The sequence below is a fragment of the Pristiophorus japonicus genome, chromosome X (assembly GCF_044704955.1).
Source record: "Pristiophorus japonicus isolate sPriJap1 chromosome X, sPriJap1.hap1, whole genome shotgun sequence".
In the NCBI taxonomy this organism is placed as follows: Eukaryota; Metazoa; Chordata; class Chondrichthyes; family Pristiophoridae; genus Pristiophorus; species Pristiophorus japonicus.
The window spans coordinates 19,261,035-19,405,213 of record NC_092010.1 but is presented as its reverse complement, the minus strand read 5'-3'; the positions used below and the strand labels follow the sequence as shown (position 1 = coordinate 19,405,213).

Sequence of the window (144,179 nt, the reverse complement as noted above, 5' to 3'; positions counted from 1 at the left end):
GTTATAGTGTGATTGCAAAACTAAAGGACACAAGCATAAAAGTTGGCAAATGAAACAAAAAAACAACAGAATGTTTTTTCCACAGAGTTGTAGAATAGATTCCCAGCAAAAAAAAATTTATGTTGTGTTAATCGCTTTTTAAAAAGGAGCTGAATAAATATCCAGTTAAGAATGGGTCGCCAGATTATAAGAGTAAGTATGATTATAGATTAGATTATAGATTATATGATTATACACGATTAAACACTGATTCTAGTCCTCCCGGGACCATGGAAATTCCATCTTGTAGAATGTAACCAATCAAGGTTGGATTGTTTAGGAAAAATGGATCAGAATTTACATTTGTGTCTAGGTGTTTTGTATATCATTTCTACTTTACCCTATTCTGAATTCTCCTACATAAACTAATTCAAACATTCACTAAGTCACTATTCAGCCTCTGGTAGAACTGTTGTACAACATTTAACTCTTGGCTCACAGAAGTAACAAGGATTGAACAGGACACAGTGATGCATTACTAACGATTATAGTGTACTTTATTTTACTAATTTTACATCGACAAAGGTAATATGAACATCAACATAGTAGCTGTGAATAATTTGGATTATGAATTGCAACAACACATTACCTAGCTTATACAGTGTAGCAAAATAACATTCAGATGTTATGGTTTGGCAAGGTTAGTTTTTATAGTATATAAGGCATATGCTATCACCGGCAGGCTTCCAGTGTTTATGTCTGTCACTTTGGTAATGTTATTATAAAAATATACAACCTCTTTTCTCAGGTGGCAGATTAGTAGCTGATCTGAAACAGTTCAATCCTCCTCTGTGACGTGATGGTTGTGGCTTCAGAGGTCCATCTTCAACAAGCCATCTGCAGTCATCTCTGCTTGGTTTGACAGCTCTTCTCTTCTTTCACTCAGGTCTGTCTAACATCTTGCATGTAGTTGTATCTGTCATACTACATCAGCATTACCTTTCCAAATCCTTATGACAGCTCTTCAAAGTGTGCTGGAAACAGTCTCAAAACTTTCTCAAAATGTCCTCCTTCCAATTTGGGTTAACAGTGTTTGACCTTAAATATATTCAGTTACTTCAAATAATTTCACTTCATACAATCTGATTAATCTTAGCAAATAAATTCATTTACATAAACCGTTGTAAAGATGCAATTCAGTCATGCAAATATGGCTTAAAATTGTAACTGCCATGTTAACTATTTCTGTGTAAAATGCCTTAAACCTACTATTTCAATGTGTAACAAACAATACTGGAATAGCATATATTACTGACAATTTTGTCCCAAGGACTTGAATATACATGGCCTAGAAATTCTGGTCGTTTGCGCCTCCCGTTAGCACCAACTTTTCGTCCGGGTGCGGCACCGCTAACGACTCCCGCTAAATTGCGCTGGAGTTTAGCAGCGGTGGTAACCTATAGCGCCCCATGCACAGCGCCCCGTTATCGTCCCGATCCTAAATTCAGCATCGTCCCCTGAAGCTGCACGGGGCGATGCCAGCGACAGCATCAGAGGACGTGAATCGGGCGGCCGTCCGCTCATGAGGCGATACTTAAAGGGGAGGTGGCGGCCATTGAAAAACAAAATCTGCCGACTTTCTACTGCGCCTCGTTGGCGCTTCGAACATGGGGTCTGTGCCATCATCAGTCAACCTGGCACTCTCCTTGAGTGCCAGGCTGTTGGCGCGGCACCCCTGCTCCCCGGTGGTCCAGGGAAGCCCGGTTCTTCCCTGCAGAGTTTGCAGCTTGGGCCTTTCCCTTTAATTCAGGGACGAGCCCCTCCTATGCTCCACTTCCTTTCGGGGACGGTAACCCGAATTTAGCGAGCGGGGCGGGACTTCGGCGCCTGGTGCAAAATGTCCCGCCTCCCGGATGGTAACGCCCCCAAACGGGGCGCAACGGAATTTCACCCCCAATGCTTTTGTTTACACTATTCATCAACACCACATGAAAAAATATTTGAAATCTTCTACAATCATGTACATTTTAATGTTAGCTTAATTTCCTGGAGTTTGCTACACTTCAGGATTTCTTCCAACAATTTAATGTCCACAACAAAAAAGGCAAGTTTCCAAAAGGAGACTACGGGCTGCATTTTAGGCTTTTCTATTTTCGGGGTGAAAATGGAGGCAGAGCGGGAAAGTTACCGGCGGGAATAGTTAGCGCTTTGGTAAGGAAGTTTGGGCATCTGGGCCCTGTGTCAGGGGGCGCAGCGCTAAGGGAGGCGTTGTACACCTCTCACGACGCAAGGATGGGAAAATCCCGAACTAAAGTGCCGGGCCCCGTGTGCGCTCCGAGAGAGGCCGGGGGAGGGGCGGGGGGGATCTTTAACACAAAGCCACAAGAACATTCCCACATTGCCCACACCACCACAACACAAATTACTGATAAACCTAAAAGAACAAACCCTCACACTGACCTTGGGAGTACTTTCCCTCCCTCACCGCCGGCTATGCTGGACCGCTCTGGTTTCCCAGGGGGCATTGCGGGCGCACTTCTGGGCGGACAGATCGGGCAAAAGTCCAAACTCCTGCCGGTGTTGCAACGAGAGTCGTTGTACACCCGGCGCAACTCTTATCCCCGCCACCCCCCCCGGTGCTGCTCAACGCCGCCGCAAATCCCGACCTGAGGATTGCAGCAGGGCGCTGGAGACCTCACCGCCGCCTTTCACACCGCTCCACGGCAAAACCCTGAGCGCAAGGGACCGGAAAATCCAACTCCAAGACTCCTATGAATCAAAACCTATGTCCTCATCGTTATGTATGCAACCCTATGTAACCAGCATTCTACCGCCACCAGAGGGCGTATCTGTTGGAGTCCCAAGGGATCCCAGCATCCCTTGGGAGCACTGTATGTAAGCAGGCCTGCCATGCAGTACCTGCACTCTGGAGTTAGCTTAAAGAGACTGAGGTCATGTCTACAGTATTCAATCACATTACGACATAACAACTGGCGACAAGATAATGAACCATCACTCGAAAATGCAGAGAACTATTGGTATCCTGGAGAAATTCTCAGAAGGGAATGATTGAGGATGATTGGGAGGCCTTCGTGGAGCGACTCGACCAATACTTCGTGGCCAACGAGCTGGAAGGGAGTGTGAACGCTGCCAAACGAAGGGCGATCCTCCTCACCATCTGCAGGGCAACAACCTACGGCCTCATGAAGAATCTTCTTGCTCCGGTGAAACCAACAACCAAATCGTATGAAGAACTGTGTACGCTGGTCTGGGAGCACCTAAATCCGAAGGAGAGCGTTCTGATGGCAAGGTATCGATTTTATACATGTCAACGGTCTAAAGACCAGGAAGTGGCGAGCTACGTCGCCGAACTAAGGCGCCTTGCAGGACATTGCGAATTCGATGGATTCCTGGAGCAACTGCTAAGAGACTTTTTTGTGCTTGGCATTGTCCATGAGGTTATTCTTCGCAAACTATTGACTGTTGAAACACTGAACCTGAGCAAAGCCATAACGATAGCCCAGGCATTTATGTCCTCCAGCGATAACACCAAACAAATTTCACAACATAAAGATGTTTCAGCAAGTACTGTACATAAAGTAACGTCGTTTTGAGGCAGGAATGCATATGGCAGAACGTACACCTCTGCAGCTGCATGACCTCAGATGACTCAGAGTCCGCCATCAAGTGTGAATGCGAGGCGATTAACACATTGTTGACGCTGCGGAGGTGATCATCGAGCCCATCAATGCCGCTTCAAACACTATGCGTGCAAAGGCTGTGGAACAATGGGACATCTCCAGCGAATGTGCAGACGAGCTGCAAACCCTGCAAACCACCACGTTGCAGAGGAAGACCGATCCATGGTGGATCAGGCTGAACTAGAGATTCAAATCGAGGAGGCAGAAGTGTACAGAGTACACACCTTCACCACGAAATGTCCACCGAACATGTTAAAAGTTGAACTGAATGGAATTCCAGTATCCATGGAATTGACACGGGAGCGAGTCAGTCCATCATGAGCAAAAAGGCCTTCGACAGGCTGTGGTGCAACAAGGCACACAGGCCCAAGCTGAGCCCCATCCACACCAAGCCGAGAACTTACACTAAAGAGCTGATCCCTGTAATTGGCAGCGCAGCAGTAAAAGTCTCCTATGATGGATCGTACCAGGAGATGGCCCCACACTGTTCGGCTGAAGCTGGCTGGGAAAAATCCGCAGGAACTGGGACGACATCCGAGCGCTTTCATCCGTCGATGACGCCTCGTGCCCAGGTTCTGAGCAAGTTTCCATCATTGTTTGAGCCAGGCATCGGAAGTTTCTCGGGAGTGAAGGTGCAGATCCACTTGGTTCCCGGTACATGACCCATCCACCACAAGGCACGGGCGGTGCCATATATGATGCGAGAGAAAGTGGAGATCGAGCTAGACAGGCTGCAACAAGAGGGCATTATCGCGCCAGTTGAGTTCAACGAGTGGGCCAGTCCGATTGTTCCGGTTCTCGAGGGCGATGGCACGGTCAGAATTTTGTGGGGACTATAAAGTAACGATTAACCGTTTTTCGCTACAGGACCAGTACCCGCTACCCAAGGCAGATGACCTATTTGCGAGGCTGGCAGGAGGGAAGACATTCACCAAGTTGGACCTGACCTCTGCCTACATGACGCAGGAGGTGGCAGAATCTTCGAAAGGCCTCACCTGCATCAACACGCACAAAGATCTGTTCATCTACAATAGATGCCCACTTGGGATTCGATCAGCCGCAGCTATTTTTCCAAGGAACATGGAGAGTCTGCTAAAGTCGGTTCCGCGCACCGTGGTTTTCCAGAATGACATACTGGTCACAGATCGGGACACCATCGAACACTTGCAGAACCTGGAAGAGGTTCTAATCGGCTAGATCGTGTGGGACTCAGGTTGAAACGCTCAAAGTGTGTTTTCGTGGCGCCAGAGGTTGAGTTCTTGGGGAGAAGAATCGTGGCAGACGGCACCAGACCCACCGACGCCAAGATGGAGGCCATCAAGAACGTGCCGAGACCACAGAACGTGACGGAGCTGCGGTCGTTCCTGGGACTCAATTATTTTGGTAATTTCCTACCCGGGTTAAGCACCTTGCTAGAACCTCTACACGTGTTGCTACGCAACGGAGATGATTGAGTATGGGGAAAATCACAAGAGACTGCTTTTGAGAAATCCCAAAATCTGTTATGTTCCAACAAACTGCTTGTTCTGTATGATCCTTGTAAACGTTTAGTGTTAGCTTGCGATGCGTCTTCGTATGGGGTTGGGTGTGTGTTACAACAAGCAAACGAATCGGCAACATTGCAACCGGTCGCTTATGCGTCCAGGAGTTTGTCCAAGGCCGAAAGGGCCGACAGCATGATTGACAAAGAAGCTCTGGCATGCATTTACAGGGTGATAAAAATGCACCAGTATCTGTTTGGGCTTAAGTTCGAGTTAGAAACTGACCATAAGCCGCTCATATCACTATTCTCAGAGAGCAAAGGTATCAATACCAATGCCTCTGCTCGCATCCAAAGATGGGCGCTCACGTTGTCTGCATATAACTATGTAATTCGCCACAGACCGGGCACAGAGAACTGCGCTGATGCTCTCAGTCGGCTACCATTGCCCACCACCGGGGTGGAAATGGCACAGCCTGCAGATTTACTCTTGATGATGGATGCATTTGAAAATGAAAAGTCACCCGTTACGCCCGCCAGATCAGGACCTGGACCAGCCAGGATCCTTTACTGTCCCTTGTAAAAAACTGTGTCCTCCATGGGAGCTGGTCCAGCGTCCCAGTGGAGATGCATCAAGAGATTAAGCCGTTCCAGCAGCGTAAAGACGAAATGTCCATACAGGCAGACTGTCTTTTGTGGGTAATCGCGTGGTTTTGCCCAAGAAAGGCAGGGAAATGTTCATACGCAACCTACACAGTACCCACCCAGGCATAGTAATGATGAAAGCTATAGCCAGATCCCATGTGTGGTGGCCCGGCATCGACTCAGATCTGGAGTCTTGCGTGCGCCAATGCAACACTTGCTCTCAACTGAGCAATGTACCCAGGGAGGCGCCGCTAAGTTTGTGGTCATGGCCCTCCAAACCGTGGTCTAGGATCCACATTGACTTCGCTGGCCCGTTTCTAGGCAAAATGTTCTTGGTTGTTGTGGATGCTTATTCAAAGTGGATTGAATGTGTAATAATGTCTGTAAGCACATCCACTGCCACCATCGAAAACCTACGAGCCATGTTTGCCACGCACGGCCTGCCTGATGTCCTTGTCAGCAACAACGGGCCGTGCTTCACTAGTGCTGAATTCAAGGAATTCATGACTCGCAATGGGATCAAGCACGTCAAGCATCGGCCCCGTTCAAGCCCACATCTAACGGCCAGGCAGGATGGGCAGTCCAAACCATCAAGCAAAGCTTGAAACGCGTGTCGGAAGGCTCCCTGCAGACCCGCCTGTCCCGAGTCCTGCTCAGCTACCCCACCAGACCTCACTCGCTCACTGGGGTTCCCCCAGCCGAACTGCTTATGAAAAGGGCACTCAAAACAAGGCTCTCTCTCCATCCTGATCTCCATGATCATGTCGAGAGCAGGCAGCATCAACAAAGCATGTACCATGATCGCGCAAATTTGTCACACGATATTGAAGTCAATGACCCTGTATTTGTACTCAGCTATGGACATGGTCCAAAATGGCTTGCTGGCATTGTCGTAGCCAAAGAAGGGAGTAGGGTGTTTCAGGTCAAACTCGCAAATGGTCTAACTTGCAGAAAGCATTTGGACCAAACCAAACTGCGATTCACAGACTGCCACGAGCAACCTGAAGAAGACACCACCAACTTCGACCCTCCGACACACACACAAGTGGCAACCGACATCACGGTTGACCATGAAGCTGAACTCATCATCCCCAGCAGCCCAGCAAGGCCGGCTGCACAACAGCCCAGCGAAGGCCCAACCAACTCACCTGCACCTGCATTTGTACCGAGACAATCGACTAGGGAGCGAAAAGCCCCAGATCGTCTCACCCTGTAAATAAGTATACTATTGACTTTGGGAGGGAGTGATGTTATGTATGCAACACTATGTAACCAGCATTCTACCGTCACCAGAGGGCATATCTGTTGGAGTCGCAAGGGATCCCAGCATTAAAGAGACTAAGGTCACACTTACTCACGTCTACAGTACTCAATCACATTACTTTATTCTGGACATAACACTCGTATGCTGGGCTGAATTTTTAAAACGGTAGATCATCAGATCAGTGTTGGGGCAGGGTTTGTGTCCAACAGTATTTGCACTATCTCCAGGTCACTTGCCTCAGGTGTGGGGCGGGGGGAAATAGCTGAAGCACCTGCCATATCTCAGCTTGACCAGTGGTACTGGCAGAAGAAATACAATTAAAGTTCTTGTTCAAATCTTCCACCTTGCCTGGTGCAGTTGCCCTTTAATTTTGAAATCCCCTGAATGGCACTGGATGCCAGAAATTAAAGGTGTTCCTGATGGTCAGCATTGCTAAGGTATTAAATGATGGGATATATCTTGGATGGTACATTCCTCTCATTAATGTATTCAGAAACAATAGGGCCAACTTTCCAGCTCTCAGCCCCACACTGGCACTAGACATGAGCAGGCCGCCCAAAAGTGCGCTGTGCCTATCCAGGTCCAGAAGTGCCTGTGTTTCCTGACCTGGGTGAATCCCTGGTGCAAGCCGATCTCTAGCTGGGCCAGAAAGAGGGCAGGAAACTGAAGCACAGCTGCCAGCCTGAGAGTCCTGGATAACAACAACTGGAGGCCTCCAGGGTTGAAAATCTCCTGCGGACACCTACCTTCCAGCCTTGATGCCAAGCCTCTTCAGACTACCTGATATGAGAGGGTTATTGTTGCAAAGTCCAACTTCTTTAGGCGTCTTTGAAAGTGGGCGCCCAACCCTCGAGGGAGGAGGTAAATTGGATGAAGGGATTGGGAATACCCTCTCCAACCTCATTAACATGGCATTATTGGGCTTGGCCCTATTGCAGGATGCAGGCTCTGCTTTCCACTCCTCCCCGAGGGAAGCCCTGGAAATCCTGGGGCAGGAAAGACGGTGGCGATCTGGGGTAACAAGTCCCCCGCCCCCACCCCGTTATATATGTAAATTTGTATTTACTCTGTACAGCCACCAGAGGGCTCATCCCCTGGAGTCCCAAGGGATCCCATAATCCCTTGGGAGCACAGGTATTTAAGGAGGCTTCACAGGTTGGAGAGGCACTCTGGAGACCTGCAATTAAAGACTGTCACACTTTACTTTGAGCTCACAGTGTGCAGTCTGACTCTTTCTTCATACACAACACCCCCCCACCTCCAACCTTTTTCCTGTCTTTTGTGCCCAGGAAATGCAAGTTATTGTTGTAAGTTCACTGTAGCCTGATTCTTTTCAATAAATTAGATGGTTTCTACCTGACAGTTCTGTCTATAAAATAAATAATTGCTGCGTTTAAAGGAGAGAAAGCTGGAAATGCACAGTAGGGAAAAATAGCAATTAACAACTTTACATTCTGGTAAACAAAATCATCACACTTTCAAATCTGCTTAAATTGTATCCCTTACTGTTGCTTTACAGCTATGCAAGTGGATTCCTCCAGCAGTGCTGAACACTTTTCCTGTGTGTGGGCAGGCTGATCATTCAGCTTTACAAGCCAGTGATGCACTTTTCCTATTGCAGATATGCAGAATCAGGGAGGTCCAGCTGCAAGCAATAAAGGACAAATTGTGCACATATACAATTGTTTGTCTGCTGTCACCAAGGGTGTGGACTACACCCCACAATGTAATTGCGGCAGATTTCACAGCAACAGTGTCCAAGACTGATTGAAGTAGAAATCGTTTTGTAATATTAATGTAACATTCGTGTCCTGTGCTTGTAAAGGTTAAAGTATTAGCTTGTGTTTCTGCTTCAAATTACTGACCAGTGTGCCAGCTCTGTTCCAGCCACCGCATCAAGCTCGTGGCTGGCTGCTCGGAGACAAGGGCTATCCACGCTCCATGTGGCCATGACTCCTCTCCGCAACCCCAACACTCGTGCCCAGCACTCGCACAATGAGAGCCATTCTGCCACCAGGAACATCATTGAGCAGACCGTCGGAATGCTCAAACAACGGCTCCGCTGCCTGGACCTCTCGGGAGGAGTCCTCCAGTACTCACCTGAGCGGTTGTCCCTTTTCGTGGCCGTCTGCTGCATGCTGCACAACCTGGCCATCATGAGGGCACAGCCATTGTCACCAGGCATAGCCGCACAACCGCAGGAAGAGGAGGAGCAGGAGGAGGTGGAGGAGCAGGAGGAGGAGGAAGAGGAGCAGGAGCAGTAACAACAGCGACGGAGGAGGCAGCGAGCCCACCGTGCTACTGCAAAGGAGGTCCACGATCATCTCATCAGAGTTCAGTTCCAGTGAATTCCATCCCACTTCCCAGTCCCTCTGGATGTCCCCATGACCACATCCATTTCCCTTCCATTCCAAAGCCCCAAAACTGAAATGAGAGACAACGGCAAAGAATAAATATTCCAATCCAAATTTATATGACACCAACAAATGCTTACATAGTGTATTTACTAATCTCCCTTGTGCATTTCCTGATTGCCCCTCATTGCTTTAACTATTTTACTGCTCTTACGTAGTGTCTCCCCTGTGGCTGCAGCATGGCTGGTGGAAGGCTGCTGTGTGTCAGGGCCAGAGACTACAGATGGTCCTTGCAGGTAAAAAAAATACCGTCCCAATTGGGGCGCTAACGAATTTTGCCTCCAGCACCTTTAGAAATGGGGAGATTCTACTTCACTTTGCCAACTTTTGATTAAAAAATCTGATAGCTAATCCGTCGCTTATTAAAATCCAAGGGGACAAAATTGCCCTGCGCCAAGATTTGGGGCGCATAATTCGAACAAAGTGAAAATTTATCGCCCAGCGCCAAGAGAAGAAAAGTGACCCAGAATTCGGCTCTTTAACTTGAAAAAATTGTCCGAGCGCTATCAGAAGCGCTCTCTGCGTGGGGGGAGAGGGATGGCAGCACGGCGGAAGCAGGGCACTGTCAGTCACCGCTGTGATGATCACGTCAAAGTGTGGTAATGACTTCAGCGTGACGCTGACATGCCGCATCGCGCTAACGTGTCACAAGGCCCCTCCTCTTCTCTTAAAGGGGAGGGCCACTGCAAATCTGCAGCCACATCCGTGGTGCCCACTGGGCCAACGGGGAGGGTTTCGGCTGGGCCCGTGGCCCGGCACCCAAGAGTGGGTGCCAGGCTGCCTGTTGGTGACCCGGCCAAACCAGCGGCTGCTATTGTTGGGCCCACTGCAGAATCAGCCGACAATTAAAATATTGGTGGCATCGCCCGCATCAACCTCGCTCCTGGAAGGCAATTTCCTCCGCGGGGTAGCAAAGGGGTCAGCGCGGGGCCGATGAAGTGAAGGGGTCGGCGTGGGGCAATGAGGGATCAGTGCGCACGGTGATGACCTCATCAACGTGCGTGCACCTGTCCAGGGCGCAAATTGCAGGGTGCGGCGCTAACGGCACAGCACCACCCAAACCTCTAGGGCAATTTCCCCGGACGCGCTATCGACCCCTTCCCCCGGGCGATAACCTCAGTGCGCCCCATTAGCAACCCCCAAAGGCGCTAATGGAGCTATACAAAAGGGCAATTTTGCCCCCCCAAGGTTTTAAAGATTAGCATCCTTATTTCGCAGCTTAAGTTTTACTTTTGAAACTATGATGATTCCCCTCACCATATTAACAGGGTCCATTGAACAAAGTTTTAACCTGAATAATGTGAAGAGCATCACTAAGGATTAACCCATGGTGCCATTTTTAGATCAGAATCTTAATTTTGGACGTGATGAACGATGAGTTGCATTGATTTTTATTGTGTAGAGTGTATCTCAGATGTGCTCCACATTGGATCAAACTTGTTAATGTAACCAACTTTCACACTTTCCAGTGCTGATATCCTATCAGTATATTAACTCGACCTCTCACCATTGGTTTCACAACAGAATCATTGCAATGTAACATAGGCGTGCTCTGACAGTAGAGCCTGCCAGATTGGATTGCTTGGTATCCAAAATTGTAATCACAGAACTCTTTCTCTCAGGGATGGAATATAGACAAGGAGTACAAAGCAGCAAACTACCTCTGTATTGATTACATGATGAGATGAATGACTGGCAAACCTGGTGTCAAAACAACAATTGCTACCTTCATAAACAACTAGGAACAGTTTACTGAAGAGATTGGCTGGCTGCGGGCAGGTAGGCCTGCGGCAATAGGCCACAGAGAGGAGGGAGGAATCGAGTGGGGGCCAGGGGCTTGGTCGAGGACCAGAGCATCAGGGGGGATGAGGGTAGATTGGACTTCAGAGCATCGGGGAGAGGGGGAGAAGATCGGGGGCCTCTTGGGGGCGGGGGATCGGAGGCCTGGAGGTGGATCAGATGGGGGGGGTGAACTGGAGGAGTGGAAGGATCAGAGGCCTCGGAGGGGGGGTGGTCTCCAATCGCAGAGAGGTGGGTGGGTGAGGCAGGGACACTGGATCCAGGAGGTAAGTGTAAAGGCACATACAACATGGATCCAGCAGTCTTCGCCTTCCATTAGCTGTCGGGTTCCCCAAGGCGTGCAAAACCCGATCCGCCACAGTTAAATTTGTAATGCTGCTTAAATCTGAGGCAGGCCAGCCTTATTATAATATTTAAATAGACGATCCACTTCCACTAAAACCAGAAGTAGGCGGGTTTAAGGCAGGTTCTGGTCGAGATTCAACTTATTAACACTTTAACCTCGCACCCAACCCCCAAGAGGTCACTCCTCACCTCCATTGATGATTAACTCCTGTTAGCAGTCATTGGGCACTTTTTCAACGCATCATCTGTGGCAGTTGAACTTTCAGTGTGCAACAACCAAATGGGAGGGACAAAAAAGAAACAAAATATTTAATTACAGAAACACAACCTCTTCATCAAAGCCCCACAACAGTTGAATGGTCTATGTATTAAACAATATTTAAGATTCTGAGGGGGATTGACAAGAGTAGATGCTGAGAGGATGTTTCCCCTGGGCTGGAGAGTCTAGAACTAGGGGGCACAGTCTCAGGATAAGGGGTTAGCCATTTGAGACCAAGATGAGGAGGAATTTCTTCACTCAGAAGGTGGTGAATCTTTGGAATTCTCTACCACAGAGGGCTGTGGATGCTCAGTTATTGAGTATATTCAAGGCTGAGATCGCTACCACAGGGAGTAGTTGAAGTGAATAGTATAGATATATTTAAGGGGAAGCTAGATAAACATATGAGAGAGAAGGGAATCAAGGGTTATGCTGACAGAGTTAGATGAGGAAAGACGGGAGGAGGCTCGAGTGGAGTATAAATGCCGGAATGGACTGGTTGGGCCGAATGGCCTGTTTCTGTGCCATATGTTCTATGTAATCCATTTTTGGGGGTTAAAATTCCCTCCAGTGTTCTAGAACAATATGTTGAAGAACCAACTAGGGAACCTGCTATTTTAGATCTCGTATTGTGTAATGAGACAGGGTTAATTAGTAATATTATAGTAAAGGATCGACTGGGGAAGAATGATCATAATATGATAGAATTTCATATTAAATTTGAGGGTGTTGTGGTTAAGTCCAAAACTAGGGTCTTAAATTTAAACAAAGCCAATTACGGTGGAATGAGGGGCGAGTTGGTTAATGTAATGGTTGGAGCTTTTTGATAGATTGGAGCCACCGTAGCTGACTTACCGTTTCCCGCCACTGGGTGGGATTTTCCGATTAAACACAGACAGCCAGAAAGACACGGAGAGAGAGAAGCACAGCCAGCAAGCCGCATGGACCTGCCTCCATTTTAGCTAGAACTATCTTTAACTTTTGTTAATCAGAAATGAAACTTCTGTGTTTATGAACCTTCCTGGAAGTACAGTTATGTAAGTAACTTCGTCTCCTTGGCTACGCGGTGCTGGATGACCAATTGAACGCCTGTTTCGGAGATCCCAAAATCTTCGATGCTTTAGACCTCCCAGGTCCAGCCTTACCGTATGAGCTTGCCACCTGCGGTGGAGACAGGATCACAGCCAGAGGGAGACGAGTAAGCGGTCTAATGATAGAAGCAGCAGATGGAAAGACTCAACAGCTGCCTACCATCCTTGAGAATGCCCACATCTCCGGAGACAGAAGCGAGATCCCACGTCCCGATTTCTGCGAGAGGTTCCCCCACCTCAGGTCAGTGGCCTTGCAGTTACCCGAGCCGAGAGAAGACACAAACATGATCCTCATTGGAAGAAACTGTCCTGAGCCCCTCAAGATCAGGGAGTCTCTCAACGGGCCAAGAGGAACACCGTGGGCACAACGTATGGACCTAGGCTGGACAGTCTCCAGACAGGTTTGCCCAAGCGGGGCAAATGAGAAAGTCCATGCCTCCGTCAACCGTACTATCCTTCAGCCACCGAAGGCCATGTCCATCCGCCACCAACACTCAGTTAAGATCGTGACAGAAGCTGCTCACCTTAACTCAGAGGAAAACTCGGAGTTCCCTCCACTCCTCAACAACGAACCTCAGGCACTCACTCCTGCCATGCTCGTGGCTTTAGAAACTCAGCCCCTCCAGGCACCAGCTGGCAATGTGGCACAACCGGATCCGTATGGACAACGGCGACGGGTCCAATGACTTGCAAATCAACTCCGGATTCGATGACGGAAGAAGCACCTGCAGAGCCGGCAGCCTTGACACAAGACAAACGAGACTAAGTCGGATGCCTCTGTCTGGCAGAAAGAACTTCCCCGGAACAACTGGCCACTTACACGTGCCTCCGAGTCCTACCACCGATGACTGAAGGGTATGTAAGGTGGATGGTACTGTCTGCAGCGATGGCACGCGTTGCAGCTATCCGAGACTGATCTCGTACTTATACAGATGACACCTGCCTCAAAGCCATTCCCATGAATTAAGAGGAACCGAACTCGAACGAGTAAAAATTTCATTTCTTGTTATTTTTAGACAGGAGAGTGTAATGGTCAGAGCTTTTTGACAGATTGGAGCCACCGTAGCTGTCTTACCGTTTCCTGCCACTGGATGGCATTTTCTGATTAGACACAGGCAGCCAGAAAGATAGGGAGAGAGAGCACAGCCAGCAAGCCGCATGGACCTGCCTCCATTTTAGCTAGAACTATCTTTAACTTTTGTTAATCAGAAATGAAACTTCTGTGTTCGTGAACCTTCCTGGAAGTACAGTTATGTAAGTAACTTCTCCTTATCCAATCGTTTTTGAATGATTGTATTTTATCTTTGATGTTCAGTAAGAGATAAGTAACTTCTCATTACTGCTGCTTTATTCGATTGTTCCTGTTGTATTACAAGAATTCTAGATCTGTCTTTATTTTTGTGCCAATAGTTCACAATGCATTTATTAAAGGATTTGAATTCTGAAGCTCTGACCTTTAGCCATATTTCTTGGTGTAGTGTTGAGGCTAGCTGGAGAATCAGAGTTATCACTCACGATACGCTGCACTCTGACAGAACCAGTACAGGTAAGGTACATTGGGAAATTAGATTAAAAGATATGACGGTAGATAAGCAATGACAAGCATTTAAAGAAACAATTCATAATTCGCAATAAATATACATTCCCTTAAGGAATAAAAAATTCCACTGGAAAAGTGGTACAACCATGGCTAACAAGAGAAGTTAAAGATAGTATTAGATTAAAAGGAGAGGCTTACAATGTTGCCAAAAAGATAAGTAAGCATGAGGATTCGGCGGGCTTTAAAAATCAGCAAAGGATGACCAAGGAATTGATAAAGAGGGGGAAAATAGAAAATGAGAGTAAACTAGCAAGAAATATAATAACAGATTTTAAGAGCTTTTACAAGTATGTAAAAAGGAAGGGATTAGCTAAAGTAAACGTGGGTCCCTTAGAGGCAGAGACAGGAGAAATTATAATGGGGAATAAGGAAATGACAGAGACATTAAACAAATATTTTGTGTCTGTCTTCACAGTAGAAGAAATTGTGGGGAACCAAGGGCTTATTGAGAGTGAGGAAGTAATTAAAATTAGTAAAGAAATAGTACCGGAGAAATTAATGGGACATGATCCCCTGGACATGATGGCCTACACTGTAGGGTTTTAAAAGAAGTGGCTTCAGAGATAGTAGATGCATTCGTTTTGATCTTCCAGAATGCCCTAGATTCTAGAACAGTCCCCATGGATTTGAAGGTAGTAAGAAAGGAGGGAGAGAGAAAACAGGGAACTATAGGCCAGTTAGCCTGACATCAGTAGTAGGGAAAATGCTACAATCTGTTATTAAAGATGTGTTAACAGGGCACTTGGAAAACACAATGTGATTAGGCAGAGTCAACATGGTTTTATGAAAGGGAAATCGTGGTTGACAAATCTATTAGTGTTTTGAGGGTGTAACTAGCAGGGTAGATAACGAGGAACCAGTGGATGTAATAAATTTGGATTTTTAGAAGGAATTTGATACGGTGTGATACAAGAGATTGTTACACAAGATTAGGGCTCATGGGATTGGGGATAATATATTAGCATGGATTAAAGATTGGTTAACGGACAGAAAAAAAGAGTAGGAATAAACGGGTCATTTTCGGGTTGGCAGGCTGTAAATAGTCGGTACCACAAAGATCAGTGCTTGGGCCTCAGCGATTCACAATCCATACTGGTGACTTAGATGAAGGGACCGAGTGTAATATATTCAAGTTTGCTGATGCTACAAAGCGAGGTGGGAAAGTAAGTTGTGAGGCGGATGCAAAGAGGCTGCAAAGAGATATAGACAGGCTAAGTGAGTGGGCAAGAAGGTGGCACATGAAGTATAATGTGGGGAATTGTGAAATTATCCACTTTGGTAGGATGAATGGAAAAGAAGAATTTTTTTTAATATGAGAGATCAGTAAATGTTGGTATTCAGAGGGATTTGGGTGTCCTTGTACACAAATCACAGAAAGCTAGCATGCAGGTACATCAATCAATTAGGAAGACAAATGGTATGTTAGCCTTCACTGCGAGGGGGTTGGAGGAAAAGAGTAAGGAAGCTTTGCTGCAATTATATAGGGCTTTGGTGAGACCACACCTGGAGTACAATGTAGTGTTGGTCTCCTTACCTAAGGAAGGATATACTTGCCTGCAAGTGGGTGCAACAAAGGTTCACTAGATTGATACAAAAGCAAAATATTGTGGATGCTGATGAAAGGCCATCGACCTGAAACGTTAACTCTGTTTCTCTCTGGCTGGTATTTCCAGTATTTCGGTTTTTATTTCACTAGATTAATTCCTGGGATGAGAGGGCTGTCCTATGAGGAGTTTAACTAGAATGGGACGATATTCTCTGGAGTTTAGAAGAATGAGAGATGATCTCATTATAATGTATAGAATTCTTAGAGGGCTTGACAGGGTAGATGCTGAGAGGCTGTTTCCCCTGGCTGAAGAGTCTAGAACTAGGGATCTATGGCCCCGATATTGGTGGCAGTCCTGCCCACAGCCGCCGAGGTTCCGCCGGAAATGATGTTTTTTTGGCCGATTCCTCCGGAACCACCCATCTGCCGTCCACGTTCCGCCCAGCGGGAGATTGGTCGTGGCGGTTCCGCCGGCGTCATGTCCTGCCATCCGTCCATGCCGGAGGCTGGAATTCTGGCATTTTCCTCTGGGGTGATGGACTGAGATCGACTTGCCGCCCGCCAGAAGGACCGATGGCAAAGAGCAGGTGTGAGCTGGCTGTGAGTTGGGCGGCAAGGGGAATCGCTCAGAGTGCTGCAGCGCTGCACATCCCGGGTATCGTGCAGATGCTGCAGCATTATCAGTGGCACTGTTAGAAAAATCTTTGCTGGATGTTGTTTTATTTTATTGATAAATGATTTTGTTTAAATGGTATCTGATAAAAGCAACTAAAATGTGTACAAGCTCATGGTGACCATTTTTTTTTAACCTTGCTGAAACACCGTCATTTAGAACCACAATGGCCAAGGCCAAATGATCAGTAACAGAAATGTATGCAGCATGTCACATTTTGTAAAGCCAAGCTCAGTAATGAATTCTGTGACACGGTCTTTATAAAAGTTCTCAGAGAAGAACTAGAGATAACATAGAAGGTCAGAACCACAAACTTAGAATGACCTATTGTAAGCCTGAGATAGCTACAGACTCTCACAGCATTTGTATGGGAGGGAAAGGGAATAAAGTTAGAGCTATTCGACTTTGGGGGCAGCGCTAATACATAGGAATCTGAGGAAGGACTACAGTCAACAGAACACAGCAAGAGACCAGCGCCGTGGTGACTCAGTGGCCTACCGTTGAGGTTTCAACAAAGAGGTTTCAACGAAGAGACTGTCACTATCGCCTTGTTAAGTTTTATTTCTTTGTACTACAAGGAAACTACTTCATAAAATCTATTCTTCTTAATTACAAAATACCTGTACCCAGTGTGCTTTGTTGTGGTCACGGACATGACTCTATTCTGAGAGATGTAATAAATCTGACAGATCGAATAAACCTCACAGCACATAGAGTAATGTGATGGACCTTAACCCGCACAGGTAAAGGCTCAACGGAGATGCCCTCCAAGAGTTTTGAGACCATTTAATGTGGGACATGTTTAGGGACATATTGTGAGTGTATGGAATGGGATCATGTCAGGGTGAATAAGCGAAAGTTAGAAGATGTAAAGGTATGGCACAGCGCTGCAACTGATAGTCAGAAGAGCATTACATGAGGTATGGAAGACGGGAAAAGACATTTAATGGACTGCAATGTAACTGATGACCATGTCATCTCAGGGGTGGCACTCCGCCATGTTTGGCCTTGGAAAATGAGGGTTGAAGTGCAAGGCTTAAGATCTGCCCTACAAGTGGGTAAACTAGAGTAATTGAATGACAGCCTTCCTGCAGTGGTGACCCTTCTTTGTCGTGTCGTGATGGCCTGATGACAAGACCCATTGTATGGGGCTGTCATATGTGGATGGCAAGATATTCGTGATAAAGCAGATTACCTGAGGGACAGATGTGTGTTTCTCACAAGGCACCACACATGACGTCAAAATGAGACACTGACCAGGAGAGGGTGAATAATGTGAGTGTATTTACAAGTGCACAATTACAAAGGTGACAATATTATAACATTTAGGAACATTTACACCACCAACACCTACTCCTCTAGCTGCCACCACCACCTCTCTTCCCCCGCCTTGAAGTGAGGCCCATGCTCCTCTTCTTCGCCCCGCCTTCACCACGGCGTCCGCTCCCCTGCCTCTCACTGCCTCTGCTTGACAAGGTTGTGCAGGAGAGCAGCGGGATCTCTGCAGACGTGTGCGTCTTGGCGAGAAGGTAGGGGGCGTGACTGAAGGTACTGGGATCTCCTGCTCCTCCGGATCAGTCTGCCTTGAGGGTGTGGGGTGGGGGCTTGCACGACGTGCCCAGAAGCCATCTCTTGCCTCATCACCTCAACAGACTCGGTTGTGCGCTCCAACACACATGGTCCATCCTGTCATCATGGTGCTGAGTGAAGGTTGCGAAGTTGCCAGTTATTCCGGATATAAAAGTGGTCAGAGGGTCTATTAAGGAGGAGGAACTGAGGGAAATCTTTATTAGTCGGGAAATTGTGTTGGGGAAATTGATGGGATTGAAGGCCGATAAATCCCCAGGGCCTGATGGACTGCATCCCAGAGTACTTAAGGAGGTGGCCTTGGAAATAGCGGATGCATTGACAGTCATTTTCCAACATTCCATTGACTCTGGATCAGTTCCTATCGAGTGGAGGGTAGCCAATGTAACCCCACTTTTTAAAAAAGGAGGGAGAGAGAAAGCAGGGAATTATAGACCGGTCAGCCTGACCTCAGTAGTGGGTAAAATGATGGAATCAATTATTAAGGATGTCATAGCAGCGCATTTGGAAAATGGTGACATGATAGGTCCAAGTCAGCATGGATTTGTAAAAGGGAGATCATGCTTGACAAATCTTCTGGAATTTTTTGAGGATGTTTCCAATAAAGTGGACAAAGGAGTACCAGTTGATGTGGTATATTTGGACTTTCAGAAGGCTTTCGACAAGGTCCCACACAGGAGATTAATGTGCAAAGTTAAAGCACATGGGATTGGGGGTAGTGTGCTGACGTGGATTGAGAACTGGTTGTCAGACAGGAAGCAAAGAGTAGGAGTAAATGGGTACTTTTCGGAATGGCAGGCAGTGACTAGTGGGGTACCGCAGGGTTCTGTGCTGGGGCCCCAGCTGTTTACATTATACATTAATGATTTAGACGAAGGGATTAAATGTAGTATCTCCAAATTTGCGGATGACACTAAGTTGGGTGGCAGTGTGAGCTGCGAGGAGGATGCTATGAGGCTACAGAGTGACTTGGATAGGTTAGGTGAGTGGGCAAATGCGTGGCAGATGAAGTATAATGTGGATAAATGTGAGGTTATCCACTTTGGTGGTAAAAACAGAGAGACAGACTATTATCTGAATGGTGACAGATTAGGAAAAGGGAAGGTGCAACGAGACCTGGGTGTCATGGTACATCAGTCATTGAAGGTTGGCATGCAGGTACAGCAGGCGGTTAAGAAAGCAAATGGCATGTTGGCCTTCATAGCGAGGGGATTTGAGTACAGGGGCAGGGAGGTGTTGCTACAGTTGTACAGGGCCTTGGTGAGGCCACACCTGGAGTATTGTGTACAGTTTTGGTCTCCTAACTTGAGGAAGGACATACTTGCTGTTGAGGGAGTGCAGCGAAGATTCACCAGACTGATTCCCGGGATGGTGGGACTGACCTATCAAGAAAGACTGAATCAACTGGGCTTGTATTCACTGGAGTTCAGAAGAGTGAGAGGGGACCTCATAGAAACGTTTAAAATTCTGACGGGTTTGGACAGGTTGGATGCAGGAAGAATGTTCCCAATGTTGGGGAAGTCCAGAACCAGGGGTCACAGTCTAAGGATAAGGGGTAAGCCATTTAGGACCGAGATAAGGAGAAACTTCTTCACCCAGAGAGTGGTGAACCTGTGGAATTCTCTACCACGGGAAGTAGTTGAGGCCAATTCACTAAATATATTCAAAAGGGAGTTAGATGAAGTCCTTACTACTCGGGGGATCAAGGGGTATGGCGTGAAAGCAGGAAGTGGGTACTGAAGTTTCATGTTCAGCCATGAACTCGTTGAATGGCGGTGCAGGCTAGAAGGGCTGAATGGCCTGCTCCTGCACCTATTTTCTATGTTTCTATGTTTCTATGTTTCTATTCCAGCCATGGTCTGGAGCATATCACGACCTATGTCCACGCTCGTCCTGGATAGCTGGACCATCTCCTGAATAGCAGAGAGCCGTACTGCACCCTCAGCTGATTGCTCGGTCCTGGTGGGTTCAGGCGCCTTAGTTGCCTTTGTGCCACGGCCTCTGCGCTGGAAACGCTTGCTCGTGTGGAGTCCGTTTCAAACCCCATGAACTCAGGGAAGTCTTGCTACAGCTATACAGGTTATTGGTGAGGCCACACCTGGAATACTGCATGCAGTTTTGGTCTCCGTATTTACGAAAGGATATACTTGCTTTGGAGATAGTTCAGAGAAGGTTCACTAGGTTGATTCCGGGGATGAGGGGGTTGACTTATGAGGAAAGGTTGAGTAGTTTGGGCCTCTACTCATTGGAATTCAGAAGAATGAGAGGTGATCTTATCGAAACATATAAGATTATGAGGGGGCTTGACAAGGTGGATGCAGAGAGGATGTTTCCACTGATAGGAGAGATAGAACTAGGGGGCATAATCTTAGAATAAGGGGCCACCCATTTAAAACTGAGATGAGGAGATATTTCTTCTCTGAGGGTTGTAAATCTGTGGAATTCACTGCCTCAGAGAGCTGTGGAAGCTGGGACACTGAATAAATTTAAGACAGAGATAGACAGTTTCTTAAACGATAAGGGGATAAGGGGTTATGGGGAGCGGGCAGGGAAGTGGAGCTGAGTCCATGATCGGATCAGCCATGATCGTATTGAATAGTGGAGCAGGCTTGAGAGGCCGTATGGCCTATTCCTGCTCCTATTTCTTATGTTCTTATGTAACTCGGAGCCCGACACCGAGGTTCTCCGGACAATTGGCACACATGGCAGGAGGCTGGTGTTATCCTCTTCCAGCTTCTCGAGCTCAAGGGGCTCAAACACGGCCCTCCTCCCTCCTCTCCTTCGTGGCTCTGGGTGGCAGAGTTGGGAGCAGTGGATATGGGTGATCTGGGGATTGGGGGGGGGTGGAGGGGCGGGGGAGGGGGTGGAGGAAGGAGTCGCTGTCTTGGGCTGGGGACAACTTCAGGGTGGGAGACGTTGTGGTCTGATGGCTCCTTTGAGTGCCAGAGGTGGATGGTGTGCATTAATCCGTGCTGTCCGACTCATCATCTGCAAGTAGAGGACAACATTTCAGTCTGTGGGGGTGTGGGTGGTGCTGGTCAAGTTGACATGTGAACCCTGCCATCTCACATTGTGCCAGCAAGGAGTTCATCTCTACATGGGCACATCAATAATGGCCAACAAAGTGTGCGTAACACCGCGATTGCCTTACCATTGCATGACCTTTCATGCCATGAGCGTTGCTCACACTGGAGATTAGTATAACTAGCTGCAGCACCAGATTTGCAGCATCCTTTGTGGTTGCACGGTGGCAGTCACCCACCAATGCCAACGCACGCTCCTCCAGGCTGCTCAATTCGACCACCTCTGCTGGGTCCCCCTCCCGTGGCACTCAGGCTTGCTGCCTGAGATGTATTTTTCTTCTGCACAAAGAAACGTTGCAGCCTTTAGCCCCTTTGCTGATAACCCCCACCCACACACACATCTGGCGCAGAACCATTTTGGAGTTGGACAGGAGGGGTGCACTAAATTTTTACTCACTCTTGCTGACGCCACCAAATCGTTCCAACGTTTCCTGCATCGGTCCCCATCCCACACAATGTTGCCAATTGAGGACACGGCCTCACCAATCTCCCTCCAAATGCGTCTGTATTGGGGTGGTGGAGGCTTGCCATGACCATTCCGGGTGAGGTCTTTATAACTGCACTCCACCTCCGATACGAGCTCCTCTAATTCCTCGTCATTAAACCAGGGAGCTCTGGGCCTGGTGTTTGCAGTCTTCATTGAAGCTTTTTTTCCCACTCATCCTCAATGATTAAAGGAATGGCTGGTGAAGACTTTGTGGCTCTAAATTTACAACACTCTCCCCTCTCCAACTCGCAGGTGCAATAAAGTGGTGTGCCTTTAAGCGCATGCGCAGATGTCCCACCAGCCTCAAGCACGGCCAAACTGACGTCAGGTGGGTGAAAAGACTACAAAAAACCCACCCAAATCTTGCGCATCCGTGTTGTAGGACCTCCGAAGTTCTCCGATTCGAGAGGCCTGCACCTGCCGCCCGCTCCCGACCACCGACTCCCGCTGCCTGCCGCTGACGCCCACACAACCCCGCCCACACAACCAACGGGACCTGGCGGCAGCGGGCGCCAAAAAGGTTGGTGCCGGCCGGGGACCGCTAATAAATGGGCGGGCCTTGCAGCTCATCAAAATCGGGGCCATAGTCTCGGGATAAGGGGTCCCTTATTTAGGACTGAGATGAGGAGAAATTTCTTAAAGAGACTTAAATACAAAATACAGGCAGAGACTTAAAGACAAAATACAGGCTGATACTCCAGTACTGAGGGAGCGCTGCACTGACGGAGGTGCTGTCTTTTGGATGAGATGTTAAACCAAGGTCCCGTCTGCTCTCTCAGTTGGACATAAAAGATCCCATGGCACATTTCAAAGAGGAGCTGACCTCGCCAATTCCTCAACCAACATCACAAAACAGATTATCTGGTAATTTATCCCGTGTAAAAATTAAAAAATTACAAACTTGAGGATTATCTGTACAACAACAACCTCGTAACCAGCAGTCAACAGGGCTTTGGGTGGGAAGACCCCTACCTGACCAACCTCCTTGATTCCTTTGCGGAAGTAACAATCCAAGCTGACTGTGGTAAACCCTACGGTGCTGTGTACTTCGGGGTCGAAATTCAGTCTCTTACGCCGCCCGTTACTTTTTTTTTTTCTTTTTTTTCCTCTCGCGTGCCGGCAGCCTCCCGTGGGAAAATTCGGTCGGCCTCCTGAGCTGCTGCTCCATGGGCGTCCGAGGACGAGTGTGCAACGCTACTTTTAGTGCCGCTCACTCATCTTTGGGAGGTAAAATTGAATTTTGTAGTTTAAGGCGGCACCTACCGCCTGGCGTTAAAATCAGCGCTCAGCCGGTGACACCGCCTCAGCAACGGCAGGACCCAATTTCAACCCTTTAGACTTCCAAAAAGCATTTGATAAAGTTCCACACCAAATGTTTCCAATAAAATTCAAGGCTGTAATCTGGGACAAAACTTGGTTATAGATAAGAAATTGGCTGATGAATAAAAAACAATGGGTACTGGTGAGAGGGGTAACGTTAGGGTCGGAGGAAGTACAGAATGTGGTGCCCAGGGCTCAGTTTTGAGACCACTACAGTTTCTAATTTACATCAATGAGTTGGATTGTGAAACTCAATGCAAATTCATCAAATTTGCAGATGATACAAAACCCGGAGGGTAGTGGAATCATAAAGGAGGCAGCCTAGAAATGACAGAATCAGTAAAACAAAATATATGAGTGGGCTGAACAATGGCAGATGAAATGTAATGTCAAGTATTGCACATCGGAAGTAAAATTGGGCAACTTACATACTTGATGAATGGTGCTGAAATAACAAAGAATGGAGCTGAAGGAGACATGAGAGACTCAGTAGACTTGACACTCAAAGGAGAGCAGCAATCCACAAAGCCAATCGGATTGTGAGCCGCAGGAAAAACAATAGAATACAGGTCAGAGGAAGTAACAATCAAGCTGCACGTGGCTCTAGTCAGACTGACCCTTGAGAACTGTGTCTGGTTCTGGTTGATGAGAAGCAAGGTGATTGTCAAGCACTGGAGGCAGTGCAGAGAAGAGCCAGGAGGGTGCAGAGGGAAGACTGGAAGGACTTGGGCTTCTCAGCGTGGAAAGGAAGCATCTGAGAGGTCAGCATATAGAGGTATGTAGGATAGTAAATGGTGTGAAAAAGATTAATACAGAATATTCCCTTAAATTAAACAGAGGGAATAGGACAAGGGGACACTGGTTCAAAATAATAAAAGGGAACTTTAGGACTGATATCAGGAGGTTCTTCATCACACAGAGAGTGAGCAACACTTGGAATGGGCATACAAGCAGATTGGTGAAGGTGAAAACCCTGGAATTGTTTAATAAACAACTAGTTGCAGCAATGGGACGGGGTGGCAGAAGTGTAAGGTTGTTTTAAGATGGATGTATTAAAATGGGACAAATGGCCTTCCTCATCTGTATATATCTTGTGACTACAAGCTGAGTGTTTAATCAAAGTGCAAAGTGTACAAACTTATTATTGCTTAAGGCACATGTGACAAAAAGATTATTGATATTATCCTATACTTTAGGAATAAAAGATTCAACTTAACTGTATTTGAGAGAAAAAGCAAGTTTAAAACTGAAGTTTGCTGGTGATGACTGAAAATTGCTAAATGCCAAATGATGAAATGCTAGAATGTGCTTTGAATAAAAACTGCTAGAACAGCCTGTAGGTGGCACACATTTCTCTGTTTCTAGAAGACAGTGAAGGTACTGTATAAAAAGCTGATCTAGAAATTGTGTCTGGAGTGAGTTACTTTTGGTACAATTGTAATCCTAGCACAACATGTTGGCACACTGCCCTAAGAACACAAAATAAGTCAGGGATAAGAAAAGAGCATTTGGTCCATCCAAGCTCTTCCTCAGTAAATGAACTCTCCCATTACAGCATCTCGTATTTTAAGTAACCCAAATATCTTGCCTCTAGTACATTGCTTGGTAAATTGCCTATATTTCTCACTCGTTGAGTGACTGAGTTTTCCTGATATCTGTTCTAAATTTACGATGCACTAATTTCCATTTATATTCTCTGGTACTACTTTCTTGGCAGAGCAAACGGCAGAAGGAGCGCATGACACCCCAAACACTTCAACAAACCGCCACTTCATCCAACGTCCTTTCAACCACCATGTGTCCAACCTGCAACAGAGACTGTAGTTCCCACATCAGACTTATCAGTCATCTGAGAACTCATTTTTAATGTGGAAGCAAGTCATCCTTGACTCCGAGGGACTGCCTATGATGATGATACTTTGAAGTTATAATCTGATTTTATTTGATCTGTACCATTTAATAGGATATATACCTCAATGGGATGCTCTTAACTGCTATCCTCCTTTCTAATGCAAGTAATGCAAGTGTACGTGGCATGGTAACCAAAGTGAATACAGTATTTGAAGTGTGGTCTAACCAATACATTGTAAAACCTCTGTGCACCTGTACTCTTGATGTTCTCGCTATACAACTTAAAATTCTATTTGCTTTTTTAAAAAATTGCTTTTCCATATTGTAGAGACATAGACAGGCAGCTGGGAGAGCACTTTCAATGTCTCCCTGTGCTAATTCAATTTCATTCATTTTATACTTTCTTTTCTTTTTTTATACTTAATTCCCACATATTTTTCAACATTTATGTAATTCTTTAAACGTGACTTCCAGTTACATCATGATCAGGGTGGTAGCCTAATCAGGGAACACCAGACCCCAGCATCGCTCTCTGAAAATTCCATTTCCTCTGCATTGTAAATTGCCTCTCCGGTCCCAAACAATGGATTGTGTCCACCCGACAGGTATGATCTCCACACAATAGGCCTGCATTCTCAGGGTATTGCTTATCCCTTCCCATCTTCAGTTTTTAGGAACTTCAGATTGGGATAAGCAAACAGGTAGCAATACGGTGGAGGAGGATTTCCTGGAGTGTATTAGGGATGGTTTCCAATATGTCGAGGAACCAACTAGAGGGCTGGCCATCCTAGACTGGGTGATGTGTAATGAGAAAGGACTAATTAGCAATCTTGTTGTGCGACGCCCCTTGGGGAAGAGTGACCATAATATGGTAGAATTCTTTATTAAGATGGAGAGTGACACAGTTAATTCAGAGACTAGGGTCCTGAACTTAAGGAAAGGTAACTTCGATGGTATGAGGCATGAATTGGCTAGAATAGACTGGCAAATGATACTTAAAGGGTTGCCGGTGGATAGGCAATGCCAAATATTTAAAGATCACAGGGATGAACTTCAACAATTGGACATCCCTGTCTGGAGTAAAAATAAAAAGGGGAAGGTGGCTCAACCTTGGCTAACAAGGGAAATAAAGGATAGTGTTAAAGCCAAGGAAGAGGCATATAAATTGGCCAGAAAAAGCAGCAAACCTGAGGACTGGGAGAAATTTAGAATTCAGCAGAGGAGGACAAAGGGTTTAATTAGGAGGGGAAAAATAGAGTATGAGAGGAAGCTTGCCGGGAACATAAAAACTGACTGCAAAAGCTTCTATAGATATGTGAAGAGAAAAAGATTAGTGATGACAAATGTAGGTCCCTTGCAGTCAGATTCAGGTGAATTTATAATGGGGAACAAAGAAATGGCAGACCAGTTGAACAAATACTTTGGTTCTGTCTTCACGAAGGAAGACACAAATAACCTTCTGGAAGTACTAGGGGACAGTGGGTCTAGTGAGAAGGAGGAACTGAAGGATATCCTTATTAGGCGGGAAACTGTGTTAGGGAAATTGAGCGGATTGAAGGTCGATAAATCCCCGGGGCCTGATAGTCTGCATCCCAGAGTACTTAAGGAAGTGGCCCTAGAAACAATGGATGCATTGGTGATCATTTTCCAACAGTCTATTGACTCTGGATCAGTTCCCATGGACTGGAGGGTAGCTAATGTAACATCACTTTTTAAAAAAGAAGGGAGAGAAATCGGCTAATTATAGACCGGTTATCAGTAGTGGGGAAAATGTTGGAATCAATTATTAAAGATGAAATAGCAGCGCATTTGGAAAGCAGTGACAGGATCGGTCCAAGTCAGCATGGATTTATGAAAGAGAAATCATGCTTGACAAATCTTCTGAAATTTTTTGAGGATGTAACTGGTAGAGTGGACAAGGGAGAACCAGTGGATGTGGGGTATTTGGACTTTCAAAAGGCTTTTGACAAGGTCCCACACAAGAGATTGGTGTGCAAAATTAAAGCACATGGTATTGGGGGTAATGTACTGACGTGCATAGAGAACTGGTTGGCAGACAGGAAGCAGAGAGTTGGGATAAACGGGTCCTTTTCAGAATGGCAGGCAGTGACTAGTGGGGTGCCGCAGGGCTCAGTGCTGGGACCCCAGCTCTTTACAATATACATTAATGATTTAGATTTGGTCTTTGGTGGCAAAAATACAAAGGCACAATATTATCTGAATGGCGGCAGATTAGGAAAAGGGGAGGTGCAACGAGACCTGGCTGTCATGGTTCATCAGTTATTGAAAGTTGGCATGCAGGTACAGCAGGCGGTGATGAAGGCAAATGGTATGTTGGCCTTCATAGCTAGGGGATTTGAGTATAGGAGCAGGAAGGTCTTACTGCAGTTGTACAGGGTCTTGATGAGGCCTCACCTGGAATATTGTGTTCAGTTTTGGTCTCCTAATCTGAGGAAGGACGTTCTTGCTATTGAGGGAGTGCAGCGAAGGTTCACCTGACTGATTCCCGGGATGGCTGGACTGACATATGAGGAGAGACTGGATCAACTGGGCCTTTCAGAATGGCAGGCAGTGACTAGTGGGGTACCGCAAGGTTCTGTGCTGGGGCCCCTGCTGTTTACACTGTACATTAATGATTTAGACGAGGGGATTAAATGTAGTATCTCCAAATTTGCGGATGACACTAAGTTGGGTGGCAGTGTGAGCTGCGAGGAGGATGCTATGAGGCTGCAGAGCGACTTGGATAGGTTAGGTGAGTGGGCAAATGCATGGCAGATGAAGTATAATGTGGATAAATGTGAGGTTATCCACTTTGGTGGTAAAAACAGAGAGACAGACTATTATCTGAATGGTGACAGATTAGGAAAAGGGGAGGTGCAAAGAGACCTGGGTGTCATGGTACATCAGTCATTGAAGGTTGGCATGCAGGTACAGCAGGCGGTTAAGAAAGCAAATGGCATGTTGGCCTTCATAGCGAGGGGATTTGAGTACAGGGGCAGGGAGGTGTTGCTACAATTGTACAGGGCCTTGGTGAGGCCACACCTGGAGTATTGTGTACAGTTTTGGTCTCCTAACCTGAGGAAGGACATTCTTGCTATTGAGGGAGTGCAGCGAAGGTTCACCAGACTGATTCCCGGGATGGCGGGACTGACCTATCAAGAAAGACTGGATCAACTGCGCTTGTATTCACTGGAGTTCAGAAGAATGAGAGGGGACCTCATAGAAACGTTTAAAATTCTGATGGGTTTAGACAGGTTAGATGCAGGAAGAATGTTCCCGATGTTGGGGAAGTCCAGAACCAGGAGACACAGTCTTAGGATAAGGGGTAAGCCATTTCGGACTGAGGTGAGGAGAAACTTCTTCACTCAGAGAGTTGTTAACCTGTGGAATTCCCTACCGCAGAGAGTTGTTGATGCCGGTTCATTGGATATATTCAAGAGGGAGTTAGATATGGCCCTTAAGGCTAAAGGTATGAAGGGGTATGGAGAATAAACAGGAAAGGGGTACTGAGGGAATGATCAGCCATGATCTTATTGAATGGTGGTGCAGGTTCGAAGGGCCGAATGGCCTACTCCTGCACCTATTTTCTATGTTTCTAAACCTTAGCTTTATTGTCTATTGTCATTACAACAATGAATGCTGGTGGTGTGATGTAGCTCAAAACACACTGCTGATGGGTGTTGGCCTGTCTTTTTTCCTTTTCTCAAACAATTGCGCTTTGTCAGCATTTTCAGTAAATAGGGCCACCCTCTTTTGCAGCAGGACCTTTAACTCTTCAGCACCAAAGGGAGAAATGTTGCTTATACATCCCCACTGCGCTATTGTAAACAATTAGGTAACTTTTCTGTCACCACCACAATTTCCCCCTTTATGGCTAAACCTTTACAAATTACTGGTTAGGCTTCAGTTAAAGTATTATGTCCAATTCTGGGCATCTTTCAACCCCTCCTCTGTCTGTAAATTGTGAAACTGCTTGTCCGACATCCAGTCCTGGATGAGCAGAAATTTCCTCCAATTAAATATTCGGAAGACCAAAGCCATTGGGGTGGAAATTCGATTGCCTAGCACCTCAGTTAACGGCCAGGAGGGGCGTTAATGCGAGAGTAACAGCTTACTGACCGGGCGCACAGCTTGCAGTGCCCCGCTGGAAAATTTAGTTGAGGTTTACCAGCAGCGCCAAACGCTCGCGCCTGGCTGCTGACGATCAGTAAGATCATGATGTCAGTCCTGGTGCAATAGCCACGCTTGCGCCCTGCTCGCTAAATTAGGTGCGGCCGTCTCATTTAGCGACCGCCAAAAATCACGTCTGAAAAAACAGTCGGTACAACCTTCCATAGTCGTTAACTGGAGGCTAGTTGAAGGGACGAGGAAGTGCTTCCCTCGGAGGTCACAGTAAGTGCAACGTTCACACACAGCACGGTGGTGAGCCTCCCAGTTTGCAGCGGCAGACAGACATACCAGTTGAGCTTGATAACAAGTGAAGTTGAAAACTTTAATGGGTGCATTACTATGCCGCCAGCGTTGCATTCTACATGCTCTGGTAAGGCAACGTCGAGACAGAAGGCCATGTCGGCATCCGGAGGAGGAGAGCCCCTAGATGTCGAGGCAGGAGGCCTTTTCTCCACAACTTTACCAGCGGCAACGCTCATACCTGGACCTGTCTGAGGAGCAATGTGTCAGAAGGCTGCGCTTCCGAAAGGAGGTAGTTACAGAGATATGCCATATCCTGCAGGCAGACCTGCAGCCTCACGTTGTGAGGACTGTGCTGCCTGTCGCAGTGAAGGTCACGGTGGCACTCACCTTCTATGCCTCCGGCTCCTTCCAGGCTGTATCAGGGGACATATGCAGCGTCTCACAATTCGCAGCACATCGCTGCATCCGTGATGCCACACAGGCTCTGTACACCCATCAAATGGATTTCATTAACTTCCCGATGACCATGGAGAAACAGGATGAGCATGCATGTGGGTTTGTCAGTATAGCGGGCTTCCCGAGGGTTCAAGGAGCAATTGACTGCACGCATGTGGCTTTGCGAGCACCATTCCAGAATTCTGGGGTATTCAGAAACAGAAAGGGATACCACTCTCTAAATGTGCAGCTGGTGTGTGACCACACGCAGCGCATCCTCGCAGTCAATGCTCGCTATCCTGGAAGTGTACATGATGCGTTTATCCTGCGGGAGAGCACTGTACTACGCCTGTTTCCGCTACTATGGGAAGGCCGAGGCTGGCTGCTCGGGGACAAGGGATACGGCCTGGACATCTGGCTAATGACCCCCCTCTGCAACCCCACCACAGAACCGTAGGAACGCTACAATGAGAGCCATACCACCACCCACATCATTGAGCAGACAATAGGGGTGCTGAAGCAGTGATTCCGATGCTTGGACCTCTCTGGAGGCATCCCTCAATACTCCCCTCAACCATTCATTGTGGTGTGCAGCATGCTGCACAACTTGGCCATCATGAGGGCCCAGGTCTTGCCAGTGGGGATTGCAGGCCCACCTCAGGAGGAGGCAGGGGAAAAGGAGGAGGAGGAGGAGGAGGAGGAAGAGGAACAGGAACCTGGCGATGCCCCGAATGTCCAGCAAGACGACGAGGACCAGTAGCAGCCACGGAGGAGACAGTGTGCCAATGTTGGTGGCGGCAGCAGGGCTCATAAGGCATCGTTTTGCGTAAATGGAGTGAGCTGAGGGATGCAGTTAATAATGAGCGTGTATTGTGCCACGATAATGCCACATCTCCGTCGCAAGTCCAGTCATACACCAGAGGCTGAAGGAGGCGGTCAAAATAAAATTTTATTTATTTACATTCCTCAAACAACCCCAAAAACCCCACACCCGCAAACAATAAACACTGCAGCTACTGCCCCTTCAAACGCCAGAATACATAATGATCATCAGCAACATACGTACAAATGCCCCTGCCAGTTCTCATTCTGCAACAGAATCCATGTGCCATCTTAGACACAGCCCCTTACAACAGAACACCAAAGAGATTTTGACAACCATTTGTAGTAAGTAGCAACATATTCCTATGGGCACACATCTGATTAGAGCGTCTTCCGCAGGCATTTGCCACCCCCTGCCTCAACCCCGCACCCGCCCTCCACGCCTTCTGCTCCTACTCAGTGGCTGCAGCAAGGCCGCTTGAGAGCTGAACTGTGTCTGAGGGGGACAGGACAGACGGCCGACGATGACACCCTGGACCAGCTCTGGGCTTGGAAGCCCCGACTGTTGACTGCACCACCTCAGGATGGGCGGCAGCAGTGTGGGATGGCTGGGGTGCAGCCCGTGTCGGGTGCAAAGGCAGACTGGCAGTGGCGGGAGCAGGAATGCTGTCATCGTCAGGAAGGACAGCACTTTCCATTTCCAGCGGCCCACTGCCACTCCTCCGGGGCAGTGCCAGAGCATCAGGAGCAATATGTGCGACCAGAGATTGCTGAGCTGCTGCGGCACTATCTGTTCCCTGTCCAACTGTGGAGATGACAGAGAGGGTGGCAGCAGTCACTGCTTGCATGGCATCACTCTGAGACTGCATAAGCGCAGCCTGCACTTGAAATGCAGCAGTCTGAGATTGCATGCCAGCAACCAGTGTCTGCATGACACCACGAAGACCTTGCGTGACTTCGGCCTGTGATGTCATGGCTGCTGCCACATCAACCATGGCACACACTATCACCTTTGTGACCCCACTGTCGCTTGTTGAGCCCACTTCTCGGTTTATCCGGCCAAGGATGGGCTCAGTGGACTACTGAGAGGCACGGGCAATGATTGAGGCGGCCTTCGCCACACTGACAGCAAGTGCATCCATGCTCTGCGGCACCCTCCCAGGGCACCCAGAAGCTCACGGTGCAGCTGCATGGACTCTCTGGACATAGCCTCCAAATCCAGGTCCTCATCTGCCTGTCTCTGAGCAGGACTCCTGGACCGACTTACCCTCCAGAGAGCTGGCCCCCAAGCTTCCCCTCGTGCTGGGCATCTCTGCAGGCCACAGGGGCCAGGAGCGTCCGGATCTGCGAACCCCAGGAACGTGGTCTCGTCCACTGAGCTGGTCTCCCACTCGCTCTGTGGCCACACTCGTCTCCACGTCCTCCTCATCTTCCTCTTCGTGTGACAACGGCGGCTGACAGGCAGGCTGCAGCTTATCTGGCTCATCATCTGTAAGCACAAAACAACAGAAGTGTGGGTAGCTGTTGGGGAGGGGGCAGGAAGGCAAGAAGGAGGGGGCATCGTTATTTTGGAGCTACATGTTATAAGGCATGTGGGCTCAAGGGTAAGAGGGTCTCACAGAAAGCGCCCATCTTATTCAGAAACCGTCACTGTCGAGTGGGGGCTCTGCCCTTGAGGGCGGACACTCGCTCCTCCACCTCAGTGAGGTCCTGGAGGTCAGGCTCATCTCCTCCCATCCGCTGCTGCTCTTGTCTATTGTGGGCGAGCTTGGCCTGCAGTGACCAAAACAAGACGTTGTCAGTGGGTCTGCAGCTACTGGTGTGCCACATGTATCTGCAGTAAGTGACTCGCTACTAATGTCCCGAGGTGTGCATTTCTACATCTCAGCCTGCGTGGCAACGCACAGTGGGTGTGTCAACGGTGGGGTTTGGGGACAAAGAGCTACGAGTAAGTATGAGGCTGAAGGCCTGTGACCGCATATGGAGAGTTAAAAAGTGTTGGTGGATGTCCTCAGGCTGAGTCAGGAGCTAGAAGGTGAGAGACGCTTGGATGGGTGGGGCATGTTTGGTGAGGCGATAGAGAGCTTTTAGTGTGTCTCCAGCAACGAGGAGCAAGGCCTGGTATACATGGAGAAGGGGTGGGCAGTGTAAAGCCTTTACATTGTGTAAGACTGTGAGGCTCACATGAACACATTGCAAGGTGAATGGAAAGGGTACCCACCCTGACGACCCTAGTGAGGTCGTTGAATTTTTTGGGACATTGTGTCGCTGTCCTGGCCACTGTGCCGTGGGCAGAGACGTGCTGGGCCATCTCCCTCCACAGCCTCCTGAACACCCTTGGCGATGGCCTTCGTCCCCCTCCAGGATGTAACGCATTGTTGGGCCTCACAACAGTCTCAGGCAAGGCCTCAAGGGCCGTGGCCGAGAAACGGTGTGCTCTCTGCCTTCCTCCCTGCTCCTCCATTTTCCCACTCTCAGGTCAGTGAGGAGGTGGAGCTGTGCATGCGCATACTTACCTTGCCGTGCCTTTAAGACTCGGCTTTTCCCGGGATGTGAATCAGACTTCACATATCCGCAACATCACTAAGACCGATATCGCCCGACTCTGCCTCAGTGTATCTGCTGCTGAAACCCTCATCCATGCCTTTGTTACCTCTAGACTTGACTATTTCAACGCACTCCTGGCCGGCCTCCCATCTTCCACCTTCCATAAACTTGAGGTCATCCAAATCTCTGCTGCCCGTGTCCTAACTCGCACCAAGTCCCGCTCACCCAGCACCCCTGTGCTCGCTGACCTACATTGGTTCCACGTTAAGCAACGCCTCGATTTAAAAAATCTCATCCTTATTTTCAAATCCCTCCATGGACTCGCCCCTCTCTAACTCTGTCACCTCCTCCAGCCCTACGAGGTATCTGCGCTCCTTCAATTCTTTTCTTTTGCGCATCCCCAAGTTTAATCGTTCCACCATTGGCAGCCGTGACTTCAGCTGCCTGGGCCCCAAGCTCTGGAACTCCCTCCCTAAACCTCTCCGCCTCTCTACCTCTCTTTCCTCCTTTAAGACCCTCCTTAAAACCCTTTGACCAAGCTGCCCTAATATTTCCTTATGTGTTTCGATGTCAAATTGTGTTTAATAATGCTCCTGTGAAGTGCCTTGAGACGTTTTACTGCATTAAAGGTGCTATATAAATGCAAGTTGTTGTCATTGTTGTTGTATCACACTTTAGAAAGGATGTCAAGGCCTTGGAGAGGCTGCGGAGGAGATTTACTAGAATGGGACCAGGGCTGAGGTGCTTCAGTTATGTGGAGAAACTGGATAAGTTGGGATTGTTCTCCTTAGAGCAGAGAAGATGAAAGGAATATTTGATAGAAGTGTTCAGAATGATGAAGGATTTTGATCTTCTTCCGTATGGTCATAGCAAAGCAAATCAAATGTTAATATCTAAGTTGGATATCCAGGCCAAAGCTTCCGGTGTAACAGCGCGGATATCTTGCAGGCTTCCTACGAATTCCAGGGTCTGATTAAGAACTCCACAGTCACATGATGGGGATGCTTTAATCTTCCACCTATGGAGAAGATGGCAGCATCGACCATGACCGGTTCTGAGGTGGTTGATAGTTGTTCACTGTTTGTGAGGAAGGTTTGATCCTTCAGGTTGTACTGTGGGGTCCTCTATAAGGAATCCATTCCGTATGTCGCAGTTCTTCCAAGCATTTGGCCATCGGTCATCAAGGCTGAGGGGAGATCGCTGAAGGGCTTCGGCAAGGTCCAAAATGGCCTTCTAGATCCGAGACAGGTTGATGGTAGGTTGTTCCAAGTCGGCCTGGATTGGCATGTATTTGCAGGTGTAGAGGTTGTATTCTCTGGAGACTGCGTATTTGCGGCTTAGGTGTGGTGGGGCAATGTTTGCAAGCACGGGCAGCCAAGGTGTTGGTGTCAAAAGAAGCGTACTGGTGATAGTTCTCATAGTTGAACTCAGCTGGACATCAACGGATTTGACATGCGGACTTGATAGCCATGCCGGAGAGCAGTACTCCGCTGTAGAGTACACCAGGGCGAGTGCTGCCGTACGGAGGGTTTGAACGACTGCTCCACCGCCAAAGGAGACTTTCAAAGCTTGGTTTGCTTGATGGGTGTTGAGGTAGACTGTCGATATGACAGTCTAGGTTTTGTTTCGAGTAAATAAGGAGAAACTGTTTCCAGTGACGGAAAGGTCACTGATTTAAGGTAATTGGCAAAAGAACCAGAGGGGGAGATAAGGGGCAACGTTTTTGTCACACCGAGTTGTGATCTGGAACACACTGCCTGAAAGGGCGGTGGAAGCAGATTCAATGGTAACTTTCAAAAGGGAATTGGATAAATACTTGAAGGGGAGAAAATTGCAGGCCAATGAGGAAAGAGTAAGGGGAATGTGACTAATTGGATAGATCTTTGAAAGGGCCGAAAGGCCTCGTTCTGTGTTGTATGTTTCTATGATTCTATAACTGCAGCTCTTTAAGAAATGCTTCCTCACTGGATTTAGGGTCCTTATTATAACAGTGACAACACTTCAAAAGTACTTCATTGCTGTAAAGTGTGTTGAGACATCTGATGGCCGTGAAAGGCGCTATATAAATGTAAGTCTTTCTTTTTTAAACCAAGCGCTATACAAACCAGGCTCTCTAAGCAAGCTTTTCATGTGCTTATAGCCTATACAAATAGGAAGCCAGACTTATATCGTGATATTTGACACTTTGCTATGCCAATGTAAATATATACTGTATGTGATCTGGAAGGAATGTTAACAGTTCCACATCACTGACCAGAATATATACATTGTTTTCCAGTTTTTTTTATTTCACCTAAGTTACAAAAAAAATGTGTATTTATAGAACAATGTTCACCTCTACAGGACATTCCAAAGTGCTTCACAGCCAAATAATTACTTTTGAAGTATAGTCACTGTTTTGTAGGGAAACGTGGCAGCGAATGTGCACACAAGATCTCATAAACTGCAATAAGATAAATTTGCTCTTATTTAAATAGTGCCATGGGATCTTTTACGTCCACCCGAACAGACAGACGCGGTCTTAGTTTAAGTCTCGTCTGAAAGACAGCACCTCCGACAACTGCTGTTCTCTTCCGTTCTTCCAATGTTGTACCTCTGCTCATCCAGCTGTTGTGCATTTCATACTTAACCAGTAACTTTAAAATGTCTACACAGCTATAATAGAATTTGAATATGTTTTCTGAAGACCTGCATTGATTTTTCAGTACAATTTAAAAAAATAAAAAACATGTTGGCACCCATGTTTTTTGTGTTTTAGTGTTGGCACCCGAGCAAATAATAATTTTGAATCGGTGGCAGGATGCCTCATCAATCATTGTGCATATTTACCAGGTCCACTTGTCTGTTAGCACTGTGGGTCTTACTGCACATGCATATGATGCCTCAGACTTGCTCCCCTAATGTTGCAGACAAGTTGGCACTCGTGTCTTATAATTGCTAGCTGGAAAATGCACAAGTGGGCATCAGATGGGAATAGGTTGTGGCTGTTTAGTCTACTAACACTGTCTGGGCTCACAGATGAAGAATGGCCACTTGGGAAAGATACCAAGGGGGCAATTAGCAAAGGTGGAAGCCTAACCCAGCAAGGAGTTAAAACATCTTGGGAGAAAATTGGTGCAAAAGAGGTCTCGAGGGAATCCCAGGAGTTTGGCGTTTCGAGGGAATCCCAGGAGTTTGGCGTTTACCTGTTGTGAATACTCTAACCATTAACCCAAATCGTTGAAAAAAAAAGACAACCTCTTCCTCGCGCGTCACATCACCTAGATCGCGGCAAATAGGCCCCGCCCTTTCGCGCCGACTGATAGGTAGGTTCTCAAATGACGCCGCACGGCGCAAGGATTTCCGGCGCCGATTGGCCGGCGGAGGCTAAACAGCAAGCCGCCCGTCAATCAGATTAGATTGTCTCTCCAAAAGGTCCCAGCGGCGCCATCTTTGATGGGAAGGATATGGCGCGAGCTTGAGCTGTCTCGACGTCCGAGTGTAGGGCAGGACGGCTTCTTCTGAGCTGTGCCGTCTTTTGTGTGGTTTCTATTTTACATTTCTGTGTTTTATTTCGTCTCACGCACTGTGAAAAGTTTCTTATTTCGAGTGCCCCCACCCCCCGAGGAGTTCGCTGAGTGCATATTTATTATTGTTTCGCTTGCGGGTTGCTCGCCTTTATTGACTGCGGCGATGGCCTGGGCGCTGAAGATGCCGATGCCGGATGAGGTGATTGAGTCCGGGCTGGTGCAGGATTTCGACGCCAGTTTGTCGGGGATCGGCCAGGAGTTGGGGGCAGGAGCCTATAGTATGAGGTATTTGCTTTATTTACATAGAATATACACACAGATTTTTTTTTAAAGTAACGTGTCAAATAACCAGTGGAGAATCTGCCCTCCGCACGGTTGTTTCCCATCGATGCTAACCTCGCTTTTATACAAGGTAGCCATTCCTGGTCATGACTGCGGCTAGCTCTAAACCCATTGAAACTTAAAAGCATATCAACATGCAAACTATGTCTACTTCAGATGGTCCTCGTTAGTAATATGCGTTGGCAACAAACATTGAATCTTTTGTCCCCTAAAGGCTGTTATTATTTCCCCCCGCCCTCCTTTCTTGGGAAATGACTGTTGACTTTTTTTCGACATTAGAGGTGCTACATAAATGCAAGTTATGGCACTACCTCGTGTGCCAATGTACCGTGCAAACCAGTCAGCTCCCAGGTTCTATTCTTGGTCTGCACCGAGTTAGCTGATCCAAGTGCCTTTAATATTGATCTTGGGCTAGAGTTGCGATCTAGGGACTCAGTGGCCCCTGGGCGAGGGAGGGTTGCCTCTGCTCCTGATCATTATTCAGTGACCTCTGCTGGGAAAAACATGTCTGGGTTACGGCAGTATGGATAGTGTCTGGGGATTGCCCCCTCCATGGTCAAATAATGTACCAAAACTCACTGTACAAGTTCATGCATTAAGAGTTGCCACATGAGGGAGATGTTGGGGACTTGCTGGTGACCACAGCCATGTTCTCGTAAAATGGCCATATTATGGGGAAGATGTAAATACCATTCCCACTGTATTGTAGGGAACATATTATTCACATCTACCAGATTTAAATTGCTTTGAAATGATGGATGTGAAAATTACAGAATTTCACAATACATCTGATTTCAGTGCACAATTAGTAAAATGAATGCTGGTGCCCTGGATTTAAGTCTGCTGTTTCTCCAACTACCAACAGTCTTAGCATGGTAGTAGAGTGTGAATTCATCTAATCGTTTAATTTATTCCTGTATAACTCGGGTTTCCATTTTTCAAAATCCAAATTGACTGGTTATTTTGATCTAATGCTCTTGTTTACAGAGATCTGGTCTCTGAATCTCACTACTGCAGCATCAGGGTATTGCACTATTCTCGATTTAGCAAAGTACTTTTGAGTCTTTACTGTATGAGTACTTCAACCTACCTCTGTTTTGTATGTGGATGTGATTGCATTAAATTATTGGTATACAGGTAATACAATTTTTTTTCTACCTCTTGCATTCACCAGCTTAAACTCTTGACACTTTTTGATGGTTTTTCTTATGTAACTTCTTTCCTCACTTGAAATGCCTTCGGTATTGTCCCCTAATAGTTTTATACAGGAATTTGCTGTTCTGTATAAAAGGTCCTCTAGGTTTGCTATTTATATATTAAAATTAATTTGTGTGGAGATCAGTTCATGTGCTACAGTTCTAAAATGCCTTGTAGGGTAAAGAGATTCTTCCTAAATGCATATTAAACTACATAAATCGTAAGTTGTCCAAATGAATGGGTCTCGGTGTGTGTGTGTGTGTGTGTGTGTGTGTGTCTATTCAAACTAAAGCTATTTTTTTAAATATTAGATTTGGTGTGGTGCTGGTGTAGCTGACTCCTGACTTGAGGGTCTCTTGAGGCAGTAAACATGTTGGATTTGCTAAGCCCTGAAGACTTTTTTACTCTGCTGTTGCTGCTAGCTGTGGGATTCACCTGATGGGAACCTGCGGCACTAGCACCCCACTAAACCTAATCACTATCTTTCACTCTAGTGGTTGAGCATCAGTGTCCAATTCCAAGATGCATAAATTCCAAGAGGCAAAGAATATAAGAGCAGGAAATTATGCTTGAACTGTATAAAACACTAGTTAGGCCACAGCTAGAGTATTGTATCCAGTTCTGGTCACCACATTACAGGAACAATGTGATTGCATCAGAGGTGTATACAATTTATGAGGGGCTGAGAGTGGATAGAAAGGACTTGTTCCCCTTAGCAGAGAGGTCAATAACTAGGGGGCATCGATTTAAAGGATTAGAGGGCAGTTGAGCAGAATGTTTTTTACCCAGAGGGTGGTGGGGGTCTGGAACTCACTGCCTGAAAGAGTGGTAGAGACAGAAACCCTCACCACGTTTAAAAAGTTATTGGATATGCTCTTGAAGTGCCGTAACCTACAAGGCTATGGACCAAGAGCTGGAAAGTGGGATTTGGCTGGAGCGCGCTCTTATGGCCGGTACAGATGAGATGGGCCAAATGGCCTTTTGTGCTATAAATGTCTTGTGATTCTATAAAAGAATAATTGGAGACAGACTGCTTTCCTGTCTTAGTGCTTTGTTATAATTTATAATGTCCATAGTTTTCCTTTTTCCAGATGTAGACAAGAAACTGCTGGTTAGTCTAATATGCGATTTGTAAATAAATGACATTTTCAGTGGGGGTGCCAATGAATAAAAATGAAGAAAATATTGGTTTGGCATACTTAGCAATATATTGTTTGCTTTCTGTCTTAAAATGCACAAATAGAAGAAGTGACCACTAAAAGGATATGCAGGAAATAGCTGATTAAGTCCTAGTGGCAGTGATGCAAATATTAAACAAATCACTTACTTTGTGATGTGACCTCTTTTTTTGTTTACGTTCCATCACTGTTACAGTGGTATCCACCCAATGGTAATATTTTTGCTGGCTACAGAAATGAGAACTGGCTGTATAAATATGAGAAAGCAGGCTGGAGAAGGTGCATGTTAGTGATAGCAAATGCCATAGATCTGTCTAAAACCCATTCTTCATTATCAACAGGAAAAGGTTGACTTTTTTTTAAATGGGATTTGATCATCTGATATTGTGCTATAATACTTCACTACATGTTTTTTTTTGTTGAGAGAAAAAAACAGACTGATGGGGGAAATCCATTGGAATACTTGGAGCTACTTAAGTGAGTCATTTAAATGGCGGCAATTTAGTTCCCACCCATCTGTGTTTTGAGAGGAGGAGGAGGAGGAATAATCGATTTAATTACTCTCGACGCATTCCCAATGCAGTTATTCCCAAATGTACTACAACTGGATATATTGTATTCAATCTGTAATTACCACAGTCGACAAAAGGCAACTTGCATCTTCCCTATACTGTACTTTACTTTAAAGACCAATTTCAGTAGTTTATATACGGTATAAAGAACATAAGAATCCTTCTGTACGGTCAAAGAATGCGTAAGAGTTTGCACAGAGGTGGTTGCAAATTCCACGTGTGTATGTAAACATTCATTGTTTCCGCTTTCTTTTCCAAAACACATACATTTGAAAGATTGAATAATTGAAAGAAAACTTTATCTGTGCCACAATTTTGAGCTGCATATTTGTCAACATTTAGAATTGAAAATCTGTATGTAATGGTAAAACCCTATCTAAATATAGATCCATAGAATGACACAGCACAGAAGGATGCCATTCGGCCCATCGTGCTCATGCTGGTAGAGCTATCCAATTTGATCCCACTCCCCTGCTCTTTCCCTACGGCCTTGTGTATTTTTTTATTTCTTTTATTTATCCAATTCTCTTTTGAATGTCACAATTAAATCTGCTTCCACCCTGTTTCAAGCAGTGCATTCCAGATCACAACTCGCTGTGTTTTTAAAAAAAAAAGTTTCCTCATGTCACCTCTGGTTCTTTTGCCACCACGGTTTGTTGCTAAACCAGTTAAATCACTCAAAATATATTTTTTGAAAAAAAAAGCGTCTTTTATCTGCTTAGTAACTGCGATTTCTAATGTCCAAAATAAAACACAATTTAAAAAAAAATTATATATTCCACAATAATTAACTTTACTCGCTGAATTATCTTTTAATACCTTTATTAAAGTTTTTACTTTAAGGCCAGAGGGGGTCCCAAAGTTTTAGCTTCAATTGTATATTTTACCTCATTGACTGGAGAGAACGTTTAACCATATCTGTGCACTCTGAGTGTGTGCAGACTGTGCCAGCACACAATCTGGTCATCAGTGTGACTTGAAGGGTAGAAAGGTGCATCTCCTCCTCCTGTGTAAAGTTTCTGATTTTTTTCCACAAGACTTTGAAAGGAATTTTTTTTAAGCTGTCCTGAACCACTTTAAGCTTAAGGAATTTTTTAAAATATTTAATAACTTGGAAACTGCATAAGGTGTTAATTTTTGTTTATGAAAATTTGTTTAAAACTGCCAAATTGACAGTGCACTAAAGGGTAAAGTTTCCACCCCTGGTATATGCAATGAGTGCACAGTGCATGATTTTCCACCACTAATTTTTAAGAAAGTAGTAGTTTACTCTTGCGTGCCTTAAGATGGGAACTATCTGACAATGGGAATAATGATTTGGAGGAGAGGTGGGGGAGGGACAGAAATACCCAAGGGCACAAAAGAAGCGACGAACAGGTCATGGGAAGAGGCTGACAAATTCAACAGGGTGGGAGTTTATTTGAAAGGAGCCAACGGCAGTTTGAGTCCTACCCTCCCCAAAACTGCCGGAACAGAGTAGCCCCGAATACTGCCAATCTCTGTCCTTCCCCAATGCTGGAAAACCCCTTACCCAGCCTTTCTTGGCTCCAGAACACTTTGCGCCTGTGGGAATGGAGAGCAAATAGATGATCATGGCTGCTGACTTGCAGTTTTCACAGAAAAATGGATGGAATCATAGAATACAATCCCAAAAACATCAATAGAAATTCTATAATCCTGTACAATAAAAACAGAATTGAACTTACTCAGTCACCGTATGACAGCGGTTCAGCAAATGATCTCTTGGTATGTGCAGTGACTGTTAGTGTTGTACCAACTATCTTTGAGTCACTGTGACTGATGTGCTGCTGACTGGATATATGCCAACAATTTTTTTGTGTTTGCCGACTAATCAGTGTGGTGCATTCATGGCTACACGTGAAGACTACCTTCTTTTCTTCCATATTAACCAGTTCAGCCAATAGAAGGTAGTTTGATAAAGGTTTTAAACTTCCAGAAATGTTTAATCTTGCACATTTTATCATTGCCATAAATTACATTGTAATGAAAATAATTACTTTTTTGGTTTTAACCAAAGTAGTTTCAATCTTGTAAAGTGAATCATTTTTAATCCATAATGTGCTGTTCCTTTCCAGAGAAAGTGGATAGATGCAAATGCTACATAGTAACTATCTGCTAGGAAGTTGTATTATACCCTCTTTGCTCTGCAAGATATTCTCCAATGATGAGTACCAGTACTCTTATTGTGAGCTGGTTTCATTGCATGCCTTTGATGCAAAGTAATATTGACAGTGCTTGGCTGGGAATGCTTGACATCTAAGCTCATCTGTGCAGGCTAGGAATGTACTTTCGACATTACTAGCCCGTATGAAACGTCTCCCGAGATGGGGTATGTCCTACAACTCCAGAGTGTGATTAAATACTCTCCACTTGCCTGGATGAGTGCAGCTCCAACAACACGCTCGACACCATCCAGGACAAAGCAGCCCGCTTGATTAGCACCCCATCCAGCACTTTAAACATTCACTCCGTCCACCACCAGCGCACCGGAGCTGCAGTGTGTACCATCTACAAGATGCACTGCAGCAACTCCCAAACCCACAACCTCTACCACCTAGAAGGGCAGCAGGCGCGTAGGGATACTATTACCGCCATGTTCCCCTCTAAGTCACACACCACCCTGACTTGGAAATATATCGTCATTCTTTCGTCGTCGCTGGGAACTCCCTCCCTAACAACACTGTGGGGTACTTTCACCACATGGATTGCAGTGGTTCAAGAAGACGGCTCACCACCATCTTCTCAAGGGCGATTGGGGATGGACAATAAATACTGGCCTTGCCAGCGACGCCCACATCTCATGAACGAATAAAAAAAAAAAATAAACTGGGTGACCTGGCACCGCTGGTTATTGAATTAATTGTGGACGCTATTGTAATACCTGTATAATGTCGTTTGCGTGCTCCCAAGTTATTGTTGATGGAGAGGTGGACAGCCCATGTCCTAACTCGCACCAAGTACTGCTCACCCATCACCCCTGTGCTCGCTGACCCACATTGGCTCCCGGTTAAGCAACGCCTCGATTTCAAAATTCTCGTCCTTGTTTACAAATCCCTCCATGGCGTGCGCCCCTCCCTATCTCTGTAATCTCCTCCAGCCCCACAACCCCTTGAGATATCTGCACTCCTCCTAATTCTACCCTCTTGAACATCCCTGATTATAACTGCTCAACCGGTGGCAGTGCCTTCAGCTGTCTGGGGCCTTGAGCTCTGGAATTCCCTCGACCCACCTCTCCACCTCCTGTTTAAGACGCTCCTTTAAACCTACCTCTTTGACCAAGCTTTTGGTGATCTGCCATAATTTCTTCTGATGTAGCTCGATGTCAAATTCATTTTTTTTGGTGTCTTATAACATTCCTGTGAAGCGCCTTGGGACGTTTTACTATGTTAAAGGTGCTATGTAAATGCAAGTTGTTGGCGGGAAAAACTCTTCTGCCTAATGATGTAGATGCTGAGGAAATTGCAGGATTGTCGTGCAGTTGCAAAATGTTGGTGGATAAGAATTCTAAGGCAGTTTAAAAAGCCTGGTGTTTTGACTTCAAATGTAAGTCTGAGCCTGATGCTTGGACAGACTTGGGTTACGAATCCTGGAGTGAGTAGTAAATAGTTTGAGTGGATTAGTGGCCCAAATGGCTATGCTGTTATTTCCCAACCAGGTGAATAGTTGCAAATCCGAGAGCTGCCTGTCATTTGAAGTTTTTTTTGTGTTTATTGGATGGGGCAACTGAGTGTAACTGGAGATTGCTGTAAATCGGATAGATGTCTCCCCAGATTTGACTGATGGCTGGAAGTCCTGAAAGATCTGACTGACACAAGCATCCCCTAACTGCCCTTGTTCAACAAAGGATGCTTCACTATGATTAAATTTGCACATAAAAGGGGTTGATTTCCATAGGCAGGAGAAATGTTACTGCTGACTCCCTCGGTGGCCTAGCTGATCAACACATTGCCCAGTGTGGAAAATTATCCTTTTAGACTATGAAGGTGCCAAATTTAATTCCTGTTCTTGTCTATGCTGAGTTATGATTTCAAATGGGGCAGTATATAGATGAACTTCAACAATTGTACATCCCTGTCTGGCGTAAAAATAAAACTGGAAAGGTGGCTCAACCATGGCTTCCAAGGGAAATTGGGAATAGTGTTAAATCCAAGGAAGAGGCATGTAAATTGGCCAAAAAAAGCAGCAAATCTGAGGACTGGGAGAAATTTAGAATTCAGCAGAGGAGGACAAAAGGGTTTAATTAGGAGGGGGAAAATAGAATATGAGTGAGCTTGCAAGGAACATAAAAACTTCTACAGATACGTGAAGACAAATATAGGTCCCTTACAGTCAGAATCAGGTGAAGTCATAATGGGGAACAAAGAAATGGTCTTCAATAAGGAAGACACAAATAACCTTCCGGAAATACTAGGGGAAAGAGGGTCCCGTGAGAAGGAGGAACTGAAGGAAATCCTTATTCGATGGGAAATTGTGTTCGGGAAATTGATGGGATTGAAGGCTGCTAAATCCCCAGGGCCTAATCGTCTACATCCCAGAGTACTTAAGGAAGTGGCCCTAGAAGTAGTGGATGCATTGGTGATCATTTTCCAACAGCCTATCGACTCTGGATCAGTTCCTATGGACTGGAGGGTAGCTAATGTAACTCCACTTTTTTTTTTAAAAAAAGGGAGGGAGAGAGAAAACAGGTAATTATAGATTGGTCAGCCTGACATCGGAGGTGGGGAAAATGTTGGAATCAATTATTAAAGATGTAATAGCAGCGCATTTGGAAAGCAGTGACAGGATCGGTCCAAGTCAGTATGGATTTATGAAAGGGAAATCATGCTTGACGAATCTTCTGGAATTTTTTGAGGATGTAACTAGTAGAGTGGACAAGGGAGAACCAGTGGATGTGGTGTATTTGGACTTTCAAAAGGCTTTTGACAAGGTCCCACGTAAGAGATTGGTGTGCAAAATTAAAGCACATGGTATTGCGGATAATGTACTGATATGGATAGAGAACTGGTTGGCAGACAGGAAGCAGAGAGTCAAGATAAATGGATCCTTTTCGGAATGGCAGGCAGTGACTAGTGGGGTACCGCAAGGTTCAGTGCTGGGACCCCAGCTATTTACAATATACATTAATGATTTAGACGAAGGAATTGAATGTAATATCTCCAAGTTTGCAGATGACACCATGCTGGGTGGCAATGTGAGCTGTGAGGAGGATGCCAAGAGGCTGCAGGGTGACTTGGACAGGTTAGGGGAGTGGGTAAATACATGGCAGATGCGGTATACATTGCGGTATAATGTGGATAAATGTGAGGTTATCCACTTTGGTGGTTAAAAACAGGAGGGCTGATTATTTTCAGAATGGTGACCGATTGGTAAAGGGGGAGGTACAACGAGACCTGGGTGTCATGGTACATCAGTCATTGAAGGTTGGCATACGGTGCAGCAGGCGGTGAAGAAAGCAAATGACATGTTGGCCTTCATAGCGAGAGGATTCGAATATAGGAGCAGGGAGGTCTTAGTGAGGCCTCACCTGGAATATTGTGTTCAGTTTTGGTCTCCTAATCTGAGGAAGGACATTCTTGCTATTGAGGGAGTGCAACGAAGGTTCACCAGAATGATTCCTGGGATGACAGGACTGACATATGAAGAAAGACTGGATCGACAAGGCTTGTATTCACTGGAATTTAGAAGAATGAGAAGGGAATCTCATCAAGACATATAAAATTCTGACGGGACTGGACAGGTTAGATGCAGGAAGAATGTTCCCGATGTTGGGGAAGTCCAGAACCAGGGGTCACAGTCCAAGGATAAGGGGTAAGCCATTTAGAAACATAGAAACAAGGTGCAGGAGTAGGCCATTCGGCCCTTCGAGCCTGCACCGCCATTCAATAAGATCATGGCTGATCACTCCCTCAGTACCCCTTTCCTGCTTTCTCTCCATACCCCTTGATCCCCTTAGCCGTAAGGGCCATATCTAACTCCCTCTTGAATATATCCAATGAACTTGCATCAGCAACTCTCTGCGGCAGGGAATTCCATAGGTTAACAACTCTGAGTGAAGAAGTTTCTCCTCATCTCAGTCCTAAATGGCCTACCCCTTATCCTAAGACTATATCCCCTGGTTCTGGACTTCCCCAACATCGGGAACGTTCTTCCCGCATCTAACCTGTCCAGTCCGTCAGAATTTTATATGTCTCAATGAGATTCCCCTCTCATCCTTCTAAACTCCAGTGAATAAAGGCCCAGTTGATCTAGTCTCTCCTCATGCGACAGTCCAGCCATCCCTGGAATCAGTCTGGTGAATCTTTGCTACACTCCCTGAATAGCAAGAACGTCCTTCCTCAAAAAAACTTCCAGATTCTCCAGCTCCCTGCAGGTCATTTGCAGCTCGGCGCAGCGCAGCACGAGCTGTAGGGGGCAGAGCCAGGTCCCTGCGCTGAAAACAGTGCCGGGACCTCTGCACATGCGCGCTACAGTGGGTGCGCATGTGCAGTAGCTCCAGGCGCCCAAAACTGTGTGGGAGGGGCTGAAGCACGCAGCCCCTAGCCCTGGCCGAATGGCCTCACTGGGGCTGCGTGAATAAGGCTCCTCCCACGGCCAGCTCCTGCTTCCACCCGACCCGATTCGACTCCCGCTTCCCGCCTCCGGACCCACCGACCCGACCCCCCGGACTGGACCCGACCCGACTCTCGCTTCTCTTTTTTCCCCCCCCCCCCCCCCCCCCCCCCCCCCCCACTGGACCCGACCCGATCTGACCTCCCTCTCCCTCCCTCCCCCCGACCCAAACCGAACCGACCACCCCCCGACCCCGACCCGCGCTCCCCCCGACCCAACCCAACGCCACCTACCTGTAAATCTGGTGCTGGGGACGGGCTTTCCAAATGCGCTGCCATTTGATCCTTAGTGATTGATTCCAACATTTTCCCCACTACTGATGTCAGGCTAACTGGTCCATAATTACCCGTTTTCTCTTCCTTTTTTAAAAAGTGGTGTTACATTAGCTACCCTCTAGTCCATAGGAACTGATCCAGAGTCGATAGACTGTTGGAAAATGATCACCAATGCATCCACTATTTCTAGGGCCACTTCCTTAAGTACTCTGAGATGCAGGCTATCAGGCCCCGGGGATTTAATCCCATCAATTTCCCTAACACAATTTCCTGCCTAATAAGGATATCCTTCAGTTCCTCCTTCTCACTGGACCCTCGGTCCCCTCGTATTTCCGGAAGGTTATTTGTGTCTTCCTTCGTGAAGTAATTATTCAATTGGTCTGCCATTTCTTTGTTTCCCCAGTATAAATTCACCTGAATCCGACTGCAATGGACCTACGTTTGTCTTCACTAATCTTTTTCTTTTCACATATTTATAGAAGCTTTTGCAGTCAGTTTTTATGTTCCCTGCAAGCTTCCTCTCAAACTCTATTTTCCCCCTCTTGATTAAACCCTTAGTTCTCCTCTGTTGAATTCTAAATTTCTCCCAGTCCTCAGGTTTGCTGCTTTTTCTAGCCAATTTATATGCCTCTTCCTTGGTTTTAACACAATCCTTAATTTCCCTTGTTAGCCACGGTTGAGCCACCTTCCCCGTTTTATTTTTACTCCAGACAGGGATGTACATTTGCTGAAGTTCATCCATGTGATCGTTAAATGTTTGCCATTGTTTATCCACCGTCAACTCTTTAAGTATCCTTTGACAGTCTATTCTAACTAATTCACGCCTCATACCGTCGAAGTTACCTTTCCTTAAGTTCAGGTCCCTAGTTTCTCTCTCCATCTTAATAAAGAATTCTACCATATTATGGACCGAGAGATGAGGAGAAACCTCTTCACTGAGTTGTGGGCATGTGGAATTCTCTACGACAGAAAGTTGTTGGGGCCAGTTCGTTAGATATATTCAAAAGGGAGTTAGATGTGGGCCTCACGGCTAAAGGGATCAAGGGGTATGGTGAGAAAGCAGGAATGGGGTACTGAAATGCGTGATCAGCCATGATCATATTGAATGGTGGTGCAGGCTCGAAGGGCCGAACGGCCTACTCCGGCACCTATTTTCTATGTTTCTATAAGGGACACTACAGACCTCTGATGCTGAACTAGAAACAGGAAAAAATAACCAGCATTCTGGCTCTTGATCACTCTCCTGTGATCGTGTGTGTAACGAGGACACCTATCTGTACATAAGAACATAAGAATTAGGAACAGGAATAGGCCATCTAGCCCCTCGAGCCTGCTCCGCCATTCAACAAGATCATGGCTGATCTGGCCGTAGACTCAGCTCCACTTGCCCGCCCGCTCCCCATAACCCTTAATTCCCTTATTGGTTAAAAATCTATCTATCTGTGACTTGAATACATTCAATGAGCTAGCCTCAACTGCTTCCTTGGGCAGAGAATTCCACAGATTCACAACCCTCTGGGAGAAGAAATTCCTTCTCAACTGGTTTTAAATTGGCTCCCCCGTATTTTGAGGCTGTGCCCCCTAGTTCTAGTCTCCCGACCAGTGGAAACAACCTCTCTGCCTCTATCTTGTCTATCCCTTTCATTATTTTAAATGTTTCTATAAGATCACCCCTCACCCTTCTGAACTCCAACGAGTAAAGACCCAGTCTACTCAATCTATCATCATAAGGTAACCCCCTCATCTACGGAATCAGCCTAGTGAATCGTTTCTGTACCCCCTCCAAAGCTAGTATATCCTTCCTTAAGTAAGGTGACCAAAACTGCACGCAGTACTCCAGGTGCAGCCTCACCAATACCCTATACAGTTGCAGAAGGACCTCCCTGCTTTTGTACTCCATCCCTCTCGCAATGAAGGCAAACATTCCATTCGCCTTCCTGATTACCTGCTGCACCTGCAAACTAACTTTTTGGGATTCATGCACAACCATCCTCTGCTAAAGGCAACTTTTCCAAAAAGAGTTTCATGCACAAGGATGCAGAGGCCGCTTGGCCTAATGGTTAAGGCGTCTGACTTCGATTATAACCACGAAGTTATCAGAAGATTGCAGCTTCGAATCCTGCCTCGGTCAATTAGCTCGCTGCCAGAAACTTTATATTCTTTTCACCCAGGTAGGGTGGCACGGTTTAATGTTTTTTGTTTTTGCAGATAAACTCCAAAAAGAGTTTCATGCACAAGGACCCCCAGGTCCCTCTGCACCGCAGCATGTTGTAATTTCTCCCCATTCAAATAATAATCCCTTTTACTGTTTTTCTTCCCCAAGGTGGATGACCTCACACTTTCCGACATTGTATTCTATCTGCCAAACCTTGGCCCATTCGCTTAACCTATCTAAATCTCTATGCAGCCTCTCTGTGTCCTCTACACAACCCGCTTTCCCACTAATCTTTGTGTCATCTGCAAATTTTGTTGCACCACACTCTGTCCCATCTTCCAGGTCATCTATGTATATTGTAAACAGTTGTGGTCCCAGCACCGATCCCTGTGGCACACCACTAACCACCGATTTCCAACCCAAAAAGGACCCATTTATCCCGACTCTCTGCTTTCTGTTAGCCAGCCAATTCCCTATCCATGCTAATACATTTCCACTGACTCCGCATACCTTTATCTTCTGCAGTAACCTTTTGTGTGGCACCTTATCGAATGCCTTTTGGAAATCTAAATACACCACATCCATCGGTACACCTCTATCCACCATGCTCGTTATATCCTCAAAGAATTCCAGTAAACATGATTTCCCCTTCATGAATCCATGCTGCGTCTGCTTGATTGCACTATTCCTATCCAGATGTCCCGCTATTTCTTCCTTATTGATAGTTTCAAGCATTTTCCCCACTACAGATGTTAAACTAACCGGCCTATAGTTACCTGCCTTTTGTCTGCCCCTTTTTTTAAACAGAGGCATTACATTAGCTGCTTTCCAATCCGCTGGTACCTCCCCAGAGTCCAGAGAATTTTGGTAGATTATAACAAATGCATCTGCTATAACTTCTGCCATCTCTTTTAATACCCTGGGATGCATTTCATCAGGACCAGGGGACTTGTCTACCTTGAGTCGCAGTAGCCTGTCCAGCACTACCCCCCTAGTGATAGTGATTGTCTCCCTTCCCACATTCCTGTGACCAGCAATTTCTGGCATGGTTTCTGTGTCTTCCACTGTGAAGAGCGAAGCAAAATAATTGTTTAAAGTCTCAGCCATTTCCACATTTCCCATTATTAACTCCCCCTTCTCATCTTCTAAGGGACCAACATTTACTTTAGTCACTCTTTTCCGTTTTATATATCTGTAAAAGCTTTTACTGTCCGTTTTTATGTTTTGTGCAAGTTTACCTTTGTAATCTATCTTTCCTTTCTTCATTGCTTTCTTAGTCATTCTTTAGTCATAATGTCCCATGTGGTTGGTTAGCTTGTTGGCGTACATACAATAGCTCGGTTTGTGCATAAAGAATGGCAACTTACGTGATGTATCAAGGTCCATAGAATTGTATTCCAGTACCTTTTTTAAAGGAGATGGGAGAGTAGAAACATAGAAAATAGGTGCAGGAGTAGGCCATTCAGCCCTTCGAGCCTGCACCGCCATTCAATGAGTTCATGGCTTAACATGCAACTCTTATACCCCATTCCTGCTTTCTCACCATACCCCTTGATCCCCCTAGTAGAAAGGACTACATCGAACTCCTTTTTGAATATATGTAGTGAATTGGCCTCAACAACTTCCTGTGGTAGAGAATTCCACAGGTTCACCACTCTCTGGGTGAAGAAGTTTCTCCTCATCTCGGTCCTAAATGGCTTACCCCTTTATCCTTAGACTGTGACCCCTGGTTCTGGACTTCCCCAACATTGGGAACATTCTTCCTGCATCTAACCTGTCTAAACCCGTCAGAATTTTAAACATTTCTGAGATCCCCTCTCATTCTTCTGAACTCCAGTGAATACAAGCCCAGTTGATCCAGTCTTTCTTGATATGTCACTCCCGCCATCCTGGGAATCAGTCTGGTGAACCTTCGCTGCACTCCCTCAATAGCAAGAATGTCCTTCCTCAAGTTAGGAGACCAAAACTGTACACACTACTCCAGGTGTGGCGTCACCAAGGCCCTGTACAACTGTAGTAACACCTCCCTGCCCCTGTACTCCAATCCTCTCGCTATGAAGGCCAACATGACATTTGCTTTCTTAACCGCCTGCTGTACCTGCATGCCAACCTTCAATGACTAATGTACCATGACACCCAGGTCTCATTGCACCTCCCCTTTTCCTAATCTGTCACCATTCAGATAATAGTCTGTCTCTCTGTTTTTACCACCAAAGTGGGTAACCTCACATTTATCCACATTATACTTCATCTGCCATGCATTTGCCCACTCACCTAACCTATCCAAGTCACTCTGCAGCCTCATAGCATCCTCCTCGCAGCTTAGTGTCATCCGCAAATTTGGAGATACTACATTTAATCCCCTTGTCTAAATCATTAATGTACAATGTAAACACCTGGGGCCCCAGCACAGAACCTTGCGCTACCCCACTAGTCGCTGCCTGCCATTCTGAAAAGTACCCATTTACTCTCTTTGCTTCCTGTCTGCCAACCAGTTTTCAATCCACGTCAGCACACTACCCCCAATCCCATGTGCTTTAACTTTGCACACTAATCTCTTGTGTGGGACTTTGTCGAAAGCCTTCTGAAAGTCCAAATACACCACATCAACTGGTTCTCCCTTGTCCACTCCCTTGTCCACAACATCCTCAAAAAATTCCAGAAGATTTGTCAAGCATGATTTCCCTTTCACAAATCCATGCTGACTTGGACCTATCGTGTCACCTCTTTCCAAATGCGCTGCTATGACATCCTTAATAATTGATTCAACATTTTACCCACTACCGATGTCAGGCTAACCGGTCTATAATTCCCTGTTTTCTCTCTCCCTCTCTTTTTTAAAAAGTGGGGTTACATTGGCTACCCTCCACTCCATAGGAACTGATCCAGAGTCTATGGAATGTTGGAAAATGACTGTCAATGCATCCGCTATTTCCAAGGCCACCTCCTTAAGTACTCTGGAATGCAGACGATCAGGCCCTGGGAAATTTATCGGCCTTCAATCCCATCAATTTCCCGACTAATAAGGATTTCCCTCAGTTCCTCCTTCTTACTGGTCCCTCTGACCCCTTTTATATCCGGAAGGTTGTTTGTGTCCTCCTTCAGTGAATACTGAACCAAAGTACTTATTCAATTGGTCTGCCATTTCTTTGTTCCCCGTTATGACTTCCCCTCATTCTGACTGCAGGGGACCTACGTTTGTCTTTACTAACCTTTTTCTCTTTACATATCTATAGAAACTTTTGCAGTCCGTCTTAATGTTCCCTGCAAGCTTCTTCTCGTACTCCATTTTCCCTGCCCTAATCAAACCCTTTGTCCTCCTCTGCTGAGTTCTAAATTTCTCCCAGTCCCCGGGTTCGCTGCTATTTCTGGCCAATTTGTATGCCACTTCCTTGGCTTTAATACTATCCCTGATTTCCCTTGATAGCCACGGTTGAGCCACCTTCCCTTTTTTTATTTTTACGCCAGACAGGGATGTACAATTGTTGTAGTTCATCCATGCGGTCTCTAAATGTCTAAAAGCTTTTCTGCTCGTATTCTTGTAGACTTAGTGGATGAATACACTTGCTCTTGTGTTTCTAGTGTAAACATGGCTTGATTGCAAGCTGTTCATGCCATCTGCTATCAAAATCTTGTACAGGACAGATGGCAATGACAACATTTTCTGACCTTTGTCATCTTAGTTCAATACTTTGCATAGCTTTCAACTGTGTCATGTCCGGGAGCAATGGCGATCGGTGACCACTCCTGTGCACAACCTCGTGTTTGCTACGAATTAGTGTGCCTTTACCTGCCTGCTATCTAATTCAATGCAGCAGGAGCCAACGGTCTTGCCACTGTATCCCAGCTTACTCAAATATTGTGTTGGCATTTGATGTTGATTTCAGTAAGTGCAAAAATATGTACCAACCATGCCTCAAGCTATAAACCAAATATATTTATCAGTAACTGGCTTAATGAATAATACTCTGATCAAACACTGCTGATTTCATAGGAGTAAACAAAGGGTCTTCTGCATTCAACTTTGCCATAAAATTGATCCTTTAAATGCAGATGCTTGCTTCTTGCATGGTGAAACACTACCACAGAGCCACTGCCTAGCTTGCTTCCTCTGCTGCATTCAGCCTGGCTGCTGACTAATCATCTTGGGAATAATGCATCTGAAGTGAATTTTTTTGCAACCCAGATGCAATAAATAATCCATCATGCACAGTTGCCTTTATTGGTTTCTTTCACAGTCCTGACTTCTTTCTTTCCCTTGGCCTGTTGTCACGGGACCTCTGGCTACTCCCCTGCCTTTCCTCCCTGTTGGTGATGCTCACTTGCTCTCTGGCCAGTCTATCAGCTCAGGCCTCTGGTTCTAGCTGCCCTGGCCCCATTCAACTTGCTTTATTTTTATTGCTGGTTTCCCAGCGCTAAGAGAATCTGTTTGCAGTGATGTGGGGTGTTAAAGGGCTGGCAGGTGGAATGGAAAGGAGGGTTCCGTGAACTCCATGGCAGGGCCTTATTTAAATAAAAGTTCCTGGTGTCCTACCTAAACCCGGCCAGATCTACTTCCTGGCTGGTGGGTGAGAATGAGAATTTGGCTGCAGCTGGGGACCCAAGTGAACGGTTCCTGGAGGTCGGTGGTTGCAGGGCAGCGGCGATGGGAGGAAGCCAGGGCTGGGTGTTCCCTCGATCGGGGGAGGCTGGGAGTGGAGGTTCGCTCACGATTGGGAGGAGGCTGGGGCTTGCGAGGCCTAAGGGCTCCTGGGGGGGAGCACTCTTGCTTCTCCTGATCCGAAAGGAGTTCAAACAGAAGTAAATCTTTTTTTAACTTATCGTGACTTCCTCTGGGTAGGGCTCCTCTCTCTCTTGTTCTGTTGCTGAGCTGCAGTCAAGAACGGGGTTACTCCTGGGGTGCAGTTAAAGTTATGTTGCGGCGCAGTTGATGTCATTGGGCTGTGACTTATGCACGTTCAGTAGCCCACCCCCCCCCCCCCCATGCACCTGCCTTGTGTACCTTGTCGATTGCATGATTCGTCGTCATCAACACTGGGGGTTGGGAGCTAGATTTTTTTTAAATTATTACCCCTCCCATGCACCATTCTCGCTGGGTGAGTGGGTGGGTGACATTAATGAGTCCATTTATGTTTTAGCAATCTGGGCCCTGAGATCCAATTGATCCATTGAGGTCAAGGACTTGCTGGTGGATTTTTTTTCTCTCTCTCTCCCCACCACCCCCAGTTCCTGCTATTGTTTGTGGCTTCTGTGAGCTGAAGAGATACTAGGATGGTCAGCCTCACTGGACGCACACACCTGCTGTATCACTTTCCACCAGCTGTTTGGTTACTTGGGTAGCTGTCTGATTTATCTTGACTGTACAAAGTGTTGTTCAATCTTGGTGTCTCTTTTGAGTTGCCCAGTTTGCATTGCACTACTTAGACATGACTAATGATTGCATTAGTGTGGGAATGAGCATCACTGCTGCATGTTTATAGCATGCTGAAGATACTGTTGCTTCAACATGAAGGCAAACACATTTAGTGAGCTGTTGAATAATGATTGGGGATAGGTACCTCGTTTCTCCTCCCTAGGGTACCAAGGTCAATTGTAGTGTTCCTATCGCTCCTGGCGAGATCAGCTAATTTGCCACAGACCAGGGAATTATGCCAGGACCTTTTCTGACTGGTGCACTTGGGCCACAGTCATATTTTTGGCTGGGGTGGTGAATAAAAAATGTATATTTCACAATGAATTGGAAAGCAGCTTAACAATATGCACATCACCCCAGTGTGTTTCCATCACCATGTCCAGTCATTGCCTTTCTGCTGTCAACAGTCTGCCACTGAATGTGCCTTTTTAGCATTTTTTGCACAGTGCTTCTCATGACAGCCCAATGTCCATGGCAACAGTGTTGCCTCCAGGAGTCCATGCAAGCCAGTAAAAGAGTTAGCTTTTATGGGTTCAAGTGGCAGCACTGACCCTGGTAACAATGTAAATAGAGGTCAGAGGTGGCCCTGTCGTCTTGCTACGGCAGGCGGAGTGGTTCTGTTCAATTACAACAGGAGTCACTTATTACCTCAAACTAAAAGTTAAACATGAGAAGTGAAAGCCCAGGCTTAAGAGTATAAAGATAGCTGCCAGTACCACTATCTTTCCATACAGGAGCACAGAACTCCGAGCTGAACCAGTGCAAGACTTTAGAAAGACTAACTAAGTGTACCCATCATCATCCTTGTACCATCAACTGGAAGGGTGAACTTGAAAGCAAAGCAGAGGTTGCATGGGAAATTTAGTTTGTGCATCTTTAGAAACCATGACCACAATGTAGTTGTGTTTTAGGGTTAGGTTTAAGGTTAGTCTTGCACTGGTGAAAGGGAGTAGTGTAGCAGACTCTCAACTGAAATTTTGGGGCAGAAATTCCGAGGAGAGCTTCCCACGGACAAATCAAGAAAAAATAGAAATAAAATGCGCACTTACCTGAAACTGCTGCGCCCACTGGAACTCCCGATCCACAGGCCTCCTCTCCCTGCGACGCGCAGCACGTGCGCGTCGGGACGTCCACAGGAGTCACGTGGGCCTGGACACCCAATCACAGGTAAGTATTTTCTCATTCATAGTAATAGGAGATTCCTAAGTTACGAATCTCCTATTACTATGAATGAGAATCCCCAAAACGCACAAACACTACATAAAACACCTCACACAATAAACTAATAGAAATTAAAAATGTTACTTTTTAAAAAAAAAAGTTAGGGTTGGGGTTTTAAATAACATTATCTGAGTGGGCAGGGTTTTAACATAAATGTGTTTTTAATTTTTATTTTAATTGTTTTTAAACTCTTATGCCTATAAAAGTAGGCTATGCGCTGCCTTTTTTAGGACAATTGCCGTGCAAGATATGGGTAAGTTAGCCAAACTTCCATGTACAGATGTCCTCGTTCCCGATCTGCGGATCATCTGTCAAGCTCCAGCTTGACAGATCGGTAAAGCCGGTTTTCAGCGCATGCGCATTGCACGCTGAAAACCGGCTTTTCCGATGCCTTCCCGGGTCCGTAAAATCTTCGTACAGGCCCGGGACGTCGGAAATTCTGGGCCACAGTGGATTTTGAGAGGATGAGAGAAATAAGCTAGCCTGGGCCACATTGAGAGCAGTAGAGAAGATAAATGGAATGCCTAGAATAGAGAGTAACTTACTCAATAACAACTTACATTTATATATACCACTAAGGTGGAGGGGGCCGGGCGGGCGGGGGAGGAATGTAGCAGATAAAGAAGGAAGCCAATATGCTCGACAAGTGAAGTAATGCAGGGAATGGCAGATATTCTAAACTCCTTTGTATCTGTGTTTACAATGGAACCCATTGGTTGACTTCTCAATACAGAAGTGAAACTTTCCAGGGAGGGCAAAGGAATATTAAGAATGTGAAAAGTTACAAATGAGGAGCTAAAGGCGGTGACCATTTTTATGGATTCACTAGAAACTGGGATAATGTATGATGTCTTCAAAAATGATCTGAATGAAGAAATAGTTATAAAAGAAAGACTTGCATTTATATAGCACCTTTCACGACCACCGGACATCTCCAGTGCTTTACAGCTAATGAAGTACTTTTGGAGTGTAGTCACTGTTGTAATATAGGAAATGTGGCAGCCAACTTGCTCACAGCAAGCTCTCTCAAACTGCAATGTGATGATGACGACCAGATAATCTGCTTTGTGATGTTGATTTGAGGGATAAATATTGGCCAGGACACTGGGGATAACGTCCCTGCTCTACTTTGAAATAGTGCCATGGGATCTTTTACGTCCACCTGAGAGAGCAGACGGGGCCTCGGTTTCACGTCTCATACGAAAGATGGCACCTCCGATATTGCAGCACTCCCTCAGCACTGCACTGGAGTGTCTGTCTTGATTTATGTACTCAGGTTTTGGAGTGGGACTTGAGCCCACAACCTTCTGATTCAGAAGAGTGTGCACTACCCACTGAGCCACATAGAGCTCCATCAGAAAGGGGGGGATGGTTGGTCGGGGTGCCCCCTGCTAGAGCCATTATTGTTTTTGGTACTTAAATGATTTCTAAAGGGGTACTGAAACAAAGCTAAGTTTGCTGATATAAAACTTGCAAGAAGGGCTACAAATAATAGAAAATAAGTAGCTCAGATAGAGATGTCAGTTGATTTGTGAGATTTGCAACTTCTCAGCTCAATGCCTCAATGTGAAATGTGAGGTAATGAGAAGCACAATGTTATTGCCCTGGAATTTGCTGTCAGCGATGAAGCGAAGGCGTTCGCCGCTAGCCCCAAAGTAAGCTTCGCACAAGGGTCTCTTGATCTCTGTGTCGAGAACTTCTGGTTTTCTGACTTACAATTCAAATCAACAGAAGCTAATGGGGATTCCCTTGTGCGAACTGCTGAGATGTCAACGGGCTGTCTAATCAGCCAATCAAAAGGCAGAATTTTCAGGGAACAAGCCCTTAAATTCTAACTTTTTAAAAAAAAAATGTTAGAGTAAAACAAAGATTAGGGCGCTCTTGTGGGGGAGATGGACAAACTTGATTTCTTTTTGGTGTTCGTATCTTGCATTGCTGTCAGAGTTGAATTCCGAATCTCAATATCTTCGAGTGTCTATACTTGCCTTGAGATCTAGGTAAGCTTTGACAAAATGTCCAGGAAATGAACAGTAAACCACGTTTGGTAAGCCTCTATAATTCTCACTCTGGTCTAGGAAAACATCACATTAGACCGCGTTTTGAAGTTTAAAATATTGAGCAAATTTGTTACAAAAGATGATTTTAAGCCCATGAGTGACCAGTTATATATTTACAGTAGGCATCCTTCCACCTCACTCTGAGTGGTTCAAATAAGAGTGTAACCTTAAGAACAGAACTAACCCATAGTAAATATGTTTTTTACCTAAAATTTCTTGGCACTGTGGGAGCCTGATTAATCTAAACTGCTAGTTGGAAATTCAAGCTGATTTTCAGGAGTTTCAAACTGATAGGTTAAGATTTTCGAACAGACTCTGATTTTAAACAGCACAGCCCTATTTCTATCACAGAAAAGAGTCGCATTAATGGTGCACCAATGATTTTATATTGATTTTTGGGAACTAGCATTTATGCTTGAGTATATGTTTATAGATTAACCCCAAGCGCTGTGCATTTAGTTTAACCTAGAGTTAAAACTTACAACTGCATGACTGTCTAATCTTCTGCTCCCCTTTTTGTAAGTTGCCGTTGTGCTCAACCACTCCTTCCCCTCTGCTTCTGATTGTCTTTCTCCCCAGTAAAACCTTTACCCCCTGGTATGGTCCCCATCTTTGCTCCCTCAAGTTGTGCAGACTTGTGTGTATCTGGTGCCCAACTGCTTTTGGCATCCAGCATCGAGCACTACCTGGCCTCACACGCCCACCAAAACCGCTCACTTCCCCAGGACACCCTGAGAGCAAGGATAACGTCAGGCCTCTCTACTCCATTACCAACTTATCATCTTAAAAACCTTGCCCATGCTCTTTCCACTCTTCCCCAATGTTACCTCCTGATCCTGTGTCTTTCTCTAGATTCTATCCCACCTCCCCTCATATCCTCTCCGAGCTCATCTTGTCCATGATGCCTACCTCCTGCTTCCTTGACTCAATTCCCACTAAACCGCTGACCACCTAACCTCTCCTCTTGTCCCCCATGCTAGCTGACATAAATGGTTCCCTGTCTTCTGGTACTGTCCCCTTCAAAACTGCTGTCACCATCCCATATTCAAAAATAACCTCAGCCTTGACCCCTCTGTCTTTGCAAACTACCACCCCATCTCCAACCTCCCTTTCCTTTCCACCGTCCTCGAACATGTTGTTGTCTCAAATCGGTGTGCATCTTTCCCGCAACTCCATATTTAAATCTCTCATCATGGGCCCAAGTTTCGGGTGGAGTTGCCCCAATTTTCTTGGAGCAACTAGTTTAGCTTGGAGTATCTTAGAAATCGCAATTCTCGACACTTAGTTTGCTCCAGTTCTAGTGAGTTAGTTTAGGTTATTTTCAGTTCAGGTATTTTTTTTCAAAAGGGGGTGTGTCCAGCCACTTAGACCTGTTTTGCAAGTTTCGGCAGCGAAAGCTTACTCCAAACTAACTTAGAATGGAGTAAGTGTCCACTTTTGTAAGTTCTGAAAAACCTTTACCTAGAGTTAAGTTTAGTGCAGGCACAGCTGGTTGGGGGGGTGGGGAAGGATTAAACACAAAGGAAACATTAACATCCCAACGGGCAATGGGGTGGGGGGGGAGGGGAAGGGAAGGGAAGGGAAGTTAGAGGATTTTCCAAAGCAATAAACACCTTCACAACAACATTAAAGAAGCAAAGTACATTTAAAGCACTAAGCACTAAACAAAGCACAAAAAGTAATAAACAATTAATTAATAAAAAATAGAAGGAACCCTGCACCTAAAGCACCAAGGCCAAAGTAATAAGCAACCAATCAATAACAAATAAAAAAAAATAGAAGTCCTACCTTTTTATGTGAAGGGAAGGTGTTTCTGTCAGTGTCTCTCTCTCTCTCTCTCTCTCTTTCTCTTTCTCTCTCTCTCTCTCTCTCTCTCTCTCTCTCTCTCTCTCTCTCTCTCTCTCTCTCTCTCTCTCTCTGTTTCTGACAGTGAGGAGAGAGGGGGGGGGGGGGGGGCGGAGGCTGAACAAATGATTACTGTAATATGCAGTAACCCCGGACCCTCGTTCCTCCGGCCTCCCAATTGGTATAGGCACCCCTGCTCTCTCCTCCGGCCCTCCGATCATTTTGAGTGCCCTCCATCCCTTCCCATGCTTTTCCCGCCACCGATCACCTTCCCAGTCCCCACACCATTCAAAGACAAACTGGGGAAAAACAATACTGCAAAACTGATTACTAGAACCCAATACTATACTGTATGCACAGAAACCAGTGAAAATACATTCACCAATGAAAGGATGCTTCCACAAAAGAAGTAGCCATCATTTTCAAAAGAAAAACACTCCCATGGAAAAACGCCCTGCTGAGCCATTGCGCATGCGCGCACACTAACGCTGACTGTGGAAAAACACACACGGCCTTAGCCCTGCCCCCCTGCAGGCTGGGATCGACTTGCTCTGCCACGCCGTGCCACGCTCCAGGACGACCGGAGAATTCCCCGGTAGGATTTCGGCGCGCTTTTTATCCCAGACAGGTCACGTAAATCGCGGAGGTGTGCCGTTTTCTCCAGCATAGGACACTTGGGCCCCATGTTTCTGCCACAGAACTGAAACTGCCCTAATCCTGGTCAAAAATGGCATCCTATGTGACTGATCATGGTGCAATGTTTTTCCCCTCTCTTGCTTTTGGCATAGTTGACCACACCGTCCTCCTCCAACTCTTCTCCTCTGTTATCCAGCTGAGTGGGACTGCCCTTGCTTGGTTCCACTCTTCACTATCCAATTGTAGCTAGAGCTCCAGCAATGGTTTCTTTTCTTGCTTCTGCAGTGTTGTCTCTGGAGTCACCCAAGGATCTATCCTTAGTCCTCTCTCCCTCATCTGCAAGCTTCCCTTGGTGACATCATCCACAGATATGGGGTCCGCCTCCACACGTACATTTCACACCCAGTTGTACCGCTCCACCACCCCAATCAACCCTTCCAATGCTTCTGTATTGTCAGACTGCTTGATTGATATACAGCTCTAGATGAGCCGCAAGTTCTGCCAATGAAGACCAAAGGCATTGTTTGCCTCCCACCACTGATTCCATCCCCCACCCTGGCTGCTGTCTCGAGTTGAAGCCAACTGCACGTAACTTCTGTGTCCTCTGTTACCCTGAACTGAGCTTCCAACCCCATATCCCCTCCATCTCAAAGGCCACCTACTTCCACCTCCGCCCTTGCCTCAGCTCATCTGCTGCTGAAACCCTCATTCGTGCTTTTGTTACCTCCAGACTCGACCATTCCAATGCTCTCCTGAACAATCTCCCATTCCTCTACCCTTGATAAACTTCAGCTTGTCCAAAACTTTGCTGCCTGTATCTTATCCCACGCCAAGTCCTGCTCACCCAGCACCCCTGTGCTCACTGAACTACGTTAACTTCTGTTCTCTCCTTTTATTGAAACATAAGTCTGAGTGGTGATGAACTTGTATAGGGCTTATCCTGTACAACATCCCTATTAATGATACTTTAAGTGATGTAGAAAGAAAGTATATTCTTGAAAGGAATGATAAAGGGTGACTTGGACAGGTTAGTTGAGTGGGCAAATGAATGACAGATGCAGTATAATGTGGATAAATGTGAAGTTATCCACTTTGGTGGCAAAACCATGAAGGCAGAATGTTATCTGAATGGCGGCAGATTAGGAAAAGGGGAGGTGCAACGAGACCTGGGTGTCATGGTACATCAGTCGATGAAAGTTGGCATCCAGGTACAGCAGGCGGTGAAGAAGGCAAATGGCATGTTGGCCTTCATAGCTAGGGGATTTGAGTATAGGAGCAGGGAGGTCTTACTGCAGTTGTACAGGGCCATGGTGAGGCCTCACTTGGAATATTGTGTTCAGTTTTGGTCTCCTAATCTGAGGAAGGACATTCTTGCTATTGCGGGAATGCAGCGAAGGTTCACCAGACTGATTCCTGGGATGGCAGGACTGACTGATGAGGAGAGACTAGATCGACTGGGCCTGTATTCACTAGAGTTTAGAAGGGTGAGAGGGGATCTCATAGAAACATATAAAATTCTGACGGGACTGGACAGGTCAGATGCAGGAAGAATGTTTCCGATGTTGGGGAAGTCCAGAACCAGGGGACATAGTCTAAGGATAAGGGGTAAGCCATTTAGGACTGAGATGAGGAGAAATTTCTTCACTCAGAGTTGTTAACCTTTGGAATTCCCTACCGCAGAGAGTTGTTGATGCCAGTTCATTGGATATATTCAAGGAGGAGTTAGGTATGGCCCTTACGGCTAAAGGGATCAAGGGGTATGGAGAGAAAGTATGAAAGGCGTACTGAGGTGAATGATCAGCCATGATCTTATTGAATGGTGGTGCATGGCCGAATGGCCTACTCCTGCACTTATTTTCTATGTCTATGTTTCTATAAGACCTTGATCAGGGTCAATCAGGTGGTCAGGAATTATATTACAAAAGTCAAATGATAGCAAAATGTATGAAAAATTTGTATTTTTTAACCTGAGTAAAGTCAGCTGATTGAGCATTTTAGAATATCCATGCAAGCTGGTATACACTAAGTCTTGTAAATTGCAAGAATTCATGGTGCATTGTCAATTTTTAGAATTAGTCAGAAAATCAAATTTTGTTGCCCCCTCCAGTACCAATCTCAAAAACAATTCTGGAATGTGTCAAAACGATTTTAGCAGTTTGTGCAGAAAGATGTCACTTTTGGCATCAAAAACAAGCCCGTAGTTGTTCAGATCACTTTTGCAGCATTACAGATGTTGACGGGTAACCCTGTTGACACTGCAAATTCAAGGCACTTGTTTCAGTGTTTTAGGAGCAGCTCTTGCAGCTGCACCCTCAATCACAACCTTAGAAATTTGTGTTGCAAATCCATTCTTGTTCTCGTGGATTAGGGCGACGAGTAACGTGGTGTTGCTTTAGACATCTCTTCAACTTCTCCGTAGGCTGGACGATTTTTAATCCGATTTTAAAGACTACTTTTCAGTAGATACTAGCAAATTGAAATTATACTGTGCAATATTGGAATGAAACTTTTTTAAATGGGCAGCTCCTTTTGTTAAAGTAACAGCTGTAGGAGTTTTGTATGCCTTTTAGTTTTATAAATCCAGACAAGAGGCATCAGACTCTCTTTCTTCCCCCCCCCCCCCCCCCCCCAATCTTTTGGCTGATGTTTAATCCCAGGCACCAACTATCCATTCATTCTCTTATACTCCTTCCCCCCCCCCAAAAAAAAACCTCTCCTGGGTGAAGCAAAATGCCTACGGTCGGTAGCAATTTCAGAAGTCTACTCGGGCAAAACATTTTCACTGACTTCTTGTCGACGCTCTAGAAGGTTCAAACTGACTAGTTATAATTTAGAAATAGTTTACTCTTATTTTTCATATGCTATGATCACCTCAATTTTCAGGAATCCATCTAAATGCCTTCTTGAAGGACAGGTAAAGAATACATTTCCAGTCCCACCTCTGGAATCCTGTTCCACATATTGTTCATTATCCAGCCTCACTTAAACCAACTGCTTCCCCCCTCCCCCCCGGTTTACTCTGTTTTTCTGGTGGCTCTGAGTTCTACCTGACCCATCATCTCTCGCACAGTATTTACTTTCATGATGTTCATGCCTTTTATCATTTTTAAATACCAGGACCTACCCCACCCCCCTCGAAGGCTCTGTCTCTTCAGCACATACAAGTCATCAAGTCAACTTCACAGCTGAATGATCTCAGGCCGGGGTTCATATCTTCTGCTCCTCTCTGCATCTTCTCTTGAGTTGAGGGTTATGGGGAGCGGGCAGGGAAGTGGAGTTGAGGCCAAGATCAGATTAGCCATGATCTTATTGAATGGCGGAGCAGGTACCAGGGGCCAAATGGCCTACTCCTGCTCCTATTTCTTATGTTCTTATCTCTCTAAGGTATGAGGACCAAAACAGTACAGAACTCCAAATGAAGTTACACCAAATCCTTGTATAACCCTATAATTGTCATTAGTTTTGTAATGAATTGCTTGGCCACTACAGCCAGGGGTTTGCTTTATAAACATACAACAATCGCAGACAGGTGCAACTGAGCATCATGACCCCCATCACTGCTCTCTCGCGCACTCTTGGGAGAGATGAAAAACTCTAGGGCTAATTCAGGGGAAAAATCTGGGAAATTGGTTGGGCAGCAACTGAAAAAGGAAGAAGAATCTTTAACTGGTATTCTTGTAATTGTGAATTATTGTGCTAGTTTTAGAATCAATTCATTGAACACTGGTCTTTGAATATTGATATTGGATTGTGCAAGCCATGGATGGACATGCTCCATATATTAAGACACCTTTGCCAGGATGAAGCACAAAAGATAAAGATGGACGTGGGGATGGGAAAAACATGAAAGTTATTTGTATCTCTGCAGATACCACGGCATCTTTTAAGGGAAAAGTGGATAAGTATTTATCCAGATCCGGTTAATGGTATTAGCTTTGAACTGCTCTTGCAAAAAAAACTGGCACAATGAGCCAAACGGCCCGTTTCTATGCTGTAAGCTTGTATGGTACTAACTAGCACAAGAGTTGAATTAACAACATGGACAAGATCAGAAGAGGAATAAGATGAGGATGTGTCAAATCACCTCATGTTCTCAACAAAAGAAATAGGAGTAGGCCATATGTCCCCTTGAGCCTGCTCCACCATTCAGTAAGATCATGGCTGATCTTTGACCTCAACTCCATCTTTCTGCTCAATCCCCATAACCCTTGATTTCCCTTGGAGTCCAAAAATGTTAACGATCTCAAACTTGAATATACTCAACAACTGAGCATCCACACCCTGTTGGGCAGAGCATTCCAAAGATTCACCACCCTCAGAGTGAAGAAATTCCTCCTCCATCTCTGTCTTAAATGGCCGACCACTTATCCTGAGATTATGCCTCCAAGTTTTAGACTCTCCGGCCAGGGGAAATGGCATCCACCCTGTCGAGCCCTCCATATAATTCTGAATTGGTTATAATAGACAAACTGGAGGGCTTCCACGTTGGGCTCAATATTAATGGAACACAGATAACTTAATGAATTCTGATATAGTACTTGCTGATTGCAGGTACAAATGAGATTAAAGAGGTCCTTCCGAATATAAATCTAGACTAGTTTAAATTTGGATTGAAAATAAAAGCTGAAAAGACTTGATGGTGAAGAAACGTGACCTCCAAAAATTGAATAATATAGAAATAGAGCAAGTAGGTTTTTAAAAAAAAAAAAAAAAAAAAAATTTGGACAGATAATTTGGCTGAAATAATGACCGTGCAATGAAGCATATAGAAACTTGAAGGGATTTTTGTGTAACTGGGAAATGCAGTGGATTAGGATTAGAATGCTTGTGTGTTATATGTTGGGGAACAGCACTGCACAGACGGGCAAATTGGAGCTTGAATGGAGGTGTTTGCGTTGTGGTAATGTTGAAAATGTTATGCCTAATTAGATCCTTGAACCCGCACATGTAAAGAGAGTAGGAGTGATGCCGATTGTAATGAGAAAGGCGAGATTCTGTGGGCAGATGACTTGAAGATGCAAGGGCAATTGTGCATTTGTTGCTGTCTGGATCAGTCGATGACAGCAGTTCAAGAGACATAAATGGGTGCAACATCAGGGGCTGAGGCAATCAATCTGCAGAAATGAAAGTACGCAGTACTGATCATTTATATTGCGCTTTTCGCACTCTCTGGACAACTCAAAGCGCTTGAAGTACTTTTCGAAGTGCAATCACTGCTGTAATGTCGGAAACCACAGCAATGTCAGGACCTGAAGGATAGTCGCCAAGCCTATTTAGCATATTGGCTGAGAGCTTCTTCAGGAGATAGGAAGATGTGTCAAATGATCAGTCAGAGAAGGAGGCAGAAGAAAGCAACTTGCAGCAATGAAGCATACACGGATTGCTTGCTATTTCCCACAGTCCAAGGACACCAGCTGTGTTGGTGTCTGCCGAATAGTTAAAATAACAGTTTCTACTTCAACTCTGTGGTGAGTAAAATTGTATAGTTGTGGAGTGACAGTGTCTTATAATCTTGAGTACTTGTATTGATTATATGCAAGGATCATGTGTACTGAAGAAAAATATTTTTGTCTTTATTGCACTGAACATGTGTTGTTAGCCATTTTGCTTTGCAATGCACCAAGTATTATAATACACCTTGCATACAAAGTTTTCTCCTTTTTTAATGAGGGTGCAAATATCTATCCTCTGAGCAAGAACTTGCATTTATATACAGTAGCACATTTTAATGTAGATGTCTCGGTGTTTTACATCGGGGGAGAAGAAAAAAAGATAAAAGGAATAAAGGACCAGATTGGAGTTTTGCCGGGAGTTCGGAGAATTGAGAAGAATGTTGGGTTTCAGGTTTTTAAAAGGTAGTTTAGGCAGGGGGTACCTGAGACTATGGCCCATTCCTGTTTTTCAATCCATAAAGCCATATTTGCACAAGTTGCCTCAAGAGGGTCAACCAAAAAAGACAAAGCAAACTGAAGTTTTGGTTTTTAAAAACTACAAAATGAGCTTAAAATTATTACAATCCTACCACTAGCCCACAGGCTCCTGAAATGGGTCAGTTGTGCCAGAACCTATTTAACTTTATTCTGCTTGCAAAGTAATTCTGAAACTAAAATATAACCTTGCAAATAAAGGAAAGCTAATTAAAAGTATAGCATTGTTACTGATAAGTGTGTAACTATTCTCAAAGGAATGTGCTACTTTAATCAGATTTCTGTAAAACCTCACATTAAAAACAGCCAGTTGGAAAATATTTGTAGTACAGCCCATTAAGTTGCTAAATTATTAAACCCATTAAAATTACCTGAGTGATTCTTGCTGGCTGCCAATTGCCATAAATAAAATTTGGTGCGTCTGTTAAATAAATGTAGGGTGCTAAGTAATTAAAATCTAAATAACATAGAAAGTTTTCTGCTTGCCAAAGGGAATGTAAGTGAATAGTGTATTGGAATGATGTATGAATCATGGTTGGTGCCAACTGCTTGTTCTAGTTAAAGAAACAACAATGTAGTGCCCTGTATAGGTGCAGCGCCTAAAATCCGGGACCGAGGCCATTCCGGATTCTGGACTTTTCCGGACTTTCGATCATCTTTCTGACGTCACGAATCCGGGAACACCCGAGCCCAGGTTCAGGTATTTCCGGATTTTGCAACGTCAGAAAGGGGGGTCCCTGCCGAGGAGCTGTTTGGGCCGTCCGGGGCCCACCGAGGAGGTTGCTGGGCGGGCCAGCCCCGCCGAGGCCGATCGAGGAGGGTGTAATTGGGCTGGCCCGTCGAACAGGAGGTCGTTGGGCGAGGCCTGTCAAGGAGGATGTTGTTGGGCGGGCCGGCGAGGAGGTCCCGAGGTGTGGTGGGGCCCCGAGGTTGGCAGGGTCGTCTGGTCCGGATTCCAGAACATTTTACGGATTCTGGACAACCCTGCCACCGATCGGTCCGGATTCTGGAACATTCTTGTACCCCCTTTGGATGATGTGTGCCTTTGTTCTGGTTTCTGAAATGTGAATTCATTCACTGTTTTAGGGTTGGGGGTTGCAGTACTCTGCTCCACAAACAAATCTGCAGTACTGATCCCATCTGCCCTCTTTCCAGTACTGGAAATGTTAATGGTAGTGACGAGCAAACTAGCTGTTTCAATACTGAAGGAGGGCGGGAATGCGATATGCATCTTCAGTGAAAGCATTTGCCTGGGAGCAGTTTGCCTTATAAGGATGTTTTACTCCAATTTTTTTTAATGCCTTTTTAAGACCTTAGTGACTTCTAATTGTTTTGTATAATGCTGTTGTAAATTTACTATTTGTACTTTTCAATCACTCGTATGTTTGGATCAGAACAATGTTATTGTCTAAATAGAAATTATTGCTAATGATAGAATCATTAGAACTTGTAACACAGAAGGAAGCCATTTTGCCATCATGCCTGTGCCACTGCTTGCTCTTCAGTTGAAGCTAGCCATTCTCATAGAAACATAGAAAATAGGTGCAGGAGTAGGCCATTTGGCCCTTCGAGCCTGCACCACCATTCAATAAGATCATGGCTGATCATTCACCTCAGTACCCCTTTCCTGCTTTCTCTCCGTACCCCTTGATCCCTTTAGCCGTAAGGGCCATATCTAACTCCCTCTTGAATCTATCGAATGAACTAGCATCAACAACTCTGCGGTAGAGAATTCCACAGGTTAACAACTCTGAGTGTAGAAGTTTCTCCTCATCTCAGTCCTAAATGGCTTATCCCTTATCCTTAGACTGTGACCCCGGTTCTGGACTTCCCCAACATCGGGAACATTCTTCCTACATCTAACCTGTCCAGTCCCATCAGAATTTTATGTGTTTCTATGAGATCCCCTCTCATCCTTCGAAATGCCAGTGAATACAGATCCAGTCTCTCCTCATATGTCAGTCCTGCCATCCCGGGAATCAGTCTGGTGAACTTTCGCTGCACTCCCTCAATAGCAAGAACGTCCTTCCTCAGATTAGGAGACCAAAACTGAACACACTATTCCAGGTGAGGCCTCACCAAGGCCCTGTACAACTGCAGTAAGACCTCCCTGCTCCTATACTCAAATCCCCTAGCTATGAAGACCAACATACCATTTGCCTCCTTCACTGCCTGCTATACCTGCATGCCAACTTTCAGTGACTGATGAACCATGACACCCAGGTCTCGTTGCACCTCCCCTTTTCCTAATCTGCCGCCATTCAGATAATCTGCCTTCGTGTTTTTGCCACCAAAGTGGATAACCTCACATTTATCCACATTATACTGCATCTGCAATGCATTTGCCCACTCACCTAACTGTCCAAGTCACCCTACAGCCTCTTAGCGTCCTCCTCACAGCTCACACCGCCACCCAGCTTAGTGTCATCTGCAAACTTGGAGATATTGCACTCAATTCCTTAATCTAAATCATTAATGTATATTGTAAATAGCTGGGGTCCCAGCACTCAGCCCTGCGGCACCCCACTAGTCACTGACTGCCATTCTGAAAAGGACCCGTTTATCCCGACTCTCTGCTTCCTGTCTGCCAACCAGTTCTCTATCCACGTCAATACATTACCCCCAATACCATGTGCTTTCATTTTGCACACCAATCTCTTGTGTGGGACCATGTCAAAAGCCTTTTGAAAGTCCAAATACACCACATCCACTGGTTCTCCCTTGTCCACTCTACTAGTTACATCCTCAAAAAATTCTCGAAGATTTGTCAAGCATGATTTCCCCTTCATAAATCTTGGACCGATCCTGACACTGCTTTCCAAATGTGCTGTTATTTCATCTTTAATAATTGATTCCAACATTTTCCCCACTAATGTCAGGATAACCGGTCTATAATTACCTGTTTTCTCTCTTCCCTCCTTTTTTAAAAAAGTGATGTTACATTAGCTGCCCTCCAGTCCATAGGAACCGATCCAGAGTTGATAGACTGTTGGAAAATGATCACCAATGCATCCACTATTTCTAGGGCTACTTCCTTAAGTACTCTGGGATGCAGACTATCAGGCCCCGGGGATTTATCGGCCTTCAATCCCATCAATTTCCCTAACACAATTTCCCGTCTAATAAGGATTTCCTCCAGTTCCTCCTTCTCACTAGACCCTCAGTCCCCTAGTATTTCCGGAAGGTTATTTGTGTCTTCTTTCGTGAAGACAGAACCAAAATATTTGTTCAGCTGGTCTGCCATTTCTTTGTTCCCCATTATAAATTCACCTGATTCTGACTGCAAAGGACCTACGTTGGTGGTCTTCACTAATCTTTTTCTCGTCCCATATCTATAGAAGCTTTTGCAGTCAATTTTTATGTTCCCAGCAAGCTTCCTCTCATACTCTTATTTTCCCCCTCTTAATTAAACCCTTTGTCGTCCTCTCGTGACGAAAATGGGAGTGTTTAGTGCATTGGATTTTGTGAGCCGTGCATGCAGGCTCCCAGCACACTACGTACTGGCCAGCTACACTGGTGTGGACTCAATGCATCAGGCACGTGATTGGCTTCAAGGCGCCACACCTGCGAAACAATGCACCAGGTGCCAGCCATTATTGTCCCTTGTAAGTCTGCACAGCGCTTGGCTGCAGATTTATTTAAAAAAAATAAAGGCAAATGCATGCATCTGCAGAGGGCTAGAACAAATTGTTATAGTATCAGGTGTTGGCCAAATCTCATCTGGAAAACTCCGCTGTTCTAGTCACATAATCATAACATGTCTTTGAAGGTTACAGAGGCGAGCAACAAAGATGATTTTTCAGTTTGAGGAGAGGCTAGGAAATTGGCCTTTTTTTAAATTCAAAAACAACATTTGAGGTAACTTAGTTGGAGTTTTCACGACTAAATTGTTTCAAGCAAATTGTTTTGCAAATTGTTTATTTTTATATCAATAAAATCTGAATAACATCTATAGATTTCAGCTCTTTCACAGCCAGACCTGGAGGCAGTGGTTGTTCTGAGTTTTTCAGCTTCCCCTTTGCACGTGATGACTTGTGTGCACAGGTCCCTGCTGCACCATACCGTGAAATTTCCACAATCCTACATTTTCACAGATCTTTCACCTTTCTTCTTGCTGTTGGCAAGTCGTCCTTGATTTTTGCAATCCTGTAAGGCGTAGTTGTGATGATTCTAGCGCCGTGGCTGAGGTAGACTCTTTTGGAAAGAGTTTGAATACCAGAGAAACGAGTTTTTAAAAAAATTGGGAAGTTAAGAGTAATTAGGGAAGTCTGCCAGGAACTTTACCCAAATGGTAATTACCCTGAATGTGGAGTAATTTGCCAGTGTAGATTGTTGAAACAGACACTATAATTGAGTTTGTGACAGTTGGGTGTATTTCACGAGGGAGGGATCTGGTCAGCAGGTAGGGTCGATCTCTGGAAAAAGGGGATGGACTTTTTGGACCTGGTGGCCTTTTCCTACAAATTAAATTTCTCAGCCAGGGTCGGGGGGTGGGGGGGGGTTGCGGCAGTGGTTAAAGTTAATTCAGTGCCCCAGGGCTGGGGATGGGCAAGATCTGGTATCTGTTTGCTAACTAGTGACCCTTGCTGGAAGTGGACATGGGAGGTCAAGATTGGGCTTCACCCATCAGCCCTGTGCTCGCTGACCGACATTGGCTCCCGGATAAGCAACGCCTCGATTTCAAAATTCTCATCCTTATTTTCAAATCCCTCCATGGCCTCGCCCCTCCCTATCTCTGTAATCGCCTCCAGCCCCACGAACCCCCGAGATGCCTGTGTTCCTCACATTTTGCCCTCCTGAGCATCCCTGATTATAATCACTTGACCATTGGTGGCCATGCCTTCAGCTGCCTGGGCCCCAAGCTCTGGAACTCCCTGCCTAAACCTCTCTGCCTCTCTACACCTCTCTACTCCTTCAAGACTCTCCTTAAAACCTACCTCTTTGACCAAGCTTTTGGTTACCTGTGCTAATTTCTACTTGTGCATCTCGGTGTCATTGTTTTATCTCGTAACACTTGTGAAGCGCCTTGGGATGTTTCACTACATTAAAGGCGCTATATAAATACAAGTTGTTGTTGGCTTCTTGCACACCACTGCAGTATAGCTTGTCTGTGTTCACCGTGTAGGCTCTCGCACATGAAGAATGGCAACGTGAGCTGCAAGTACACGTAACTGTACCCCAGCAAAAGTCAGGGCTTTCGTTTGAGGGGAGTGGAGAAAATTCAAGGGGTGGGGAAGAGAGCGAGCAGATACCATACTAATGGAGTTGAATATTGCAGGAATAATTCTAAAAACGAGAGGAGCAAAAAAAAAGGGCCTACTTACAAGTGAAAGCTAGGATCAGATTGGAGTCCTCAAATTAATATGTTAGTGAGCGTTTTGTTTCTGTTCACCAAATAGTTAATTTTATTTTGAGTGCCCTCTGTCAACATTGAACGCTCCTAGATCAGGTGTTACACTGGTAGGTGCAGTGTGAAGCTGTTGCTTTCTCACCATGTGCTTTACTCCCATCCTCCAAAAGATCACCCATCACCTACTACACCAGCATGACCATCTCCATTTCCCACACCAGTCATTCTGTGGACTGAGACTAAATTTGGTACTTGGGGACTGTTCCATGCCTGCCAGGATCTGCATTGAGGACACCATTTTAGAACCCAGGAGATTTTGTGCTCATATTTTTGTTTCAAGACAACTGTTTTTCTCTGTGTCTGCTGCTCACCCTCAAATAGCTGCTTGTGATGGGGGAGCGTAATGCAGTTAAGTTTAAAAAATATCCATCACAGTACCATCAGATAACGGTGTAACGTGCACCCCATGTACTGAATTTAATATATGGATGTGTACAGTGTTTATATAACACCCAGCTTAAAAAAAATTAAATGTTGCTGGTTCTGACTTGCAGTATTTTTTTCTGTTTGTGTATTTACTGTGAGCCAGGTTTATTACACTCCACTGAGGTATGTCATAACACAATGCGCCTTATTTTGAGAGGAGGAATGTGAGGGAGCACAGGGGGGCTTCAAAGCCAGCTTTAATGTAAATCCATTTGATAAAATACAAGAGAAAAAGATGTCAACACCAGGGATGAAGCAGGGAAAAGGGAGGCGGGAGATGATATTTAAATTTAAAAAAAAGAAACTGGGGTCCAAAAGAGAACCTGTCTTCAGTTGTGTCTGGTTTTTGGCAGTGTGCAAACACAATCTTGCATGATGGGTTGCAAAGTTCCCCAATAAATGGAAGCACAAGCTGTTATCTCCCAAGGCAGCCCTGAAACCAGACAGTCAACTTTTCAACGTGCAAGAGCCAAAAAAATGTTTACTGAGGAGCTACAACTTTTTATTACAATATAGAATTATGGTACACTCACTGGTACTCTGCCTGTACCTACAAACATACAAGACAAGAAAAGTGGACATGTGCTGTTACTGTTGTGTGGATTGTAGTTTGTGCAGATCTGCAGATGGTGGTTCTGCTAGGTTGAGCGCTTTTCTTTTCCAGTGCAATTGTGCAGGTCACACCAGCACAAAAGATTGAGGAATTTCAAGCGCAAATCGAATTTCTGTGATCTTTTGTGCTAGTTTTTTTTAAAAAATAGCGCTCAAAGCCGGTCCCGCCACACAACTGGCCACGCCCCCAGATCGAATTGATCACCAGTGCGAGTTTCAGCTAATTGCGCCCGTTTGTAGGCCTTCGAGAAGGCTCTTAAAATTAAGCTGTTTCTTTTAGGTGCAAGAACACCAATAGGCACCGATCCACTGTACGCCGATGGAAACTAGTAGCTGGTTCTGTGTAGTATTTAAAGTCATTTTCAGTTATTTAAAATCGGGTTAATCTCAGGTGGTGGATTAGACATTTTCAGCTGTACTCATCAAATTGCACCAGATTGCTACTCTTAAAATATATCAATGAATATTTTTTAATACATTAAAAAAATTACATTCTAAGACACTGCCCGACTACATTGGTTCATGGAAGATTTTGTGTTTGCCGATTATGCAAATAAATGAGCGGAAACTTGAGCGCAAACAACACTTCAAACTAGTATAATTTGTGTCCGGATTACCAATTGCTCCCAAACTGGAAACTCTTGGCCCTGCTGTTTAAATCTATTAAAATAAATACATTCTATTAAATATGATTGCTGTAATGGCAGGGAAAATATACTGACTGTTAAGCGAGTCTTGATGTTCAAATATTCATTGTATCTAGATTCTGTTAGGGTGCGTAATGCATGATTGCATATTTTTAATTTCTGAACTCTGTTCTAAATTTAGTGATGTCCTTGCACTGCCAATCTTCAAACAGGAAGAGTCCAACTTGCCTCCAGAGAACGAGAATAAACTACTACCCTTTCAGTATGTCCTGTGTGCCGCCACCTCCCCGGCAGTAAAACTCCATGATGAAACGCTTACGTACCTTAACCAAGGTAAGGCTTAGCACTGCACAATAGCTCAATTTTCTAATTAGGCCAGTGGTGTTAAAAGCATTTTGAAAACTGTATGGTCTGATGTGCAACAGTGAAGATGACTGGTGACCTGCGATGCTTCAAATGCAGCTCACTTCCGGATTCTTGATTGGTTTCTTGCTATCTTGCCAATATTCCTTTCGCAGCAACGGCAACTTTATTTTCTTGATTTATTCAGAAAATAATTTCGTACATGTTCTGGTTTGTTCTGTTTTCAGGGCAGTCTTATGAAATTCGGATGCTTGACAATCGGAAAATTGGGGAGTTGCCTGAAATCAATGGCAAATATGTGAAGGTGAGGAAAGTAGAATATTGATCAAGTGGTGGAGCTGCATTTGTTGCAAGTTCTACTTGAAAACATCATTTTAATTATATTAGGAAAATTAGCGAAGTGTGATTCATCATGTCATCTTGTTTCCTGAGCCTATCGCCATCTTCAGTCTATTGATAGCAATCACTGTAAACCAGTAGCCCTGAAGATAGCGAAATCTTCTTTTGTTTTTGAAGGTTGGAAAAAGTAGCACTTTTGTTTTGCTTATTGTAATGGGCAATATGATTCGTTACCTTGAACTTTCCAAAATATAGCACACCTATAAACCTGTGGAAGGCAACCTTTGTGGAAGTTGGATCTGATTTCCATGTATAGACTTAGTTTTGAAAATGGATCTGTACACCAAAATGTAACTTAGCCCAGTGTTAATGAGCGATGTATTTGAATGTTTATTCCCTGTATGCATGCCAGCTCACTAATTGTAATCCTAGAATGTCAGTCTGTTGAAGGTGAGGGATCAGGTTGCCCGTTGAAATAAGCAAAACGACACTTTCTAAGTGTATTTGTGTAAAATAAAAGTTGCAAGCCTCCATCTACTGAGCTAAATTACTTTTTTAAAACTCTAAATCAATGCAGGATTTATATTGTCTAACTGCTATTTGAAATGGTTCTGGCTTTCTATGCTCTGGAACTCCCTCTCATTGTGGGGTAGATTTTAGTGAACCAGTGGCAATACTAATGTGATGGTAAACAACTGCACAATTCAGTAGGTGGAAATGGATGACGTCTGCGAAGTTAAAATAATTTCCAAATGACAATATTAAATAAAACTTGCCATGTTCAGATATGCATGCACCATTTTGTAGTTGAGTTGATACATGGGTGTTCTGCTCCGAAGCCTCTTCCAATGCTTGGAATGTGTGTGACTGGTTTCCTGCACCCTTAGGATTATTTTCCTTCCCACTGCTGTGGTAAAGCACCTCCCCTTAATGGCATGGTTAAGGATGAGAACTCAATGTACAGAATCTTGTATAGCTTAGCTTAGAACACTAATATAAAAGGAAAATACTGCAGATGCTGGAAATATGAAATATTTCAGCTCAGAACACTTGTGTTGGCATGACATCGTAAGTTGATCAGCATCTGAAAAGTGAAGTTCATGTTTGGATAGAAGACCTTCATCAGAGCCTAAAGGGTTATTTTAGGCTTTGTCCCATCCCACTGAACATTTCTCCTTTTTGACTTCATTCTCTTCCCACCTACATCTGAGTCGTTCACCAGCCTTTTAGGTTCTCTACTCCGAATCTGTCTGTCTGTCTTTCAGATGTTGATATACCTCCAGTATTTTCTCTCTTTACTTCAGATTTCTTGCATTTAGATGATTTTGTTTTTCCGTTTTCCTGTTTGTACCACTGTCGTTTATGGTTACGGAATCTTTTTGTCCAACCTCATATAGCAACATAACTAGATAGGAGTTTTGCACAAGATCATCCCATTTTAAGTGTGTAAGCATGTTACTAAATGACAATGTGGTATTCCTGGAAATAGTGAGATCCCTGCAGATCCCAAGAGATTCTTGAGGACGGGTGGAATGGTGTTCGACAGAATACGCTACATGTGAAATGATCATTTTAATTGTTCATTAAAATATTTGGTCTGTACCCCTTTAACAGCAAGCCTTTTCACGTGGCTTTTTTTTAGGGGTAGCAGGCAAGAGGGGTTTACTCTGGCTTGAAATAAAAATGTTTTGATTTAAAACACATGCAGATATTAAAGGAGCTGGTTTAGAGGAGTCACTAACCCTGTATGCCGTATTAAGGCAGGCGATTTTAACAGCGGGAGATCATTTCGCTTCTGCTGTACAGATTGAACCTCCCTTATCCAGAACTCCCTTATCCGGAACCACTCGTCGTCCAGAATCCAGAACCATTCCCGGCCACCGGGTGGCGCATGCACAGAACTCCGACATGAACAAATTGAAGTCCTTCCTCGCTGCTGACTCGCAATTGCTCGCCTGACCCCGCTCCCTCCCTTTCCTACACCCCCCCCCCCTCCCCCCCCCCCCCCCCCCAATGATCCAATGATCTCTCTGCCGCACTCCCAGCCCCAAGCCTGATATCCCCTTGCTCAGTACTTCAATTTAACGTGACCACCCCTCATCCGGAAAAATCCCTTAGCCAGAACAGGCCAGGTCCCGAGGGTTCTGGATAAGGGAGGTTCAATCTGTACTGGCTTTTAGAACATTTATTTTGTTTGAAACGTATTTCCCAAACATTTTCGTCACTCTTCAGACAAAAATAAGTCTCTTTGCCTATTGCTGATTTGAGATGTTGCTGTTGAAGCACCGTTATTATTCATTTTTATTTTTGACATCAGTTATATTGACACAAATATAAACATAGAGAAACATGTGCAATTGACATCATAGTTTCTGAAAACTACTGTTTGTTTTCCCCCGCCCCCCCTCCCCCTCCCCCCTGCAGAGTATTATCCGAGTGGTATTTCATGATCGGCGTCTACAGTACACTGAGCACCAACAGTTGGAGGGATGGAGATGGAACCGACCGGGAGATAGGATCCTAGATTTAGGTACATTGTCCACAACGCGCATGCAGGGATCAGTTGTGCATAATCTAATGTTTGACTTCATGGATGAAAGCTGAAGTATTGTAAAAACACTAAGCCAGAGCTTATTACAGTCTTGATAAACTGTGGAAGACCTTTAACACTGAATGTCACTATGCTACAGTGGAAACTCTTGTGATTGTGCCTTGGTGGATAATCAGGATCGTGTGCCAATGTAGTATTGCACAGCATCTGTACCTGCTGTTTCCCCACATACGAATGGATATGTGTTGAACAGAGGCTCGTCTTTGAGGGAATGTTCGAGGTCAAGTTGTCCCAGGCCATGTTCACATTCATCCCAATAGCTGATTATAAAGATGTGCGGGCAGTGTCTGAGAACAGGTAGGTTGCTTACCTCTGGGCTGCGGAATGGTGTCTGGCATTTAGGACCGAAAATTGGAATGGGGAAGCAAGAATAGATATCTATTTAATTTAAAAATAATTATTTCGTTATACTTTGCTGTTCTAGATATAAAGATGTCCTGAATTTCAAGACCTTGGTTCTTGAACATAAGAAATTGGAGTAGGACATTCGGTTCCTTGAGCCTACTCCGTCATTCAATAAGATCATGGCTGATCTTCTACCTCAACTCCATTATCCCCATATCTCTTTGATTTCCTTAATATCCAAAAATCTAATGATCTCTGTCTTGAATATACTCAATAACTGAGCCTCCACAGCCCTCTGCGGTAGAGAATTCCAAAGATTCACCACCCTTTGAGTGAAGAAGTTTCTCCTCAATCCTAAATGGCCGACCTCTTATTCTGAGATTGTGACCCCTGGTTCTAGACTCCACAATCAGGGGAAACATCCTCCCTGCATCTACCCTGTCAAGCCCTGTAAGAATTTTGTATGTTTCAATGCGATCACCTCTCGTTCTCTGAAACTCTAGGGAATATAGGCCTAGTCTACTCAATCTCTCCTCATAGGACACTTTCCCCCCCCCCCCCCCTGCCCCAATCCCAGGAATCGGTCTAGTGAACCTTTGTTGCATTCTCTCTCTGGCAAGTATATCCTTCCTTGGGTAAGGAGACCAACACTGTACACAATACTCCAGGTGTGGTCTCACCAGGGCCCTGTATAATTGCAGTAAGACATCTTTACTCTTATACTCAAAACCACTTGTAATAAAGGCCAACATACTATTTGCTTTCTTAATTGTTTGCTGTACCTGCATGTTAACTTTGTGATTCCAGTACAAGGACACCCAGGTCCCTCTGAACACCAACATTTCCCAATCTCTCACCATTTAAAAAAAAAAAAAAAAAATTTTTTTAAATCCACTTTTCTATCACTCCCATCCACAAATTGAGGGACTTGTGACAGTGGCAGTTTGACCACTTTCGAAGATGTCTTGCATTTTGTTGGAATAGAATTACTGGATCTACTTTGCATGTTGTTTGTATTGGTCATGGATGTATCTGGACTGTTCCGGTGTGGAATAAAGAATATGCCCTTCTGCAGGGGGAGTAACTCTTACAATTTAAAAGCTGTATTTTCTCCAAACTTTGCTTATTCAATTTATCGGAATCATCCTGGAGAGCAAGGATAATTCCAAACTCTTCATCTTCCCACTGAGTCGTCCTCCCTCCGTTACATTCTCTCTTCTAACATCAATTGTGAGCAGCTCTGGCTTCAAATTTAAGGCTATCTACTTGGTTGCCCTGCCCATTTGCCCCTCCAAATCCCTCTGGTCCCCCAAACCCATCACTCTGCATCCTCTGTCCTTTCTTGCCTCTGTTTTGCCCTGCCATCATCTGACTTGTCTCCATTGCTAGAATCCACCACTAACTTCTGTGACCACCTGACCAAGTTCACAGCCATTCAATTGCCTCTCTTCAGCCCTGTGCTGCTTGATATTATCAACCTCTCCCTTCAGGGGTAGTTCTTTAAACTTCTTCAACTACCTCCATTTTCTCCATCTACCAGCCACTTCTAACCTTCCTTTTCCTCTTCAAAACTTGCCACTCTCATTCTGTGCTGTGTCCATCACTTCCCCTAATACCTTCAGTCTGGTTTCCACAGCACTGAGAATACTTTGGTTAAAGTCTTCTGTGACTGTAACAAAGAACATAAGAATTCGGAACAGGAGTAGGCCATCTAGCCCCTCGAGCCTGCTCCGCCATTCAACAAGATCATGGCTGATCTGGCCGTGGACTCAGCTCCACTTACCTGCCCGCTCCTCATAACCCTTAATTCCCTTATTGGTTAAAAATCTTATCTATCTGTGACTTGAATACATTCAATGAGCTAGCCTCAACTGCTTCCTTGGGCAGAGAATTCCACAGATTCACAACCCTCTGGGAGAAGAAATTCCTTCTCAACTGGGTTTTAAATTGGCTCCCCTATATTTTGAGGCTGTGCCCCCCAGTTCTAGTCTCCCCGACCAGTGGAAACAACCGATCTGCCTCTATCTTGTCTATCCCTTTCATTATTTTAAATGTTTCTATAAGATCACCCCTCATCCTTCTGAACTCCAACAAGTAAAGACCCAGTCTACTCAATCTATCATCATAAGGTAACCCCCTCATCTCTGGAATCAGCCTAGTGAATCGTCTCTGTACCCCCTCCAAAGCTAGTATATCCTTCCTTAAGTAAGGTGACCAAAACTGCATGCAGTACTCCAGGTGCGGCCTCACCAATGCCCTTTTCAGTTGCAGAAGGACCTCCCTGCTTTTGTACTCCATCCCTCTCGCAATGAAGGCCAACATTCCATTTGCCTTCCTGATTACCTGCTGCACCTGCAAACTAACTTTTTGGGATTCATGCAAAAGGCCCCCCAGGTCCCTCTGAATCGCAGCATGTTGTAATTTCTCCCCATTCAAATAATAATCCCTTTTACTGTGTTTTTTCCCCAAGGTGGATGACCTCACACTTTCCGACATTGTATTCCATCTGCCAAACCTTAGCCCATTCGCTTAACCTATCTAAATCTCTTTGCAGCCTCTCTGTGTGCTCTACACAACCCGCTTTCCCACTAATCTTTGTGTCATCTGCAAATTTTGTTACACTACACTCTGTCCCCTCTTCCAGGTCATCGATGTGTATTGTAAACAGTTGTGGTCCCAGCACCGATCCCTGTGGCACACCACTAACCACCGATTTCCAACCCGAAAAGGACCCATTTATCCCGACTCTCTTCTTTCTGTTAGCCAGCCAATTCTCTATCCATGCTAATACATTTCCACTGACTCCGCGTACCTTTATCTTCTGCAGTAACCTTTTGTGTGGCACCTTATTGAATGCCTTTTGGAAATCTAAATACACCACATCCATCGGTACACCTCTATCCACCATGCTCGTTATATCTTCAAAGAATTCCAGTAAATTAGTTAAACATGATTTTCCCTTCATGAATCCATGCTGCGTCTGCTTGATTGCACTATTCCTATCTAGATGTCCCGCTATTTCTTCCTTAATAGTTTCAAGCATTTTCCCCACTACAGATGTTAAACTAACCGGCCTATAGTTTCGTCTGCCCCCTTTTTTTAAACAGAGGCGTTACATTAGCTGCTTTCCAATACGCTGGTACCTCCCCAGAGTCCAGAGAATTTTGGTAGATTATAACTAATGCATCTGCTATAACTTCCGCCATCTCTTTTAATACCCTGGGATGCATTTCATCAGGACCAGGGGACTTGTCTACCTTGAGTCCCATTAGCCTGTCCAGCACAACCCCCCCCCCTAGTGAATAGTGATTGTCTCAAGGTCCTCCCTTCCCACATTCCTGTGACCAGCAATTTCTGGCATGGTTTCTGTGTCTTCCACTGTGAAGACCGAAGCAAAATAATTGTTTAAGGTCTCAGTCATTTCCACATTTCCCATTATTAACTCCCCCTTCTCATCTTCGAAGGGACCAACATTTACTTTAGTCACTCTTTTCCGTTTTATATATCTGTAAAAGCTTTTACTATCCGTTTTTATGTTTTGTGCAAGTTTACCTTCGTAATCTATCTTTCCTTTCTTTATTGCTTTCTTAGTCATTCTCTGCTGTTGTTTAAAATTTTCCCAATCTTCTATTTTCCCACTAACCTTGGCCACCTTATACGCATTGGTTTTTAATTTGATACTCTCCTTTATTTCCTTGGTTATCCACGGCTGGTTATCCCTTCTCTTACTGCCCTTTTTCACGAATATATTTTTGTTGAGCACTATGAAAGAGCTCCTTAAAAGTCCTCCACTGTTCCTCAATTGTGCCACCGTTTAGTCTGTGTTTCCAGTCTACTTTAGCCAACTCTGCCCTCATCCCACTGTAGTCCCCTTTGTTTAAGCATAGTACGCTCGTTTGAGACGCTACTTCCTCATCCTCTATCTGTATTACAAATTCAACTATACTGTGATCACTCATTCCGAGAGGATCTTTTACTTGGAGATCGTTTATTATTCCTGTCTCATTACACAGGACCAGATCTAAGATAGCTTGCTCCCTTGTAGGTTCTGTAACATACTGTTCTAAGAAACAATCCCGTATGCATTCTATGAATTCCTCCTCCAGGCTACCCCGTGCGATTTGATTTGACCAATCAATATGTAGGTTAAAATCCCCCATGATTACTGCCGTTCCTTTTTCACATGCCTCCATTATTCCCTTGATTATTGCCCGCCCCACCGTGAAGTTATTATTTGGGGGCCTATAAACTACACCCACCAGTGACTTTTTCCTCTTACTATCTCTAATCTCCACCCACAATGATTCAACATTTTGTTCATTAGAGCCAATATCGTCTCACAACTGCCCTGATATCATCCTTTATTAACAGAGCTACCCCACCTCCTTTCCCTTCTTGTCTATCTTTCCGAATCGTCAGATACCCCTGTATGTTTAATTCCCAGTCTTGGCCACCCTGCAACCACGTTTCTGTAATGGCCACCAAATCATACCCATTTGTAATGATTTGTGCCGTCAACTCATTTACTTTATTTCGAATGCTGCGTGCGTTTAGGTAGAGTGTTTTAATACTAGTTTTTAAACCATGATTTTTAACTTTCACCTCTGTGGGTTTCCATATAGATGATCACACATCTTCCACCATGCAGATTGTACAGCACAGAAGGTCATTTGGCCCGTAGTGCCTTTAGTCCCATTACTCTGCATTTTTCCCTAAACACGGATAAATCTTTCTTTTTCAATATTTGTCCACTTCCAAAAGAACTCGTTTCTCTAGTCTTTTATAATTAACTTAAATTATAATCTCTCATCCCTGGTATCACGTCAGTGAATCCCTCTTCACCACCTTCTATGACTTGATATCCTCCCTAAAGAAAGGTGTTCAAAACTAAACATAATCTTCAAAGTTTCAACACTTATTTTATGTTTTCTGCCCTTATTTTACCTCTCTCTTTCCCCCCCCCCCTGTCAAAATGTATCATCACATTTCTCTGCATTAAATTTCAACTGACATCTATTTGCCCAATCTAGTAATGTGTCCATGTATTCCTGGAGTCATTGCAGTCCTCTTCAGAATTCACCACACTCTCACTATTGTCGTCATCCATAAATGTTGTTACGGTGCCCCAATATCCAAGTCCAGATCATATTTTGAGAACGTTTGGGATTTGGAGGAATAATGAAGACAACTGGGTTGATGTTGCCCTTTTGATAACTCCCCTGAAATGATTTAGGGACTAAATACAAGATTCAAAATCTATTTCCAAGTAAGATTTGTAAAGCTGCATGTTGCACAGCTGTGCTCTTTATCTTCAGCAGTAATCCAAGTGGCTGCTGATCTTTTGATAAATGCAACATTTTCTTGATAGCGTGACCAAATGCAATGTTATACTTGGGGTAATAGCTCCTTGATTAGCAACTGTTAAGTTGAATTTATGTTTCTGCAATAATACCTGTTTGTTTTCTTCAGATATCCCTTTGTCAGTAGGGATTGTTGACCCCAGAGCAAATCCAACACAACTAAATACAGTGGAGTTTCTTTGGGACCCTTCAAAGAGAACCTCTGTATTTATCCAGGTATGATATTTCTTCCATTATTCAGGGTTTAGTACATCCTGATTTATTTACTTTTTGAGCATGCTCCTTATATCCGTTTTGTGAATGTACCAATTTTATGAGGAGGTAGAAATATAAAAAGCTGGTATGTGAATTGATTTTTACATTTATTTTTATCCCTTTACTTCCACACTGATGATTTTGTTTCTGACATACTGATATTTCAGCCACTTGGTTTAAATGGGGAGAGTTATACTATGACCTAATCCTCGATCAATAGGTCACGCGAGAAATCCAATTGAGACCAGGCATCTTCAGGGGAAATCTTATGTGAACATGCCAGCCTGGGCTGGAATTGAAAACTCTCGATGACTTAATGGGCACTAGGCCACCCAGACAAAAGGTCCTGAGTCGATTACTGGTATCTGCTGAGTTTGATCTCTGCTTTGGTTGCATCAGTGCCCCTAGAGTCGGCAGATGGAAAATCAGCCAGGGTTTCTGCTCCTGAATGGCTATGATCCCTTCTGGAAAGTGCACCTGTGGATGTCTGGAGAGAACAGGGTTTGGCTTGACTGTGATACCCTACAGTTAAGTAGCCTGCTGCCACACACATGAAGGGTGGCAACTTGTTCAAGATCCTGGAACTGTATTCCAGCATGAGCTTGTACCTTCAGAAGAGATGGGAAATAGAAAATTGCGATTTAAAAAAAAAAAAAAATTTTTTAAATTTATTTTTTCTCCTCTCTACTCTGCATATGTAAACGGTGAGGTTTAAAACTTCAGTGCGCTAGTCTAGAGTCCAGTGCTCATGTTGCTCGAAGAATTGCCTATATAATTATTTTCTTAAAACTCTCATTCTCTTCTCCCCCCACCGCTAAGCTGTACACTGTTTCCTTTCTTAATGCATTTCAAACTCAAATTAACTGAAGATTTGAAAGTGTGTAATTATACATTCTGTTTAAAAGGAAATGTAAGACCCAAACAATTATCACAATTTCTCTTTCCATTTACTCTCTCTTCACCCCCTTCCCACTCAAAATGAGACGAAAACAAAAAGTGAAAAATAATTTTTTTTCTTCAGCAGGATGGAGAGGATAGAGAGAGTGTAAAGGTTTAAATCTAAATTGTATGATCTGATTTTAATTTTACCCCCAAATTCTCCCGATTTCTCATTCATTTTCAAATATTCATGCACTAATGTAATGGGTAGGGGAAGATTCTGCTAATTTATACTGCCACATAGCTACTTGCCCCAACACCATTTATGATTCAGTCCAGTATTACATTTATTTACAGCATTATGCAGCCATGATGCTTGGATATACTGATTGAGGAAAAAGGGGATGGAATGTCTCCTTGAGGCATTGTCAATCCAATCACATCTCCATGTCACGTATGCAGAAACAGGGCCTCCTGATTTTTCAGCAATTCTCAAACATACCTGGAAATGCTTTATTATACATGAATGTAATCCATTTTTAGCAATTTAAGTGTCTTATCATTTTTCCCACATTAAAACCTAAATGAGAATCAGTTTTTTTTTTTAAAAAAGGACCCAAAGAGTTGAACTGCAACAAGTTTAACAGTTTCTATCCCCTAGCCCATTTTTTTGGTTTCAAAGAATTGCCATTGTTCCACAGCTTTCCCTTCTCATCAAGAAAAGACAATCATGGGTTTTGGACTTGGAAAGCATGTCTATGATGCTGTGTATACCTCCAGTGAAATCCAAATTAGACAGTGCATACAGAGTGATCATGTCGCTTACAAGACACAAGACTGGCACGTGTGAACTCCAATTAGTATTCCTGGCACATAATGTGGTTTTAGATTTATTGTTACTGATGACTACATTATCTTTTTCCAGCAGATATTTGATTGTATTAAACCATTTGATTGTCCCAACATCTGAATAAGGAAATATTAAATAGATGTTTCCAGAGGAAGTTCCTCAGAAAAAGCTGCAATTATTCGGTGCCTTATTGGGTTTCCTTTTTGATGCTTTTTCTCTTGGTCATGTACCTGCTTGTTTCCTTAGGTGCATTGTATTAGTACTGAATTCACAACGAGGAAACATGGAGGAGAAAAAGGAGTGCCTTTCCGAATTCAAATAGATACATTCAAAGAGAATGAAAATGGTGAATATACAGAGCATCTTCATTCAGCTAGCTGCCAAATCAAAGTGTTCAAGGTATGGAGAAACGGCTGGTTTGCTCTGTTTAATGACTTTTGCTTCAACTCACTTTCTCTGGAGGAGGCGCAAAACTGGCGGTATGGGATCGGCTGCCTGTTATATGCAGTACCTGATATTCGGTTCTGTTAACTGCAATGGTATTGAAATATCACGTGCTGCGTATTACGGGCGGCCGATCTCGTACCGCCCGTTTTGCACCTCCGCCAGAGACGAATTTCTAGGCCAGGGTGTCTGAAATGTGTTTTTGCTTGGTTGATTCCTTAGACATTTTAAATTTGAGATGCTCTCCTTCCTTCTCCGTAAACTGTACACCTCATAAGATGGCCATTATATTTTCTGCATCTTTTGGATAATATATTTAACAGCTTAAAACTGATCTAAATGGAAGGTGTTTTTTTTTTTAATTTCTGCACACTCTTGAGTAACAAAGATGTACACCTCCTGTAAGAACACTCTGAACTTGGAAATCTATCTAGAATTGTATCTAAATGGTACCCAGAGCAGAAGACCTATTGTTGGAAACTGGGTTTCTGCTCTCCTGGTTTCAGATAACCTTGCAAACCAATGTCTTGGCTGGTACGGAATCCTGTAGTCCTCGAATACGTTGCTTGGTTAGCTATTCTTTGTATTCGGGCATATAGTGTACATTGGTTAGCTGTTTTGACCATTGGGGGCGGGCACCACAGATGAGTCCAATCTTGCTATTGAACAGTCATTGACCAGTGATCAGCACTGGACATCCTGGCTGATATTCTCTCTGCCTTTTTTCCTTCCCCCTATCCCTAAGAAAATCTGAACATGACCAGTTGTAGCCTCCCCTTCACTGCACAGACAAGAGACTTGCCCGGTCTCTCTGGCTCCCTACTACACCATAAACCTGCATTTGTCCATATGAACTATCTGGAGAACCTAAATGGAAATCTTTAAAGAATATTTCTGCTTTAAAATACAATGAACAAAATAGCTTCCAAAGTAGTTTTATTTCTGAAGTCTTGAATTCAAAGCTTAAGTTTTCAAAAAAAAACTGATGAAAGAAGTACACTGGTGGGACAAAAGTCCTCAGCAGCTCAAAAATGGATATTCTCTTTTAGTAGCACTTGATAGCTGCAGACTCTGACCATTAAACCATGTCTTCAGAGTAGCACAGCAGGACTGAATGACGTAATGTTGCTTTGGGCTATATAGTTTTTGGCTGTGGCCAAGCTATTTTTTTTTTTATACAGAAACAAGTACATGATTACATAATGCAACCTGTCTCCAGAACGAGTACAAGATCCAGTTAACATGGACTTTGTTCTCATTCCTCAGAGCCTGAGCAAATTTATTTTTCTTCAATTGAGCTTATGGTCTCAAGCCCACTAGCAATTTAGCCAAAGGACTCGGGATCTTGATTAGCTGCCGACTTCTCCCTGAACGTCAAGACTGATGGTACTTAAAGGATTGGAGACCAAACCCACCAAGTTTTTTGTTTTCGAACATTTGACAGCAAAATTGATTGTGCATAGTGGAGACTGGTGCATTTCTTTGAATGCGATAGTGTTCTGGAATCTTGAGGAACCTGTAGGATTTAATGGCCTAGAAATTTATCTCGGGTGATGGTGCAAGACGGGCGGTATTGGATCAGCTGCTCGTTATACGCAGTGCCCATTGCAATCAATGGAACTGCATATCAGGCGCTGCGTATAACGGGTGGCTGATCTGATACCGCCCATTTATCGCCACCACCCAAGATTAATTTCTAGGCCAACGTGTCAAAAGCATGAGTCATAAATTATTTACTGGCACCACCTCTCCCAGATAAACAAAACTCTGCACTGGGAAAACATGAGCCATAATGTAATGTATGTACCTGTGAGTATGCTCACAGGTTTGCAGAGCTGTTGCATTGAGTGGCTTAACCAGTTACGTGATGTTCACAAGACTCAATAAAACCCCAGCCAGTTGAGTCTACATCATCCACGATGAGGTATGCAGTTGTGAACCTAGTGGATTAACAGGTAATGCGTAGTTTGATAAACCTTTGTTAATAAACCAACTAGTTCTTAATAGCAATGAATTCTTAAGCAAAGAACCCATGAAGCAAATACATTACACTTTAAGCAAATTAACTCGCTTCCCAGTGAACATCTGTGCCGTTCCTACTCCTGCTCCCCATCTCCAATAATTAGTTATTTGCAATAAAAGAGTAGGGTTCTATGGAGTGTCTAAAGTCAGTGACCGTGAACTCTATAGAAGTATGGTGTTTTGGTGTCCAAAACCAATTTTGTAAACCGTGCTTATAAACCGTGTTAAAGTTAGGGATTTGGAGAGAGTGGGAATTCAGAGCGGGGGGCTTTGTGTTACAGGTAACAATTTAATTTCATCTACCAATAACTTAAACTAAATCAAATAATTAGTTTAAAAACTAAATTTATAAGCTGATAATTAAATTCATAATTTTTTATTGTTTTAATTATTTAGTTAATGTTCTAAAGGGATGACCATGCAGGTGGTGTACCTCAACTGCAGCATGATGTGGGAGTTTGTGGAGAGCATAGTGATCCCGGACGACCACGTCTGCAGTAAGTGTCAGCATCTCGAGGAACTTCAGCTCAGAGTTGTTGAGCTGGAAGCTGAGTTTGCGGACATTGCGGGGCATCAGAGTGGGAGAGTTATCAGAACATTTTGATCCAGGAGGCAGTCACACCCATTGGGGTTAGGTAGTGGTGCAGATCTGGTTAGTGGTCAGGGACAGGAGGGTGTGACTGCAGCTCAGTTAGGTAAGAGGACCCCAGTGCAGTGCTGGAGGAGTCTCGGCCTTTGCCCTTATCCAACAGGGATGAGGTGCTTGCTGCCTGTGGATGAGGGAAAAGTCTACAGGGTGGATGCACAAACTGACCACGCCATTGTGGTACAGGAGACCATTAAAGTTGGGGGGTGGTAGGGGGAAGAGGAAGTGAAAAGGAATGTTGTAGTGGTAGGGGACTGTCTAGTCAGGGGAATAAATACTGTTCTCTGCAGCAGCGATCGGGAGTTCGGAAGGCTGTCTTGCCTGCCCTGTGCCAGGATTAAGGATATCGCCTCGTGGCTGGAGAAGAATGAAGTTGTTGTGGTCCACGTAGGAACCAACAACCTAGGTAGAACTAGGAATGAGGTTCTGCTGGAAGGGTTTGAGGAGCTAGGGCCCTTGGGCCTGAAATTGATGAACCTGCCGCCGACATTCCTCTGTTCGAACCGCCCAGTGCTACTTTCGATGTGGCCTGGAGCGAGCGGGCGGGAGGGGAGAGCCGGCGCAGAGCGCCCGCTGACATCAGCGGACGGCTGAGTCGCGCAACTGAACTCCCACCTGCCGGGATGCGATATTCACGTGGGCGGGAGTCGGTGGCAGAACGGGGGTGGACCGCTGGCCAGAGGCTGGTCTGTCCCTGCCGGTAGGTAGGAAGATGCTGGAAAAAAAAGGTTAGTGAACTTTTTTGTAATTTATTTCTTTACAGGGACTTACTTGGATGTGGTTCCCCGAAGGTCTTCAGAGATGGGTTTTTTTGTTAATGCTTTTTCTTTTTAGGTCTTCGACCCTCCGTGGGCCCGACTCCATTCTCGGCGGCACCTTTGCTGCCGCGATTGGGAGCTCCTGCCGGCTGCCGACCTTCGAGGGACCACCTTCATGAATATTCCGGCCAAAGACCCGCCAGGGATCTTGGCAGTCCTTTGGGTGGCACTTGGGCGGGCGGAGGCCTTCATCAATTTTGGGCCCCAAGTTTATAAAAAAAAAAGCTCAAAGTTAATCTCTAGATTGTTACCTGAGCCATGGGCAAATTGGCAAGCAGATCAGAGAGTTAAATGCATGGCTCAGATTGGTGTGGGAGGAAGGGGTTTCGATTCATGGGACACTGGTACCAGTGCTGGTGAAAGAGGGAGCTGTTCCATTGGGACAGTGTTCACTTAAACCGGGCTTGGACCAGTGTCCTGGCAAATTGAATAACTAGAGAAATCTAAAGAGAAAAGTCAAGGCAATGAAGCAATGTAGCAATTTGGGTAAAGATGAGCAGAGTGTGACAGGAAGGGACAGAGAGTTTAATGGTAAAAGTGCATCGGTGAATAAGGTGAAAGCAGGGGATAATGGTAACCAGTTAAAATAAAGGCTCTTATTACAAATGCTTCCTGCATTCAGATAAAGATAGATGAATTAGTGGCACAAAATGAGATAAATGGCTTTCATCTAATAGCTATTGGAGATGTGGTTGCAAGGTGACCAAGGTTGGGAACAAAATATTCCAGGGTACTTGACGTTTTGAAAAGACAGGCAAAGTGGAAAAGGAAGGGGCGGGGATAGCCCTGATGATAAAGGATGACATGACAGTAGTGAGAGAGGTTTCTGGCTCAAATGATCAGGAAGTAGAATCTGTATGGGTGGAGATATGAAATAACAAGGGGCAGAAAACACTGGTGGGAGTAGTTTATTGGCCCCCCAAACAGTAGCTATACTGTTGGACAGAGTTTTAAACAACAAAATAAGAGTTTGTAACAAAGGTAATAGAATAATCATGGGGGACTTTAATCTTCTTAGACTGGACAAATCAAATTGATAAAGGTAGTCTGGAGGACGAGTTCATGGCATGCATTCGAGACAGCTTTGTAGAACAATACGTCATGTAACCAACTAGGAATAGGCTATTTTAGATCTTGTATTGTGCAATGAGACAGTATTAATTAGTAATCTCATAATAAAGGATCCTCTGGGGAAGAGTGATCCTAATGATAGAATTTCATGTTGAGTTTGAAAGTGAAATAGTTCAGTCGAAAACAAGAGTCTTAAACGTAAGAGGCCACATCTGGAATATTGTGTACAGTTTTGGTCTCCTAACCTGAGGAAGGACATTTTTGCTATTGAGGGAGTGCAGCGAAGGTTCACCAGACTGATTCCCGGGATGGTGGGACTGACATAATCAAGAAAGACTGGATCAACTGGGCTTGTATTCACTGGAGTTCAGAAGAATGAGAGGGGATCTCAGAAAAACGTTTAAAATTCTGATGGGTTGAGACAGGTTAGATGCAGGAAGAATGTTCACAATGTTGGGGAAGTCCAGAACCAGGGGTCACAGTCTAAGGATAAGGGGTAAGCCATTTCGGACCGAGATGAGGAGAAACTTCTTCACCCAGAGAGTGGTGAATCTGTGGAATTCTCTACCACAGAAAGTTGTTGAGGCCAATTCACTAAATATATTCAAAAAGGAGTTAGATGTAGTCCTTACTACTAGGGGATCAAGGGGTATGGCGAGAAAGCAGGAATGGGGTACTGAAGTTGCATATTCAGCCATGAACTCATTGAATAGTGGTGCAGGTTCGAAGGGCCGAATGGCCTACTCCTGCACCTATTTTCTATGTTTTTTCTATGTTTCTAAAGCCAATTACATAAGTATGTGGGGTGAGTTAGCTAAGGTAGATTGGGAAATTAAATTAAAAGGTATGATGGTAGATAAGCAGTGACTAACATTTAAAAAAATATTCCAAAATTTTCAATGAATATACATTCCATTGAGAAATAAAAACGCCAATGGGAAAAGTGATCCATCTGTTGCTAACAAGTTAAGGATAGTATTTGATTTAAAAGAGGCGGCTTATAATATTGCAAAGAATAGCAGTAAGCCTGAGGATTGGGAGAGCTTCAGAAACCAGCAAAAGATCAAAAAATTGATGATGGAGGAAGTAGAATATGAGTAAACTAGCAAGAAATATAAAAACAGATTGTAAGAGCTTCTACAAGTACCTAAAAAGGAACAGAGTAGCAAAAGTAAGCGTTGGTCCCTTTAGAGGCTGAAACATGTGAAATTATAATAGGGAATAAGGAAATGGCAGAGACGTTAAACAAATATTTTATATCTGTCTTCACAGGAGAGGACACACAAAGCATACCAAAATAGTGGGGGATCAAGGGGCTAATAAGATTGAGGAACTTAAAGTAATCAATATCGGTAGAGAAAAAATACTTGAGAAACTAATGGGACTAATAGCTGACAAATCCCTTGGACCTGATGGCCTACATCCAAGGGTTGTGAAAGACATGGCTGCAGAGAGAGCGGATGCATTGGTTGTCATCTTCCAAAATTCCCTGGATTCTAGAATGGTCTCAGTGGATTTTAAGGCACCAAATATAACCCCGCTATTCAAGAAAGGGTTGAGAGAGAAAGAGAAAACAGGGAACTACAGGCCAGTTAGCCTGACATCAGTCATTGGGGAAAATGCTGGAATCCATTAAGGAACTGGTAACAGGGCACTTATAAAATCATATGATTATGCAAAGTAAACATGGTTTTATGAAAGGGAAATAGTGTTTAACATATTTATTGTGCATACGGCGTCATAAGTCCTCAGAATGGCCCCGCAAGTCCTCCTTGACAGATCGTCTGCATGCACCCCAAAATCACTGTCGCTGGCGCGGAGTTGTTCAACTGCCCAGCAAATGCCCATGAAACCTGTGCGCCTAGTAAAAGCTACCAGCATAAAGGTAAAAATAACGCAGTAACTATTTGTACTAACTCCCTGCTGAGACGCATGCGCTGAAACGAGAGTTAGGACAAATATCACCGACTTCCCCCAGCGCAATTCCTACTGACCCTTTTCTGTGCATGCGTCCAACACCACGTTGCCTCCACAGAGCAGCTGAGCGTCCCGCAGCCCCGGGGAGAGCAAGAGGCTGGCTGGGAGGAGGAGGAGAGGCACACACAGGCGGGGGGGGGGGGGGGGTGGGTGGGTGGGTGGCGTGGCAGCAAAGAGACACAGGTGGGGGGGATCAGAGGGAAGAGATGAGAATACGGATCACGTTCTTCCTACCCACTGGTGCATGCAAGCTTGGTGTGTGTATTACAAGGGACATCGTTTGGGTGGATGAAATCCAGAAGTCACGACACTCACTATTCACTTCATACCCAATAAACACACTGCCCCATCTATGATGGGGGGGGGGGGGGTATGCACTTACACTGGGGTAGTAGACTTTAGCTGGGGGAGGGGAGCACTTCGGCTGGAACTTAGTGGCTTTTGGGGAGATGTATCCTCTGTGGCTTCTGAAGTCAAAATGGATCACATTACAAATTGGAACTTCACTCAGAACTTGGGTTGGGAGGTTCCAGTTACACATTCCAGAGGAACTTCAGGGTGTGGCTTATCCTCCAAGGGGACCAATCAGCAATAGGTCTGGAGAGTCAATCCGTGAAACGGCTGCATTTCAGTTAGTACAAATAGATGCATCCTTAAAATAAATGTTAAATCAAAATTTTAAAAATTATTAAAACATACAAAAACATTTAAAATTAGTTGATTTAAATTTTGGACCTGAATAAAATGTTTATTTTTCCAAAAATTACATTTTTATTTTAAATGCTTAATTAAAGGGACTTTTAATTAATTTAGAACATGGTAATATTTATTTTTATTTATTTGGGAATTTCTCATAAGCATATGGAGATTCCGTTCGTAAATGGAATCCTCATAAGCTTATGAGGAATCCTCCCTTTCTACTTGGCCTGGCTCACGTGATCCCAGGGATGCTTCCAAACCATTTTCGTCCATGGGCCTTTACGCAGATGGAGTACAACGTGGGGAAATGTGAGGTTGTTCAATTTGGTAGGCAAAACAAAATACTTTTTAAATGGTGAGAAATGATTTAACGCTGGTGTTCAGAGAGATTTAGGTTTCCTTGTACAGAAAACACAAAGTTAGCATGCAGGTACAGCAAGCAATTGGGAAGGCAAATGGCATGTTGGCCTTTATTACAAAGGGGTTGGAGTATAAGAGTAAGGAAGTCTTACTACAGTTATACAGGGCTTTGGTGAGACCACAGCTGGAGTACTGTGCACAGTTTTGATCTCCTTATCTGAGAAGGGACATACATGCAACAAAGGTTCACTAGATTGAGTCCTGGGATGAGAGGGTTGTCCTATGAGAAGAAATTGAGTAGATTGGGCCTATACCCCTGGAGTTTAGAAGAATGAGAGGTGATCTCATTTAAACATATAAGATTTTGAGGTGGATTGACAGGGCAAATGCTAAGAGATTGTTTCCCCTGGCTGGAGAGTCTAGAACTAGGGGGCACAGTCTCCGGATAAGGGGCTTAACCAATTAAGTCCGAGATGAGGAGGAATTTCTTCACTCAGAGGGTTGTGAATCTTTAGAATTCTCGACCCCAAAGGGCTGTGGATGCTCAGTCGTTGAATATATTCAAGGCTGAAATCGATAGATTTTTGGAATCGAGTGATATGGGGATTGTACAGGAAAGTGGTGGTGTGGTCGAAGATCAGCCATGATCTTATTGAATGGCAGAGCAGGCTCGAGGTACCGTATGGCCTACTCCTACTCGTAATTCTTATATTCTTCTGCAGCATTTTCAAAATGGCCGCTGCTGAATAAAAATGTGTATGTCTAATTGTTGTGACTTGCTACCATAACAGATAAGGTATCGACTTTAAAAGGGCACACTTTTAAAATGGTTGCTCATCTTGTTTCGGGAGTAGTTGCCAATTCTGATATGTAAAAACATATCTGCAAAAAAAATCAAAACAATTCTGGTTTTCTAATGCTAGATTGTTGTATGTGGGATTGCATTTGGGCATCATTACTGTGTTTTTTTTTTTAAATGCCCAGTCCTATATGAATTATTACTGTGGTGCAGTATGATACTGAATAAAACAGCTGGAAACCAATATGCAAATTTCTTGGTTGAGTTGCATAAATTGTTTGGGGGGGGGGGGGTGCAGGGGAGGCACATGTATGTTCTGCTCCTTCTCTCCTCTTTCAAGCCCCCCACCCTCATACCCCACAAACCCCGCCTACTTGAGCCATCCTTTCACTTTACATTACAAAGTATTTACAGCACAAAAACAGGCCACTTGGCCCAACTGGTGCTTATGCTCCACGCAAGCCACTTTACCGGAGAGGTGTGCCTGTGAGCATTCACCCCTTCCCCCTCCCCCTGCCTTTAGAGACTGCTTGGTCTTTAGTCAATACTATTTTCCCTTCTCTTCATCCCTGCCGCCCCACCTAGTTCAATACTAGCTCTCGTCTGTCTTCTCTTGCCCCCCCCTAGCGCACACTGCCCAGATTGATGCACCTGGTTTCTTGCAACATGCTGCTGTTCTGAACGCTCTGTGTAGTTATCAGGACTGATGTAATGAAAATGAAGTAAGAGATGTATGTATTTGCACATAATGAAATGAGGGATCCAAAAAGAGTAAAGCTACTTTCCTAGTCTTTAGTTTTTCTTGTTGCCCTTCAGCAAAATCACTGAGCCAGCAATTTTAATTGGTATTCATTGCACTCTTATATGTGGCTTAGATCCAAAGACAACCATTGAACTATTAATAATTCTTGACAATAGCGATTTTGTCTTTTTAAGGTTCAAGCCAGACTGTCAAGGTACATTGGTTTTATAGCTTGCAATCACATTAGTCACATTTACACCCTGTAATGAGGTTTACAATTAGATTAAAATGTTTCCCTGATGGGGTAGCTGCTTTACTTTGTCAAGACTTTGAACTTGGTGCTCAGCACCAAATGTTGAAGTATTTTAAGATACATCCTGTAGTGTTGCTCAGTCAGCAGCGGAAATGGTATATCGCTTAGCTGTGTTTGTTGTAAGAGGCTGAGATGGGTTACAGTGCCACCTGTGGCGCAAGCAAGATTAACAGGAGTTCTTGTAATATTATTTTGAAGTAGCAACACTGTCCTATGGAGGAACGGGATATTACCACCTCAAGGAATTTGTATATGCTAGCAAATTTCCCATAGTGTTTCCCACAGTACTTCAAGTAGGACCTAGGTGAAGATTGGAGTTTCAGTTAAAAATGAAAAGGGGAAAGTTGAAGGAGGCAAATGTAAATATATTAAAACAATATATATATATATATATATATCAGTCACAACGTTCAAAAAATGGTTCCAAAAATTGAAAACTTGCAGGAACTTCCAAAGCAGAGGCTGGAGCAGAACGGAGGAACTTCCTAGGTGTCGGTACTAAAACCTATTCTGCTGGGAGACGGACAGAGGAGCTGCCACAGTGCCACCTACTAGATGGAAGCCAGAGTCGTGACAACCCATTGTTGACTGAGGTAGATAGGGATTTTCCATTATAAATGTTGACATAAAACCATTAATCCAAAATCCTGACAGGAAGTCAAGTTTTTGGGACAGAAAATGCGCACCTCTAAGAATTTTAGTATAGGCTAGTTGATCTCCCTAGATGTTGCAGTCAGTCAAAACCAAGTGTAATCTGCAGGTGAAGCAAAGTTAGAGGGCGAGGGATAATTTGACCAGGGCACCAGATGTAACTCAGTCCACATTTTGCAGTCATACATTCTATCCATTAATTTTTATCTTTTCAATATAAATTCCTATGTCCCCAGTTTTAATGGCAACTCCAATATAAACTTGTCATGCTGTAATTGCACCTTCACCAGTAAGGTTTGTAATAAGATATACAGATGGATTTAGTGGAGATTGATGTAGATATGGTATTGCTCCATGAGTTGGAGGATATATGTTTTACAATGTGGTCCAGAAAGTCCCGGGAGCTGCCAGCGCATGTGCCAGAAATGCTCATTTCTACCCTCCTCCCATACACTCCACTGTTTTGCTTTCCAGTTCACTTCCACAACAGGGTAATGTGAACCATGATCTGCCACATTTCAGTCAGCCCCACATGCTGCATGAACTGAACACTTTGGTAACTGTTCTCCGATTTGTGAGCTGTTTTAGCTTTGATCTTCCTTCCACCAGCTCCTGTTCCTTTGCTAACTGTTTCTGCTCCTCTGGAATTAAATGTGTGCCCTCTACAAAAGGTACTGTAGGTCTCCACATAAGATAGTGGTGCTGGGGAAGGTCACAGTGTTATTTTGCAGCTGCTTTATCATTAAGAGGAAGTTTGCTCTGCTACCACCTTTGTGATTGGTGGCAACAGAATGAGACTGCCCTATGAATTTATTGTCTCCTGTTCCTCCTCCTCCAGAGAGGGTTCTTTCTACCTGCCTCTGTGGTCAGCAGCTGTCCCCTTCAGTGGGTAACCTGCCCACTGCCTAAGTTGCCTGTTGTACCACAGCCACCTGTACAAATTCTGCAGCACCTGTCAGTGGTGGCTTGGAGATCATGTCAGAACCAGTGGGCTGCTACCAACAAGTCTCGCTAAGTGATTAGTACCATTGCTTCTGATAACAGCCCTTCTACTGGCATGTTGCACTCCTCTGCCATGTTGCTATCTGTATTTAGGCAGTTGAAGTTGGAAATAGTGATTTTTCACTTGGAAGGTGGTACTGAGATTAAGAGACAACAAAATAATCCCTTTAATTTAAAAATAACTTAGAACAGTGCAGTGAACCTGTTGTATGTATTTTTTTTTTAAATCTCCATGAATGGTGGGTTTGTGAAAAGCAAGTGGCATTTGGACTGCCTGCTGGACCCAAGCTAGTATAGTGGGTGTCACCTGTAGAAATATGCATACTGTGTACTTCCTGTTAAATCCAAAATACCAATATTTCATTTTCATCAAAAGTTTTATTTTTTAAATGGACATTTGAAACCAGTCTCAACCAAAAGATAATTGGTGTATTCAAAAACTGAAAGTTGATTAAGTCCCAGTCATTGCTAGTGGAGATTGCGCTGGTGCTTTTAAGTGAAGAAAGCGGCTTGTTCTTTTGCTCAAGCGTTGGAACCCGAGTGTTTGTTCCTTAGAATTGATGTCGTCATAGGAGGCATCTGTCAAAAGAGCATGGAGATTAATTCACTGTTTGGTGTGTTGGCCTGTTTGTGATAGAAGAGGGAAGGAACATGTATAATGGTGTGAGCGAGGAGCATATATGGCAGCTGTCTCAATTTTTCTTGTTGCTGGAACGTGATTAGTGAGGGTTTGCATAATATGGTGACGAAAGAAACGAGAAAATAACCAATTTGGAGCAAAACAAACGTGGACGCTTAACCCATGAAGAAGCAGAAAATTGACGCCATTGACTTAATGTACATTAACTTCACTGCTGAAGGGACTGACTTTCTGCTGCACAGTTGCACAGGAGCTAGCAGCCCTACACTATCTCGCTTAAGTGGCTGTTGGTGGGAGCGGCACAGGGTCAACCCAACTGAGCCTGATCGTGCCGTCACTTGAGGTTTATAATCGCGTAATGCACCATGTGTTGGGGGCGTCACTGATTACAGTGACTAGATGAGTCACATTTGTTCCATGGCATTCTGGAATTTTTATTGGTGTTTTGGGGATTGAATTCCACATCTCACTTTTTTCTATGAAAGTTGTTAATCAGCAACCAATTCTCATAATCATGTGTGCCTTTTATTTTGTATACTAGCAGATTTTCTGTAGTGTTGCTCGTGAGTGAAATGATTCACTCATGGAACAATAAGGAACAAAGTATGGTGGTAAAGTATTACAGGAAGTATATGACTGGTACAGCAACCTATAGGAAAGGCTGGTAGAATTGATTTTTGAGGGTAAGGTGGGCAGAAAAAATGGAAACTTCTAAATTGGGGTGATCAGCTAGTGTGTGGAATGGTAGTTACGACTATTGCTGCCTGGGTGACAGTGAGGGAAAACACGAACAATTAAATCCAGGGAAAATCACTGTTTTTGAAGACTAACACATAAAATTTAAGTGAGGACTATTGATAAAGGCAGGTATAAATTGTAAATCAGTGAGCACCGAGGAGTTTAAAAAATCTTGAAATTTAAAAAAAGCCATCAATTTTACTGAAAGAAAAAGTGACAAAAGAAGCTACTGGATTGTCGTTAAAAACCCAACTGGTGCATTAATGTCCTTTTTTAGGGAAGGAAACCTGCCGTCCTTATCGAGTCGGGCCTATATGTGACTCCAGTTTCACACCAACATGCTTTACTCTTAACTGTCCTCCAGCATTAAACTCGACACCTAGGGATGAGCAATAAATGCTGACCTTGCCAGCTGTGCCCACACCCTGAGAATTAATATATTTTTTAATTACCTTGCGTAGATTCTGGTGTTTTCCCACGCAACAGCAAATAATTGGAATTTTATTCTCTAAAACAGCTATATAAACTTATTTTGTGCAGACAGTACAGTGGGACCTCTGCTACTGATGGATCCGGGAAGTTGTACACCCTGCACATGGTGTGACTGCAGGAACTGCCTGTCATCACTCTGGGCAAAAATATAATGTCCAAGCACAGGCTTTTGGGAGAGGATGAAGATACTTGGGCACAAAAGACAACTTTATTGTGCTTAATCATGTTGTTGTGAAATATGACATTTTAAATGTGTTATGCTGCAAAATTGATGCAATTTTTTTTTTTTTTTTTAAAGCGTTTTGTACGATTCAGTTGCTTCACTTGTTTTTTTTAAATCCCCTTTTTTAATCGTCCAGTTTTCCTGATTAGCACTTCTGAGTTGGTTGTTTTCATAATTTCTTCATGGCTTATTATTGTCAGTTTATCTAATCACTTTCTTCACTTAATTTTTATGTTTCCTGCATCTTGAACTATGACTTGCTGCTGTTTATATTTGAGCCAATCAACAAAAATGTGACTGGTAGTAAGTGTGACTAATAAAGCGAGATCAGCCGTGATCTTATTGAATGATGGAGCAGGCTCGAGGGGCCGTATGGCCTACTCCTGTTCCTATTTCTTATGTTCTTATACCTTTCTTCCCTTTGAATGCACTCAGTTCACTTTGTACTCCCAACTGTTTATTTTGGACAATTTTCTATCTTAAGGGAACTGGACATCAAGATATATGATGGTAATGGAACAGTGATTGTACTATTAGGAAATAAAGTCTGTAGTACTTCCCAGCTCTCAATCCTAAAGTAGTATTTTTCTTGGTCTCTCCAACTGCATGAAATATAGGCTGTGGGTGATGGCATTTGTGCATGTTGTCCTGTGCTGGGTTTTTCATGTTGCCTATGATTTTGTTTTCAGCCAAAAGGTGCTGATAGAAAACAGAAAACAGATAGGGAAAAGATGGAAAAACGAACTCCTCAAGAGAAGGAAAAGTATCAGCCTTCTTATGATACAACTATTCTTACAGAGGTAAGACTGCACTCTCGGACAAATGTTTGAGATCTGGCATTTGTTTCCTCAAGTCTGCTAGATTTGTTTTGGTAAGCAGGTGTAATGTTTTGATGTAAACTGTTAAACTGGAGTGTTGAGGAATCGGAAACAGACCTGATTGGCTTGTTGGTACTTCATTTTGGTTTCTGTTCCAGTTTATGTTGAATACTTCCAGTAATTTGAAGTATTCAGTATAAACTGCAATGAAGGGATTAATGTGGTTAAAAGATGATGATTAAACTTCAGTGCAGAATAGACTGTGGGAAAACATTATGTAGCAACCAGAAGGGATCTTTATTAATACTTTACATAAATGTAATGTATAGTTATGCTTAATTTGGCGAAGTTGTCATCACATTCTGATTTGCAAGTGTCTACTTGGCTTTTTCCCATCCAGTGTTCTCCCTGGCCAGACATCTCCTATGTTAACAATACGGCATCTCCTGGATTTAGCAGTTCGCATAGCAGTTTTACCATTGCTGAAGGGTAGGTCTCATCAATGCTATATTCTTATCCCCATAACTTGCAGCATTTAAGAGCTTATTGTTAATAGAAATTATTGGTCTAATTTCAGAAATGGATCCCCTCATCATCAGCCTGACCCAGTTCCTGCAACCACTGATGTAAGTGGCTTTTTCTAGCATTATTCATAAACTTATCCGGATCAGTGCAGTAGCATGAGAATATTGTCATTTAGTGATCCATGCCGGGTTTGCATTGTTATCTCAGTGATTTTAGTTTGAGGGTAAACTGCTCCCAACTCGGGGTTTGGGGGGGTGGGTCTAAATGCAACTTTGACTTTGTTCGGAGTCCTAGAGCTGTTTAAACTTGTAGGTACTGCACATTTAACTTCAGCATTACCAAAAGACATTGCTGCCTCTGCCCTCTTGTAGCCGCTGCTGTCCTTCTGTAGTTGTAGCATGCTTTATCTCCTGGGTAGCTGTCTCTTTTTTTGCTTTCTCTTTCTTTCATCCTCTTCTCCCCGCCTGTCCAAAATGACCAATGAATAGTTTGTCTGGACACTAGCAGATGACTTTCTTTTGAAGCTGCGTTATGGTGGAGCGGAAGTGTTGACCAGTATTGTCAACACTCGCAATTCCATCGCAAGACATGCGATTTCCAAGTGAAATTAAACTTCGCTTGTGGTGGAAGGAAAAACATACGTGATTTGCGCATGCGCAAAAAAAAACACACCAGGTTCAGGGGGGCTTTCCATAACTACCTTTGGGTTCCTCCTCACTCTGCCGCATCAGAGTCCACGGGCTCACCTCGGCCCGGCCACCACCCTACATAAACACACACTGGTGAGGGCCAGGATTAACCAAGGTGAACAATTGACTGAGCAAGTCGCCTCCTCCTCCCTTCGAGTGGCGGAGCTGTGCTCTGTTTCCTCCCCACTAACGACAGCACCGCGGTCCCTGTTGTGTCGATTTGCTACGTGACCGTGGACCCCTTCCTCCTCGCGAATTCCAAGAGATCGCGTAATATCTTGGGCCTCCTGAAGGGATGCCATGGTAACTGAGAGGCAGCGCAAAGCGGCTGGAGCATGAGGTGGGGGAGCAACAGGCAAGCTAAAAATAAAGTCACGGAGAATTGGAACTTTTTAAGCCAAACAGTCCTTGATTGAAGTGAAGAAATCCAAGCCAGCACACCGAATTCTTTCACTTGTTATCCCACACATCTGAGGCAGTATAATGAAATAATCCCAATCTTGTGAAACCACATTAATGCTGAGTCTTCACAGATGCCCTTTGAGAAATGTGACTGGTGGCTTTCCCAGGCGAGAGCAGAATCCATATCAGTTGACATTGGGTACGGTAGCACAGTGGTTATATTTCTCCCAGTAAGATGCAAGTCATTTTTTTATTTCATGTTCTTCCGCCCCTCCTCTCCTGAAGATGGTGACTGAAGCTGGAATACCCCACACAAATGGCAATTCTTTACGTGTGAGCCTCCTTGACAGTGAGTATCAGTGGCATATCTGACTGTGGAGAGCGTCACAGTCAAGCCTGAGCCTGTCTCCACCCATTGCCCAGACACCCTTTCTAGCAATGGAGCGGGAACCCTGGTTGATTTTACCCTTCTCCTGCTCAGGGGTGCTAAGAACATTAAGAATTAGGAGCAGGGACAGGCCATACGTCCCTTCGAACCTGCCCCGCCATTCAATAAGATCATGACTGATCTTCAACCTCAACTCCACTTTCCTGCCCGATCCCTATATCCCTTGATTCCCCTACAGTCCAAAAGACTCAGCATCCACAGCCCTCTGGGGTAGAGAATTCCAAAGATTCATAACACTCTGAGTGAAGAAATTCCTCCTCATCTCAGTCTTAAATGGCCGACCCCTTATCCTGAGACTATGCCCCCTGGTTCTAGACTCTCCAGCCAGGGGAACCAGTCCCCTCGCATCTACCCTGTCAATCTCCCTCATAGGGCAATTGTAGCAGCCTGACTCTTGCCCTTGCCAAGATCAGCGAACCCAACTTTATCCTGGGACTTTCTGATCATTATAGCTGCTATTATATTGCTGGCTAGGTCACTGGAGACCAAGTGCAATATCCAGCACATTCTCACTCCACCCTGTGTTTATGCTTGAATAATGCACATCGGAACAGTAGCATAATGGTTCTGTTACTGGGCAAGTCATTCAGAGGCCTGGCCTAATGATCCGAGGAAACGCGTTCAAATCCCATGATGGAAGCCACATGGGATTTAAATTCATTTAATAAATGAAACTACTGGATTGTCATTAAAAACCCATCTGGTTCACTAATGTCTTTTAGGGAAGGAAATCTGCTGCCCTTACCCGGTCTGGCCGATATGTGACTCCAGACCCACAGCAATGTGGTTGACTCTTAAACTGCCCTCTGAAATGGCCGAGCGAGACACTCAGTTAGGCAATTGGGGATGGCCAATAAATGCTGACCTTGCCAGCGACGCCCACATCCCGTGAAATAATGTTTTTTTTTTAAATGTTTGTGTTTTATATATTTTTTTAAAGCCATAATAAAGTATCAGTGGAGGTAACCTGACAGCACAGCTAAATCTTAACTTGGATAATACTTAGTATGCAGTGCTGCAGGGATATCCAATTGGGTGAAAAATTTCTCATTTTTGTTTTTGTTGCCACTTTCCTACAGTAGTTTCTCTCTAAGTATTTGAGAAACAAAACATTCCACCTCCTCATGTTTCCTCTATTATACATTTTATTGTCGTTCTGTGTACCACCATGCATTTGGGCCAGACATGTTATTGAGCTTGGAGAGATGTTAGCATTCCAATTTTTAAAACTTATTTCATCACAAAAAAACGTTGGTGCTGATGATAATCCCTACATGCAAATCGACTTTTTTTTTAAAAAAAAGAGTTTTAGTTGTTTCATCACGAGGGGTGTTTTATTTCACTCTGAAATAGTGTGTCTCTCAATACTGCTGCTATCATTTCTATGATTTAACTGATTTTATAGTTCAAATTAAAGTTAGGTGGGCAGGCTAGGGTTTGAGCGCGATGAGCTTTTTATCGTCTTTGGTTGGCAGCTGCAGGGGCTGCTTTGCGTGGTGGTTGTGTTGGGCACCAGATGAAGGGTGGTGATGAAGGGCTTTTTAAAAAATCGTGAAGCATTTTCAGATGCAGAAATAGTTTGTAAAGAGCTGTGACCTGTTGGAGATTAAATAAAGCCACGAAGGAGGTTTAGAAAACCAACTGTCAATCTGTATTGGTTTATGTTTGGGGGGGGGGGGCGGAAATAACAACTGATGATTCCTCATCAAATCTCATGATTTTTAGTTTGACTCCTGATTTGAGGCGGTGGGGTTGGCATGACTGGTTAATGGGCATTATTATTGAAATTGAATCCCCCAGTCCCAAGCACGCTACTTCTGGCTGTTTGGGTGTGGCTCCACAGGCACGTCCTACACTTGCCCATTTGGCAATTTTTCATGCATGGACCTCAATGTTGGCAGGCTGTTTGGTGGGGGGCGGGGGAGGCAGCATCGCAGGAAAGCCTGCACAATTTTGATCGCCGCTCCTCCCTTTTTCCCCCCTCCTCCCTGACCCAGGGCCACTGTACTAATTGTAGCATCGAAAGAGAGAGTTTTGTATGTGTTGACTTGTTTTCAAAAACACACCTATTAAAAGGTGGTGTTGAAATTGTTAGTTTGGGTTGGGGTGGGGTATTTTACTGAGGGCATTTCCTTTTTTGGGGTATGTCTTCATCTAAAAGCTGAAAATATAATCTGTGGATGGGAGAAACTGGCCTGAAACCTGCAAAAGTTTCAATTAGCTAAGTTTATTGAAATGCCGTATTGGGCAGGATGCAGAGTAGAATTTAAGAAATCTAGTTAAAGCAAAGTGGGGTTTCATTTTTAAAAAGGGATGCGAGGGAGGTGGACTTAAAGTCCTAGCATAATGCAGGTTTGTACCCCGGATTTTTCATGACCAGTTCGGAATCCCACTTACACACACATACTGGATTTCAGCAATGCAGAGTGGAGACCCAACTGCTGTCTGAGGGACGCACAGGAAGGCGAGCAACTCTGTCGTAGATTCTGAGTTTTGTACAAGAGCCTGAGACAAGGTCTGGGTGCAGGTCACTTGCTTAACCTCTAACGTGGGGCTGATGTAGGAAAGGCTTTTTAAAAGTCGAAAATGAAATCTCATTGTTGTCAGGAAGGCAAATATTTGTAAAGATACCAACAAAGCTGAATGCATCATTCTTTTTATACGAAATGGGGATGGGGCAAGAGCGCCATTTTAAGCCATATAATCAGATGGACTAAGGAACGAGTGGGCAGACCAGTTGTGTAAAACAATAGAAAGATTGGTCTTCTGATTTTGCACATTCAACAAAGTAAGTCCAGTCTCTGAAGTAAAATGATTCAGTTTGTGAGTCTTTTGTATCTAATGCAAAGCCAGCCAATTTAAACCAGTTGACCAATAGATAACGAGATCAAAATCTTAAGTTGAGCCAGATGCCACATGCTAATTGCCACTAATTTTAGGTTTGCAGTGGAGATTTGTGAATGAAACATCAAAATCTGAACAGATGATTGTTTAACATAAAACATTGATCTATTGAAAAAAAAAACTATGCCCGCCCCATTTTATTGATTTGACTCCCAACTGCATCAAAGAGCATGTATTAAATCTCGATTCATCTTTGTGGTTTCAGTATGTTGATACGTAGAGGTTGCTACTGAAGTGTGCTGTTCGCACCTTCCATGTTGTACTTATTCTCCGCTCTAGCCTCTTAACTGATTTATTTCTACATGTGTGTAGAACACTTCAGTATTTAACTGTTGAGTTTAATAGGTCTTCAGATTGTGGTGGAGTCATTTGGGATGGGGAAAGGGATGTGTAGCAGGCTTGTTCATAAGAACATAAGAAGCAGGAGCAGGCCATTAGGCCCCTCGAGCCTGCTCCGCCATTCAATAAGATCATGGCTGATCTTTTACCTCAACTCCACTTTCCTGCACTATCCCCATATTCCTTGATTCCCTTAATATCCAAAAAACTATCGATCTCTGTCTTGCTATACTTGAGGACTGAGCCTCCATAGCCCTCTGGGATAGTGAATTCCAAACATTCACCGCCCTGAGTGAAGAAGTTTCTCCTCCTCAGTCCTAAATGGCCGACCCCTTATTCTGAGACTGTAACTCCTGGTTCTAGACTCCCTGCATCTACCCCGTCAAGCCCTGGAAGACTTTAGTATGTCTCAGTGAGATCAGAGATCACCTCTCATTCTTCTAAACTCTGAGAATATAGGCCTAGTCTACTCAATCTCTCCTCATAGGACAATTACCCCCCCCCCCCCCCCCACATTGCAGGAATCAGTCTGGTGAACCTTTGTTGCATTCCCTCTATGGCAAGTATATCCATCCTTGGGTAAGGAGACCAAAACTGTACACAATACTCCAGGTGCATTCTCACCAGGGCCCTATATAATTGCAGTAAGACATCTTTACTCTTGTACTCAAATCCACGTGTAATAAACACCAACATACCATTTGCTTTCTTAATTGCTTGCTGTACCTGCATGTTAACTTTCAGTGATTAGTGTAGAAGGACACCCAGGTCCCTCTGAACATTTCCCAATCTCACCATTTATATAAAAAAAATGCTCTGCTTTTCTATTAAACTTGGATATATTGCATTTAGTCCCCTCATCCAAATCATTGACCTAGATTTGAATAGCTGAGGCCCAAGCACTGATCCTTGCGGTACCCCACTAGTTACCTTCTGCTAACCTGAAAATGACCTGTGTGTTCCTACTTTCCGGGGGCCGGCGTGGTGGGGGTGCCTCGCCTCACGGTTAGTGCCCAGGCCAGCAAGCAACCAACAATGACATCATTGGTGTGCATGCCACCCCCATAATGCCCCGCGAGCCACTAGGCTGGTGCGGGCGGATTTCAACGCCAGCTTCGTGAGCCGTGAAACTGACGGACATCCGTTCCCGGGAAGCTATTCAAAGAGGAGGTCGGAAACGCCCCGGTCCGCCATCTTTGTTGGTCAGCCGACTCTTGGGTTGGCCCGACCATGACGGCTCTCGCGTGGACCGGGCTGCCATCGTGCAGCATGGCACTCTGTTTTGGGTGCCAGGTTGCTGGCCCGGTCTAACATGACCATGCAGAGTGCGTAGCGGCCCTCCCCTTTTAAGTGAAGGGGAGGGCCGTTGTAGAGCTACTCTGAGCATCCTCGTATCACTGGCCTCAGCGACGCACTACCACCCTGGGAGCGCCCCCTCAAAGGAAGCAGAGCATCGGAGATGGCGCCCTGCTTCCTTTTTGAGGGGCGGTAGGCCCAATTCCACGTTGGGGGCGGAACTTCCGGGCTGGGCGATAAAAGTCCAGGCCCTGGAAGGTTACTGTGAGGGGAAATTTTGCTAAAAGTATTTGTTTAATTTCTCTCAGTTCGACAAAGTCAGCTGGTCCAGGCCTGTGGCTGTGGAGTAACCTTCAGCCTAGACTGGAACTCTTTCAGCCTCTCCCTTATTTTAACAGGAAAGTAAACATGCATTTGAGAAGAGGACGAGGGCTGCTATTGGCGCATCCCAAACTTTTCAATTATTTCAGATAGGAGCCTCTTTTCTGAGGGAATACAGCACAGGAATCCAGAATAACCTTGGAAATCGAGCTAAACCAATTTAATACAAACTCTTAAGAAAGCAAGCTTCACAGATTTGAGAATGTGGAATGCACTGCTGCAGAAAGCCATATAAGCAAATTGTTCCTAATTCTCCTTTTTATGCCATAGTTCCATCCTCCTGGAGAGAATTAGTAATACTTGTACTACTTACTAGTTAATTGTATGTGATGTCTCTTTGGAATCAAGGTGGTTTGAAGATGACATGCCTGGTGATGGCAGATTGGTGCAGTCAGCTCAATAATCTGATATCTGAGCCGGCAGGTCTGCAGTACTACAGGGCATTTTTGTTCATCATAGAAACATAGAAACATAGAAAATAGGTGCAGGAGCAGGCCATTCAGCCCTTCTAGCCTGCACCGCCATTCAATGAGTTCATGGCTGAATATGAAACTTCAGTACCCCCTTCCTGCTTTCTCGCCATAACCCTTGATCCCCCGAGTAGTAAGGACTTCATCTAACTCCCTTTTGAATATATTTAGTGAATTGGCCTCAACTACTTTCTGTGGTAGAGAATTCCACAGGTTCACCACTCTCTGGGTGAAGAAGTTTCTCCTCATCTCGGTCCTAAATGGCTTACCCCTTATCCTCAGACTGTGACCCCTGGTTCTGGACTTCCCCAACATTGGGAACATTCTTCCTGCATCTAACCTGTCTAAACCCGTCAGAATTTTAAACGTTTCCATGAGGTCCCCTCTCATTCTTCTGAACTCCAGTGAATACAAGCCCTGTTGATCCAGTCTTTCTTGATAGGTCAGTCCCGCCATCCCGGGAATCAGTCTGGTGAATCTTCGCTGCACTCCCTCAATAGCAAGAATGTCCTTCCTCAAGTTAGGAGACCAAAACTGTACACAATACTCCAGGTGTGGCCATTCTGAAAAGTACCCATTTACTCCTACTCTTTGCTTCCTGTCTGACAACCAGTTCTCAATCCACGTCAGCACACTACCCCCAATCCTATGTGCTTTAACTTTGCACATTAATCTCTTGTGTGGGACCTTGTCGAAAGCCTTCTGAAAGTCCAAATATACCACATCAAGTGGTTCTCCTTTGTCCACTTTACTGGAAACATCCTCAAAAAATTCCAGAAGATTTGTCAAGCATGATTTCCCTTTCACAAATCCATGCTGACTTGGACCTATCATGTCACCATTTTCCAACTAGCCTGGTTTATTAATGGGCACCCTGCCACTGGGGCTGGGATAACTCTGAAAACCAATGCTGTTACTGGTAAGGTAATCCTGGTTGGACAAGCAGTGGGAAGCAGACGAGTGCTCTGTGCTGGTAAGCTACATGATTTTGGCATGTTAAACTCTAGCATTATGCGTGCTCACACTTTGGGATCCTTAAGCCTGGGCTTTTGTCAGCCTGCACTTTGGACTTGTGTAAGTGGGATGTGGCCCTTTGTGGAAAGAAACTGTACTTGTGGTAATTTCTCAGTGGCTTGGTTTGGAAACTTGAATCATGTTGATAGTTTCCACGTGTCAGAAAGCTATTTAATCTGGTTTGCTCATTTACAGTGTTAAACAATGCCCATGGAATGTTCTTTAAACACCGTACAGTGGGGTAGGATCAGTATTTTCAGATTTATGCTCTAGTCCTGGACTTCCATTGCGCTATTGTGATGAGAGAAATCCGTCATTGGTCACAGTGAGATGAAAGGTTGCGGCATAATGTCCGCTTTACTGTTCTGAATCAGTAGGTTGTGGGTTTAAGCCTCACTTTAGGACTTGAGCACGTAATCTAAACTGGTAGTTCAGTGCAATACTGAGAGTGTCCAACAATGTCAGATGAGCTGTTAAACCAAACCTTTGTCTGCCTATTCAGGTGGATTTGAAGAACCTTGTTGTGGTACTATTCGAAGAACATGGAGCTGTCCTAGTTATTGATTAATTTGCTGTTTGTGAGCTCTTGTGCGCAAAATGGCTGTAATCTTCGCCTACAGAACGGTCATTGTACTTCAGAGTAATTCCTTGTATATGAAGCACTTTGAGATGTAATAAGGTTCTGTATAAATGCAAGTTTTTTTCTTTTAGCATAAAGTGCACATCATCTGATTGCTTTAATGACCCAGAAAGCAATGATGAGTTCCAGCAGTTTTTTTTCATTTGCATGGGAATAGTGGTTTAGAACCATATTGTAGGTATCTTTACTCTCTGCTGCAGTTATCAGGTTCACTCAGTGGTAGCACTCTAGCCTCTGAATCTGTAGGTTGTGGGTTGAACCCCCATTCCAGGTCTTGGGAGCCCATAATATCGACTGACACTTCAGTGCAATAGTGTCGGTAGTGCTGTCTTTTAGTTGGGAGATTAAACTGAGGCCCTATCTCCCTGTGCAAGTGAACATAAAAGATCCCATGGCACTATTTGATAAAGGGCAGGGAGTTCCCCCGGTGTCCTGGCTAATATTTATCCCTCAACCAATACCATCAAAGCATTTATTGCATTTTGCTTCTTGTGGAATCTTGCTGAGCGCAAATTGGCTGCTGCATTCGCCTATCTAACTACACTTCAAAAGTAATTCATTGGCTGTGAAGTGCTTTCAAACGTCCTAAGGACGTGCAAGGCGCTATATAAATGCAAATTCATTTTTTCTTTCTATCCCTAACCTGATCGTAATGCAGTCCTAATCCAGAGCTCTAATTCCTGCAGTATTTCCCTTTGGTATGGGTACTACAGAAAATCTGCACTGAACCAATAATTATTGGTATCCTGTTCATGAGAGGAGGGAGGATTATTGAACTGGTTATCCATCCATTCGTCCACTAGCATTTAATTTCAAACAATTGAAATCTAAATTTGCATAAACATAATTGACGTCTTCTCGATGGATATTGGATTCTTTCTGAAAATTCACATTTGACCTCTTCATGCTTCTGTACAATTTCAGCTCAATAATTCTATTGGATTTTCACTAGATTTGGTAAGTGATTTTGTCTCGTCAGAATTTTGTTTTTTTATAAAATGTATACGATGGAAACTGTACGTGCATGTGTACATGCATCCAAAGTGAGAAACCTTTTTTTAGGTTTTTACCGACCTTCACGAGTAACTTTTTCTCATCAGACACTGGGATCCTTTCGAAAATGGGCTTGTCGGGAACTGTCCGTGTCTCCCGTCTCCGAAAATCAGGTAGGGGCTTTCGTTGTCGAAAGATGCCAACACTCGATGTCTTGAGAGGCATGTCTTTTTTGTTAAAAGCCCATCAGGACTGCCATGAAGTTACAATAAAACCCTTTTACTTCCAATAATTTTGAGCAATTTAATAGAAACTGACCAGAAAAAAAACTTCAAACACACACAAATTAGTGTTATAAGGCATTTTCAGTTACATTTAAACACAAACTTTATCACTTTATCCCATTATATCGTTGTAACCAAAAATTCTAGTCCTTTTCCTTGTATGAATGTCATATTATTTGGGGTGAAATAATTAATAATGTGAGATTTTATAATGGCCATGGAGCAATATAGACAGTCAGTTTTCCCTGGTGGGATAGTCTACCAAATGGCTCAGCTTAGGACTGGGATAGTCACTGACACCCATTGGTGCATGATATTAAGGAAGTGACTTTACACTCATTTTAGCAAGCTGCTAATGTACTCTTGGGTCATTGTATCTGTGTGTACATTTCAGGGCTAATGTCTAAGAACTGTCTTGCTACTTTATTTTTGCAGAATCTGTTGCCAACAGCCACACCTCAGGACGCTCAGCAGTGGTTGCACAGAAATCGATTTTCTCCATACTGCAGGCTCTTCGCAAACTTCTCTGGTACCTTTTGATTATTAACTTATTTGGATGAAAATATTTGTGAACATTCCCTGGGAAACTGGAATGGGTTGCAACGTATTCCTTCCCTCTCCAGGACCTAGGTTTAGATTCAGTTGGGCCAGAAGGATCAAGTCTCTGCGCACATTGATCCTAGGTGAACTATGTTAACACCTACCACTAAGTTCCTAATAGCAGCATGTTCACAACACGAATCTACCTGCTAGTAATTTGGCATTAAATTAGAAGTCTTAGTGAGATGTCAAGAGTGGCTGGTGAGGGACAACTATTGATTTTAGCAGGGAGGGAGGGAAGGAATTTCAGTTTTAAAGTGATCCTTGTAAAGAATGTGATGAGTCTTCATTCCAAGGTAGTAACGCAGAGAGGCAGCACAAGAGGCACAGCATATTTGGAGCGAGAGGAACAAGAGGAATGTTTAGAACAACACTGACCATCATAGCATTGATGCGAGAGACCAAACCGGTTGAGACGGGGACAGGGAAGTGAGAGGCTTTATAAGATGGCCAGGGAAAGGAGATTCCATAACTTTGTCAGAGGGGTTGGGGAACGAAGCTTAATTTGGACTGCAGAGTTCTTTGGCGAAAGACAATGTAGCAAAAATACATAAATGCAGAACATAAGTTAAAGAAATTGAAATATACAAGGTGAGCAGTTGTAAGATCTCATGGACCTGAGATATGATGGCAATTTTTTTTTTAAAAAAGGTCAATAAGTCAGATGAAGCATAGAACATTGGTTAGACTACACTTGTATTCCCATGCATAGTTCTGGTCTCCATATTATAAAAAGGATATAGAAGCACTGGAGAAGGTGCAAAAATGATTTTCAAGGATGATCGCAGAACTGAGCGATTATGCATATCAGGACAAACTGGGGCTCTTTACGATAGAAAAGAGAAGACTGAGGGGTGATCTGATGGACATCTTCAAAATAATGAAGGGGCTTGATAGGGTTGACATCGAGGTGTTTCTGCTTGTGTGTAGTTCAAAACTAGGGGCCATAAATATAAGATAGTCACTAATCAATCTAACAGTGTAATTTAGGGGAGTGGGACGAATTAGATGACGCTTCCAAAGCATGGGCTAATTAGCCTCCTTCAGTGCTGTATGATACAAGGAGAAATTTATTTTCCCAGAGAGTGGTTAGAATGTGGAATATGGAGTGGTTGAGGTAAATAGTAGGGATGCATTAAAGGAGAAGCTATATAAAAAGCAAGCGAGGGAAAAAGCAATAGGTTATGCTGATGGTGTTAGCTGACGAGGGAGGGGAAGAGTCTCGTGTGGAGCATAAACTCTTGGCATTGACCAGTTGGACTGAATGGCCTGTTTATGTGCTGTACATTCTATGTAAAACTATGTAAAGCATTGTAAATATACCAGAGAACCTGCAGCAAGAACTCTATGAACTCATCTGGCCAGGCCACCCTAACTGTCTGCTTCGCTGAGTTTGTCATACACTTGCCTCTGAATTTGAAGGTTGTGGGTTCAGACCTGTTATCAACTTGAGCGCATATCCTCGGTTGACACTTTAGTGCAGTACTGAAGGGATGTTGCATTGTCTGGAGGCACTCTTTCAGAAGAGACATTCAGACGAGGCCCCTGCCTGCTCAGGTGGACAATAACGCTGCCATGGTAGTATTGAAAGAAGAGCAGGATGTTGTCCATTATCCTCCCTCAACCAACACGATCAAAAACAGATTATTTGCTCATTCATTTTGTTGTTGTGTGGCACCTTTCTGTGCGCAAATTGGCTGTTAAGTTCACCTACAAATTGGTGACTGCGCTTCAAAAGTACTTTGTTGGATCTACTGAGTATGTGATTTAGACACTACATAAATTCCAGTTCTTCTTTCCATCTGCGCCAAGAAACTCAAGTTTCCAATGTTTTGGCAAAGCTCTCTGGTGCTGCTAGGCATTGGGAAGGACGGGATGCTCAAAGCTAATCTCTGACGATGAACCTCTTTGCATATGCTGCCCAAGTGCTCCACCTTTTTTTAAAATAAGTTCCTATGGAGCTCGTTGAAGCATTTTGGGTCAGCTTCAATGTTCCTTCTTTGGGGAAAGTGGGGGAGGGAGCTGCGTGGCCCCTTTAAGGGGTTCCACAGCCCATTCACAGTTTTGTACATGCGCGAAACTTAGCATTGATAAAGCTGGTCCTGGGCTGCACAGGTCTGACGGAGAGCTGTGCGGCCGCACAGCTTGTAGGGAACGTTGATCAGCTTGGCTCTGTTGTAAGCACTCTTGCCTAAGTCAGCGAATTGTCGGTTCAAACCCCAATCAAGGACTTGAGATCATAACCTAGACTGACGCTTCAGTGCAATATTAAAGGGGTATGCTATGTTGTGCCGCCTTTCGGCTGAGATGTTTGAGAACTTGCCTGCTAGCTTTGGTGGGCATAAAAGATCTCATGGCATTATTTGAAGGAGGTCCAGGAGTTCTTCCAGTGTCCTGGTTAATATTCATCCGTCAATCAGCATCACCATAAACAAACTGCCAGATAATCTTTTTAATTGTTTTTGGAACTTTGCTATGCGCAAATTGGCTGCTGTATTTGCTTACATAATTGCACTGCAAAAGTACTCTGTTGGTTATAAAGCACTTTGGGCTATCCTGCGGCTGTGATGAGGCGCTATATTAATGCAAGTTCATTCACTCTTCTTTCCATCCTGTGGGCTAAGAAACTCTCAAAGTTTTGCATAGCACTCGGCTGAGCTGATGGGGATTGCGGTACGCTTCAGAAAGCCGCTGTCTGACAACGATTCTCTCTGCATGCATGTGATGCACCTATTTTGTTGTTGAAATAAATTGCTTTTGAATTAAATCAAGCAATTTGGGTCCACTTGGCCCCATTAGTTGCACTCCCCCGTCACTTGTGGGTTTAAGCCCCACTCTGGGACACGAGCACATAATCTAGATTGATGTTTTGGTCTAGTTCTGGGTGAGTGCTGCAATTGTTTGGCGGTGCAATCTTTCAGATGAGATGCTTGACCAGCCTGTTCAGGTGGAGTCAAATATACTGTGGCACTATTGGAAGAAGAACAGGGAGCTCTCCCTCAATGTTCCCTTTAATTTCTTTTTGGGTGCACAGCCCATTCAAAATGCCACACATGTGCGTTTTTTCCTATTTAAGAGCCAGTGAGCCAGCTGCGTGGGAGCTGCAGAACAATGTGTGGATGTGCAGCTTAGAGAACATTGCTCTCTGTCCTCAACATTCTTGCCTCAATCAACACCACCAAAACCAGATTGGTCATTCTTTAATTCACTTGCTGTGTGACTTTGCTGTGCGCAAATTGGCTGCTGCATTTGCCTGAATTGCAACATTGACTGCGTTTCAAAATTAATGATCTGGTTTTGAAGTACTTTGCAACGTCTTGAGAATGTGATGAGATGTGAATTAAATATAAGCGTTTTCTGTTTATTTGTCAGTCTAAACATGTGACTTGAAGTTCAAGGTTTTCAGCCTTTACCTTTCTCTCCCTGCCCCTTTGCTCAATTAAATGAGCAATGTGGACAGCTCTTGAACCTTTTCCTTATCCTTTGTCTTCTGAGCTGCTAATTAAACTTGAGTCGTGTGTAAGGTTGCTGTTTATCTTCAGAATTTTGTTCAACTGGAAAGGAGTCACAGAAAATGAAAATTTCAACTCATTCTTTGTATCCAAGTTTGGACACAATTGAAGTGGAATTTGGTCTCCATTCCAACTCTGAGCATAGAAGTTTTGAGTTTTAAATTATAACATTGTAGTCATTCAAATAGAACTCTATTGGATGTTGGGTAACGTACCTTGTGATCACTTTTATTTCCTGGAACTTTGTTTTTGATCATCTTCAGGGGTCGGAGAGAAATATTTCAGATTTATTTAAAAAAAAACTTTTTTGCATCCCTAGGGGGTTGCATGGCTGTTGGTGGATGGGGAGGTGTTGGTGGTCGTGCTGCTTAGTTGCAACATGGCTGGCTAGTTCACAATCAAAGGACCAGTCAGTCTTTTCCTATCCATCTTTTCATGTTTGTATAAGAAAACTCCATAATGCTCAGGGCAAGTATGGCCTCAAGCTGGTATTGAAGCATCAAGGATCTTATGTGGACTTACAAGGAATAGAATTTCTACATTTAGCTGAGTTTGTTTTTTTTTATATTTTAAAAAAAAAAAGTATGTGTGTTAATGGCAGTTTTTTTAATAAGCACTTGATTGTAGGAAAGATCCTGCAAGCTTGAACTGGATAAGCAGAAGGCTAATCCTAAATATACTGGTCCATGAAATAACCAAGCATGCTAATTCTGTATTTTGACTATTAAATAATTCTTCCACACCTTCAGTTGATGTCAAAACTATGACCATAAAATCCCACTGGAGCTTCATGGGACCAAGTGTCTGTGCAAATATTCCTCAATTTTACTACACCACCAGGAAGTTTTGAACTTCTGTTGCCTCCATCCACAGGTGGAGATCTGTTAAAGCTGACCAGGGATGACGTTATCCAAATCTGTGGCCCTGCAGATGGAATCCGACTCTTCAACGCTCTAAAAGGAAGGTAAGTTCATTCCGTGTGCCTTGCGGTTCAGCTTCAACTGTATTATACTAAACATTCGAAGGTTAGTACAGTTTATATTCTCAAACAACTTCAACCTTCACATACAGCTGGGAGTTTTTAATCTACGGGGGAGGAGGGAGGAATGATGCCGAAATACATCAAGAAATTTGTATGCTGCCTTTCCCTATTTGTACAAGGCTTTGGTCTGAACTACAGCTCTTTGGAAGAGACAGCACAGTCGCTGTGTCACAATAGAGATACTTAACTATAACTGCACCAGATATGAGAGAATTGTGGGATAAGTTGGGCAGGAAATTTAGCTTCCACATTTTTCAGATAATGACGATATTTATATCAACATTTTTCCACATTTGTTCAGCCTTGACATGCAACAAGTAAACAAAGTACTGCAGAGACTGGCATTGGCAATTTGAATGCCGATACGTTGGGGTCCGCTGGGAGCACTGATATTCCAACTTGCTTGTCTTCAACTACTCTAAGTTCAAAGTATGCAAGTTGCTCCAGGTAGTTGGGATGCTGAGAGACCTGTTGGCCTGAAACATTGCTTTAGAGAGGAAAAAAATGTGTCAAATCTGAAATGAATATCGTTGGAAATGCAGCACAGGTTGATAAATACCTGAAAAGAAAGATTAGCATTTTGGGTGTACCTTTTTTTGGAGTTTTGATGAACAGTCACACCCAAAACTCTCCTTTCTCTTTGAGTTGATTGATCTGTGCATTTTCAAAATGCTGTATTTAATTGGGAGTGTGAGTAGGATAAACTTAAACTTTCACTGGGGTCTGCCCTGGCAGATGAACTATATTGCCTAAAGTGCCAATTTGTTCAGTGATGGGTTCCACTAAGATTTTGTCCCATAGGAATAGTTGCTCTCTCTAGTTCCAAGCGCAAAAGTGATTCATTTCTTTCAATAGCAGAAAGTATGGTGAATAGAACTTTTTGGTGCCATAATTTCTTGAGCTAAGTGAAGCTCTGAACAATCTCTTGATTTAAAGAAAATGATGGATGTCAACCTCCTGCCCTAACTTTGTACAAAATGAGGAAGAGAAAAATAACACCAAGAAGCTGAAGATAACAACATAATGACGTGGTTCCGAATGGTTGGTTGATGTACTGGAGAGATCAAGGAAAAAGGAAAACTCCTCCAGGATCTGCACCACCTCAAGCTGCCTAAAATAAAAAAAATGAACTCTTATTTGCTGTTGTCTTGTTAATTATCTTCAGTTTGTGTTTTAAAGACTTAACTATTCAAACTTTTAGTTTTTGTGACTGGAAGGCTCTTTCCAGTGGTTTCACCGTACTAGGGCTCTGTACTAGGTCCCTTGCTTTTTGTGGTATACATCAATGATTTAGACTTCAATGTAGGGGGCATGATTAAGAAATTTGCTGATGCAAAAATTGGCCGTGTGGTTAATAATGAAGAAGAAAGCTGTAGACTGCAGGACGATATCAATGGACTGGCCAGGTGGGCAGAAAAGTGCCAAATGGAATTCAATCTGGAGAAGTCTGAGGTAATGCTAGGGAATACACAATAAAATGGTAGGATAATGAGAAGTGTAGAGGAACAGAGGGACCTTTTGAGTGCATGTCCACAGATCCCTGGCCAGGTAGGATAAGGTGATTAAGAAGGCATACGGAATACTGGACTTTATTAGCCGAGGCATAGAATATAAGAGCGGGGGGATTATGCTTGAACTGTATAAAACACTAGTTAGGCCACAGCTAGAGTACTGGCCACCACATTATAGGAAGGATTTGATTGCACTTGAGAGATTTACAAGGATGTTGCCAGGATTGGAGAATTTTAGCTATGATGAAAGATTGGCTAGACTGGTTGTTTTCTTTAGAGCTGAGGGGAGATTGAATTGAGGGGCCTAGATAGAATGGATAGAAAAGACCTATTTCCCTTAGAGGTCAATAACCAGGGGGCGTAGATTTAAAGTAATGGGTAGGAGGATTAGAGGGGAGTTGAGAAATTTTTTCACCAAGGTTGATTTGGGGTCTAGAATTCACTGCCTGAAAGGGTGGTAGAGGCAGAAACCCTCATCACATTTTCAAAAGTGCTTAGATATGCTCTTGAAGTGCCGTAATCTGCAGGGCTTTGGACCAATTGCTGGAAAGTGGGATTGGGCTGGATAGCACTTTTTCGGCCGGCGCAGACACGATGGCCGAAAGTTTCTATGATTCTATAAACTTCGTTACAAACCCGTGTTGTAAATTGATGTTTATTTTTGAGTCCTTTTGAAGCTTAGTCGATAATTTTAGGTGATGATAAATCACCTTGCATATTTAAATATCTTTTTAGTTGGTGTGGTAGACCCCTCTTGAACCCTTGAGGCAGTTAGCTCATACCATATCACTCAAATGTTGATTCGTGCATTAGAACTAAGAAACTCCAGTTAGATCTAAATAATAGTAACTGATGGGTGCAACAGGCTGCTGAGATTTCCAGCATTTTCTCTCTTTATTTCAGATTCCAGCATCTGCAGTATTTTGCTTTTGAGGCAGTTTAAGGATTGATCTTAAGGACCGTTGTAGCATTACTGCATGAAAATAAGTTTGCATTTTTTAGGTGAATTATGATTTTGAGTTCTTGGTTGTAATATTTTCTCACTGTTCCAAGCATGATGTGAATTACAAAGTTGTACACACCCCAGACTCCTGTGTCCATGCTTGATTACAGTTGTGACGTACATAAGATAAGAACATAAGAAATAGGAGCAGGCCATTTGGCCCCTCGAGCCTCCTCTGCCATTTAATAAGATCATGGCTGATCTGATCATGGAATCCGACTTCCCTGCCCTCCCCATAATCCTTTATTCCCTTATCGCTCAAAAATCTGTATCTCCACCTTAAAAATATTCAATGACCCAGCCTCCACAGCTCTCTGGGGCAGAGAATTCCACAGGTTTACAACCCTCAGAAGAAATTCCTCCTCATCTCAGTTTTGAATGGGCGACCCCTTATTCTGAAACTCTGTCCCCTAGTTCTAGATTCCTTTATGAGTGGAAATATCCTCTGCATCTACCTTGTTGAGCCCCCTCATTATCTTGTACGTTTCAATAAGATCACCTTTCATTCTTCTGAACTCCAGTGAGTATAGGCTCAACCTATCTTTTATAAGTCAACTCCTTCATCTCTGGAATCAACTTAGTGAACCTTCTCCGAACTGCCTCTAATGCAAGTATATCCCTCCTTAAATAGAGACCAAAACTGTATGCAGTACTCCAGGTGTGGCCTTGCCAATACCCTGTACAGTTGTAGCAGGGCTTCTCTGCTTTTATACTCCATCCCCCTTGCAATAAAGGCCAAGATACCATTTGACCTTCCTGATCATTTGCTGTACCTGCATACTAACCTTGTGTTTCATGCACAAGGACCCCAGGTCCCTCTGTACTGCAGCATTTTTCTCCATTTAAATAATTTGCTTTTCTATTTTTTTTCTGCCAAAGTGGATTACCTCACACTTTCCCACATTATACTCCATTATTTGCCCACTCACTTAGCCTGTCTTGCCTCCATGATCCCCTGCTGAATTGCATGGCAGTGATTCGGTCAACAAGAATAATGAAGCAGTGTTTAGAAGTAACACAACTAATGGGGCCATTTCTTTTTATGGAGGAGGGAAACCACCTGGTTTAATCTGTAGGTTAGGGCAAACAAAAGTACAAAGGACTGATTTTGGAAAGGAGAAAAAAAAGCAAGAACTTGCATTTATGTGGCACCATGTCGTATATTTCCAAGTGATATAAATGAATTTGCATTCAATTAACTGCTTTGAACTGCAGCCACTGTTATGTACACTAATCCAGCAGCCATTTTGTGTACTGCAAGATTCCACTAAGTCAAACAGATCAGTAACCAGTAATCTATTTTGGTGGTGATGGCTGTTAGCCGGGACACTGGAGGCACTTGCTGCTCTTCAAATAGTTCCTGTAGAATCTTTTGGAAGAGGCTGATCCCTAGTCTCAAAAGGATTGAGTTATGAGGAAACAAATCGAGGAACTGAAGCTCTTTTAGCCTTGAAAGGAGGGAACTTGGGGTACCTTCGAGAAGCGTACAAGATATTAAACAACCTAGTAGGGGTTAACCTTCAAGGTATTGTCGGCTACTAAAGCAAGGAAACATGGAAAGAAAGAACTTGCATTTAAATCTTGTCTTTCATGCCCTCTGACGTTCCCAAGTGCTTCACAGCTAATGAATTAGTTTTAAAGTACAGTCAATTTTATTTTGTAGGCCAATTTGTGTACTCAGTAGAATAAATAATTTGGTGGTGTTGGTTGAGGCAATTATCAGCACTTCAATTACATTTCCAGCAACAATATAGAAGTAAATATAGACAGCTTCCAATTTTATTACGTCCCTATTCTTTCCAAATCTTCAATGACTTAAATCTGCCCTTCCATCTATGCTTTAAGGCAGTCAGGCATGTGCTTAAGTTGAGGAAGCTGCTTTGCCAGAAAAATATAGGTGCTTGGCAAAATGATTTGAATTACAATAGATTGACTATCAATTTTTATTTGCTCTTCTTTTCCCACCCTATCCCCTCCCCCAAGCTGAATAGGCAGGTGAATTGTTTTCAAGGTGATTTACTCAACTCTTTAAAATACTATTTTAGACAAGATTCCCATTTTCCCCCAATCCACTCATGACCATATAAAAGCTTAGCTTACACACTATTAGAAGTACCATAACTCTCTCATACTACAGCAATTTTGTACAACCTGACTGGGCTTATCCTGACTAATATAGCTATTGTGTGCTTTGATTTGCATGTTGAAATTGAACAATGTTACATTATTACGCTTTAGATACAGTTTTTGTTCTTTCAACTTCATCTTGCTCTGCAGAGCTTCCTCCTGTGTCACTGGTGTCTCTTAAGTTAACATAAAATCATGGTTCCAGCACGGAAGGTCGTCATTCGGCCCATTGAGCACGTGTCGGCTCTCTGCAAGAGCACTTCAGCTAGTCCCACTCCCCCGCCCTGCAATTTTTTTCCTTCGGGTACTTATCCAACTCTCTTTTGAAAGCCACGATTGAATCTGCCTCCAACACCCTCTCAGGCCGTGCATTCCAGATCCTAACCACTCGCTGCGTAAAAATGTTTTGTCCTCATGTCGCCTTTGGCAAAAGAACCAATCAGCTTAAATCGGTGTCCTCTGGTTCTTGACCCTTCCACCAATGGGAACAGTTTCTCTCTATCTACTCTGTCCAGACCCCTCATGATTTTGAACACCTTGATCAAATCTCCTCTCAACCTTCTCTGCTCTAAGGAGAACAACCCCAGCTTCTCCAGTCTATCCCCATAACTGAAGTCCCTCATCCCTGGAACCATTCTCGTAAATCTTTTCTGCTCCCTCTCTAAGGCCTTCACATCCTTCCTAAAGTGCGGTGCCCAGAATTGGACACAATGCTCCAGTTGAGGCAGCACCAGTGTTTTATAAAGGTTCATCATAACTTCCTTGCTTTTGTACTCTATGCCTCTATTTATAAAGCCCATGATCCCGTATGCTTTTTTAACCACTTTCTCAATCTGCCACCTTCAACGATTTGTGAACATATACCCCCAGGTCTCTCTGTTCATGCATCTCCTTTAGGATTGTACCCTTTAGTTTATACCAAATGTATCACATCATACTTTCTGCGTTAACTTTCATCTGCCACATGTCTGCCCATTTCACCAGCTTGTCTGTCGTCTTGTAGTCGATCATTATCATCCTCACTGTTCACTATACCTCCAAGTTTTGTCATCTGCAAATTTTGAAATTGTGCCCTGTACTCCCAAGTCCAAGTCATTAACATATATATCAAGAAAAGCAGTGGTCCTAGTACCGACCCCTGGAGACCACCACTGTATACCTTCCTCCAGTCCGAAAAACAACCGTTCACCACTACTGTTTCCTGTCACTGAGCTAATTTTGTATCCATGCTGCCATTGTCCCTTTTATTTCATGGGCTTTAACTTTGCTGGAAAGCCTATTATGTGACACTTTATCGAATGCCTTTTGGAAATCCATGTACACCACGTCGACCGTATTGCCATCATCAACCCTCTCTGATACCTCATCAAAAAACTCAATCAAGTTAGTTTAACACGATTTGCCTTTACAAATCCGTGCTGGCTTTTCTTAATTAATCCATACGTGTCCAAGTGACTGTGTTAGCTTTGTCCCTGATTTATCGTTTCCACAAGCTTCCCCATTACCAAGGTTAAACTGACTGGACTGCAGTTGCTGGGTTTATACTTGCACTCTTTTTTTTGAACAAGGGTGTAACATTTACAATTCTCCAGTCCTCTGATACTCCCCGCCACCCCCCCTGCATATCTAAGGAGGATTGGAAGATTATGGCCAGTGCCTCCGTGATTTCCTCCTTAACCTCCCTCAGCATCCTAGAATGCATCCCATCCAGTCCTGGTGACTTATCTACTTAACCTTTCTAGTACCTCCCATCAATTTTTTATTTCATCCAGTACTTCCTCTTTCACTATGACTTTTGCAGCATCTTCCTACGAGAGGAAGCTTCCCGGGAACATAAAAAGCGACTGCAAAAGCTTCTATAGATATGTGAAGAGAAAAAGATTAGTGAAGACAAACGTAGGTCCCTTGCAGTCGGACTCGGGTGAAATTATAATGGGGAACAAAGAAATGGCAGATCAATTGAACAAATACTTTGGATCTGTCTTCACGAAGGAAGACACAAATAACCTTCCGGAGGTACTAGGGGACCGAGGGTCTAGTGAGAAGGATGAACTGAAGGATATCCTTATAATGCAGGAAATTGTGTTGGGGAAATTGATGGGGTTGAAGGCCGATAAATCTCCGGGGCCTGATTGTCTGCATCCCAGAGTACTTGGGGAAGTGGCCCCAGAAATAGTAGATGCATTGGTGATCATTTTCCAACAGTCTATTGACTCTGGAGCAGTTCCTATGGACTGGAGGGTAGCTAATGTAACACCACTTTTTTAAAAAAAGGAGGGAGAGAGAAAACGGGTAATTATAGACCGGTCAGTTGTGGGGAAAATGTTGGAATCAATTATTATGGTTGAAATAGCAGCGCATTTGCAGAGCAGTGATAGGATTGGTCCAAGTTAGCATGGATTTATGAAAGCGAAATCATGCTTGACAAATCTTCTGGAATTTTTTGAGGATGTAACTAGTAGAGTGGACAAGGGAGAACCAGTGGATGTGGTGTATTTCGACTTTCAAAATGCCTTTGACAAGGTCCCACACAAGAGATTGGTGTGCAAAATTAAAGCACATGGTATTGGGGCTAATGTACTGGCGTGGATAGAGAATTGGTTGGCAGACAGGAAGCAGAGAGTCGGGATAAATGAGGCAGTGACTAGTTGAGTGCCGCAGGGATCAGTGCCGCAGGGCTCAGTGCTGGGACCCCAGCTCTTCACAATATATATTAATGATTTGGATGAAGGAATTGAGTGTAATATCTCCAAGTTTGCGGATGGCACTAAACTGGGTGGCGGTGTGAGCTGCGAGGAAGATGCTAAGAAGCTACAGGGTGACTTGGACAGGTTAGGTGAGTGGGCAAATGCATGGCAGATGCAGTATAATATGGATATATGTCATGTTATCCACTTTGGTGGCAGAATATTATCTGAATGGCGGCAGATTAGGGAAGAGGGAGGTGCAATGAGACCTGGGTGTCATGGTTCATCAGTCATTGAAAGTTGGCATGCAGGTGCAGCAGGCAGTGAAGAAGGCAAATGGCATGTTGGCCTTCATAGCTAGGGGATTTGAGTATAGGAGCAGGGAGGTCTTACTGCAATTGTACAGGGCCTTGGTGAGGCCTCACCTGGAATATTGTGTTCAGTTTTGGTCTCCTAATCTGAGGAAGGACGTTCTTGCTATTGAGGGAGTGCAGCGAAGGTTCACCAGACTGATTCCCGGGATGGCTGGACTGACCTATGAGGAGAGACTGGATCAACTGGGCCTTTATACACTGGAGTTTAGAAGGATGAGAGGGGATCTCATAGAAACATATAAGATTCTGACGGGACTGGACAGGTTAGATGCGGGAAGAATGTTCCCGATGTTGGGGAAGTCCAGAACCAGGGGACGCAGTCTTAGGATAAGGGGTAGGCCATTTAGGACGGAGATGAGGAGAAACTTCTTCACGCAGAGAGTTGTTAACCTGTGGAATTTCCTGCCGCAGAGAGTTGTTGATGCCAGTTCATTGGATATATTCAAGAGAGAGTTAGATATGGCCCTTACTGCTAAGGGGATCAAGGGGTATGGAGAGAAAGCAGGAAAGGGGTACTGAGGTGAATGATCAGCCATAATCTTATTGAATGGCGGTGCAGGCTCGAAGGGCCTACTGCTGCACCTATTTTCTATGTTTCTATGTTTTCCTTGATGCAAAGTACGCATTTAGTAACATGAAGTTCAAAGTTCAAGATCCTCTACAGAGCAAGGGTGAAAATCTCAACAACGCAGTATTTGTATTGCTATTTTCACCATCAGTATGAATTCACCCTTTCTCATCCATGGAGTATCCATTTATTTTTGACCGAGCAGGCAGAAGTGCTTTTATGCAGATGATGCTGAGGACAATACTTGGGCCTTTTCTCCTTTTTGAAAGGTAGTGATGCTGATCTGGTGTTTGTGAAGTTAGCAAAAATGAAATGGTAAGGAGGTAAGAGACTACCAGCAGGGATAATGGGTATGTACTGGGTGGCACAGAAAGAAAAACTTGCATTTATATAGCGCCTTTCGCGACCTCCGAATGTCCTCAAGTGCTTTATAGCCAATGAAGTACTTTTGAAGTGTAGGCACTGTTGTAATGTAGATGGGGACAGAAAATAAGTGAGCAGTCAAAACTGTGGCTGATGGAATTCAGTGCGGGAAATTGAGGTCCACTTTGGGCTCAAGAAAGATAGATCAGAGTATTTTCTAAAGTGAGTTGCTAGGATCTGTGGCAGAGCAGAGAGGTTTTGGGGTCCATGTATTCAAAAAAAAAATCACTAAACTCGTGCTTTAAATGGCTCATTGAATGTTGATCTCAAGGGCTGGAATACAAAAGGAGAGGAAGTTATGTTACAGTTGTACGGAGTTCTGGTCAAACCCCATCTGGAGTAACTGCATTCAGTTCTGGGCATCGCCTCAGGAAGGATGTATTGGCCTTGGAGGGGTGCACTGCACCAGAATGATATCTCGGTTAAAAGGGTTAAATTAGGACAAGTTGCATAGACTGGGCTTGTATTCCCTTTATAGAAGATTAAGGGGTGATCTAATTGAGGTGTTTAAGATGATTAAAGGAGTTGATTGGGTAGATCGAGAGAAACTTTCCTCTGGTGGGGTGAGTCCAGAACAAGGGACATAACCTTAAAATTCGAGCTTGGCTGTTCAGGGGTGATGTCAGGAAGCACTAGTACACACAGGGTGGTAGAAATCTGGAACTCTCTCTTCCCCCTTTCTTATCTTTCTCTCCCTTCATCCCCCCCCTCAAAATAAAATAAAAACTTGAGGCTTGGTCAGTTGAAAATCTCAAAACTGTGATTGATAGGTTTTTGTTAGGTAAGGGTATTAAAAGTTACAGAACCAAGGCGGGTTGATGGAATTCAGATACAAATTCGACATGGAATGGCGGAACAGAGTCGAGGGGCTCTGTGGCCCACAACTGTTCCTATTTTATTAATGTTTGCTTTTTGATTTGGGTGTAGATCTTGTGATGAGTAACTTGGGAATCCACATGCTCAATTGAACAAGCCCTATGCCAAGCTTTTCATGTTTTCTATTGTGAACTTATCTTTTTGATGGTTCATCATTGTACTTGTTACACTGGAATATAATTCATCTTATTTTTCCCTTCTGCATTTAGGATGGTCAGACCAAGGCTAACCATTTACGTTTGTCAGGAATCACAGCAAGTCAGAGAGCAGCAACAGCAGAAACACGAAAATGGTAATTCTGTGAACAGTTCTTTTTATGGTAAGTACATCAGTGTGCCACACTGTAAATCACTGAAACCAATTTGATTTGCTGCGCTTTGTGCAGGCCTATCCAGTCGTCTATAAATGGGAAGAATTCACCCTTTCTCCAAAAGAGGCTGCCGAAAGGTTATCTGTACTGGAAAAGACAGGTGAAAGGGTTAACAGCATAGCTGCCAAATGTCAATTCCTTGACCTTTTTCAAATTTACTGCATAAGTGATGAGTTTGGGGAGGGGAGTATCGATTGCTGCTTTTTGCCTAACTCACTCTGACAGGCCCGTTGCTGGCCAGCAGTGATCCAGCACACGGATGTTAGTCAAAACTCTGCCTTGAAGCTGTAAAATGAATATTTCATTTTGCTTGTGTGCTTATTGAGCTGCTTGGCTCGCCTGTCTGAATTTGGAAGGCTCATTGATGTGCCATGTCTATTCTCAGCCCTGCTCCCTATTTTGTTGAGGATTTATCCACCAGTGGGAAGCAGCGCTGAGAACCGTCATTTCAAACTGCTAGTGTGAGTAAGCCCAACAACACAATTTAAATGCTAACTGGGAAATAGAAGAGGCTGAGAGACTGGAGGTGGAGAGTCCAGGACAGCTAGTGATGTGATCCGTACCATCCTGGACCGACTGTTATCACTTGCCTACCACTATCCCGCAGCGAAGGTGATATGCTGGTGTTTGTTCACTGTTGCATAACAAAGCATCTTCAGAGTGCTTGTGTTTAAAATGAGCAATTTAGTGTTTGGTTGTTTCACTTGGTAGCACTCATGAGGTTTTGTGTTCAAGCTCTACTTCAGAACTTAACATAATGCGGTACTGAAGGATTGATGATTGTTGAGGTGATCTCCTTCTGATGTGATAAATTGAGGACCTGTCTGCCTTTTCAGATGGATGTTAAATATCCTGTGGCACTAATCGAAAGAGACTAGGAGGTTCTCCCCATGTCCTGGCCGACATTCCCCTCAACCAGAATCATAAACCAATTAAGTGGTCGTTCATCTCATTGCTGTTTGTGAATCATGCTGTGCATTGCAGTGTCTAATGTGGCAGGTCCCGAGTAGTTTGGAAGAATCTGATGGGATGAAAGACTCGTGCTGTAGTAACCTCTATTTCTATGGCAGGAGCCATCATCCTGTAGCAGATGGTACAGCTCTGGCAGACCTATCTTGGGAAGCAGAGGCAGAGAAGAATGGTGACCTCTGACCTGTGGTGAGGGTTCTTTAAACGCACGTCCGAAGATAGCGATGGGTGCAAACAAATTCATTCAGTGTTGCTGCAACTGCATTTGTTGGCCCCTCGAACTCCTATTCCTCATCTAAATCACGCAGCCAATCCTTAATACTTTAGTGCGCTTTTAAATGCCAGCAGCAGCTGAGCATAATAAAGTATTGACAGGAAAACCCAGAAAATGGCAGATTACCTAATCAAACCAACGAACAAGTGAAGCTAAAATTGCAAAATAAAAGACTTGCGCGATCAGCAGAAACCACACTAAGATGATTACTTAACCGTTGGCAAAAGAAGTTAGTCGATTTTGTGTGGGAATGGTTTTAAGCATGACTATGTAAAATGAGACCCGCGCATAGCAGGTAGTGCGGCCTCAATTTTCTTGCTCCAACTTGCCTGTTGAAAAATCGGGCTTGAGGTCAAGGGTTCAATTTCCTGACCTATGCCTGCCACCATTAAGACCCTATGCAGTGGATGGAGCCTCAGAAAAATGGGTCTTTCTTGCTTTCCCTGCAGGGAGGATAGGAAAATGGGGAGGGGGGGGGGGGCGGGTCTTGTTTGTAAATATTGGCAGCAGGTCCTCTGGGAGGAGCCCGGGAAACTGGGGAGGGTCTTGTGGGAACATTTGAGGGGCGACGAGGTCTGTTTTTGGGTGATGCTGGGGTTTCACTGCTTTGAAGGGTAGGGGAACCAGGATAACTGGGCCTGAACTACCATTGCACATTTTCACATCATCAGCCCCACCCCTCAATCATGCTGCCACTCATCAGCCTCCTCTCTGACTTGCCAACTTTTAAGCCATTGGACACGCTCACCACTTCTTCCCCTGTATTTGGCCGGCTCTTGCTCAAAAGCACTGTGCGCTTAGTACTTACTGACTTGTATAGTCTGCAATAAACATAATTTTTGTTTTGGTTATGGAAATATACCCCCGAAAACAAAGTTCATGGTTTCCATCTTTTTATATAAAGCATTTACCTTTAGGCTCCCAAATGGATCACTGTTTTTCCTCAGAAGAGAAACAATTCAACTGAATTTGAGGCTTGTTTGTAGTTAACTGCAGCAAATCAGGAACCCAATAATTCAAAATTCATCTTTCAGCTAGGTGTAAATCACTTCGAAAAATACTGAAATCCTTGGAATGTTTCCACTGAAGGAATCTATTCACTGAACAGTGTTTTGATTTCTAAATGTCATCAAAAGAAACCACCGATGTTCATTGTTGGTGAGGTAAAGCTCCAGTATTTAATAGAACGGGAGCCTTGAACAATGAAGGCATTATAGACACGACAAATCAATGGGCAAATGTAATTGTGTGGTACAATATGTAGTTTCAATATTTTTGTTCTGTTTCAATAGGTTATTTTGGACATAGAAATTGAAGTTCAGGGCCAGGTGGTCATTCTGAATTGGTTGTTTTCATAAGCCCTTCATCATTTTCTTCCAGTTTTATAGCTGCATCCTGCATTTTTAATTTGTATGTTCCCTACTTCTTCAGTTCTGAACTTAACTGTCAAGTGGTTGATCTGTTATGGAACATAAGAACATAAGAAATAGGAGTAGGCCATTCGGCTCCTCGAGCCTGCTCTGCCATTCAATGAAATCGTGGCTGATCTTCTACCTCAACTCCACTTTCCTGCACTATTCCCATCTCCCTTGATTCCCTCAATATCCAAAAATCTATCGATCTGTCTTGAATATACTCAGACTGAATAACAACAACAACTTGTATTTATATAGCGCCTTTGACGTAATAAATCGTCCCAAGACGCTTCACAGGAGTGTTATAAGACAAAACCAATAAATTTGACACCAAGTCACAAGAAGAAATTACGGCAGATGACCAAAAGCTTGTTCAGAGGTAGGTTATAAGGAGTGTCTTAAAGGAGGAAAGAGAGGTGGACAGGTTTAGAGCTTGGGGCCTAGGCAGCTGAAGGCACAGCCACCAATGGTTGATCAACAACCAGGATCAACCAGAGGGCAGAATTTGAGGAGCGCAGATAGCTTTAGCTTTACTGCAAGGAGCAGCTGATACATTCACTGGTCCCATGCTCTCAGCAGGGAGCTGTAATCAAAGGGAGTGTGGATCAGAGATGGGCTGTAATACTGCAGTGCTGATTCTGTGCAGTCTGGTGACTGACTGGAAATTGTCTGCCTTCTTCCATCCTCAGTGATTTACTTCATTATTTGCTACGTTCATGCTGTATGTTGTGGCTAAATGTAAATGAGATGAAAGTTGAAGTCTGTTATCAGCTAGTCTGATGTAAATAGGCCAATTTAATATTGCAGCTTTTAATTAGTGTATTCTTGTATTTCAGTGTACCACGCAATTTATTTGGAAGAGTTAACAGCAATTGAAATGACGGAGAAGATTGCTCAACTTTTCAATATTTCTCCTCGTCAAATCCATCAGATCTACAAACAGGGACCCACGGGTATTCATGTGCTTATGAGCGATGAGGTAAATACCTAATGGAGTTACGATGAAAATTGCAGTGATCCCGAAACAGCGCTTAATCCTCCATGAACCATAGGAATGTAACCTAGCTTGGTTTTGATCTTGGGAAGCCATATGCTCTGAGCACATGTGAAAATGTCCTAACATTGAGATGTGGAGGAAAACAACAGAATTAGGAATTGCCAAGCTTGATGTATAAGGCCACTCTCAGGTTGGGTATTGTCTAGGATGCGACGACATCAGGCAGTGACCAGTATCATACAAGCCTATTAGGCTAGGCCTCCCACATATAAGGAGACTGGACCCTGGGCAGATAAATAACAAAGCAATCCAACTGGTTTGTCAACTATGGGCAGTAAAGTTTCATATAAAGTATTTATAGATGGTTATACAAGCAAATTAGTATACATATGGACAGACAGTGCTACCGTAGCCTACATCAACAAGTGGGGGGAGACTCCATTAAGATCCCTTGTTGAGATTCACTCTGGCCTGCTGCTGCCTGAACCACAAGGTAATACTCAATGCTTAGTTAGGATAGATACTAGTTGCAACACACTCAATCATCTCGCCATTCAATCTCATGAATGGAAGATCCATCCAAGGTAACTGAAGAAATACTCTGGATTTGCACCAGGAAATAGACCCGTTTGCCTCCCTAGATGAACACCAGTTCACATTCTTGCTCGAGGCCATGTCTGCCTGAAGGCTGGATAATCTTTTCCCCCAGGGACATGAAGGTTTATTTGCACATCTCCTTAGTTTTCCCTGATTGCGACAAAATATAGACAAAGAAGGAGCAAAAGCGATCCTGGTTAACGCCCTTGCTGGTTTCACAAACCACAGTTCTCTCTGGTCGTGTGGGATCCCATTGCCTGCCAAGAGGGATTTCCTTATAGTTGAGAGGTTTGATGTTACATCCAAGACATTCCAGTTGATGACCCGATTATGGAATTGTTAGTTTGGGATCTCCTTCCCCTGCTGGGAGATCATTTGATTAGTTCCTGTAGGGCATTACCAATCGAGGTTAATCACAATATAGAAACATTTTGTGCAATGGTAGTCTAGTCAGTTAGTCCTTTCTTGTGATGTCCTACATGTTGTGGATTATCTCCAGCGTCTCTTTGACATTAGTTTAAAACCTAGTTCTATTTAGGTTCATGTTCATACTATTTGTGTTCCATGAGCCATTTACATTTGGCTCATTAGGGATCACCAGCTGGTGTCCTGTACTGTGCAAACTATTTGGAGGTTGTCCACAGTTAAGCCCTCACTGATTCTCAATTGACTTCATAAGTTAATGTACCCATCATTCAAATGTCTTTTTTAAACATGGAAGACTACACTGTTAGCATTTTGGCTTGCCTTTAATAACCTCTAAGCCTGTGTAGATCAGCATATTTGCTATGGCATTCTGATAGAGCGGACCTTGGGTTTTGTCACTTCCCGATTTAATTTACATCCTTCCATGCCCCGAGGTTTCATTCTTGAACCCATTCTGTTCCATATCTACATGTTGCCTCGTAAACATGGTTCAGCTCCCATGTATATGCTGCCTTCTCCACTTCATGACTGCTGCTTACTATACAGCTGTCTTTATATTGAGTGCTAGATGAACCACGGTGTTTTTGCAGATCAATGGCAGCAGGACTGACACCATCCTGTCAGAGACTTTCCACTTCAGACCCTGATTCCATCCATCCACCTGGCTGCTCTGAGGCCGAGCCAGATGGTGTGTTACATTGATGTCTGGCCCTGAGCTGAGCTTCTTGAGCTTCCAACTACCCACCCCCAACATACAGTCCAGAAGCACCACCTATTTCTGTCTCCATATTATCCAAACTCTGCCCCTGCTGCTATAGACGCCCTCATCTTTGTCACTTGCAGGCTCAACTTCTCCAGTTGTTTTGCTGGTGTCCTGAGCTTCACTTTAAATAAATTACAACTTCAGCTGCTTTCATCCCATCCCTTAGTAGGTTCCACTCGCCTATTCTCTCCATCTTGAACCTCCACGGAATCCTTGTTCCCAGTACATTGATTTCAAAATCTTCATTCTCATTTGCAAATTGCTCAATGACCTTGCTCCACTCTACACTGCAACCTCCTTCAGCACTGTGTCCTAGCTCCCACTTTTTTTCCTCCAATTCAGTCTGCTATATTTTTGTCTCCTTCTCAGCTTCTCCATTGATGGCAAAGCCTTCAGCCATTATGCCCTTGCTCTCTGGAATTCTTTTCTTGCGCCCATTTGCTGCATCTTTCCTAACTTTCAAGTGCTTTGATCATCGGTAACTCTTATTTTCCTTAACTCTTGCCTGTTTACTGCCCCAAGTCTGAACTGGGATGCAATTTCCACTGCTGTTGTTTGCAGAACTTTGTCGCACAGAGCAAATTATAAAGTCTTGACCAGTTTCCTGTGCTTCAAAGACCCAAAGGAGACTGGTGTCTAAACAGCAGATGGCCAAATGGATGGTTAAGGGCATCCGACACTGCTGCTGTCTGGCAGGGAAGAAATCCAACGGTTACCAAATGTGTAATTCCATCTGTTCTACCCTCAGGATGTTTCTGAGCCATCTCCCAATTGGGTTCTAATTGACAACGTATACATCACTGTCTCAATCTTCACATGTACTAAATGTTGCTGTCTGGATTTAACTGCATCACGCAGCACCTTTTGGCCGATCAATCCTGACTTTGTTATGGCTGCCATGCAGAGACCTCCCCCTCCCCCCCCCCCCCCCCCCATCTAAATTAATGCTGTGATATGCTCCTGCAATGTGTGGAGGACGTGAAATATAAATGGCCTTATCCATAGTGTTGTCTTTATTCTTTAAATGATTTGCATCCTTCACATGCCACAGTCTTATTTTTGCAAGTTTGACAGTGGTATGATTTTTTTGGAGGGGTTCATGGTTAGTTTCAGTTTAGCTTCAGGCCAAAATTAATTGGCACGATGGTGGTGATGATTCTTGGAATTTACAAGAGGTTGTATGCATGCTCAGCATGTGCTTTCCCCAGAACATATCAAACTAGACTAGAGTGCAATGTTTGGAGGATGCAGATCATTGGGTCATCTGCATTCTTTGAATCAGGTAGGTAATTTCTCATTGCTTGTATGAATTTGGCCTTTGCTCAAAAGAAAATCTTTGTCTGCATGTACCATTTACTGATTATTTTTGTTTTTCCAGATGATCCAAAACTTTCAGGATGAATCTTGTTTTGTTCTCGACACATTAAAAGGTAACATTCTCAGCACTAATCCAATCTTTTCTAGTTCAAATTGTTCGATCCTCTGAGCTTTAAAATCTGTCATAACCTCAATTCTGAGCAATCTCGCTAAAGCTAGATTAGTTCCCAATCTTAACCATGTCAGTATAGGATGGTACCAAATAGTAAAGTATTGCACGTCACTAAAGATCAGTGATCAAGAACCAATTCTCCCAAGCACATACTGGGAAAAGATGGAGGTTTAAATTCAGTTCCGACTGCTTAATGTATTGTCTGAGTTGCTTCACCCTCCTGTTGAAGGCTTCATACAATTTCTGTAAAATTGTTTTTAAAGCTGTACTGCTTATGGTCACTTGAATAAGAAAATAGTTGTAGGCACAGTATATTGGGAGTTGTCAAGTATTCAAAAAAAAAAATCCCCTAAAAATGTTAGCCTCCTTTTTAATTTGTTTAATAACAAGGTCTTATACAAATACATGAAGCAATCCCTTAGCTAATTGTTTGCAGGTAGCTCCAACAACTTCAGTTTCCCTCCATGACTTGACTTCTTCCTTCAAACAGTTCAGTAACTGCCACAGCCCTTATCCTGGAGTCTCCTGCTTTTCCCTTTCCCTCAAATGTCCAGTAGTACCGATAACCATTGTATATGTATGAATTATGTCCATGGGTACTGATTGTTTCTGAAGCATCCTATTTGAGAAGTAAAGTTATTTTATAACCCCATTGCAACTTTATTTTGTTCCTCATTCCTGAAAATAGTTTCCCTCTCAAATTGGAATTATAAATCCACCTTTTGGGAGAGGGGCAGATTGAGCTAATTTTGTTTTAAAGTCTTTGCTTTTTCTATTTCTTTCCTACAGCTGAGGGCAGTGACAGTTACCACATAATCCTCAAGTGAGTAATTTCCATGGACAGTGTCTGCAGTGAAGGACTATACCCCTAAGTTGTGGATCCTACTCTTGGAAGCAAAATATTTACAGCCCCTCAAAGAAAAAAGGATGTTGCTACCCTATCTTGGTTGTGCAGGAGGAAGCTCGATGGGATTGTGTACATCTTCAGCAGCCTGGCACAAGTGACTAACATTTGTTGAAGCAAATTCTAAAGAAACCTCACTGGCAATTGGGGATGAGGGGGTGGGGGGGGAAAGAAAATGTGCGAGCATGTGTTTCTGTAAGAAATTGAATGTGTGCTGTTCAGCTATGATAGAAAATTGCTCTTGATGAACATGTTTAAGTGTGTTCACTGCTGTTCTTGATTGGGGCGGGGGGGGTGGAGAATAATCTGTTCAGAGCTGAACAAATCTACTGGTTGTTCTTCATTCTTGAGTTACATCTCTTTTTTTGTGCGCCATCTTTAGTGCCATGGATGGAAAATAGTTCAGATATGCATTTTGTCCTTTCAGTCTGCTCCCAAGTTCCACTTGAGATGCTTGTTGGTACGGTCATGTACTGCACATTTTGGATCACCATCGTCTGTCAGATCTTCTAACTTTCAGTCCCTAGTTAGTGATCTGGTCCAAGCCTTTTATACCATTCTGGTATGATTGAAATCCACTTAACTCTTTGGGTACACTGCTTTGCCTGAATAGCTGATTAAGATCATAACTTATTTATTCACTAGGACTGCACTTGGCGGTTTTATGTGTCTCTCACACTTGCACACATTAAGGTATCTAACATAGTTAAGTGATGGCACCCAAGCCCATACCAAGTAGATTATTCCAGAATTTTACCATTTCATCCAAGTCTTATCCTTGAGGTTGCCCGTTGTCAAGTTGATTGTGTGCAAAGTTTAGAAAGGATTTTTAAGCAGAATATTTTTGGACATCAATTGGGAAAAGTTTCATGTTCAAGCAGTGCAATAACTTTTTAATTTAAAGAAAAGTCCTTTAGCTGAATGTTGGATTCCAGTTGAGATCCTAATATTGACTACCATTCAAAATCGGCAGCTTGTGGGTGGCTGAGTTTTGAAGATCAGGGCTACTAGGCGGAGTGTCATCTCTTGTGTTCACTTTCTTGTGTCTCCCTCTCATCCCTCTCCCACCCAGCCAATTGTGCATTTCCACCACTACTAGGGATGGTCTAGCCTGTCTCATTATATGTGGTTATTGTTGATCATTTATGGAGCAGCATTGATGGCAATCAATGAGATACCTGTGCCCTGGATAGTCCTACCCTGTTCAGTGAAAATTGAATCGAAATGAGAAGGCGATAAGCTAGTAAAACAAGTTAAAATAACTTCCAAGGTTTGTAAATTCAACCATACCAGCAATATTAAAGCTTGCATATTAATATGCTCTTGAACTTTAATTTGAACACATTTGAGTCTAGTTTGTGCAAGACTGGGACAGTACATAAATTAGGTGCTCCTATTAATTCAATGAAGTGTTGTCCTATATCACATCATATAATGTGGTTGTTAAAGTGTAGAAACTTAAGTCAGATACACCGATCTCAACTATCCAATGAAGCATTTACAATGGAAAAATCTACTGTCTTCCAGAAGAGAGACTGCCAGGAGGGGTGGGAAACATTTTTTAACTCTGCATTCCCAACGCTGTGAAGACTTGCGATCTTAGTCTCCGCTAAAGTCCACACTGAGGGCTCCATTGGACTGGTGCTGAATTTAGCTAATGTCTATGCTTATCTATGGGACTTTTGAGTTGCCTGCAAGCATGGTTCCTCTGAGTTATCAGTGAAACTCTGCAGAGGAGGAAACCGACAATGGTGAGACCCCAGTATGTTAAAAGGAGTGGCGAGAAGAAGATTAACAATAGGAGTATCTCCAACCAAATAATGTTTGACATTCCCCTTTCCATACTTTTGTATGGAGAACATGTACTTACAAAATGAAATACGTGGGGAATACTAGTCTTTACAGAGCATGCTCTCATTTGAAATGTATGTAATGAACTGAATTAATCTGTACTAAATGTTGCATAGCTGCTCTTTTTTTTTTTATCAGGGTTTGGGGGTGGGGGGAGAAAGAGAGAAAGAAACATTTGCTTTCCATTGAAATTTCCTAGGCAGCTTTGGAGTCCTTTCAATTTAGTTCAGCAATAAAATTGTGCGCTGACTTTTTTTTTGATTCACATCTGCCCAACTGCTAAATAAACTTCTTCAGCTATTTTATGAAGTAAATGTTGGTGACACTCAGCCACTGGGAGTTGTATTGTTTGGGATTGGGGAATATTTAGGTACAAATGTCTGACTATACATTTTTTAGGATTAGGCAATTGCCCTCCCAGCCAGAGGCAATTTCAGTGTCATTAACACTCCACAATTGGTTTTCTTTAAAAATTTAAGGAAATTCATCAGAAATGGAAATGTTGAGGAGCCCTAGAGTAGTTCTTCGACCTAATTTGCCCACTTGTGGAGTAAAACTAACGTAAGGACTTCTTATAGCAGGGAGTTGAGGGAGTGGCTAATGAGAGAGCCAGCTTAGTTCAGTGGCGTTGGATTGTCTTCAATTCTGTATTTCAGTTCATATGTAAGTATATTCTTTCTATTTAATCCAACCTTCAAAATGTTGAAATTAGATTTTTTTTAAATAGTTTTACCTCTGGCTGTGTGGGCATATGACAGACTATCTCAACAATATATTTGCTTATATTGTGGATTGAGCTTAAGAGGATCTTGTAGTCTAATTGCAAGAGTGTGGAATTATTGATTTGAAACCATGCATTTCAGTCATAGCTACCACAGTGGCATGTTTGCAGACCCTGAACAGGCCAGTAGATTTAATTGGAACTCTTTAACATGTAGAATTTCCAGAGAGACATTGGGGCAGAAAGCAGTCTGGTGAGGCTGATGTCCTTTTATTAATGTGACATTTCATGTAATGACATCACAATATAAATGTATGTTGTGACAATTTAAAAAAAAAAATGTTTTTCCTATGCAAGTGGATTACAAAAAGTGTAACAAAAAAGCTAAATGAAAGATGAAATGGCCAGCTTGTTAATGCATTGTACAACTTCATGTGATATGGCAATGTGTTGCCCGTCATTACTTGTAACATGATGATGCTTTTTTCTAAACATGTGTAATCCACAAAATGTATAATTCACAATATGTTGAATTAATAGTAAATGGTGGTTTTAATTTTCTAATTGTCTCTGGTTTGTAATTGTCGGGGTTCTGTATGGAAATTGAGTAAATGAGGCCAATTTTTGATTCCTTTAAAGCTGTTTGATTTGTACCATAATTCAAGAGCCTTGTAATCTGGGCCTGTTGTAAAGCTGTTTGTGTAATCTGTGCCCTGTGGAAATATGATAATAAAATTCAAGAGTATCCTTTTTATTTTGTTTCTTAAACAATTTCATCAATGTATTTTTAAACGGAAGAGGAAGGAGTGAAAACTGGGTGGGGCAGAATGTGTTTGAATATTCTTCAACCTGGAGGATATGAGGCTGAATCCTGCCCCACACTATTTGGATAAAAGTCTTGAATTGGGTGAGGAACGTAGTGTTGTGTGGGAAATGTGTTTTTTGGTGGTCTTTGTTCTGCACTTCATCGGTGCATGGGCAGGGAACCTAAACACATCATTCAAAGAACTTCTCATCAGTCACAGAATGGGCCTTTACATTCACTTGAAACACATCAGTACTGTCCTTTTACAGGCACAGGCACATGCACACCAATTTAAAAAATGCTTTTGTGTCTTGCAGTTGTAAGCTGTGCTCTTTGCAGGCCATGTTGTAACCATCATCAAAACCAAACAAAGGGGCTGAGGCACAAAATCCGAATTGAAACCCAGCACAAAACCTACTCAGCTGAGATAGTCACTTGTACAATTGTACAGGGTATTGGTGAGGCCCACACCTAGACTGCATACAATTTTGGTCTCCGTATTTAAGGAAGGATATACTTGCATTGGTGGCTGTTCAGAGAAGGTTCACTAGTTTGATGCCGGAGATGAGGGAGTTGACTTATGAAGGTAGTTTGGGCCTATACTCATTGGACTTCAGAAGAATGAGGGGTGATCTTATTGAAACATACAAGATAATGAGGGGGCTTGACAATGTGGACGCAGAGAAGATATTTCCACTCGGGGGGGGGGGGGGGGGGGGGGGAAACGAGCTCTGGCCGTTCACCAGCTCAGAGTGTGGGAAGCGATTCACTCGGTCATCCTACCTGCTGACACACCAGCGGGTTCACAAGTGCCTGCACTGGTTGGATTCTGCTATCATTGCTGCTGTTAATCACATCCCGACTGAATCGTGTCCATTCTGACAGTTGAAGTTTGTTTCTGATGATGATAACCCCTATAACTGGGCTGTAGGGGACATGGTCTTGGAATAAGGGGCCGCGCATTTAAAACTGAGCTGAGGAGAAATTTCTTCTTAGGGTTGTAAATCTGTGGAATTCTCTGCCCCAGAGAGCTGTGGAGGCTGGGTCATTGAATATATTTAAGGTGGAGATAGACAGATTTTTGAGTGATAAGGGAGGCAAGGGTTATGGGGAGCGGGCAGGGAAGTGGAGCTGAGTCCATGATCAGATCAGCCATGATCTTATTAAATGGTAGAGCAGGCTCGAGGGGCCAAATGGCCTACTCCTGCTCCTATTATGTTCATTTGGTATGGTGACTGCTACTGCCTCGTGGAAATGTACTACCGCCGGCATCAAAACTCTAGAGTTGGGATGATACGACATCTTTTGTGAGAGACGCTTTAAATGCTGTGCAACAATCCATTCGCAAATGAATGGGTACTATCGCTGCATAGTATTTTACCCCAGTCACTTGCTTTTGTAAGAAAGATCTTCTTTGGCTCCCTATTCACTAGGACTACCCTCTACCTTCTTTGGGAATGGCCATTCCCGTTTGGACAGCCTGCAGTAGTTTGGGTTGAACACAGTGATGGATTTCTGCATATATCTTAACACCCAGCTCACCAAAGCTTCTCTGGGAGCTGATTTTTTAAAAAAATGTTTCCCACTGTCCACTTCAGTATCTTCATATTTCTCTGAAGTTCTACCTTATCCTTTGACTCAGTGTAAGCAATGCCAGTGGTGCTTCTCTAGTGGATACCTTAAAGACATGCAGATGAAATGGAGGAAGTCACCTGACAAATTAAGCAATGGGACACATTCAAGAGTGAACTAAAGGATAACCTAAAGGTATAAGCAGCATGTCACAGAAAGAGAAGGAACCAGCTCATTGGAGAGGATTCAACTTCAACCCAGCAGTGCAAGAGGTTGTATGCCGCCTTAACGATAGAGACTGAAATGCAGAACCTAAATGCCACAGCTCTTGGGATGATTACTTTGCTATCTGTTATCCTTGGGTGTAGAACTAGTAGTAAACAAAATTAATTTTTACACTCTCAGTTTCGATCAAGACTACTTTAATCATGCAAATACTGGAAATACAAAGTAGGTCAGTCTGCATTTATGGAGAGAACAGTTTAATGCTATGCTTATCAGTTCTAAAAAGTGAACTATGGGAAACAATTTTAACTTTTAAATGGTGCTGAGAGGGAGTTAATAGGTTAAATAAGCTGCTTGAAAGAAAAGTGCGAGATTGCCAGATGATACGAAACTTTGCTTCAGTCAGGCAATAGGAAGAAGCATGAAAGCCATAAAAGATGCAAAAGAATGCAAGTTGCTAAGACAGTGAGGAGCCCACTCAATGAAAAAAGTGAGAAAATGGGGAATTGATAAAAATGCAAAGTGTGTCTGAAATTAAAAGAAAATGCTTGCAGAACATGGGGTCTGCCAGTTCCAAAAATGGGAGGGAAAAGAAGCCGACACGAAGGGCACACCCTTGCCGACAGCTTTATGTTCTGATAAAGGATTTCCACCAAAATATCAGCACATCTTTCTAACTCCAGATACCAACACCAATACAAAAGTAAAATACTGCGGATGCTGGAATCGAATCAGATTCCCACCTCAACACCCCCTAACTTTTTTTTTTCCCAAAAGGCAAACATAAGAATTAGGAACAGGAGTAGGTCATCTAGCCCCTCGAGCCTGCTCCGCCATTCAATAAGATCATGGCTGATCTGGCCGTGGACTCAGCTCCACTTACCCGCCCGCTCCCCATAACCCTTAATTCCCTTATTGGTTAAAAATCTATCTATCTGATTTGAATACATTCAATGAGCTAGCCTCAACTGCTTCCTTGGGCAGAGAATTCCACAGATTCACAACCCTCTGGGAGAAGAAATTCTTTCTCAACTGGGTTTTAAATTGGCTCCCCCGTATTTTGAGGCTGTGCCCCCTAGTTCTAGTCTCCCCGACCAGTGGAAACAACCTCCCTGCCTCTATCTTGTCTATCCCTTTCATTATTTTAAATGTTTCTGTAAGATCACCCCTCATCCTTCTGAACCCCAACGAGTAAAGACCCAGTCTACTCAATCTATCATCATAAGGTAACCCCACCTCATTTCCGGAATCAGCCGAGTGAATCGTCTCTGTACCCCCTCCAAAGCTAGTATATCCTTCCTTAAGTAAGGTGACCAAAACTGCACGCAGTACTCCAGGTGCGGCCTCACCAATACCCTGTACAGTTGCAGCAGGACTTCCCTGCTTTTGTACTCCATCCCTCTCGTAATGAAGGCCAACATTCCATTTGCCTTCCTGATTACCTGCAAACTAACTTTTTGGGATTCATGCACAAGGACCCCCAGGTACCTCTGCACCGTAGCATGTTGTAATTTCTCCCCATTCAAATAATATTCCCTTTTACTGTTTTTTTTTCCAAGGTGGATGACCTCACATTTTCCGACATTGTACTCCACCTGCCAAACCTTAGCCCATTCGCTTAACCTATCTAAATCTCTTTGCAGCCTCTCTGTGTCCTCTACACGACCCGCTTTCCCACTAATCTTTGTGTCATCTGCAGATTTTGTTACACTACACTCTGTCCCCTCTTCCAGGTCATCTATGTATATTGTAAACAGTTGTGGTCCCAGCACCGATCCCTGTGGCACACCACTAACCACCGATTTCCAACCTGAAAAGGACCCATTTATCCCGATTCTGCTTTCTGTTAGCCAAGCCAATTCTCTATCCATGCTAATACATTTCCTCTGACTCCGCGTACCTTTATCTTCTGCAGTAACCTTTTGTGTGGCACCTTATCGAATGCCTTTTGGAAATCTAAATACACCACATCCATCGGTGCACCTCTATCCACCATGCTCGTTATATCCTCAAAGAATTCTAGTAAATTAGTTAAACATGATTTCCCCTTCATGAATCCATGTTGCATCTGCTTGATTGCACTATTCCTATCTAGATGTCCCGCGATTTCTTCCTTAATGATAGCTTCAAGCATTTTCCCCACTACAGATGTTAAACTAACCGGCCTATAGTTACCTGTCTTTTGTCTGCCCCCTTTTTTAAACAGAGGCGTTACATTAGCTGCTTTCCAATCTGCTGGTACCTCCCCAGAGTCCAGCGAATTTTGGTAGATTATAACGCATGCATCTGCTATAACTTCCGCCATCTCTTTTAATACCCTGGGATGCATTTCATATAGCTAAGGTCCAAAGTTACTAAAATTAGTATTCCGACCAGAGGGCTGCACTGTGCCTGGGAGAATGATGAGATACTGTTTCTGATGATTGCCTTGAGCTTGGTTGGAATAGTGCAGGCCAAAGACAGAGGTCGAGTGGGAATGGGAGGAGTGAAAATGTTTTGCTGCTGGAAGGTTGGTCAAATTTGCAGGCAGAACCGGTATTTGGCAATGTGGTCGCCTAATCTGTGCTTGGCCTCCGAACTGTGGAGAGAATGGCACTGAGAGTAGCAAATACAGTATACTAGATTTGTGGAAGTACGTGTAAATTCTTGTCTTGAGCGTTTGGGGTTCTGGACAATGGTGTGATGGGTGGTGAATGGACATGTGTTAGAGAGGGAAATATGTCCTTGGTGGGATTAATTTGTGGTTGATGGAAATGGTGATAATGTCTGGGGAATATGGAGGCTCATGGACTGGAAGACGAGGAAAAAGGTGACGCTGCTATGGTTGTGAGAGCACATAAGGTATATTCTGTGCTTTGTTTCGTCTAAACACCAGCAACTCTGCCAGTCAGAAGGGACCACAGATGGTAGATGTTTAGTGACTGGAACGTTTTGATAAAGACCGGTAAGAGCACGTGCAAAGTGTATAAAGGCCATTGCAAAATAATGTAGTTAGAAATATAAAAAGGGTGAGACTAATACAAGTTAGAAAATGATTTAGAAAGTTGAGGTGAACAACTAACATGATCTTCGACAGCAAAGCTTCGCTGTGCTTTCTGGGGTGTTGTCTGTAAGTATGTTCATTTAACCCTTAATAAACTTGTAAATGTTTGACTGCTGCATCTGGAACTCTCATTCCTGGTACATAGACGAGTGTCCATCCTCACATTTTGCCCCCCTCCCCCGAAAGAACACGAGTTCTTGTGCATTGCAAATTACAGTGTCAGCTGTGACTCAGTGTATAGCGCTCTTGCTTTTGAGTCAGAAGGTTGTGGGTTCAAGTCCCACTCCAGGGACTTGAGCACATAAATCTAGGCTCACACTCCAGTGCAATGCTGAGGGAGTGCTGCGCTGTTGGAGGTGCCGTCTTTCGGATGAGACGTTAAACCCCGTCTGCTCTCTCAGGTGGATGTAAAAACTCCCATGGTACTATTTCGAAGAAGAGCAGGGGAGTTCTCCCCGGTGTCCTGGACAATATCCCTCACTAAAAACCGATGATCTGGTCATATCTGGGAGCTTGCTGTGTGCAAATTGGCTGCCGCATTTCCTACATTACACTGGTGACTTTTCAAAAAGTATTGCATCGGCTGTAAAGCGTTTTGGGATACCCGGTGGTCGTGAAAGGCGCCGTAGAAATTCAAGTGTTTTTTAAAGGTTTTCCATCAACATTGTCGGTGCTCTGTTTAGTTTTTGATTTGCTTTATTTTGTTTTGAAATAATGTAAAATGGCAAATGAAAAGTCAACTTTAGTCGTCAAAACCGAGAAAATAAGTCTAAAATAAAGTATGAAGAAAGCTAACTATTAAATACAATGGCCTAATTAAAGAATGAATAGTGCAGGGATTATTAATGTGTTATGGTAGTAGCTAAAATATTAGGCAATTGGCAATTAGGTAAAGAAAAGTCAAATGGAAACACAGATTAGAGATGAATAAAGGAAATTGAAGAGCCAAGAGGTTGAGAATATATCCCTGCCTGCTCCAGTAGAGCGATTTAGAAGTTATAATCAAGATTTAAAAAAGAGAAAAAGCTACAAAGCAGAATAATTGAAAAGAGAACATAAACATTAAAGCATTTTTAAAAATTGTAAGAGATGCAGAAACTTCCAAAGGAAGAGTTGGAGCAGGAGAGAAAGAAAGGGTTAATGGCCCTGAAATTCCAGTCAGAGGCTTCTTTCGGACAAATGCCTCCAACTGGAGAACTTTTCCCAAATACCTGGTGGTCCCGGAGGTGCGTGCGATTCCGGTGGGGAGGCCTTCTCTTCCCGCGCTGCGAAGCGTGTTCCCGTCCTCCTGGTTCCCACGCAGCAGGTGCAGTCACGTGTGACTGCTCAACCAATCAGGTACAGCATTCCACAGCTTCCATATTAATAGCAATGAAAACTCAGCAATGAGAATTTGTAGATACTATTACTGAGAAAAAAAAACAAACACACTAAACACCACAATAAAAAATAAAAACACACCTCACATAATTGAAATTAAAGTTAATAAATGTCTTAGAAAAAAAAATCTGATTTTTTTAATGATTTAAAATAAACTTACCGTAGTGGGCAGGGTTTTTAACAATAAAAATGTGTTTTTTTGGTGTTTTAAAACTCTTACACCTGTAAAAGGCTATACGCCTGCTTTTATTAGGCGCAAAAGTTTTCAGGACATTTGCTGGGTAAGATATGGGTAAATACCGCAATCTTGCCCTTGCAAATGTCCTCACTCCCGAGATGCTGGAGCTTGACAGATCGAAAAACCGGCTTTTGCGATGCATTCCCAGGTCCATAAGCACCCGGGGAGGCCGCGATTTCTGTGTGTAACCTGCCGAGCACTGATAAAAAAACAAGAGTAGCACTAAAAACCATTATAATTAAAGAACATTGGATGTGAGGGGAATGAGTTAAAGGCAGCTCTTCGACAGCAGAGACAGCTATAAAGCAGTTACGTAAAGATCGCTCAGTCAGTGATGCCGAGTTTTAACAAAAGAATTAGGGAAAAGAGAAAGAAATGTAAAAAGTCACACGGCTGTCAACCAGACATTCATCGTGCCAGGCTTGGGATAAGACACAGACACTGACCAATGGCCTGATCACATTGATAATATCGTGGGGCAAGGAAAGCATCACTGTGTTTCGGAGTGTTGTTGGACCATCATCAAAATAATACAAGACTAAACAAAGGGGCTGAGGCACAAAATCTGAATTGAAACCCAGCACAAAACCTACTCAGCTGAGATAGTCACTTGTACAACTATACAGGGTATTGGTGAGGCCACACCGAGAGTACTGCGTACAGTTTTGGTCTCCGTATTTAAGGAAGGATATACTTGCATTGGAGGCTGTTCAGAGAAGGTTCACTCGGTTGATTCCGGAGATGAGGGAGTTGACTTATGAAGAAAGGTTGAGTAGGTTGGGCCTATACACATTGGAGTTCAGAAGAATGAGGTGATCTTATTGAAACATACAAGATAATGAGGGGGCTCGACAAGGTGGATGCAGAGAGGATATTTCCACTCATAGGGGAAACTAAAACTAGGGGATGTCATGTATCTTACATTATTATATAGAACTGTATCCTAACATGCTATACATGACTGTAATAAGATATGACCTGTAACCACCAGCATACCTTACCACCAGGAGTGCACTTGCAAGAGACAGGTATATAAGGACAGGTCTCAGGCAAGTGCAGCATTCCAGTGCTGTGAAATAAAGGTGCAGGTCCAGAGTGACCTTGACTTCACAACATGCCTCGTGTGAATCTGTACTGAGGGGACAGGACTTTACAGTGGCGACGAGTTACGGGATTACAGAATCCACAGAATGGCGAACAACGGATCAGATGAAAAGTACAATGCGGGAGACAATTGGGAGGACTTTATGGAAAGGCTCCAGCAAAGCTTTGTAACCAAAGACTGGTTAGGCGACGGTAAGGCAGACAAGAGAAGAGCCCATCTCTTGACCAGCTGTGGCTCGAAAACATACGCTTTAATGAAGGATCTGTTGGCACCCGAGAAACCAGCAAGCAAGTTGTTTGAAGAATTGAGCACACTGGTAAGAGACCACCTGAAGCCAGCGAGCAGCCTACACATGGCCAGACACAGGTTCTACAACTACAGACGCTGTGTGGGCCAGAGCATACCCGACTTAGTGGCGGAACTTCGGAGGTTGGCTAGTTTATGTGAGTTCTCCGATGAACTGAGGAGAGAAATGCTGAGAGACTTTTTCATTGAAGGAATAGGCCATGAAGGCATATTCCGAAAGCTCATAGAGACCAAGAACCTGACCTTAGAGGCAGCAGCACTGGTTGCACAGACATTCTTGGTTGGGTAAGAAGAAACGAGGTTGATTTACAATGCAGGTACAACAACTAACGACATATCGGAACAAGAAGTTCACAGCACTAAACAAGCTGCTACCCCCACACACAGACAAAACCGGGAGAACAGGCTCTCGACAGCAGGCAGACGCCATCAAGGGCCACAGGAACGGCCGTTCACACCTCATCAACCCACAATGCGAGCAATCAACTACAAACTGAGAGAAGCTCAAGAGAGATCAGCCAGACGCAGCTCATTCTTTGGGAACACTTTGAACAATGGAACAGGTCTGTGCTGGAGGTGTGGGGGTGGGCACTCGTCAAGGGGATGTCGATTTCAGCAGGCTGTTTGCAGAAATTGTGAATATACAGGGCATTTGGCCCGCATGTGCAAAAAAACGGCAGCTCGGCTGGTATACGAATCGGATGGGTCGGAAAGCGGACCAGAAGATGGTGGGGACAGTACCCAGGCCACCGATGTACAGTGGGTCAACA

At 43.9% G+C, this 144,179-nt stretch overlaps 1 protein-coding gene across 2 annotated transcripts; it reads left to right on the top strand.

Annotated features, from left to right (window-relative positions):
* Positions 1-36,731: 36,731 nt before the first annotated feature.
* tfcp2 (transcription factor CP2) lies at positions 36,732-135,485 on the top strand. Of its 2 annotated transcripts, XM_070869433.1 has the most exons (17): positions 36,732-37,136; positions 73,576-73,727; positions 73,985-74,061; positions 76,521-76,626; positions 82,522-82,628; positions 84,643-84,795; positions 98,723-98,833; positions 99,252-99,340; positions 99,429-99,477; positions 108,884-108,916; positions 109,060-109,125; positions 109,672-109,765; positions 114,222-114,312; positions 124,169-124,278; positions 127,824-127,966; positions 131,149-131,200; positions 132,049-135,485. In XM_070869433.1, the coding sequence occupies exons 1-17, from the start codon at positions 37,015-37,017 to the stop codon at positions 132,084-132,086; spliced, it is 1,593 nt and encodes a 530-aa protein (XP_070725534.1). In that variant the 5' UTR covers positions 36,732-37,014; the 3' UTR covers positions 132,087-135,485. The 2 variants fall into 2 exon arrangements, with proteins under 2 accessions (XP_070725534.1, XP_070725535.1); XM_070869434.1 differs by lacking the exon at positions 108,884-108,916.
* Positions 135,486-144,179: the final 8,694 nt, after the last annotated feature.

Coding starts and splice junctions, on each gene's coding strand:
- tfcp2 (XM_070869433.1), top strand. CDS start 37,015: ATGGCCTGGGCGCTGAAGATGCCGATGCCGGATGAGGTGATTGAGTCC. Junction 73,728..73,984: donor GCTTACGTACCTTAACCAAG/GTAAGGCTTAGC, acceptor TTCTGTTTTCAG/GGCAGTCTTATGAAATTCGG. Junction 109,766..114,221: donor GCTCTTCGCAAACTTCTCTG/GTACCTTTTGAT, acceptor CTCCATCCACAG/GTGGAGATCTGTTAAAGCTG.